This window comes from Eucalyptus grandis, chromosome 1 (genome assembly GCF_016545825.1).
Source record: "Eucalyptus grandis isolate ANBG69807.140 chromosome 1, ASM1654582v1, whole genome shotgun sequence".
Taxonomy (NCBI): domain Eukaryota; kingdom Viridiplantae; phylum Streptophyta; class Magnoliopsida; order Myrtales; family Myrtaceae; genus Eucalyptus; species Eucalyptus grandis.
This window is the reverse complement of record NC_052612.1, coordinates 19,396,287-19,540,465: the sequence shown is the minus strand read 5'-3', so window position 1 is coordinate 19,540,465 and position 144,179 is coordinate 19,396,287. Positions and strand designations below refer to the sequence as shown.

At 38.3% G+C, this 144,179-nt stretch overlaps 4 protein-coding genes, 1 long non-coding RNA gene and 3 pseudogenes across 6 annotated transcripts; 4 read left to right on the top strand and 4 right to left on the bottom strand.

Moving 5' to 3' along the window:
* Nucleotides 1-8,845: 8,845 nt before the first annotated feature.
* Nucleotides 8,846-11,376, top strand: LOC120290886. The gene is made up of 2 exons (XR_005548631.1): nucleotides 8,846-9,820; nucleotides 11,087-11,376. It is a non-coding gene; the product is annotated as an uncharacterized LOC120290886 (long non-coding RNA).
* Nucleotides 11,377-35,566: 24,190 nt separating this feature from the next.
* On the bottom strand, nucleotides 35,567-36,394 carry LOC108959120 (receptor-like protein 7). Its single transcript, XM_018872417.2, has one exon. It carries the CDS (start codon nucleotides 36,392-36,394, stop codon nucleotides 35,567-35,569), a length of 828 nt encoding a protein of 275 aa, XP_018727962.2.
* A 22,600-nt stretch (nucleotides 36,395-58,994) lies between these two features.
* Nucleotides 58,995-61,853, top strand: LOC104451156 (patatin-like protein 2). Its single transcript, XM_010065886.3, is given in 8 exon segments — nucleotides 58,995-59,231; nucleotides 59,896-60,077; nucleotides 60,174-60,325; nucleotides 60,328-60,359; nucleotides 60,470-60,631; nucleotides 60,824-61,123; nucleotides 61,228-61,403; nucleotides 61,520-61,853. Coding segments are annotated over 8 exon segments (1,218 nt in total). The 5' UTR covers nucleotides 58,995-59,096; the 3' UTR covers nucleotides 61,599-61,853.
* A 4,151-nt stretch (nucleotides 61,854-66,004) lies between these two features.
* LOC104452933 lies at nucleotides 66,005-78,473 on the top strand (annotated as a pseudogene).
* A 9,396-nt stretch (nucleotides 78,474-87,869) lies between these two features.
* On the bottom strand, nucleotides 87,870-89,840 carry LOC104452943 (annotated as a pseudogene).
* Nucleotides 89,841-103,977: 14,137 nt separating this feature from the next.
* On the bottom strand, nucleotides 103,978-106,302 carry LOC104452952 (annotated as a pseudogene).
* Nucleotides 106,303-109,327: 3,025 nt separating this feature from the next.
* Nucleotides 109,328-131,878, bottom strand: LOC104422429 (importin-11). 2 transcript variants are annotated; one of them, XM_039310608.1, is made up of 24 exons: nucleotides 131,451-131,878; nucleotides 131,167-131,276; nucleotides 130,519-130,591; nucleotides 130,230-130,291; nucleotides 128,924-129,065; nucleotides 128,553-128,756; nucleotides 128,390-128,456; nucleotides 126,933-127,332; nucleotides 124,680-124,827; nucleotides 124,430-124,590; nucleotides 121,694-121,793; nucleotides 120,392-120,466; nucleotides 120,128-120,262; nucleotides 119,506-119,595; nucleotides 118,381-118,563; nucleotides 118,167-118,271; nucleotides 116,908-117,066; nucleotides 114,080-114,124; nucleotides 113,676-113,897; nucleotides 110,741-110,847; nucleotides 110,603-110,659; nucleotides 110,394-110,505; nucleotides 110,033-110,327; nucleotides 109,328-109,611 (listed from the first exon to the last, which is right to left on the bottom strand). In XM_039310608.1, the coding sequence occupies exons 1-23, from the start codon at nucleotides 131,589-131,591 to the stop codon at nucleotides 110,166-110,168; spliced, it is 3,060 nt and encodes a 1,019-aa protein (XP_039166542.1). In that variant the 5' UTR covers nucleotides 131,592-131,878; the 3' UTR covers nucleotides 109,328-109,611; nucleotides 110,033-110,165. The 2 variants fall into 2 exon arrangements, with proteins under 2 accessions (XP_039166542.1, XP_010033090.2); XM_010034788.3 differs by having other exon boundaries at nucleotides 110,436-110,505; nucleotides 131,451-131,876.
* A 3,274-nt stretch (nucleotides 131,879-135,152) lies between these two features.
* LOC104422605 (dnaJ protein ERDJ3A) lies at nucleotides 135,153-140,510 on the top strand. The gene is made up of 7 exons (XM_010035011.3): nucleotides 135,153-135,369; nucleotides 136,356-136,411; nucleotides 137,720-137,793; nucleotides 137,988-138,523; nucleotides 138,615-138,956; nucleotides 139,184-139,537; nucleotides 139,879-140,510. Exons 1-7 carry the CDS (start codon nucleotides 135,286-135,288, stop codon nucleotides 140,164-140,166), a joined length of 1,734 nt encoding a protein of 577 aa, XP_010033313.2. The 5' UTR covers nucleotides 135,153-135,285; the 3' UTR covers nucleotides 140,167-140,510.
* Nucleotides 140,511-144,179: the final 3,669 nt, after the last annotated feature.

Sequence of the window (144,179 nt, the reverse complement as noted above, 5' to 3'; positions counted from 1 at the left end):
AAGAATATAGTACGGGGTTTCCATGGCATTTATGTGATAGTTACTTTGCAATCTTCTCTTGCTTAATATTTTCCGAGGTACGAAGAGGATCAAGTTTTGGACAATTTTGGCGGTGAAACATAACACGGAACACTGTTCCATGCTGTTGAATTTGTGTAAGATTTGGCCATTGTAAAACCCCGTTGGTAGCAAAAATTGACCGGTGACTTGCTTTGTCTGTACGTTAATAACGTAATATCACTTTTGTTTTTAAATACCAGCTTTATTTGATTTTTTTGAAGTTAATGATTATTCTATAATTTACCAACATTTATTTCCTTAAGCCACCAGCCTGTTAAAGTTACAAATTTTCAAAACAAAACTACCAACATTAATTGGAGTCGCTTAGCAACATTTATTTTATTTTTCCAATTTACCAGCCATTTCAATATTTTACGAAATTTTGTTAAGTCAAATACAAACATGATAAACTTACCACATAAGAGTGCATTATTCTTTTATAAGAGTTTAGTAACTTGTAGGTTGTAGATTACTGAAACAATTGTTGATTACTAAATAATCAAATAAAGGTTGATAATTAAGTTAAATAAGGTTAACAATTTCTTAAAAAAATTTGTTAAGTTCAAATTTCACTGATAAATTATGGTAATTACGGGAATAATTGGTAGATGATTTCTCTTATATTAAACTGAAAGGAAGAAAAAGGAAAGAAACAGAAAAAGGCAAAAGTAAGACGATGAAAAATGGCGTTATCTTTACTTCGAGTGGTATAAAGAGTAGTACAAAGGAAAATAAAAAGAGGAAAAAATCCACAAAGGTTTTAAATTAAAAGAAAGAAAAGAAAAGGCGAACTAGTGTAGATGCAGGGGATTGATCCATCGTGCACGTCGGACGATTACCATGGCCCACCTGTACCCGGCCAACGGATTATTACCAGACTTCACTCACTTCATGCAACTTTTACTATATTTAATAGAAATGCGTGTTGGTTGGCTAAAGGAGCATTCAACGCATGGCACATCCTGATAGTCGCTTCGGAGTTTTTCTTTTGGTATTGTATATTGATACATTTGAAGTTTTTCTTCCTTTTTTTGCTTCGTAGGGAGTTTTCCTATGCCAAGAGTGGCTTGATAGTGATTTTTTAGGCTTTTAATTTTTTCTTTTTGGATTGAGCAAAGTTAGCTTCCAATAAGACTCGAAATCAAGACCATAAAGAGAGGAGCAAACTCTCTTGCAATCTAAAACAACACCCGATTATTAGATTTTAAATGTAATTAAATTGTCAAAATCTTATCTTGATTGAAAGAGATCCCATTGAGTAATTCATAAATAAAAATCAACCCTCCAATGAGCACCGCATTGCTCTAGCTAATGAAAAGCTCTGTCTTCTCTTTTGGTCCAAGATTTTGACAAGATAACAAGAAAACTAGTTATCATAGCATTGACGAGCGCTAAAGAAACATTATAAAGTTGAAATCTCTTTTTTAGACAACCTTGATAAAACCGAATGGAAATCCAACTTAAATTGTGGCACGTTAAACTAAGTCACCCCATGGTACTCAACTTTGGCTACTTGATGAAAAAGTGTTCGACTCAAGTGCTCATAGTGTCTTAGACATTTGGTAGTGACTTTGCTTGTCAATGATGCTCACAATTGGAAAAAAAAAAAAAACTTAGCACGTCTATGGTACGTAAGTGTTGTAAATTGGAGCATTAATGGCACTGTAAAAAGCTCTGTTTTGTGTTTTCTTCAATTCCAATTGAAAAAGATTAAAAAAAAATGAAAAAGAAACTAAGACCAAAACCAACAGACCAAGTCATTTCATTTTGACCAACCCAAAAAAAAAAGTAATTTGAATTTGATGAAGTAGTAGAACCAATGACCACGATCAAGAAGGATGTACGAAGGAGTGAAGCTAGAGAAAAAAGAAGTTTGACTTTTAGTTGACTTCACCACCACAATGATATTTGTGACATGGCTGATGAGGCCTTAGAGAAACAGCAACTTCCTCTGGCGACGAGGGATAGATCATCGACTTGCAAGATAGAGCTACTTTTAGAGTTCATTCATTTTGTGGAAAATATCATGTTTCCAGAAAATATTTTCAAGAAGTCATTTTCTTGGAAAATGACTATATTTTTCAGTGTTTGACTAAAACCTAAACTTTGAGTGGAAAATATTTTCTATCGTTCGTTAGCTAATTTAATTGTTTGGGAAAAATTATCAAAAATTGAATTTTAATATTTTTAATTGACCAAAAAATAGTTTTATTTATTTTTTATATTTTTTAAAAATGAAATTTTAATTATTTGTATTTTTAAAAAAATCAAAATTTTTTATTTTATTATTTTTCTTTATTTTTTTTTTTTTCCTTTTTTTTTTTCCTTCCTCCTTCCTCCTCCTTCCTCCGTCGTCGCATGCTAGACAATGGCGAGCCGCTTGATGACCGACCAAGACCCGGTTGCCAAATCCGGTGAGCTCAAGGCTGGCGATGTCGCTCGAGCTCGCCAAAGGTTCATCGAGCTCTAGTGAGTCGCGAGCTCGCCGAATCTTGCGGCGGAGCTCGGGCTCGCTTGGATCGGGAGCTCGAGCTCCGCTGCAAGATCTGGCGAGCTTGCGGCTCGCTAGAGCCCAGCGAACCTCTGGCGAGGCCTGAGCTCCGCCCCAGGCTAGTGAGAGCTCCGCCTTGCCCAATCTGGCGAGGCTCGAGCTCAGCTTCGCCAGACCGGGCTAGGCGAAGCCTCGCCGGCCTGGGGCAAGGCTCGAGCTGGCTCACGTTCGGTCGTTGGTAGGTCGCGGCCGCTACCGTGGTCGGCGACTAGCCAAGGCCAAAGAAGAAGATGAAAAGGAAAGAAAGAAAAGAAAAAAAATTAAAGGAAAAAAAAATTAAAAACTCGATTTAAAAAAAAAGAAAAAAAGAAAAAGAAAACATAAAAATAAAATGAAAATGTATTGGTGAAAAGAAGTAAGATGGAAGAAGTTATGGAAAATGTTTTCCACTTTTGAGAAGTGGAAAACATTTTCCTCACTTTTAAAGGTCGTTTTTTTAATGATGGAAAACATTTTCCTTGACTAGTTCATTTTCCGTGAAACGAACGTTGGAAAATCCGGAAAACATTTTCTCAGAAGTCATTTTCGTGAAACGAACGGAGCCTTAAAGACAATGTGACCATATTTTTTACTATGACAAGCATATGCCTATGGGGCACTTTTAAAGATGACGACTTCTTGTGGTTGCTCTTGAAGATGAAAATACTCAAACGTCACATCTTTACTTAATATATTATCTTTAAAATGTGTTACAATAATGGGTATATATACCCGAACAATATATACAGGAAAGGAAGTAATCTAATGTAACAAACAAATTAGTTATCTTAATCTAACAAGGAAATTCTAGGAGATAATTAAATGTCTAAGCAATATCCCTAACATCTAATAATGTCTTTAATAAAATCTTTTGAAAAGAAATTATCTAATATTCATAAATAAATAGCCCGTAAAGATGACGACATGTGAGAGAGGCATCCAGAAAATTTCGTGCGAAATGGGCAATTTCAAGAACAGAGAAATGCAGGGGAGGAGGAATATAGGGGATGCATCGTCTTCGAAATAGGGAGCAGTCAAAGTAAACGTCTGCTGGTGGGGACGATTCTGTCTAGTATTAACGTAAGTTGTGGGACTGATGATGTTTCTTATTCTGTGGACTCATGAGTATTGGGATTAGGAGGAGAAACGCGTTTGTGTCTATCGGTTTTTCTTTATTCGTTTGCGGATTTCTTGGTGTCAATTTATGTTATGCTGGCCGGACCAAGAAAAATCAAACTTCAATGGAGAGGATATGACCAGCTTAGCGAATTGGTATATAAGCTATGTTTAGTGATGAAAATAGAAATAGTTAAATGGTGCCCACATCCAAAGGGTGGTTTAGTAGTAGGACGATCGAGATATTGTGCTTCTAGAAGCAATAGATTTTACGTGTGGTCCATTCTTGTCACAGCCACTAAAGGCAAGATTGAATTGGAGATGGAATTGGTTATAATGTGAATGGGCCTATTTTTTTTTTTTTTTTTTTTTTTATTGGAGATAGTTTATGGACAAAAGATTGCTGTAAATATCACAAGTTCTTTATTAAAAGAAGGGTTGACAACACAAAAACTCATAATTGGTACACCTGTGACAAATTTATTTTAAATTAATTTTTTGACCTCCAAAAATCTCAAGCCCAAATTAGTACACCAATGACAATTTTATCCTACATTAGTTTCCATTAAATTTTACCGTTAAATTTCTAGGCTTAACAAGTGTATTAGTTTAGAGTTTTACTTTCCATTTGTCACAGATGTACCGATTATGAGTTTTTCATAACATTAATTCAATTTTACAGAAAGTAACAAAGGATAAATTTGTTATAGGTATACCAATTTAGGGTTTTTTTGTAATAAAAAATTAAATTGGGATGAATTTATCACAATTGTACCAGTTAGATGTTTTTTATTGTCAAAAAATTAGTTTTGGGTAATTTTATCACAATTGTAATAGTTTGAGATTTTTTCGTGATATTAGCCCTTAGAAGAAAGTACCTTTTGGATCACTTGTTAAAGCTTGATGAGTAATTGAAAACAAACATTTTCTATCAATTGATAGTTGTTCTTTTATTAATGTGTGCTTGTGTCTACTTAAGTGTTCCTACTATTTTAGTGATCTTTACTGTGCAAATGATTGTGCAAATGATTCTTATTAATAGACTCAATTTAATTATATCGTAATTGTACTGGAGATCTGCACTAGGAACATATCTGTTGGGGCTTAATTCCGTGGTAGTTGCAAGGCAATATTTATTGTCCAAATTTTCTTTGCTTATCCACACTAAGTAATGTCATCTTGCACAAACTCACGACCATATGCAGGATTCCCTTTGAACGAATGTCCAATGATGACCGAGACTGATTTCTAAGAGGTTTTGGGAATATTTTTCAGCCGGTACATAAAAGAGGTTTAATCCATCAGGTTGATATTCATATTTGAACAATACTATTGTCATGGCTTGTGATTTTTCTGTACTCACATATCCTCATGAGTAGAGCTTTGGGTTATCAGGTGAATAGTGAGTGATGAAAAGGGATGAATATAATTAGTTTGTGGGAGTGGCGTCAAGATGTTTAATGCTAAAAAATCCAGGAAAATAGAACGAATATATTTCCATGAAGCTCTAAAAGTGAGGTTGGCTTCTTGTACATAAACTGGTCAGGAGCTTATGCTACCCTCCTAATGAGGCCATGGTAGGCCGAAACCAGTTGTTGTGCCTAAAGTAATTTGTTATCTCGCTCGTTGGATTAGACACTTGAGTTAAATTGGGCGTGGTACGATCCGATATGAGAAAGTTATTCGCTATATTGTTCTCTAAAATAACTATAAAAGGAAGGTTGGCATGTGTTATCTACTCATCGGGCGCCGCACAGGCTATTCTACGGTCAAGGAACTAGAGGCCCGTGACACGAACACTTTATTCAAACTCGATCACGTCGAAACTCAGCCTTTCCGGATTAAGTTTGACTCATGAATTTCTTTTATAAACTTGAAATGACTTAGTTTGATTCAACTCGATTATCATAAATGAGTTTTTGTTGGAGCTTGATTCAAACTTGAGCTCAAATTTGACTTTCGTAAAATCAAAACCAATGAGGCTTCGACTTGACTTAGTTTCGCACTTCAACTCATGATGTTAAAAAACATACATCTTCATTGCAGTTAGATCAATCATGTGCTACCACATGGAACTAATCCATGATAGACGAAGATCATCGTATTAACACTAGAATTTAACATTTCCAGAGAATTTACAAAATGTTATTACAGCCAATCGAAATTAGCATACCTTAGTTTTCATATATCATGATTGTTGACTTGAAAGCGGCCATAATCGCTAGTCAGACCAATGATGCAGTGAATCAGTTGACAAGGTCCAACTTCAAGCCCATGAATTGAGCTTCATTCGAACGTAAAGAATGTTCTTAGAGCTGGTAAGACTGCACCTTTAGTCCAGTTTGACGGGCTCACGCGTGAAGAATCTTTATTAAATCCGAACGTGAAGAATGTTTCTGATTGAAGGACTTTCTGACAATAGAAATTATGGAAAGGAAAGACAATTGAAATTACTTCAATAATGCATCACAACCAAAGTACATGCATTAGCTTTCAGTTGACTTTGACTAGAGAATGCAACAATGTCGTTTCAATGGAGCTCCCGGATTCGGTGTTCTATAAAATTCCGTTGATGGATAAAATGGAATTTTTCCTATGGAAGGTAATTAAGTAACGTCGACAATAAATTCGAAATACTGATGATGCTATGTAAAAGTGATCAATAACTAGTTATTTCAGTTAGCAATTTAAATTAGCGATGAAATAACAATTTTATCATTGTCAAACTCAATTATATATTATCACTTGTTTTTAGATTTTACAAATGGATGCATAAGTAAATGTTACCTATAAAGTAACAATTTTAATGTTCTTAGAGCTAGGAAAATTGTACCTTTAGTCCAGTTTGGCGAGCACATGCATGAACAAACTTTATTTTATCCGAACGTAAAGAATGTTTCTGATTGAAGGACTTTCCGACAATAGACAACTATAGAGAGGAAAGACAATTAAACTTACTCCAATAATGCATCACAACCAAAGTACACGCATTAGCTTTCAGTTGACTTTGACTTGAGAATGCAACCTTGTAGCTTCAGTGGAGCTCCCCAGTTTGGTGTTCTATAAAATTCCGTTGATGAATTAAACGGAATTTTTTCTGTGAAAGGTAATTACATAACGTCGATAATAAATTTAAGATACTGACGAAGATATATAAAAAGTGATCGATAGCTAGTTAATTCGGTTAGCAATTTGAAATTAGCGATGAAACAACAGTATTATCATGGACAAATTCAACCGTATATTACCACTTGTTTTTAGATTTTACAAATGGATGCGCAAGTAAATGTTACCAATGAAGTAACGTTTTATTATCCACAAATATGATAGTAGACTAACACTTATTTTTATATTTTACAAGTGGATGTATAACTATTTATTAGTTACCGATGAAATAACAATCTTACTATCTACAAACCCAATAATAGAAAACCATTTATCATGTTGTGATTAAGTTTTGAGTAGTCAATGTATAACTAGAACATTTACGATTATAAGTCACTAATATCGTGGCAAAATATCGTTGTATCATTAACTTCTTAGTCCTCATGCACCACTCTCTTAAGTTGACTTGACTTACGAATGCAAATTCATCATTCCCCGCTTTCTACAGCACAAGTTCCCTTCTAGAGAGCAGAGATTCATATCTCCTATTTTATATCTACAAGATGTATTGTAATCAGGACCCGATTTTTCTGTTTAATGTTCACTATTGGGAAAATAAGGAAATCAAAGATGGAGCTCTCGGACTCGGTTTTCCTGTTACATTTGGACTGATCTTCGCAAATTAAGGAAAATGAAGACACCAGTAAAACAAAGGTGATCCGCGTTTCTTGGTCATTACGTTTGCATTCCCACACGTATGTCAGTTTTTTCTCCTTTCGAACAAAGGTCGAGCCCTTATTGTGACTATCAAATTCACGATTGTTTGTCGAACAGTTTCTCTAATCATCCTGTCTCATGATTCAGAGCTAATCTCTTGTACGTTTCGGCCTTTGAAGTATATAAGCAATATCTTGGGAATTCGAGCAACGGTGCACTACCACTGTTACCATTCTAAGCTCGTCTCCACTGATGCAATTCTCATGAGGTTGCGAAATTCTTCAATGATCTCCCTAAGGATGACAGGTTCGATATTGGCTCCAGCTACATGACCAAGTAATTTAGGCGAGTGGCCATATACCACTGGAACAATTGGCACATGAAATTGACGGAATCGGGCGCGAGTACTTTGACAACCCTTGGTCCAGCTACAACTACTTACGTTCTCTTTGTTCTTACTGTCATTAAAGTCTTCTTTGCTGCTTACATATTTTATCATTCCAAGGATTAACCAACCTCAACAACTCAATTTCAAAAACATAATTAGAAAAATCTTCGTGGACCAATAAATTTGTAACATGCTTGGTTTCATTTTTTGATATCACTTCGGCCGCTACTCGTAATTAGCTAGATTGCTTAAAATGTGACATCCCGAATTTCAATCTCGTCCCGAATATACGAAATGGGCATTTTGCCGGCGCGCCTATGGTCCTTTTTCTCTGAACTAATTACTCACGAGTTAACCAATCTATTGGGTGAAGCCGTTAAGGGATATAACTGCGGTAAAATCCTTAAAAGCTACCCGATAGGTCGGATCGGATTAAAATCACGTTCGATCAATTTTAACCACGAAATTGAGTTCAGTTTCGGGAATCGGATGTTCGAGCATGTCACGATTTATTTATAAGATGTCGTCTTGTCTTTTGGAGAAATTCCATCGAGACCGGAATTTTACAGAAAACTGATTTGGACGTCGCGGAAAAATAACGGAAATGCGGATGGGCTCAATTGAAGAAAATTTGGACTTTCAAGCCGAGCTTTTGAGTGTCAGGGACTTGTAGAAAATGGAATGAGATTTTACTTCATTGAAATTGGACTTCGATTTGGAACATTTGTGAAGAAATTGAGGCCAAAAAAAGTGAAATTCGGAGCTAGGCATGGGGGTGCAACATTTGTCATCAAATTGGATTTTTGTGGATTAGTTTACAAGATTTAATTATAGGAGACAAGGAGATAATTATGTGGACTTGTGGGGCCAAGCTATGATGATTTTGGATAATTTATCTTGACTATTCAGCAACTTCTCCAGCACGCCAAGGCCACCGCTCCTCTCCTTTGGCTTTTTCTCTCTCGCACGCCAAGCTGCTTCTCTTCCTCTTTCGTGCGACGAGCTCCTTCTCTCTCGGCCAAGTCTTGCTTTTGCTTCTTTTTAATCTTCCTTCGAAGACTGCCAGCCGTCCTCCTTCAGTCTCTGCCGCCTGCTCCACTCCATCCGCACGAAGCCTTCCACCGAGGCTGACTTCATGTTCTGTTGACCGAAGCAGCTCGACGCCAGCAGCTACTTCTTCTGCCACGTGAAATTCAGCCGATCGAAGCCAGCTCAGCCATTTCGACTTCACGAGCAGTAGTTCGGCCAGCAAAGTCTTCCCACGTGAAGCCGCCCACCGATTTTCCTCTGCCACGTCCAAGCTGCCACGCTTTTGTTTTCATCTCCACCGGTCAACAATCCTCTCCACCCAGCTCTTTGGTTGACCCTGCAGTTGCCCGTTTGTTCATCGAGCAGCCAACAAAGCCCACATCTCCTCTGGCTGTCCACGAAGACCGAAGCTGCCCCGATTTCTTCAATTTTCCTCAACTGAAGCAGTCGAGCAGTCCAGCGCCTTCGTCCAACGATCCGCCGAGGCTGCTGCCGTTCGTCCATCCCCACACGGCCCGCAATCTAGCGAGTCTTCATCCTCCAGCTCACGTGAATTTTTAGCCCAGCAGTTGGGTCCATCTCCAGCAACTTCAGCAAGCCCATTTCAGTGAAGTTCAGTCCAGCAGCCCAGTTTTTGAGGCCCGCTTCAGCTTGGTCCATTTAAGTTGTAGCCCATTTTCAGTCTTGAAGTTCAGCCCATCTTGGGCCCGTGAAGCAAGTCAGCCCAAGTTCGGCCCAAGCCCAGCAATTTGCTGTAGGCTTGCAAGGCCTTTGGGCCCGGCCCAAGTGATCGTCGACATCGCCGAAAATTCGGATTTTGGCCGCCATCGCGCCGTCGCGTCGCCATCGCGGTGTTCCGGTCTTTGCTTTGCCAAGTGAGTAATCTCACTAATCCTTGATTAGTAGACTAATGATGCTTAAGGGTTGATTAGATTTAATTAAGTGCAATTAGGTTGTTAGATTAGAATGGATTAGTGATTATTAGTTAATTGCATTACATATTAGTTAGGTGGTTAGTGTACTTAGCTAGAGAACTGTCTATACTATTTATTGAATGCATCTCGGGATTTTTCCCGACCCTTATTGGGCTTCAATTAGGCATTACGAGCATAAATTGGATTTTTAGTATTTATTTATTAATTTTCGAAATTAATTATTTAATTATTTATTTTTCGGAAATTAGGCAAGGATAGCCGACGACCGAAATTTCGTGCTGATTCTCGTGGCCCGGTCGTTTATTTATTTGAGCTCTACGTGGTGTTGAATCGAATTGATTGTGCAATTTGAGGAATTATTCCTTAATGACTGAAATTGAGTGAAATTGAATGATTGATTGATGGATGACCGAGTGTGGTTATTTAGCATTAACAATGCTTTGATGAGTTGTAAAGTAGAGAAAATCGTGAGGTTGAATTGAAAATAATCTTGGCTGAGATCGATCAGGTACAAGGTATAGACATACGTGGTTCGGTGATAAGGAAATCACTGGTGAAAACGGCGCCTTAAAGAATGCACGAGTGTTGTCTATTACCTACATTAGTATAGACATACGTGGTTCAGTGATAAGGAAATCACTGGTGAAAACGGCGCCTTAAAGAATGCACGAGTGCTGTCTACTACATGCATCATTATGGACATACGTGGTTCGGTGATTAAGAATATCACTGGTAAAAACGGCGCCTTAAAGAACACACGAGTGCTATCCAGTACATATGTCACCTTGGCGAAAACAACGCCCAAGAGCACAACTGTAGCTCTGTGACTGAGAATGCAAATGGGAGGTTTTATATTGAGAAGTGATTTGACCTGGAAATGGTCCGACTGACATGTAATCGACTAGATCGATTGATCAATGATTTGATCCGTTGTCGTGAATTGACTGATTGAATGGAAGTGACTTTGAATGGTCCGATTGATATGTAATTGACTAGGTCGATTGATCAAGATATCGATCTGTGATACGATTGCTAGGGTGCCTATTGAAATGTGCTAATATGTAGGTGGAATCTGAGACCAAGGTAAGTCCTCTGACCCGTGCGTGTATAGGCAGCCCGGTTAGCATATTGGTTTCCTAATTGAGTTTTAGTAGGGTAGAACTTGCTGAGACGTAGTCTCATCCCGATTGTGGGACAACATTTCAGGCCTGTAGATGAGTCTGTGAAGAAGGAACCAGAAGAGGACAATGAGCTGGTAAAAGATGAAGAGCTTGAAGGATGTGAGCTTAGTGAAGAAGAGTCAGAAGAGGATTAGGATGATCCTGCGTACGACCCGGATGAGGATTGAGATCTCATCCTCTTTTGTGAACCTTGTGTTGTGTATATAGAGTGTGACTAGAATGTTATGAATAGTCTTGTGAATAGACTTTGAGTTATGTCATGTATAAAGGTTTGGTTGTGGATTTTAATATGAAAAATATGGCATTGCTTTTCTATCCCATTGTGTTATTGTCTGTGGATTTATAACTGCTTCCGCATGTGCTTAATAAACGAAAGGGTCGGCGATACTTAATCTTGGGATATCGCATTATAAAATCGACCAAGGAGAAGGATGTGTGCATGCCCGAGGATCGGGGCGTGACATAAAACTTGCATTTTCTTTGTTGTGCTGCCACATGGAACTAGTCCATGACAGACGGAGAGCATCATATTAACGCTGAGATTTGATATTTTTAGAAAACTTACAAAATGTTGTTGCAGCCGATCGAAATTAGCAAACCATATCTTTCACACAACATGATAGTTGACTTGAAAGCGGCAGTAATCACTAGTCAAATCAATGATGCAGTGAACCAGTCACCCAGATCCAACTTTAAGCCCATGAAATGGGTTGGAATTCGAAAACTTTTGGGATTGAAATTTTAAAACCCAAAATTTCTGGGCACCTTCTAAGAGTAAGAGCTGGGAAGATGACACCTTTGGTCCAATTTGGTAGGCAAGTGTGAAGAATCTTTATTTTGTTTGAAGTTGAAGGACTTTTCGACAATAGACAATAATGGAGAGGAAAAACAATTGCCCTTATTCCAATAAAGCATGACGACCAAACTACATGCAATAGCTTTCAGTTGACTTAACTAGAGAATACAAAATTGTCGTTTAAGTGAGGTCCCCGATTCAGTGATTTAGAAAATAACGTTCACGAATAGAACAAGCACATGTGTAAAGAATTTTTTTTTATCCAAACGTAAAGAATGTTTCTAATTGACGGACTTTCCGACAGTAAACAATTATGGAAAGGAAAGACAATTGACTTACTCCAATAAAACATGACCAAACTTCACGCAATAGCTACAGAATGCTAATTGTTGTTTAAGTGAGCTCCCTGATTCAGCAATTTATAAAATGCAGTAAACTAGGTCCAACTTCAAGCCCGTGAACTGAGCAGGAATTTGAAAACCTTTCGGAATTGGAATTTTCAAACCGAAAATTTCCATGCACCTTCTTATTCTTAGAAAAAGCTAGAAAACCGAAAATTTCCATGCACCATTGTTATTTGAAATTTGATTAATGATATTACAAATTTACTATTGAAAGGCACATTATTCTTTATGGGTCAAACGAAATGTTAAACACTTCTTCATGATTAATAAACGACTCATCATGATCAAAAAATGAAAACATTCTTTGTCTCAAAATGGCGAGTTTCCTCTTGGAGTGGTGCTTGCTATTTCAAGGAGCAAAGAAATTATTTTAAGGGTGCATTTGTTTCACTAGAAAACTCAAAATAAGAAATAATCTTTGCATCGCTTATAAAAATAAATGAATAAAAAAATATTTTCATCACTCACCAAAATAATTAGACATAAATTGTTGTTGATAACGAAAATATTTTCTTTTGATTAACTTCTTGCAGTGATATGACCAATCATTTTTTGAGAATTATTTTTAAAATCTTAATTTTTTTTTTTAGAATTTCAAACAAGAGTGCAAGTTCCAAAAGGTATTTTCCTTTTGTGCTACTTTTACAAGGCATCGTTTGTGATAAGCTACTTTGCAATTTCCTCTTGTTTTCTGGGCTACTAAAACGATTAAGTTACTTCGGCCTTGAACAAAGAAAAGGGGGGAGGGGCTTATGTTTCAGGAAACAAGATGCGGAACACCATCGGCCATGGCTCATGAATGCAATAAATAACTTCGCTGAAGCCGCTCTCAATTGTCATCAACAATCTTGCAGTGGCTGCAAAGCCCTCTAGGACAAAGCTCACATGTATTCAAGCTCCGCATGAAGAGCTCGTGGGCATCCGTGGCCGCAGCCATGGGACCCGATCTGGTCCAGAAGCTGGGGGCATCCAGTAACCATCACTAGGCTCAGACACGAGGTTTACGGCAATAACCAATTCTAACTCTTTCAAGGGACAATCCTAGGCAATGATATGACGAAGACGATTCTATAATTCAACGTGTTTCAGTATTTTTCAGTTTTTCATCCCTTAAAACTCCGGTTTACTATCACCCGTGGTGGCGGCGTAGTGGTTGAGCTTCAATTCCTTTCGGGAGAGGTCTGGAGTTCAAATCCTTGCGTCGTCTGCCTTGTTGGAAAGGAACCCACGACTTGCCCAGGGCAGAAAGAGTGGTGGTGACTCTCCTGCTCCTCTAAGGTTTACTTCGCCGCGGCGCGCATGGAGGTTCCCGGGTACCAAAAAAAAAAAAAAAAAAAAACTCCGGTTTACTTTCCAACATATTTTGGGGAGAATTGTCCAAAAAGTCCTAAACCTATTACAGTTTTGCCAATTCAGTCATAAACTTTTTAACTTTGCCAATTGAGTCATAAACCTTTTCACTTCTTGCTGATTCAGTCCATCCGGCCAATTTTGGCAGGAAAATGCTGATGTGGACGCTGGCGGTGCCACATAGGATTGCCGGTCTTGACATGGACAATTTTAATAATATTTTAAAATTTTAAAATTTTTTGAATTTTTTGAATTTTTTTATTTTCTTTTTTTTCCTTTTTTCCTTTATTTTTTTTAATTTTTTTTTATTTTTGCTTTTTTTCCGATGGCGGCCACCGCCACAGCGGCGGCGGCTGGCCTCGCTTGCCATAGGCGAGGCTCGGCCGAGCGACAGTGACCCTCGGCGAGGGCGCCCGGCCCCGAGGGGCCAACCTTGCCCGATCGGCGAGGGGGCCCTCGCCTAGGCGAATGTCGGCCTCGCCCCTGGCCAGCGGCGACGGCTAGCCACTGGCCACAGGCCTACAATCGGCCGGCCAGGGGCGAGGGTCGGCCTTGCCAGATCTGGTCTAGGCGAGGCCAACGCTCGGCTGGGCGAGGCCAACGCTCGGCTGGGCGAGGGCTCCCTTCGCCAGATTTGGCGAGGCCGGCCTCGCCCCGGCCGACCGGGCGTTGGTCTCGTGGCCCTGTGGCCAGCCGTCGCCTGCCTGGCCAGGGGCGAGGCCGACGCTCGCCTAAGCGAGGGCAACCCCCGGCGAGGGCTCCCCTCACCAGATCTGGCGAGGCCAGCCCTCGTCGAGGCTCGCCCTCACCCAACCGAGCGTTGCCCCTGGCTGGTCGGGCATCGGCTGGCCATCGCGAGGCCGACGCTCGATTGGGCGAGGGCGACCCCCAGCGAGGGCTCCCCTCACCAGATCTGGCAAGGTTGGCCCTCGCTAGGGCCAGGGCACCCTCGCCGGGGGTTGCCGTTGCCGCCAGCCTTGCCTGTGGCGGGTGAGGCCAGCCGGCCGGTTGTGGCTGGTGGCCGGCCACCGGAAAAAGCCAAAAATAAAAAAAAAAAAAAAGGAAAGAAAACAGAAAAAAAAAATTCAAAAATTTATAAAATATTAAAATATTATTAAAAATTGTCCTCGTTAGCGCCCGAGTCCTACGTGGGCACCACCAGCGTCCACGTTAGCATTTTCGGCCAAAATTGGCCGGATGGATTGAATCGGCAAGAAGTGAAAAGGTTTAAGACTCAATTGGCAAAGTTAAAAGGTTTAAAACTGAATTGGCAAAACTGCAATAGGTTTAGGACTTTTTGGATAATTTTCCCCATATTTTGGCCAACATCATTTAGTTCTTAATTTGTTAATTTTTAAAATTTTAAGAATTACTTATAGCGCCACGTTAGTATACCGCTTAAGTACCATTGACTATGTCATCCACCACAAAGAATAATTTTACATGGAAACGATGATGACAGTCGATTTCATCCCTCAAATAAAACTTATGTGATTTTTTCGGGACATCTAGTGAAGTCACTTTTATCCCCCAAGGAAAAAAAAAATCTTCCTTGGAGTTTGGCTTGACATTTCAAATCAAAATAAGAAATCTTACCTACTTAGGAGAGACGGATGAATATTATACACAATTATTAATTTTCTTTGAAGTATTACCAAAGGAGATGGTAGAAATCCGACTTCCTAGCCTTCAACAATCTCGGGAAGAAAAATATCGATCATCACTTTTCAACTGTTCAATGATAAAAATGGATTAGGTGAACATTGACAAATTAGTATGAAACCAAAGGATTCTCGATTGAATTATACTATATTGGATGATATATAATAGCTCATCCCAACCATCTTTTGCTAAGGATATACAAGCTCTATATTTTCATAGAGAAAACAATAGCAAACTCCATCAACTATTAACTACAAACAAATGACAGGAGGATGATGAGTGAATTTGTCACCTTTCCTCATCCTATAAAGCAAAAAACCACACCTCCTATACAAACCCTTAGAGCAAAATAACTCTTCTTCGGAGCAAGGACATTTCTTCCTTCTCCCGCCTCTGGGCTTGGATCGAAATTGCTCATCTAACTCCTCAAAATCACCCTAAACCCAAGGAGCCAAAATTTTTAGGTATGAGGATCATCCAACTCATGTAGTAAAAAGCTGGATTTCAAAAGAGCAGTAAAATTGAATTTCAATATTTGAGAGAATGAGAGAATAGGGCTCACTGGAGTGTAAGCATGGCAACCACTTTTCTCATGATGGTCTCTCACGTGCTTACATGTGAACTTCTTGCCACAATCCTTATAGCTGCATACAAATGGCCTCACCTCAAGATGAATAGCCTTCACATGCTGACGTAAATTAGATTTCTGTCAACATGAAAAAAACATTAGCAAAGGCACACTCAGCAGCCACATGATAAAAGAACTCAAGCTTCAAAGTTTCAAAACAATTATATTCCATGCCTAACCAGAATCTACTTTATAGGTGACTGCATCTTACTGTTGAAAAAATGCGGAGACAACCCTCAGCATTGCATCTGAATGCTTCTGAATCAACCGAATTTTTCTTTTCATGCATGCAGAGATGTCGTTGGATATTCTTGTTTGATTGCTTAGTCCCACATATGTTGCAATTGATTAATTGATGAGCCGACCCCTCGTGCTCCTTCTGATAGTCAACATTGCTGAAGTATTTCACCAACTCACAACAGAAAGCCTCCATGATCTCTAGTTTGACTGCATCAGTTGAAGAAGTAGAGAGAGGGAAGAAGAATAAGAAGAAAAAAGAGAAAAGAGAAAAAAAAATGGGTTGGCTTGATTCTAAAATTGTTTTCGGGAACAAAAAATCAACTTTTTTTAACTTTTTGATTCTATTCCAGATCTGCTCCCGGGAACAAAAAAATATAAAATTATTCCTGAAAATAAAAATTTTACTAAACGAATTTCTGTTACAAATATACTCTCATGAACAAAATTATTTGGTCGATTGCTAAACGCATCCTAAACGGCTGATGGCCATGTGCCAGCGAATGAGAGGGCAAGAACGGGCGAGGCCTTGGCTCTGATTCGCTGGCCCTGGCTCTGATTCGCTGGGGAGACTTTCCACGAAAGAATAACAAAAGGAAAATATATATATATATATATATTGTTGGAGCCCAGACGTTCTGGAAAATTGGGTGGTGTCATTGGGCCCGGGGCATGTCGCAGCTATTGGCGGGGTAGTGGACAACTTATTTGCAAATCACTTGCATTTATCCAAAACAACATTTTCAAAGAACTTACTAAATGTTAGCACGGCCATTCGAATTTAGCAGATTGTTTTTCATATACAACATGATTATTGGCTTGAAACCAGCATCAATCACTAATTAGACCATTAAGCAAGTCCACCGGCCGCAATTTCACGCCCCAAGCACACGAGCAGAGTAGGAACATGAAAACTAAAATTTTTACAAACAAAAATTCCGTCTACAACCTTTGGTCTAGTTGGCGGGTATGCGATTGTAGATTTTTTTTTTTTGATCAAACAAAATTTCCATTCATTACCAAAATAATGCATGAAAGGATTCATGGGAATCTTTGAGGTCACCATAACAAGGCAAGCCTGCAGATGTCCAAAACAAATCAAAAACCAGAATTCAAGGAACATCAATCCGCAAGATCCTTGCCAAATAATTCTGGCAAATTCTATTCCTGCATCGAAAAATCTCTCGCTATGTAGAGTTCTCTCTACTGTTTGGTAGTTTTCTAAACCCTAAATCCCTGTTTCATTCCCCATCTCTTCCACCGTTACTTCTTTGTCCGCTTGCATTTTGATGGCTTTCCTTTCATCGACTTCGGATATCAGGCGGAAACCTTTAACTCTTCACTGATATCCCTGTTTCATCCAACATTTCTTACACCTTCAGCTCGAACTTGGATGGCTTTCACTCTATCGGCCTCCAATGTCAGGCGGGAACACTCAATTCTTCACCGATTCTCCCTGGTTAGTTCTGCATGTCTCCGCTTGCCTTCTATATTCAACGAAGACGTGGAATTGTTGTTAGTCGAGAGTTCATGATTATAGTATTTCATCGTCTCCGCCTCTTGTTGCTTGTTAGTTTTCTGAAGTTGGGTAATTCGGCTTTTTGTCTTGACTTTATCTTGGATGGCTTTGGACGAACAAGCCGATTCCTCGCGTCTGGCCGCTCTTTGTACTAGATTGGGTTGCCTCACCACAGAATAGATAATCGAAGACTAGGATGATGATCCTTCGCCTGAAACATTAAAGGAATGCCGGTTAACCCTTATTGGCAAAATCCTTTCCAATCCATCCATTAACTTTCAAGCCTTCCAAAACACACTGAAAAAAGCCTGGCATACTGACTTAGTGGATATATCACAATGTGAGGCAGGTATATATGTCGCAAAATTCCAATCCCAAGCCGACAAACAACGAATTCTTGAAGGGGGCCCTTGGCTATTTTTGGGCCATTTAGTTATATTCAAACCCTGGACTCCGAACACACCATTATATTGTTACGACTTTTCTACTTGCGCCTTTTGGGTATAGGTGTTTGGGCTACCTTTAGAATGGTGTTCTGAGCGTATGATTATGAAGGCAGTATAGCATATAGGTAAGGTAATAGAAGTGAATGTTGACTCAAAGGAAGGAGCATTGTCAAGAGTAGGTCGAGTACGAGTTGACGTCAACTTGCATGAACCTCTTATAACAGGGAAGTTGATTCGAATAAATGGCAAACCTCTTTGGCTTGATTTCTGTTATGAACGACTTTCTCATTTTTGCTATTCCTGTGGCAAACTTGGGCACTATGCGATGTACTACAAAGACATTCCATATAATGAGGCCAAGCATAAGGGTAGAGAGAAGATGGCATATGGGTAGTGGCTCCGAGCGGAAGTCAAGGTAAATAGTCCATAATGGAACATCTTTTATAAACCATAAGACAAGTCAGAGCAAGTCGAAGAAGTCGTACCTGAAACTCCGCTTGCACATATACCGACTGTCCCCTTATTGCCCCCACCATCTACGCTTCCAGCAACAAATAAATCCAGTGCTGTTAACAGTTCTAAAGAACCAACAGAAGCACCTAATTAGCTACTCCAGCAACCCTCAGTTGCGCACCATACAACACTTATCTCTGCAGACACAAAGCTGAAAAGGAGTTCAGTCTGAACCTATGGAGATAAATGTACCAAATAAGATGACGAATACCAGGTCGAAACCTACTCTAGGTTCGGAAACAACGCAAATATAACCTGTATGACACAAGGAGTCTAATCATCGCGAAACATACTGATTCAAATCTTATGGAAACTCCTATTTTTCTAGCAGACGAAGCTGGTGTTTGGGCTTTGGTGGCTGGCCCAAAACCGCCACCCGCAGACAAATGAACATGCTATGCTGGAACTGTCAGGGTTTGAGCAATCCCCTGACAGTTCGAGCTCTCAAGGCCATGACGGCCAAAGAAAAGCCTGATGTTGTTTTCTTAATGGAAACAAAGCAACCTGAAATTAGGCTTCATCTAATTCAACGCAGTTTAAAGTTCCAAAATTCACATCTTATAAATCCAGTTGGTTTTCCTGGTGGTTTAGCTCTGTTCTAGAATGATATGGTTTATCTACAGGTCCTTAGATCAACACCACACCTTTTTCACATCAATGGTCGTGAGGGGCAGAGAGGTCGGCTTATATGTATTACTTTTGTTTATGCGCCAACTGATTATCAGCAGCGGCAACTTGTGTGGGATGAGCTCCGACAGATACATTCGCACAACAACTTCCCTTGGATATGTACTGGAGATTTTAATGAGATTCTTTATCCTTGGGAAAAGATGGGCAAACGCCCTGCTAATAAGTCTAGAATGATGTCCTTTAGAGCTGTTCTTAATGATTGTGAGTTTTCTGAGTTAGAAAGTAATGGATGTAAGTTTACATGGATGAACAATAGACAGGGGGAGGAGCTTGTTAAGGAAAAGTTGGATTGGGTGGTGTGCACTATGGAATGGCGTTTCTTATTTCCTGGGGCAGAAGTTTATGCACTTCCAGCTGTGGGATCTGACCACAGCCCTATACTAATCAACACTTCAGCAGCTTATCAAAAAACAAGGAAACCATTTCTTTTTTAGAGTTATTGGAATGAGGATGAGGAATGCCATGAAGTTATATCTCGGGCTTGGACTTCAACTGATGGTTTTCTTACTAAAGTGAGGCAAGTAACAATAGCTCTAACTGCATGGAGTAGGAAGAAGTTTTCCAATGGACATAAAAAGGTGCTAAGTTTACAAAATCAGTTACAGAATCTGATGAATAAGCCAAATCTCAATTATGACAGGGTGGAGGCATCCAAACTCAGAGAGGAACTCCGTCGAACTTGGACACAAGAAGAACAATATTGGGCTTTACGATCCAGAATTCAATGGCTGAAATGGGGCGACAAAAACACACGTTTTTTCCATGCATCTACAATTCAGCGAAGGCAGCGCAACTGAATTACAATGTTGCGAACTGATGATCAGCAGTGGATTCGTGATCAAACTACTCTTCAAGACATGACAACTACTTATTTTTCCCAGTTATATACAACTGATGGTTATCGGCACTATTCACCTATACTTGAACAATGTAACCAAATGGTCACCCGTAAAATGAATGACCAGTTGATTGCTTCTCTTACGATGGAAGAGGTTCGGCAAGCAACCTTTCATATGGGTACTACCAAAGCACCCGGGCCTGATGGTTTGAACAGCTTATTTTATCAAACACACTGAGAAATTGTTAAAGAAGATCTTTTCCTTCTCGTTCAGAATTTCTTGATGTTGGGGGTAATGCCTATTGGGATTAATTAGACTATTATTATGCTTATTCCTAAGACACCTCAACCTGAAAAGCTTGAGCAATATCGCCCCATCAGCCTATGCAATTTTGCATACAAAATCATCTCTAAGGTACTTGCTAACCGACTCAAACCTTGGTTGAATATTCTGATCTCTAAAGAGCAGTCAGCTTTTGTGAAGGGACGACAAATACAGGATAATATTCTTATCGTCCAAGAGGTTCTTCATCATTTTCGATCGAGAAAGAGGCAATGCAAATTCATTGCAATTCTAAAAACGGATATGATAAAGGCGTACGATAGAGTGGAATGGGATTTCCTCCATGATTACCTCCTGAAATTGGGTTTCCATCAACGATGGGTTCGCTGGATTATGCAGTGCATCACTACAGTAGCTTACAACGTGAAGTATAATGGTGAACAATTACCTTATTTTTATCCATCTCGTGGCCTCCGTCAAGGTGACCCTTTATCGAAACATATTTTTATCCTGCTGGCTAATATTTTATCGACTCTTATTACACAAGCTGTCAGTATAGGACATCTCAAAGGCATCCAGTTCAATAGATGGTGTCCTACCCTGTCCCATCTCTTTTTTGCTGATGATGCAATATTTTCCCTAAATGGTTGTGTTCAAGAATGCCATAACCTAGCCAACATTTTAAACTTGTATTGTTTGGCTATAGGACAGCTAGTCAATCGCAACAAATCAAGTATGATTTTCAGCAAAAACTGCCTTATTACTCTTCAGGAAAATATGTCTATGGAGCTTAGGACTCCTATTTTGAAAAGTTGTGGCGAATATTTAGGCATACCATCAGAATGTGGCCACTCGAAGAAGGAAATGTTTTCATGGATATTAGCAAGAGTCAATGCAAAATTGGAAGGGTGGAAAGAGAAATTTATTTCAAAGGGGGGTAAGGAAATTCTCATCAAGTCTGTTATTCAGGCTATCCCACATTACGCAATGTCTATATTTAAGTTACCTCTTTCTGTTTGTAAAGCTATTGAACAACGAATTGCTCGATTTTGGTGGAGAAATAATCAGAATAGAGTTGGTATCCATTGGCAAAAATGGGAAATGCTGAAAGACAAAAAGGATGAAGGAGGAATGGGATTCCAAGATCTTATTGTGTTTAATAGAGCGATGCTTGGAAAACAGGCTTGGTGCTTGCTATAGTAGCCCCAATCATTATGGAGTAAATTATTTAAAGGCTTATATTTCCACTCGGCAGATTTCCTATTTGCTGTCAAAGGCTCTCAGCCATCATGGGGATGGCAGAGCTTACTTATGGGTAGAGATGCAATCTTACCACATACGTGCTGGTCAATTGGTAATGGTAAAACTATCAAAATAAGATGAGATTGGTGGTTACCATATGGGTATTCTCCATGGACCTAAAACTAGAGAAGAACCTCTCATGGTGGCTGATCTTATTGATCCGATCCACCACAATTGAAACCAAACTCTGCTCCAACGATTCTTTGGAGAACAGATTACGGTAGAAGTTCTTACTATCCCAGTAAGACCTCTTCACTCAGATGACAAACTGATTTGGTCAGCCACAACCGATGGAAAACATACTGTCAAAAGCAACTATCATACTATCCTACAGTCACTCAGCAATTATCACAGAGACAGCGCATCAACATCTCATCAAAACTCGAAGGTATTATGGAAAAGTATCTGGGCCGTGAAGACAGAACCGAAACTACAAACATTTCTATGGTCTACTTGTCACAATGCCCTAGCGTCCAAAGAAAATTTATTTCAATGTCATATTATCACAGATCCTCTATGCCACCTATGTCAACAGCAAGCTCCTGAAACCATCGAGCATATATTTTTCCATTGCACATGGACTCGTGCTATTTGGTTTGATCCACAGATCAATATACGAACTCCGACTCTCACAATCAATCGTTTCGATTCATGGCTTACAGCAAGGGCGAAATTACCTCAGCACTCACCTGGTCTCCCACTTATTGCTAACATCCTTTGGCAGATATGGCGGATGTGGAACAACTTCACCTTTCGAAATCAGCTTCTGGATCCCTCCATTGCAGTACAGACAGCGGTGGCTCAAACGAATTCCTATCAGCTCTACTCTGCTGCGTTGCGACCAAGATTTGCTCTTCATTCTCTTGATCCGACGCACCTCTGGTGTCCTCTGGAATTGGGTACCCTGAAATGCAATATCGACGCAAGTCATAAGCCGAGTAGTACAGAAGGTTCAATTGCCTGTGTTTGTAGAGATTATAATGGGAGACTTACGGATTTGTACTCCAGTCGAGTCCCGGCGCGATCCGCTTTTGAAGGAGAGGTTTTAGCTCTTACCTATTCTCTTTAGCATCTGCTCAGGCAACGGCTCCATGAAGCTCATTTGGAGGTGGAATTCGACTGCCTTACTCTTGTCGAAGCACTGCAAGGCAAGCGACCGCCACCATGGAACCTCCGACCACTGTTCGATGAAGCTATCGTTCTGCTATCTAGGTTTTCTAACCTAACGATGCAATACTGCCGTCGTGAAGCTAACCTAGTAGCCGATTGGGCTACGAAGGCCCGTAACTCAATTTCGGCCCATAAGTGGATCCTATTTCCCCCCGTATGTTTTGATTGATCTAGTTTATGCTGATGCCTTATCTTTAGGTTGTAAACTTTCGTTATATTGAATGCAACATGTGTGTTCGACCAAGAAAAAAAAGGTACATCTTCTACCATAGGGGGCAAAGATAATCATACGCTTGAAGAATGTTTATTTTATCCAAAATCGAAGAATGTTCCAGATTGAGTCGCTTTCCCACAATAGACAGAACAAGTCTAGAAATTCTTAATTAAATCATTGAATTTACTCCAATCAAGCTTGACCACCAAGTTTGCGAATAGTTTCCGGTTGACTTGACTATAGAATGCCAAATTATCGAGATGTGGTGACTAACCATTCCCTCTATTTGTCATTAGCATATAAAAGAATTTCATAGACCGTGCTAGTGCATTAACTCACATCAATCAATATTATAGGAAATAGCGTAATCAATCCTGAATTTATTATACATATGACAATTAAGTCTTAATCATTCCAATTTTGTCAATTTAATTCTAAATCTTTGCATGAAATTCCAATGCAATCCTTTTGTTGAAAATTGCTAACTTGGCAATATGTCTTGTAGAATCATTGGTAATGACTGGAGCACCACGTCAATGATTGTAGGTGAAAATTGGCCTAAAAGAATAAATTTCGCAAAAAGTTTTAGGATTAAATTGACAAAATTGAAAAGTTTAGAAATTGATTGACATCCGTGCAATAGATTTAAGATAATTTGTTGATTTTCTGTACAACAATTTTCTTTCTTTGCACCCACTACGTAGTGTCATCTTGTACAAAGTCAGGTGTGCGCAAGATTCTCTTTGAAGAATGAACAACAATGACCAAGACTGATTTCTACTTGAGTGTTTGGAATATTTTTCAGAGGCTATTTACAAGGAGAGGTGTAATCGAGTCTAGTCGAGTTGATATGGTCTAATGTTTGAACCAAACTTGAATTCAAAATGCAAGACTGGATACAAGATTTAAATTCAGTCTCAACGAAGGTCAACTTTTCTGGATGGAGTGTGGCTCAATTAATTATTTTATAAGTTTTTTTTTGAACGGAAAAACCAATATAAATATTAATACGAGTAACCCATACAACCAGCCGCTATAGCATCCGCACATAACAAGTTCATGAGAGGAGAGGGCGGAAGAAGAGCCCAACTACAAGTCAAACGAGTTCTATTATGGGCCTTGCAGGCCCAGTCGGCTGCCGTGTTTGCCTCCCTTCGACAGAACCCTAGCGATAGATTGGAGAAAAGGGTTAACAGGAAGGCTGCCTCTGAGAAGAGAGCGCGATCCGTCCATGGCGGCTGTGTCCGACGATTCAACGTTTCCACCAAGCTGAGATTATCAGATTCCACCTGGAGCTTTGCATTTTGGAGCCCCTGTTGAAGAAGATGCCGAAGCGTGAAGGACAAGGCTTGGATCTCGACCTGCATAGCGGAGGATGCAGCGACGCTTGTGGAGAAACCATCGGTAAGTTGGCCCTGGTGATCCCTACAAATACAAGCTATGTTGCCTTGATTGCTACCTTGTTGATAAGATCCGTCGATATTAACCTTCAGAACCCCGGGATCTGGGGGATGCCAGAGATTTGCCTTATTTTTGACCGAGAGCTCCTGTTGTGTGTAGGAGGGCAAAGACAACCGATCTACCTGGGTATGAGTCATTGCTGCTTCTGCGACTTGGATCGGATCGGGAAAAGTTCCTCGGAAAAGGAAACCATTCCGAGCTCGCCAAATCTGCCACAGAACGTTAGAGATGAGCGCCAGTCGAGGTAATCGGTTGCCATTTCCTACCGTGGACACAATCCATGAGTCCAGACGCTGGATATTGTTGGGGTTGATTGAGATCCCGATCTGGGAGTGTGACCACACCCGATTAGTCCACAAACAGAGTAAGAACAGATGTTCTAAAGTTTCTGGAACCTGTTTTTTACATAGTGAGCAACAAGGGCTTTCTATAATATGCCTTCGATGCAAGTTGTCTCTCGTCGCTAAGGAGTTGCTGCATATGGACTAGAGAAAGATGCGGATCTTGGGAGCTACAAGGCATCTTCCATAGATTGCGCCAAAGCCAGGTAGGAATTTGGTACGATGTAGAAGCACCAATTGTTGGAATACCTGATTTTGTCTGTGTGATTGCATGATATGTTGATTTGACCGTAAATGTGCCTTGATTAGTAGCTGTCCATATGAGTGCATCTTTGGTGAAGGTAGGTATGATCTGAATGTTTGTGATTTGTTGAATGATGGGCAAGTCGAAAAATTTGTGCAGTAAATCTATCTTCCATGAGCTGGTAGACTGATCAATAAGATCGGCTACTAGAAGGGGTTCTTCTTGGGCCTTTGGTCCACCTAGAATGCCCATAGGAAGCCATATGTCTTGTCTAATGTTGATGCATTTTCCATCCCCTACTGACCAACGAACGTTGGTTAAAATGGCTTCCCTCCCGCTCAAGAGACTCTGCCAGCCCCATGATGGGCGAGAGCCCTTGACAACTTTAAAAAAAGTGGAGGAATGAAAATATAAACCTCTAAAAAACTTTCCCCATAAAGATAAAGGTTGTTGAATAAGGCGCCATGCTTGCTTGCCAAGCATGGCTTGATTAAAACTGATCAAATCTCTGAAGCCCAAACCCCCTACTTCCTTTCGGTTCTGTAGTCCTTTCCAACACTGCCAATGAATTCCAGACTTGCTTGTATCATTGCTCCACCAAAATTTAGCCATACGCTGTTCTATAACTTTGCATAAGGAAATAGGAATCTTAAAAACAGACATGGCATATTGCGGAATAGATTGAATCACAGTCTTAAGCAGAACTTCCTTCCCTCCCTTAGATATTAGTTTCTCCTTCCACCCCTCTAATTTCGATTGAACTCTACTCAAAAGCCAAGAAAACATATCCCTTTTAGAGCTTCCCCAATTAGTAGGTATCCCTAAATACTTACCACATCTCTGTAAAACAGGTACCCTTAATTCACAAGCCAAATTTTCCTGGAGAGAAATAGGACAAGATGGACTGAAGAAAATTCCAGATTTGTTTCGATTGATAGTTTGTCCAGTGGCCAGACAATACTGGTTTAATATATTAGATAGATTCTGGCACTCCAGCAAGGTACCATCAAGAAAGAACACAGCATCATCAGCAAAAAATAAATGCGATAAAGTAGGACACCAATGATTCAACTTAATGCCTTTGAGTAAGCCCATATCCATAGCATTTCGGATTAGGAAGGATAAGAGATTGGCAATGAGAATAAATAAGTAAGGGGATAAAGGATCACCCTGCCGAAGCCCTCTAGTGGGATGAAAACTCTGTAAATACTCACCATTCATTTTGACACACAAAGTTGTTGTTGAGATGCACTGCATAATTAGCTGGACCCAGTGAGAATGAAAGCCTAATCGAAGTAAATAATCCTGAAGAAAATCCCATTCAACACGGTCATACGCTTTCTGCATATCTAATTTAAGAACAGCTTGAAAATGACGCTTCCTTTTTCTGGTCTTAAGCTGATGAATGACTTCCTGTACTATGAGAACATTGTCTTGAATCTGTCTTCCGGCAACAAAAGCACTTTGTTCCTCATAAATTAATGTAGGCAGCAGGGGTTTTAACCTATTAGCAAGCACTTTAGAAAAAATCTTATAAGCATAGTTGCACAAGCTAATAGGACGATACTGATCCAAGCTTTCTAGGTTTGGGGTTTTGGGGATCAAAGTGATAGTAGTTCTATTTAAAGCTAAAGGTTATGATCCAGAATTAAAAAATTGATGAATGGCCCGATAAATATCCACTTTAAGAACATCCCAATGAGATTGATAAAATATTCCATTTAAACCATCCGGACTTGGGGCTTTTGAAGCACCTAATTGAAATGTAGCCTCTTTAACTTCTTCAATTATTGGCTGTGCTAGAAGCATTACATTCATTTCTGCATTAACCACTTGTGGACACTGTTGTAAAATCTGTGCATAACAGCGAGGGCCTGAAGTGGTATAGAGCTGCGAAAAATAATTGGTAGTCATTTCTTGGAGCTTTCCAGGACCCCGAACCCATTGCTGATGTTCATCTCGCAATACAGTAATATGATTACATTGTCTTCTTTAAAGTGTAGTGGCATGAAAAAATCTAGTATTGCGATCTCCCCACTTTAACCAATTTATCCGAGAACGCATCGCCCAAAATTGCTCTTCCCTTTGCCATACTTTCTGAAGTTCTGTTTTTAAAATTTGTTGCCGTGATTGATTCGATAAAGTAGGGTGCTGATTTGTCATAATTTCTAACTGGTGCTCTAATTCCATTGCCTGTTGCCGGTTATGGGAGAATTTCTTGCGACTCCAAGTGGATAAAGCTGCAGCAACCGCGTGAAGCTTGGCTGAGAGAGGAGAGTCCTGCCTCGAAACAAAGTGCCAAGAGGTTTGAATGACTGAGCAACAGCCAGGATCCTGATTCCAGAAAGCTTCAAAGGTAAAATGCCTCTTTCGTCGAACCGTACAGGGTTTTGTATCTAATACAAGTGGACTGTGATATGATCCTATTGCAGGGAGAGCAAGCACTTGAGCATACGGGAAAGTGTCGCGCCATTCAGCAGTACATACAGCCCAATCAAGACGCTCCTTCACTAAGGCATCCCCATCTCGGTTATTGGACCATGTGAAAGCGCAGCCATGAGAAGGGAGATCCAACAAGCAACAATCATTAAGAACATCTCGAAATGAAGATAGACGGTAAGAGTTAGCAGGCCGAGATCCCATTTTCTCCCAACGGTTTAGAATTTCATTAAAATCACCGAGGCAAACCCAAGGTAAGACATTATAACTGCCAAACTGTCGCAAGGTTTGCCAAAGATGCTGACGGTCATGAAAAACTGCAGGTGCATGAAGACAAGTAATCCACATAGATTTGCCCTCCGAGATATCCTGGCAGATAAAGTAAAAAAGATGAGGATTGGAGGTCAATTCAGTCAACCTTAATCCATCATTCCAAAAAAGGGCTAAACCACCTGCAGAGCCAACAGGGCTGAACACTTGAAGATGCAAAAAACGCAAGGTACGTTTCAGGCGAAAAAGAACTTCATCGCCATTCTTCGTTTCCATCAAAAATAACAAGTCGGGCTTTTCTTTAGCCATTAGGGCTTTTAATGCTTGACTGTCAGGGGATTGCCCAAACCCTGACAGTTCCAACTGAGAATTTTCATCTTTGAACAGGTGGCTGTTTAGGGCCAGCCACCGTCGCCCACAAACTATCTTCAGCCGCCTCGACAATTGGCGTATCCAACAAAAGCGAATCATCATAAGCTCCCAGTTGCCCTCCAGTATGTCATATGGAGTATAGCGTCGTGGTTTCTTAGCATGGCCTATTTTAATATTCTGACAAACACTTTTGCCTTTTTTTGCTTGAGGAACCGAGGTCTGCATTTGCACTCCTTTAAGCTTCTCCTCCGCTGGAATTAGAGCAGTATTGATATTGTGGCGCGTCGAAGGAGCTGAGCCCGATATATCATTACAACCCTTTGATTTGATGGAATTAGCCTGCTGTGGAGAAGTGGTTACTTTGGGGGTAGGTGGTGGTAGAAGAGGGATAGGGTGAGCATTGGTAGGAGGCGTTTCAGGTATGGTTTCCTCCCACTCCTCCTCCATAGCTGATTGTTCATAATAAAATTTCCAGTAAGGGCTATATTGCTGAACTTCAACTTTTAACCAGGGGCCATAAGGTGTTTTCCCAGCGTCTGTCATCATATTCTCCTCAAAAGGGACTGACGGACAGGAGTCAGTGTAATGGCCTAATCGGCCACAGGAGTAACAGTAGTGAGGTAACCGTTCATACCTAAATTCCAACCAGAGAGTTTGATTTTTGAATTTAATTAGTCTACCTACATTCAAAGGTTCAGATAAATCCAGCTCGACTCTTGCTCTGCCTGCTCTCAGAGTGGAACCAGTTACAAAATCAGACTTTACTTGCAGAACAGCACCTACCGTACTTATTGCCTTGCGAATCATGTCATCTGTACAACATTCTAAGGGCAGACCGATTACCTGGACCCAGAATGCATAGGTAGAGAAATCATAACAATGAAGAAGGGTGTTGGCTACCCAAGGTTTAAAATTGATAAGATGTCCCGAGAATTGCCAAGGTCCAGTTTCTAGGATTCTCTGTTTTTCAGCTTGAGACCGGAATTTCGCTAAATAAATTCCCGCTTCTCTCTGCAGGATATCAACTTGCTCTAACCTCCATGCCCTCTTCAAGACCGACTGGAAAGCTTGGAAATTAAAGGAAGGGTTGGAGGGAACTTTACCGATTAACATTAACTTGCACTCCTGAACTGCGTCAGGTGCGGGTTCAACATGCCATTCTTCAATTTCCTTTTATGTACATAATCGGCCCAATTTTTTACAGAGGGCAGCAACTTGAGATGCATCAGGATCATCTTCGCAAGCCATAACGAGAGGGGTATGACGCCTTAACAGATCAAGGTCGTAAACGAAGAAAATGTCGACATGCAGATGGAAAAATGAAAAAACCGAAAGGATGAAGGAAAGAAAATCAGGAAAAGATTCACTGAGGGGATACTAGGTTAAGGTGTGGAATGTGGGTAAGCTAAGTAGAAACTGGAAAAGAAGAAGAGAGAGGAAGATGATGAGGAATTGCAGCCCGCATGGCTACAGCAAGATGTTCGAAACTGAGGAAGAAACGGGTTTAACAGAGAAGAAGAACTCTACCCGGCTGATAGAGAGAAAACTCGACAAGACGAGCGAAAATTTGAGTTTCTTTGTAGTTAAGGAATTTTACGAGGTTGAATATAATGCATGTGATAGGTTGGAGACCCACGAGATAAAACGTATCCCATGAATCGAGGCGCCTGCATCAGGTAATTATTTTATAAGTTTGAAATGACTTGATTTGATTCAACTTGTTCATTATAAATGAGCTTCGTGGGAGCTCGATTCAGGTTTGAGCTCAAACTCGACTTTCTTGAAATCCGAACTGATGAGGACGATTTTGTCAAATGTATACGTTCGTCGGAGGACTGATGATGCTACTTTCTTTGTGGACTCGTGTAGGGAATAGGAGCAAAAGCGCGTCTTGTGTTTGTCGGCTTTTCTATATTCGTTTGCCGATCTCTTGGTGCCGGATTTGTCTTAATTTCAGACGCTGGCCAAATCAGTAAAAATCAAACTTCGACGGGGCGGGGATATGACCAGCTCCGGGAATTGGAATGTAAGCTAGTCAATGACGAAATTTGAGATAGTTAATAAGTGCCCAAATTCGAGGGGGGTGGTTAGGGGTTAGAAAGATTGAGATATTGCGCTTCTTAAAGTGATCAGGTTTTATGTTTGGTCTATACTCGACTCGTCATAACCCACCGGAGCCAAGATTGAATATGAGATGGATTTGATTTTCACGTGAATGGACTCGTTTTATATTGGATTGGAGATGAATTTTATGGATGAATGAAAAGGTCACTGAAAATATCACCTAATCTCTGCCAAAATAAAGTGCGTTTTGATCGCTTGTTAAGGCTTGATAATTGATTGAAATTGAAAATTTTTCTGTTGATGATGATTGTTCTCTTCTTATTGATACTTGGGTCTACTTAGGTGTTCTCGTCATTTTAGTAATCTTGACTAGTGTGACATGATTGTTGTTAAGAAATTCAAGAGAATGATTTTTTAATTGTATTGTGCGTCTGTAATGCGGATGTAACTGCTGGACTGACTTCCAAGGTAGATGTAATGTAATTAACCATCATCCGAATTTTCTTTCTTTTTCCCCGTTAAGAAGCGTCATCTTGCAGAAAGTCACGACCCTGCGCTAGATTGCCCTCTTTGAATGAATGTTTAGTGACGAAAAAGACTGATTTCCAAGTGGTGTTTGGAATATTTGTCGGCAAGTACTTAAAAGAGAGATGTAATTGCATCTAGTCAAATCGATAAAGTCTAGAATTTTAATGGGACTAGACTCGAAAATTCCAGACTGGATACTCAATTTACAATCAATCTCGACGATGCTAAATTTTTCCGAATTGAGTTCGACATGGGAAATGTTTTTACAAGCTGAAAATGTGGATTTATCTGACTTGATTATCATAAATGAGTTCTTGTCGAATCTCGATTCATTCCCGAGCTCAAAGTTTAACGTTGTAAAATCTGAATCAATGAGGCTCGAACTTGACTCAGTCTTGCGCTTCAACACGTAAATAATTTAGGCGTGCTTGAGTAGCTTAACTCGTTGGTACGTGAAGAAGCAACTAAAACCTGATTTTGAAGAAGCATGTGAGAAAATGCTGGTAACGCGCATAATTGTTTCAACCATCACCCATCATCGCTGGTGGTGGCTATCGCCACAGTGCTCTGCCCATTCTCGCCTCTCTTTCTCTCCTACCCTTCTCTTATGCATTTTACTTTCCTTGCTTTCTAAGAAAAAAATTAGTTTCTTTCAATTTCGACATTATTGGCTTTTACCTTTTCTTAATTATGCCAAAAAAAGAAGAAGAAAAATCATCTTAGCATGCCGCAACGATATACTAAGAGTTATTCAAGAAGGACCTGATCGAGGATGGGATAGATTCCAAAAGATCCAATTGCACAAGATCATAGATTGGGGGGACTGAAAGTGTAATTTTTTTAAATCATTTTTCTGCTAGCAAGGGAACACCTTTTTGCTGGGGCACGCAAAAATTCAACTATAGTAAAAGTGCTTAAATAAATGATAATGAGAATAGAAAATATATTGGTAGAGTTCCCACATTATAATATAATCTTTATGTATTGAAAACAAATAAGTTTTACATTATGGAAATCCCAAATTTCGGATAAGGATCAAGATGAAGCCTTCTATGAACTTGCTTAGATCCTTTTACTTAGAGTAGTATAAAGGAATACAAAAAAAGGGAAAAAACTGAAAACATTTAAAACTAAAAGAAAGAAAGGAAATAGTGAACTATAGGTGCATGGAACTCATCCATCGTACACACTGGAAAAGTACCGTGACCCCCCTCCATTGGGCTATTACCATACTTTCTATTCCTTTATGCATCTTTTACTATATAATTATAACATAAATGCGTGTTAGTTGACTGAAGGAGCGATCGATGTATGACGCATGGCAAATCCTAATAGTCATCCCGAATTTTCTTAGTATTGCACATTGATATTTTTAAGGCTTTCTTCCTTCTTCTTCTTTTTTTTTTTTTTTTGTTGTGAGATTTGGTATGCTAAAAGAGGTTTGAAAGAGATTTTTTAGAATTTCCTTTTCTCTTATTGAATGTGCAGTCAAGTGCCGAGTGTCAGAGTGAGAACTTTTCGTGCAATGAGAGGTCGAGCAGCGACTCTGGTCAAGAGAGTAGTTGGACACCATAATTTGTGAATTTCTTGATGAATGGCCAAGAAAAGAACGACTCTTCTACGGGTCATGATGATAGTTCTTCAGTAGTCTCCGACGCTGCTACATCGGTCGTGAAGAAGTCCGTCGAGACCAATCAGGCTGGAAGCTATAAGAGATTGAGCTTTAAGAAAAAGGAAAAAGGGACCGATTGATGATGCTCTAGAGGATACAGCTAGTTCTCCTGTCAATAGTCCTAAGGTAGATGATCCCTATGAACTAAATTTCATTTTTGTCGCTCGTCGAACTTCGGTCATATGGTCATCATGGAAGGGATACCTTTTCACTGGTGTATGGGTTTTATGAATCAATTGTCTAGGTTTGTGGCCTACAAAAGACAATGGATTCCTACGCAAGACAGGAAGAAGATGAGTTATCTAAAGTAAGTCACGCCACTTTTTCCATTGTTATGCTTTCATAGTTTCTTGATATCTCTTTGGCCTGAGGTAGTTGCGTCTGATCACTAGAGCTCTTGCTTACCAATTGGGAGAAAAAGTAGATTTGCATCTATCGTAGAAATCAAAATATGACAGAACTATATGGCCATTTTCTCGAGTTTTGGAATGAAAAATTTGCAATGAAGAAGATTCTTCAGTGAAGATTGTTTTAAACTAAGACAGAATGCTTGAATAGGTAAGGTCTAAACCTAAAGCCAAAATGAAATTTGAAACTAGTTGAAGACTCCTCAGTTCGGATTTGAAAATTATTAATTTGCAACATTATTTATCCACCATATTAGAAAACTAGGTAATATTAAGGACTAAGTGTATTACAAGTCCTAAATCTTATAGCAAAAATATAACCAAGTGTTTGAACTGTAAAATTGGTCAATCTCATCTTTATTAATGGAAGTATTTCGTAACACTTTTTTGCATAAATTTTAGGATCCAATTGTACTTTTTTACATTTTTATGATTTAATTATATTAATTTTACAAGTTTTAGAATTTCTAGTGCACTTATGCCAAAAAAGAAAATATTAAACTTATATAGTAGGCCCATGGTATGTGTGAGTTGTTCACCATGCAATTACTTTTTTTTTTTCACCAAGCAATTACAAAATGTTTAAAAGATTAAAATGACCAGCCAAAAATAGGAAAAAAACGAAATTTTTGCGTGCAGAAAATTGAGAAAGGAGCAAAGGACTGATGTATAGGAAGAAAAGACTACATAAACCCTTATTTTTCTAAAAAGTCGTGTTACAAAATATGATGGCCGAATATATAATGAAAATTGGCACTTAACAGTCTTCACTGAAGAATTTAAGTGGAAAGAACGAAAATACTCCTTTTCAAGTTTAATGACTGAACCCCAGCGGAAATCTTCATGAACGTGAGTGTCTGAACAACACTTCATCCCAAAACTAATAGTAAGCAAACCTCCATGATCGAATAAACACTAATGGACCAAAAATTACCCAGAAGCCAACAACGAATCCAAGCGGTATTCCTAGGTAAAACCACTTCTTCTCACTATCATCATTGTCGCCATCATCACCAGCTTCTTTTGTCATGTTCGTGGTAATTGAGCAATTTTTGTTGAGCTGAAGCCCGCACAGTCCAAGATTTCCATCGAAAGAACTTTTGGAAAATGTGAGAAACTGTCCGCTAGTTGGGATGCTTCCCACAAGTTGATTGTTTGAGAGGTTCAAGAACGAAAGGAAATGAAGATTTGTAAGTTGAGTTGGTATGGTTCTACTGAGGTAGTTCTGTGATAGGTCTAATGACTCGAGTTGATGCGGATTCCCCAAAACGGGAGGAATTGAACCCGAGATGGAATTATGTGATAGATTGAGGAAATAAAGTGCATGGAGATTCCCAAGTGTGTCTGGTATTGGACCGTCCAATCTATTGCCCGAGAAGTCAATTGACGTGAAGATAGTAAGAATCTTGACAAGTTCTAGCTGTTGACCTTTGAATGTTACAATCACTCTATCTTGATAAAGGGACCCCCACATGGGCTTAAAATATAGGTAATTAAAGTCTGCGTTGACCTTCATAGCTTCCCAAGATGCAAGGAGACTCGTAGGTATTGTGCCGCTGAAATTGTTTGAAGACAGGTCAATGATTTGAAGCTTCTGCCAAGTACAGGGACCATATGGACATTCAATTTGTTAGATCGTAAAATAAGGATGCAGAGACTCGACATAGCCTTGAAATGGCATGGAAATGTCCCGTCTATTTGATTGTCCCCGATGTTGACAACCTCCAACATTGTGCAATTTGCCAATGATAATGGAATTTGTCCTTGCAACAAATTCTCACTAATATCCAATGTTTTCAGATTGCATGTTGGTAAGATGTTTCGTGGAATATCACCACTCAACTGGTTATTTCTCAGATTCAATACCTTGTGGGATGTCATTATTACACAATCAAGAATAGTTCCACTCAGATGGTTATGTGACAAGTTAAGCACATCAAGTTGTTCCAGTGTCCCTATCCATCTTGGTATTTCCCCTCGAATATTATTGTTGGAGAGGTCGAGGATTTCCAAATTGGATTGGTTAGCCAAAAATTGAGGTACGGTTCGCAACTGGCAAGAAGACAACTTTAATAAATAGAATTTAGGGAAAGATGATGCAGCAGCAGAAGTAGGCGCCATAGCATTAATGGACAAGCTATTGTACGATAGATCAAGATAATTGATATTTCCTAATCCTTGAAGCGTGTCGATATTCATCGAGCCACTGAAATTATTGTAAGAAAGTGAGAGGTACTGAAGCTGTTGCAGTTTGAATATGGATGGTGGTATTGACCCTTGCAACTGGTTGCTTTCCAAATCAAGCCTGATCGATTGATCCAAAGAGGCATTCGGATGTATGATAAGCTGACCATTAAATCTATTGCGTGAAAGGGATATTCTCTCAAGTCGAGGAAGTGTAAACAGAGTTGGGGGAATGTCACCTTCCAATGAATTGTATCGCAAGTACAACAATTCAAGATTCAGAAGGTCTTCCCAGCCAACAGAGGTGATAAGACCCGTTAAAGCGTTATAAGATAAATCTATTTCGGTCAGATTTCTGGATGCACCAAATGGCGGAATTGAACCGGTAAGACTATTATCAGACAAGTCCAAATAAGTCAACACCGATAGGTTCTTCATCGAGCTCGGGATCGACCCACTCAAACTACAACTTTACAGGTCTAACAACAACAATTTTCTTAGATTACCGATTGAATCGGGTATCCTCCCTGAGATATTGGTACCATACATGACCAGAGTCTCAAGAGAACTATCCTCCAAAAAATCGAGCAAAAATACCTTAAGGAGTTCATTGCTTGATAGGTAAAGGTTCTGAAGTGTTTGTACTTGGAAGACTTTTTGAGGAAATTCTCCCTGCAGGCCACAATCACCTAGGTGCAGCATTTTCAAGCTGGAGAAATTTGCTAAGAAACTAGGAACTGTGGTGGACAAGTTGTTGCTTCTGAGTCGAATGACCGATAGATTAGCAAGACTCATAAGAGAAGCGTCAATAGGACCAGAAAAAGAACAATAAGACATGCTCAGCACCTCAAGTTTTGGAACTGAAGAAGACAACGCGTCGCACCACTCACTTCCCTCAGCAGACACATTGACCATATCAAGGTACAACTCCCTCAACTCCCCCAAATCCCCGATCAACGACCTCAAAGAGGACTTTTCAAGTTTCAAAGAGTAAAGGTAAGTCAGATCAAGAGTACGTAGCTTCCTTAGGCGAGATAGCTCTGCAGGAATCTGCCTAGTGAACCAAGCATTGGACAAGTTGAGATTTTCCAAGAGGCTAAGATTCGCAAGGCTCAATAGAATTGCCATGTAGTTGAAGTTGTTGAAAGCCAAGTTCAAGCTTCGAAGGAACTCAAGCTTGAAGAGACTTGACGAACCGTCGATTCCGCCAGAGATTGACTCGTCACTCAAATCGAGCCCCACAACAAGGCCGTCCTTGCACGTCACACCGCTCCATGAATCGGCACTTCGGTCCCACATACTAGCTTGGAAGACTCGGAGGCATTAAAGATGAGGCTATTTCTCAGCTCGAGCAAGAGCAATCTTTGGTCGATGCCAAGACACTGGGCTGAAGCTAAAGCCCTAGCTACGTCGGAGAAGATGGAGATCGTGGATATCGCAAGAAGAAGCCATGAAACGGTCGAGCCTTTCATCGGAAGAGGTGTAAGAAGGGTGCAGGAAGAGGGAGCAGGGAAGAGGGAATCAACCGAAAAGAAGAGGACACTTGGGAGTGGAGGAGTCGTCCTACTTTAAGTGCATTCTGTTGGAGAAAGCTTCCTTATATGTTTTGAAGTTGACAAAACGTTTCCTAGTCTGAAGATTTCCAAACTCAACTATCAAAGTCTGAAGACTTCCAAACTGAAGATTGCCAGACTCAAGATTTAAAGTTTGCCCTCGTTGACAGTTTCTAGATCGACGAAGAAGTCTTATCCAGATATGAGGATATCCTTAAGAATTTGATTCGATTAGTTGAAGATTATCTCACGGCTGGAGAAAGCATCTGAAGATCTATTATTCGTATGGCAAGTAATTCGAGTAATTCAGATCCGTTGATTGGCGAAGTATACTAGGAAGGTTCTACTTATGGAAACCTAGATCCTGATTGTATGGGCGAACAAAATTGGTGGGCTATCTTCATTATCCTTAAATAACGCGAGATCTCCCTAATTGATTCTGTCTAACGGGTAGATTGGAAGAACTCCTGTAGAAGGTGCCAACGATTATGTAGGCATGGAGGAGTATAAAAGGAAGATGCTCTAGTTATTCGAGTGTGTGTGAGATAGAGAAATTCCAAAGTCTGAAGCTCCTTACTCTTTGCTAATTCATTTGTTGAGCGTATAATTGTACTCAAAAGAGAGAATTTTGTGAGACCTCGAGGAAGTGTAGTAGAGTCTCTGTACTGTAGAATCGAGGACGTGAGATTGTATCATCTCTTTTGATTCATAGTGAAATCCAACCGGTGGGTTGTTAGCGTGGGAGAGTGGACGTAGGCTTGGTCTAAGCCGAACCACTATAAACTCTATGTTTCAATTCTCTTTCCTTATCTCTTTACTTAATTCGTAGTATTATTTATTCAACTATACTCTTTTATATCCTTGTTCTGAATTAAGTTGTTAAGAAAAGAAGAATTTGTTTTTACACCTATTCCCCCCTCTAGGTGTTCATACTAGTACTCTTAATTGATATCAGAGCCTGTGTACTCATTTAATTGAAGTGTTTTTACTTCAGAGTGAAAGATCCATGGCTAGTATGTTGGCTCCGGGTTTGGTTGAAGGACAAAGCAACACTAGACCATCTTATTTCGATGGAAATGAATACAACATATGGAAAAACAAGATGAAGGCATTCCTAAGATCGAAAGATCCTCTGAAATGGGATGTGGTAGACAAAGGAATCATTCCTAAAGCTACAACAGTCTCAGAAAGAGGGAAAGAAGTTGCAGAGGCTAGCGACATGACTCAAGAAGAGATAACTAAGAGACAAGCTCTTGATACAAAAGCAATTTACTCCTTATATTGTGCATTATCTCCTACCGAATATAACATAATATCTTCCTGAAAAATAGCTAAAGAAGTCTGAGATAGACTACATATTACTTATGAAGAAACAGATCGAGTAAAAGAAACCAGAATCAATATTCTGCTTGGTCAATATAAAGCCTTCAAAATGAAGCCAGCAGAATCTATTATTGACATGTTTAGCCGTTTTATAGAAATTGTGAATGGTCTTGAATATCGGGGACAACCAATCTCAGGACCTATGAAGGTTAACAAATTGCTACGTGGACTTTCCAAATAATGGAATCATGTAAAGACTTCAATAAGAGAAACGTAAAGGATCATGCCACTTTCCGTTGATGAATTGGTTGGAACACTTCAGTCCTATGAAGTGGAGCAAATCAATGAAGAAGAAGATCCTAAAGGTAAAAAATCCATTGCTTTAAAATCTAACAAAGATTCCGATGATACAGACTCTGAAGACGACATGGATGATGAAGAACTTGCTCTCATGATAAGAAGGTTCAGGAAACTGAACAAAAAGGGAAGAAGATTCAACTGGAAGAAACAAAGCTCTCAAAGGTTTCAAAACAAATCAGTTGAAGATGATGAATCCAATAAATATGTGATTTGTTTTGAATGCAAGAAAAATGGACACATCAGACCCAACTGTCCATTGCTGAAGAAAAATAGAGGAAAAGCTAAGAAATACAGAAAGGCACTTAAAGCAGAAACTTGGAGTGATACTGAATGCGAAGAAAGTGATGATGATTATGCCAATATTTGCTTAATGGCAAAATCAGAATCAAACTCAGAATTTGAGACTGATACAGACTCGGGCTCAGACAGTGAAATCGAGGTAAGTAATTTCATAGTTCCTACTAAAGTCTCAAAATACATTAATGAACTTTGTCTTAGTCTCAAAGCTTCTCTTAAGAGGATTTCCGAACTAAAAAAAGGAGAATTCTACACTGAAGCAATAGGAAAACTCTCGGAAAGAAAACTTTGAAAACCTAGGCAAAATTTTTGCTGCTTTAGAAGAAAATGCAAACTTTCTTCCAAAAGAAAATTCACTTTTAAAAATTGATATTTCAAATGTCTAAAAAAAATTTCTATAGGATCTGAGAAATTAGAAAAGATTCTTTCAATACAAAGACCTTACTTTAACAAATTAGGTTTGGGAATGACTTCTGAAATCGTACCTCTTATTGATTTTCCAAAAGTAAAGGAAAGAATTAAAAAAAGACCTACAAAAGCTTTTTATAAAAATCATTTTCAAAGAGTTTTTGTTAAATTTGTTGGCCGATGTGCTCTTAGATCTTCTAAGTGTAATAGCTCAGAACACTTTGAGAAAGATTGTCCTATGGTTTGGAGACTTGTTAAGAAGGAATGGGCAAAGACTGTGTATTGCACTAACTCCACTAGACCTAAGAAAGTATGGGTACCAAAGAAAGCTTGAGTTTCCTTTTTAACTGCAGGTCACTATCAAGAAAAAGGTTAAATGATATTTGGATAGTGGCTGTTCAAGACACATGACAAGAGATTCATGCTGTTTTATCAAATTTACACAAGTAACCGGAGGGAAAGTTTCTTTTGGCGAAAACAGTAAAGGAAGAATTGTTGGATGTGGAACTGTAAAGATTGGAAGTCTCACAATCAACAATGTTTCCTTAGTAGAAGGACTTGATTACAACTTGCTTAGCATCAGCCAATTGTGCGATACTTGATTCAAGATCAGTTTTCAAGAAGGAACATGTGCAGGAACTAGTAAGGATCTTTCACAATCCTTTACTGGGCGAAGACATGGGAATATCTATCTTTTGGATATCAATCTAGAAAGATCTCAATGTCTAATCTCAATTCAAGATGAAGCAAATATCTGGCATCAAAAGCTTGGGCATATCAACATGAAGCAAATTGCCAAGATTTCCTCAAAGAAGCCTATTCATGGTCTACCAAACCTGAAGTATCAAAAATCAGGATTATGCACACCTTGTGTATTGGGAAAACAGGTTAGAAAGAATATTCAAACCAATAAATCAAGTTTCCACTAATCGTGTTTTGCAGCTTTTGCATATGGACCTCTTTGGACCAACTAGAACTCAAAGCATTGGTGGAAAGAAATATTGCCTAGTAATAGTGGATGATTATTCACAATTTACTTGGGTCTACTTTCTTGCAAGTAAGTCTGAAATTTTCTCTTACTTTTCAAAGTTTGCCAAGAAAATACAGAATGAGAAAGGGTATACTATTTCAAGCATTCGGACAGACCATGGAGGTGAGTTTGAAAATCAAGACTTTACTAAATTTTGTAATGAATCTGGTTTTCAACACATGTTCTCCTCTCCATACACTCCCGAACAAAATGGAGTTGTGGAAAGAAAGAATAGATCTTTGTAAGAAATGGCTAGAACTCTTTTAATTGAAAGCAATATTGCTTCTCGTTTTTGGGCTGAAGCTGTTTCTACAGCTTGTTATATTATTAACAGAGTTGTCTTAAGGCCAATTATGGAGAAAACTCCCTATGAGTTATTCAAAGGAAAGAAGCCAATTGTTTCTTATTTTCATATGTTTGGTTGCAAATGTTTTATTTTGAAAAATGCAAATGATTGAATTGGTAAGTTTGAAGAAAAGTCAGACGAAGGAATTTTCCTTGGATATTCGACCTCTAACAAGGCTTACAGAGTATACAACAAGAAGACTCAGTCTGTGGAAGAATCTATGAATGTCAAATTCCAAGATTTTATACAAAATCAATCAATCCAGACTCCTCCTGAAGAATCTGAACTTGCTCTAGACTCTACAAAGTCTACTTCCCCTGAAGCAGCTCAAACTATAGAAGGACAATAACAAACGAATATTGAAGATTCAACTGCAGAAGAAGTTCAACAATCTGTCAGACCAACCAGCAATTGGAAGCACAAGTCTAGTCATCCTGAAGATCTCATCATTGGTAACATTAATGAAGGGATTCGAACAAGATCCAAAAGGCGTGAAGAGTCTAGTGCAGTGGCTCTTATTTCTGAAATAGAACCCAAAAGCACAGAAGAAGCTTTATCTAATGAAAGCTGGGTTGAAGCTATGCAAGAAGAGCTCGGGCAGTTTAGCGTTAACGATGTTTGGGAACTGACTCCTAAACCAAAGGATAAATATGTTATTAGAGCAAAATAGGTATTCAGGAACAAGATGGACGAAAAAGGAAAAGTTGTAAGGAATAAAGCAAGACTCATGGCTAAAGGATATACGCAAGAAGAAGGGATAGACTATGATGAGACTTACGCACCAATAGCAATGTTAGAAGCAATTAGATTATTACTTGCTTTTGCTTGTTATAAGAATTTCAGGTTATTCCAAATGGATGTCAAAAGCGCATTCCTGAATGGATTTATCCAAGAAGAAGTTTATGTGGAACAATCTCCCGGTTTCGAAGACCCAAAGAAGCCAGATTCAGTATTCAGACTGAAAAATGCTATATATGGTTTAAAGCAAGCATCTCGAGCTTGGAACGACAGGTTAAGTAAATTCTTAACTCAAAATGGTTTTGCCAAAGGTAAAGTAGATACAACTTTGTTTATTAAAAAGGAAGGTAAAAAAATTTTACCTGTTCAAATTTATGTTGATGATATAATTTTTGGTTCTCCTAACGAAAGTCTATGCAGGATGAATTTGAGATGAGCATGATGGGTGAATTATCCTTCTTCCTCGGATTACAAGTAAAGCAATACAAAGAATAAATTTTCATTCACCAAGAAAAATATGCAAAAGAACTTGTTAAAAAGTTCGATTTAGATAATTGCAAAAAGGTTGAAATTCCAATGTCTAGTTCCTTGAAGCTAGAAAAAGATGAAGAAGGAAAGAAAGTTGACCAGAAACTTTACAGGAGTATTATCGGTTGACTTCTTTATCTTACCGCTTCTAGACCTAATATTTTGTTTAGTGTTTATATTTGTGCCAGATTCCAATCAAACCCAAAAGAATCTCATCTAAGCATTGCGAAACACATCATCAAATATGTTCCAACAACTTCTAAGTTAGGTCTATGGTTTCCCAAGGAATGAGACTTTACTCTCCTTGGATATTCAGACTAGATCTAGCAGGCTGCAGAGTTGAAAGGAATAGCACTTTCGGTACTTGTCAATTACTCGGCAACAGGACAGTATCCTGGTTCTCAAGGAAGCAAAGTACGGTAACCCTTTCAACAGTCAGAAGCAGAGTATGTGGCTCTTGGAAGTTGTTGTTCTCAAATCTTATGGATAAAACAACAACTGAGAGACTTTGGAATTAAAGACTCTTGCACCGAGATCAAATGTGACAACACTAGCGCGATTAATCTTACCAAGAATCCTATTCTTCATTCAAGAGCAAAGCATATAGAGATTCAACATCATTTTGTTAGAGATCATGTTCAAAATGGAGAAGTAATGATCCAGTTCATTGACTCCAAGAATCAACTAGCGGACATATTTACAAAGCCACTGGAAAAAAATCTATTTGAGTCTATTCGTACCAAACTTAATATCATATCTCTTACTCAGCAAAGTTTGGATACTCTCAAGACTCAAAGATAGAAGTCTATAAGTGTTCAGACTTAGAAGACCTCGAGCTACGACTGTAAGTTGTTTCTAATTTTAATTTGAAAATGTACAATCATCTATTGGCCATTAGTTGATTGGAATTATATTTCTTAATTTACTCCTAATTTCAAAATGGCAGTTATCAATTTTAAAAAATTCAGTTAATTTCAAAAAGGGAAGTTATTGTTTTTGAAAATACATCTTTTTTTATTTTCCTTTTATGACGCTTTGATTACTTCGCCTCACTTGCTTTATATACCTCCGAGAGTCATCTTCCTCGTTTTTACACTGAAACCCTAGAATACAAAATTGCTATTTTCTTTCACTTTCACTCTCGATTCGTTCGAAAAGTTTTCACCTTTTTCGAATAAGTTGGTGATTCTCTCCATTAGAGTGACAATGTCTTCAAGAAAGTCATCGAGGATTGCAAGCAGAGGACCACGCCGCATGCCTGAGGGTCATACCCACTTTGACTTAACCGAAGAAGAAGATTCTCCTCCAATGTGTCCAAGTCAGCAACAACCTTCTCAGCAACGTCAACCTTCCCCGAATCGACCAGCCGACGAAGTCATAGAAGAGGTAGAACCTGTAAGAACTCTAACTCCAAAGAATGCTTACAAACTCTACTCGAATTTGAAAAATTAGGAACGCCAATGTCTTTAATTGATGAGTTCTTAAAAGATAGAGGATTCAAGAATGAAACCCTATTTTTGAGAGAGTTGGAGAGGCTAGGAGTTGTGGAGAAAGGATTGGTTGAGAAAGCGTTTGCGAATATTCCAAGTGACCCACAAGATGGCACTGCGAATCAACCACAAACTCTGGATGATGATGAAAGGTTGTATTCCCATTTTCAACCTAGATCCGCGATGGCTGTAGACAATACTGATGGTTCGAACCTTTTTAGATCCAAGAATCATAAAAAGGTTTATGCAAGTCTTTTGAAGAAAGGGGTGATGAACCCTAGGACTGTTGACTTCGATTTCCTGGATTCGATAAAAGTAATCTGAGGGAAAAAATTGCTTTATTGCAATTGGAAAGGTTCTGTTTTGAATCCACTGCTGCATTTCCAGAGCTTACTGCTTACTTTTATTCGAATCTATCTTTCTTGGATGCACAAAGTTTTATCTTCACTATGAAGGACAGGGAATTTTTGGTGAACACAAACATTTTGGCTGACATAATTGGGGTGGAAAGAACGAGTTTCCAACCAATTAGTGTGTCCATTGCTCATGCTATTTTGTCTTTGGTGAGAGATAGGGATGTCGAAGGTAAACTTTCTTATTCAAGGATGAGTGCCTCTAACATTCTGCTGCACAAAATTGTGATTAATTGCATTCATCCCAAATCGACATCCAAGACTAATGTTTCTCGATCTGAAGCCAAGTTGATGTGTGCAATCAATACTAATTTTAAGTTCTCTCTGCCTCACACCATACTGTTCCACATGTACCAAACCATGGTAAAGGATAAGGGACAGCTTTCTTATTCTGCTCTTATCACATGACTCTTTAGACACTTCAAAATTCACATCTCTGCACTATTAAGCTTGAAAGCCATTGATCCAATGGTGATTGGTTTCAAAATGGTGACAAAGATGCGCTTAAAGGAGCTGAACAAAGTGTTGGAGCGTATGAAGGAGAAATCTCCTCTCAAGGCAAAGCAAGACTCTGCTGCGGCTAAGAGAAAAGGCAAGGAGCCCATGGTTGCTCCAATGAAGAAAAGAAGAGCTCTCATCTTGCAAGATGAAGAAGATGAGGATGAGCTTACTCTCTCTACCTTGAGAAATTTAAAGAGTTTTGTTAGCTTTCGTGAGAGAAGAGAAGAGACAAAAGAAGGAAGAGGAAAAGAGAGAGAAGAATCGGAGAAGGAAGAAGAAAAGAGAAAGACAAAGGAAAGAAGAAGAGAAGAAGAAGAAGCAGAGGAAGAAGAGGAAGAAGAAGTGGGAGAAGCAGAGAAAGAAGCAGAGGAAGGAGAAAAGAGAGAAAAAGATTAGGGTCCAGAAGACTCCTTCAAGCCAACTTTGGCTATCTCTCTGTCTAGTCAATCTGAGATAAGAGGAGATGAATCTATTGGAGCGCATCACTCTGAGGCTGAGGAAGCTTTACCTACTCCACCTGAGGGCATCAAAACAGGGGGAGCTGATGGACAAAAAGGTACTTCTTCACCTTTATTTGCTAGTGATGTAAGTCGCTCCGCAAAGCATGTAAGTCGCTCTGCAGCAGACCCAAAAGATGTATATGCCTCGCACTATCCAGAAGACAGTCATGGTGGACCATCCACTGAGGTTCCATCATTTCTCAAATTCCCCGAGTTACACCTTTGTTGGTCCAAGTGATGCAACTGCTCAAACAGCAAACTTTTCAAGACTGCTAGAAATTCTATTGGATGTGCGGAATCAGCAATATGCTATGGGATTTGAGATGCAGGATCTCAAGAACGCTGTTAAGGCCACTTCAGTGTCTCTGCATGAATAGTTAAATACCCTGAAGAATCAAGTTCAGTCTAATGTGCAGGGTGAAGACATTCAGGCATTGAAGCAAAGTTTTGACAAGCTTGAAAAGATAGTACACTCAATGGGAGAATACGAGCTTGTTCGCTTGCCAAAACAACCTTGACTCTTGATCTTTTTCAATCCATCTCTTTTTGTTCAATCTCCACTTTTTGCTGTTGACAAAAAAGGGGGAGAAGTTTATGCAAATTTGATGACGCTTGACGTGATGTTATTTTTTATTTGGACTTTATATTTGTTTGGTGTGATTCTGTTTTGGATTGGTTTGGACTATTGAGGCTTGCTAAGTAACTTAAGTTATTATTATTGATTATGCTAAAGATAGTTGTGTTTTTAGGACTAACATGTTTTATGTGATTGCAAATTCGCAGATTCGCTACTATCTTTTTCTAAATCTTTAATAATATTTGTATAAAAAAAACTTGGTTTGCTTAAGTGTTATTTTGCAGGTCAAAGTGTCTAAATCTGCAGGAAAGTTTTGTCACCATCAAAAAGGGGGAGATTGTTGGAGAAATCTTCCTTATATGTTTTGAAGTTGACAAAACGTTTCCTAGTCTGAAGATTTCCAGACTCAACTATCAAAGTCTGAAGACTTCCAGACTGAAGATCGCCAGACTCGATATTTAAAGTCTGCCCTCGTTGACAGTTTCTAGATCGACAAAGAAGTCTTATTCAGATATAAGGATTTGATTCGATTGGTTGAAGATTATCTCACGGCTGGAGAAAGCATCTAAAGATCTATTATTTGTATGACAAGTAATTCGAGTAATTCAGATCCATTGATTGGCGAAGTATACTAGGAAGGTTCTACTTATGAAAACCTAGATCCTGATTGTATGGGCGAAAGGATTGGTGGGCTATTTTCATATTCCTTAAATAATGCGAGATCTCCCTAATTGATTATGTCCAACGGGTAGATTGGAAGAACTCCTTTGGAAGGTGCCAACGGTTATGTAGGCATGGAGGAGTATAAAAGGAAGACGCTCTAGTTATTCGAGTGTGTGCGAGATAGAGAAATTCCAAAGTCTAAAGCTCCTTACTCTTTGCTAATTCATTTGTTGAGCGTACAATTGTACTCAAAAGAGAGAATTTTGTGAGACCTCGAGGAAGTGTAGTAGAGTCTCTGCACTGTGGAATCAAGGACGTGAGATTGTAACATCTCTTTTGATTCATAGTGAAATCCAGCCGGTGGGCTGTCAGCGTGGGAGAATGGACGTAGGCTTGGTCTAAGCCGAACCACTATAAACTCTGTGTTCCAATTCTCTTTCCTTATCTCTTTACTTAATTCGTAGTCTTATTTATTCAACTATACTATTTTATATCCTTGTTCTGAATTAAGTTGTTAAGAAAAGAAGAATTTGTTTTTACACCTATTCACCCCCCTCCAGGTGTTCATACTAGTACTCTCACATTATAGGGTCAATTTTGGGATATCATTAGTCGCCAAATTTGACTTATAACACTTTCAAACATTCCTAGTAAAAATTGGCGACATTGCACAATAAAGTGACATTCTTTTTTATCCTAATTTTCCAATCAAAACAAAAGACCATATTAATGTTTTCTAGGAAAAATGGAAAAATAAAAGAAATTTGCCTAAGATATTGAAATTAGAACTTGACATCCCTTGAAAATACTTTTGGCCCACCTTATTTAAGATCATAAAACCAATGACATCATGTGATCATTGTTGTCTTTGTACGTGAACATTAACCGTGCAGAGATCCGTTGAAAGTAAACAACATAGATATTATATCCAACTATTGTATTAAATATGTAGATTCAAGGAGATAAATAAAATGATTTAATTATATTTGAGTTTCATTTGTAAACTGTTATAAGACCGTGAAAGAAGCCAAAAAAAAAAAAAAAAAAAGTCTAGAATCATTTCAACTTTAGGATTTCACCTTTCATATACAATTTCATAAAAATTTTGTTAAGTTTAAATGTCACTGATAAATTATGGTAATTACGGGAATAGTTGGTAGATGACTTCTCTTATATTAAACTGAAAGGAAGAGAAAGGAAGAAAACGGAAAAAAGGCAAAAGTAAGACGACGAAAAATGGGCGTTGTCTTTACTTCAAGAGGTATAAAGAGTAGTACAAAGGAAAATAAGAAGAGGAAAAAATCCACAAAGGTTTTTAATTAATAGAAAGAAAAGAAAAAGCGAACTAGTGTAGATGCAGGGGATCGATCCATCGTGCACGTCGGACGATTACCATGGCCCACCAGTACCCGGCCAACGGATTATTACCATACTTCACTTCCTTCATGCATCTTTTACTATATTTAACAGAAATGCGTGTTGGTTGGCTTCGACGCATGGCACATCCTGATAGTCGCTTCAGTTTTTCTTTTTATTGTATATTGATACATTTGAAGGTTTTCTTCCTTCTTTTTTTGCTTCGTAGTGAGTTTTCCTATGCTAAGAGTGGCTTGATAGAGTTTTAGTCTTTTAATTTTTTTTCTTTTTGGATTGAGCAGAGTTAGCTTCCAATAAGACTCAAAATCAAGACCATAAAGAGAGGAGCAAACTCTCTTACAATCTAAAACAACACCCGATTGTTAGATTTTAAATGTAATTAAATTGTCAAAATCTTATCTCAATTGAAAGAGATCCCATTAAGTAATTCATAAATAAAAATCAACCCTCCAATGAGCACCGCATTGCTCTAGCTAATGAAAAGCTCTGTCTTCTCTTTTGGTCCAAGATTTTGACAAGATAACAAGAAAACTAGTTATCATAGCATTGACGAGCGCTAAAGAAACATTATAAAGTTGAAATTTCTTTTTTAGACAACCTTGATGAAATTGAATGGAAATCCAACTTGAATTGTGGCACGTTAAATTAAGTCACCCCATGGTACTCAACTTTGGCTCCTTGATGAAAAAGTGTTCGATTCGAGTGCTCATAGATGCCTAGACACTTGGTAGTGACTTTGCTTGTCGATGATGCTCACAATTGGAAAAAAAAAAAAAAAAAAATAAAAACTTAACACATGTATGGTACTTAAGTGTTGTAGATTGGAGCATTAATGACATTGTAGAAAGCTCTGTTTTGTGTTTTTCTTTATTCGCAATTGAAAAAGAAAAAAAAATAAAAAAGAAACTAAGACCAAAACCAACAAACCAAGTAATTTGATTTTGATGAAGTAGCGGAACCAATGACCATGATCAAGAAGGATGCACGAAGGAGTGAAGCTAGAGAAAAAAGAAGCTTGACTTTCAGTTGACTTCACCATGACAACGATCTTTGTGACATGGCTGATGAGGCCTTAGAGAGACGGCAACTTCCTCTGGCGACGAGGGAGAGATCATCGACTCGCAAGATAGAGCTACTCTTAAAGATAACATGACCATATTTTTTACTATGACAAGCAAATGCCTATGGGGCACTTTTAAAGATGACGACTTCTTGTGGTTGCTCTTGAAGATGAAAATACTAAAACGTCACATCTTTACTTAATAAATCATCTTTATAATGTGTTACAATCAATGGGTATATATACCCAAACAATATATATAGGAAAGGAAGTAATCTAATGTAACAAGCAAATTAGTTATCTTAATCTAAAAAGGAAATTCTAGGAGATAATTAAATGTCAAAGCAATATCCCTAACATCTAATAATGTCTTTAATAAAATCTTTTGAAAAGAAATTCTCTAATATTCATAAATAAATAGCCCGTAAAGATGACGACATGTAAGAGAGGCATCCAGAAAATTTCGTGCGAAATGGGCAATTTCAAGAACAGAGAAATGCAGGGGAGGAGGAGGAAACTAGGGGATGCATCGTCTTGGAAATAGGGAGTAGTCAAAGTAAACGTCTCCTGGTGGGGACGATTCTGTCTAGTATTAACGTAAGTTGTGGGACTGATGATGTTTCTTACTCTGTGGATTCATGAGTATCGGGATTAGGAGCAGAAACCCGTTTGTCTGTTGGCTTTTCGTTATTCGTTTGCGAATTTCTTGGTGTCAATTTATGTTATGCTGGCCGGACCAAGAAAAATCAAACTTCAATGGAGAGGATATGACCAACTTAGCAAATTGGTATAAAAGCTATGTTTAGTGATGAAAACAGAGATAGTTAAATGGTACCCATATCCAAAGGGTGGTTTAGTAGTAGGACAATCGAGATATTGCGCTTATAGAAGCATTAGATTTTATGTGTGGTCCATTCTTGTCACAGCCACTAAAGGCAAGATTGAATCGGAGATGGAATTGGTTATAATGTGAATGGGCCCATTTTTTTTTATTGGAGATAGTTGACGGACAAAAGATTGCTGAAAATATCACAAGTTCTTTATTAAAAGAAGGGTTAATAACATGAAAAACTCATAACTGGTATATCTGTGACAAATTTATCTTAAACTAATTTTTTGACCTCCAAAAATCTCAAGCCCAAGTTGGTACACCAATGACAAATTTATCCTACATTAGTTTCCATTAAATTTTACCATCAAATTTCTAAGCTTAACAAGTATACTAGTTTAGGGTTTTACTCTTCATTTGTCATAGATGTACCGGTTAGGAGTTTTTCATAACATTAATTCAATTTTATAGAAACTAGCGGAGGATAAATTTGTCACAGGTGTACCAATTTGAGAATTTTTTGTAATCAAAAAATTAATTTATGATAAATTTGTTACAATTGTACCAATTAGATGTTTTTGATAGTCAAAAAATTAGTTTTGGGTAATTTTATCACAATTGTAATTGTTTGAGATTTTTTTGTTAATTAGCCCTTAGAAGAAAGTACCTTTTGGATCACTTGTTAAAGCTTGATAAGTAATTGATAACGAAAATTTTCTATCAATTGATAGTTGTTCTTTTATTAATGTGTGCTTGTGTCTACTTAATTGTTCCTACTAATTTAGTGATCTTAACTAGTGTGCAAATAATTCTTATTAACAGACTCAATTTAATTATATAGTAATTATACTGTGGATCTGCACTCAGAACATATTTGTTGGGGCTTACTTCTATGGTAGTTGCAAGGTAATTTTTATTGGTCCAAATTTTCTTTGCTTATCCACACTAAGTAATTTCATCTTGCACAAACTCACGACCATATGCAGGATTCCCATCATTTCCCTGTACCACGCCCCAAGTTTCCCTGGGGGAAGGCGTCGCGGGGATCAAACGTGGCTGCCCCCCTTTCCCGTAAAGGAGTGGCCGGGTCAGCCAATGGGGCCGGAATCTTTATCCAAGCCGGATCCCAGCCTGGGAAGGGCGTAAGGGGTCACTCTCCCCAGGGAGGTTCTCCCTCCGTTTCCCCCATGAGCAGTTTAAGGACCTGCTCAGGTCCGTCAGGATTCCCTTTAAATGAATGTCCAATGATGATCAAGACTGATTTCTAAGAGGTTTTGGGAATATTTTCTGCCGGTACATAAAAGAGTTTTAATCGATCAAGTTGATATTCATATTTGAACAATACTTTTGTCACGGCCTATGATTCTTCTATACTCACATATCCTTGTGAGTAGAGCTTGGGGTTATTAGGTGAATAGTGAGTGATGCAGAGGGATGAATATAACTAGTTTGTGGGAGTGGCATCAGGATGGTTAATGCTAAAAAAATCTAGGAAAATAGAACGAATATATTTCCACGAAGCTTTAAAAGCGAGGTTGGCTTCCCGTGCATAAACTGGTCGGGAGCTGATGCTACTGTCTTAATGAGGCCATGGCAAGTTGAAACTAATTGTTGTGCCTAAAGTGATATGTTATCTCACTCGTTGGATTAGACACTTGAGTTAAATTGGGCATGGTACGATGCGATATGAGGAAGTTATTCACTGTATTGTTCTCTAAAATAACTATAGAAGGAAAGTTGGCATGATGTTATCTGCTCACCGGGCACTGCACAAGCTATTCTACGGTCAAGGAACTAGAGGCCCGCAACACTGGACTTAAAACTTTTAAGATTGAACATGTCATTCAAACTCGATCACGTCGAAACTCAACCTTTCCGGATTAAGTTTGACTTGTGAATTTCTTTTATAAACTTGAAATAAATTAGTTTGATTCGACTCGATATTCATAAATGAGTTTTTGTCGGAGCTTGATTTAAGCTTGAGCTCAAATTTGACTTTCGTAAAATCAAAACTGATGAGGCTCTGACTTGACTTAGTCTAGCACTTCAACTCGTGATGTTAAAAAACATACATCTTCATTGCAGTTAGATCGATCATGTGCTAGTCCATGACAGACGGAGAGCATCGTATTAACACTAGAATTTAACATTTCCAGAAAATTTACAAAATGTTATTGCAGCCAATCCAAATTAGTATACCTTATTTTTCATATAACATGATTGTTGACTTGAAAGCGGCCATAATCGCTAGTCAGACCAATGATGCAGTGAACCAGTCGACAAAGTCCAACTTCAAGCCCATGAATTGAGTTCCATTCGAACGTAAAAAATGTTCTTAAAGCTGGGAAGACTGCACCTTTAGTCTAGTTTGACGGTGAAGAATCTTCATTAAATCCGAACGTGAAGAATGCTTCTGATTGAAGGACTTTCTGACAATAGAAATTATGGAAAGGAAAGACAATTGAACTTCAATAATGCATCACAACCAAAGTACACGCATTAGTTCTCAGTTGACTTTGACTAGAGAATGCAACAATGTCCTTTCAATGGAGCTCCCAAATTGCTAACCGAAATAACTAGCTATTGATCACTTTTACATAGCATCATCAGTATTTTGAATTTATTGTTGACGTTACTTAATTACCTTCCACAAGAAAAATTCCATTTTATTTGTCAACGGTATTTTATTGAACTTCTGGGGAATACAAGAAGGTGACATTGTGAGGTCTCTCACCCTAGGTAGATCTCCTATATGTTTCTTTTTTCCTTGAGTTTTTTAAGGATCTGCTCAACTCCATGGAGGCATATCAATAATGGTACAATAAATCCCACATTTTACATAAAGAGTAGGTGTTCCATTTGACTTTGATTAAATTTATTTGTGAAAATAATGTCTTTCTTGGATATAATGGCCAATGGCAAGATGAACTGTCCAGCATGATCTCTGCAAACGCACGCCATGGATCCTGTTTTTGCTGTGACGGGGAAAGCCCCATCGATGTTTACCTTTATACAACCTGGATCCGGAGGAGTCCATCGCCGAGAGGCACAAACGGGCATTTTCCCTGTTTCTGCTTCTGTTGCCATCTGCTGAAATTGACATTGAAGCTCTGCCTCTGCGAATGCCCGATCTACAAGCTGGGCAGGCTGTATGCGTTTGTCTCTGAAGATTACATGATTTCTAGCTTTCCATATCTGCCAAAAGAGTGATGCAATTGTCTCCAGATCAGGTACAGTAATTCCATTTGCCAAAATATCTTCTAGCCAAGCATCCATACGATTTGTATTGTGCATTGAGATGTCAAGGTTGACTTTGGGATGAGACCAGATACTCCGGGTCCATGGGCAGAGGAGAAAAAGGTGTTCTGTGGTTTCAGGGATTTGATTTGATTTGGGCATAAGGAAGAATTTGATCGTATAGGTTATCCCTTGTAGCAAGCGCATTGTGGCAAAGGGACCATAAGAAAATTCAAATTTTTGAGGAAGTTTTTTCATTCCATACCTGTCTCCATAACCGGGATGGTGTGTAATATGATGTAGATGCAGAGTTAGGATCAGTCGGGGGGGTTGTATGGCGAATGTACAAATAGCCACTTTTCACTATATACTCTCCTATTGACGTGCCTGTCCAAATAATTTGATCTGTAGTGGACATTGGGCCTAGGTGTATATCAGTAATATCTTCAACTATCTGATCATCAAAACTTCTCCTGAGAAGAGGAATATTCCAAGTAGACTGTTCTGAATGTACAAAATCAGCCACCATCTCTGGTTCCCCTCGATTGGCAGGTCCCCCGATGATTCCTCGAGATAACCATTTGTCCTTTCTAATAAAAATATTCTTCCCATGACCTACAGACCATTTAAGCTGAGGTAAAATGGAATCACGACCTAACAGAAGGCTTTGTCAGCCCCAGGATGGTCTATGTCCTTTAGTCGCATTCCATAAGTCAGTTGAATGAAAATATAGTCCTCTGAATAGTCTGCTCCACAGGGCTAATGGGTTTTGGAAAAGACGCCACGCTTATTTGCCCAAAAGTGCTTTATTAAAAGCAAGTAAATCGCGAAAACCAAGCCCCCCATTTTCCTTACGCTCTTTAAGTAGGTCCCATTTTTCCAATGGATTCCCGATCTAGTACTGTGATTTTGCCACCAAAACTTCGCTATCTTCTGTTCAATGGATTTGCAGATAGATATTGGAATCTTAAAGATACTGAACCACAGATTTTAACAGTATTTCCTTCCCACCTTTAGATATGAGGTTTTCTTTCCAGCCCGCCAACTTAGCACTAACTCGCCCTAAGATCCAAGCAAACATATCCTTTTTAGATACCCTCCAATCCGACGGTATTCCTAAGTATTTTCCGGTTTTTTCAAGCACGGGTACTTTCAATTCTCTAGCTAGGTTCTGCTGTAATGTTCTCGGACAAGCTTTACTAAGGAAAAGACCAAATTTATTTCGATTTACAGCTTGGCCCGTAGCTAGACAGTATTGTTGTAAGATGTTTACTAAATTTTGGCATTCAAGGAGACGGTCATCTAAGAAAAATATTGCATCGTCAGCAAAGAATAAATGAGAGAGGGTAGGACAGCACCTATTAAAAGTTATCCCCTTCAGGTTTCCCATATCGACTGCTTGCTTGATGAGGGTAGATAGTAGATTTGCTACAAGGATGAATATATATGGAGAAAGAGGGTCTCCTTGTCGCAGCCCCCTTGTAGGATGGAAGTAGGGTAATGGTTCACCGTTTATTTTGAAGCTTAAAGATACAGTGGTTATGCATTGCATTACCCATTTAACCCATGTATTATGAAAACCCAGTTGTCGCAAATAATCCTCCAGAAAATCCCACTCAACCCGATCATATGCTTTCTTCATATCCAGCTTTAGTATTGCCTGAAAATGTTTCTTTCTTGACCTGATTTTTATCTGATGTAGGACCTCTTGGACTACCAAAATGTTATCTTGGATTTGTCGACCCATGACAAAGGCACACTGTTCCTTGGAAATCATCTCAGGTAAGCAAGTTTTCAAGCGATTAGCTAGCACTTTTGAAATTATTTTATATATGAAATTGCACAGGCTGATGGGACGGTATTGATCTAACCTTTCAGCATGCGGTGTCTTAGGGATCAGAGTAATAAGTGTTCTATTAAAAACTGGGGGCATCACACCTAAAGTGAAAAATTCTTGCACAGAGGTAAATATATCTTCTTGTATATAGTCCCAGTAAGTATGATAGAACAAACCGTTAAAACCATCCGGTCCCGGGGCTTTAGTTGCCCCTAGTTGAAATGTAGCATGCTTAACTTCCTCTCGAGTTACCTCTGCTGTTAGGGCTGCATTCATCTGTGCTATGACCAGCTGGGGGCATTGCGTTAGAATAGGAAGATAATCTCGTTGTCCTGCTGATCGATAGAGATTGCAAAAGAAATCCATGGTTATGTCTTTCATTTTTTCATGTTCTCTGATCCAACCTTGTTCCTCATCATGAAGCATACTGATACGATTGTTTTGTCGTTTTTGTATAGTCGTCGCATGGAAAAACTTGGTATTCTTGTCCCCCCATATCAACCAGTTAATACGTGACCTCATTGCCCAATACTGCTCTTCCTGTTGCCAAAATTGTTGAACTTCGTCTTTGAGGCAATTTACCCTTGCTTTATCATAGTTATGTCCTGATTGATTGATATGATGTTGGATTTGCTGCTGTAGGATATGGATCTGACGACGACTGTTGGAAAATGTTGCTCTACTCCACCTATCAAGTGCCCGAGAAGTAACCTGAAGCTTGCGAACTAAAGAGGAGTCCAGTAGCTGTTCAGAGGCCCAAGTCTCAATCACAACCTTTCGGTAGTTCTGATTTTAAAGCCAAAAAGCTTCAAAAGTGAATACTCTGCACTTACTCAGTGGTTTGGGAGCAGTATTCAATAACAACGGGCTGTGGTCAGAACCTATAGCTGGTAATGCAAAGACTTCGGCGATCGGGTAAGCCAATCTCCAATCCATCGTACATAAAACCCTATCTAATCTTTCCTTAACCACATCCTTCCCATGTCTGTTGTTCACCCATGTAAAAGCACATCCCTTACTCTCAATATCCATTAACAAACACTCATTTATAAAATCCCGAAAAGATTGCAACCTGTAGGGCTCAGCCATTCTCTTGCTCACTTTCTCCCAATGGTATAATATCTCATTAAAATCTCCAATGCACATCCATGGCAGGTTATTGGTGTAGCTAAGGTGATGCAATTCAGCCCAAAGATTCTGTCGTAGCTGATAGACCACTGGCGCATGGAGACAAGTAATTCTCATTGCGTGTCCACTTGGTCCAATAGTACATATCATATCTATGAAATGCATACTATGTCTCTCTATGCTTAATGAGACCTGATCAGACCAGAAAATAACCATTCCCCCTGCCAAACCCATTGGACTCACCATAAAAGATTTTGGGAATTTCAACCTCCGCTGAATTTGTTGGATTACTATGTCTTGGTTTTTGGTTTCCATTAAAAAGACTACATCGGGCCTTTCATGGGCCACTAGGGCCCGTAGCGCTTGAACTGTCAGGGGATTGCCCAAACCCTGACAGTTCCAGCTAAGTAGCTTCATTTGTCACCTAGTGGCTTTTTGGGGCAAGCCACAACAGCCCAACTATCAACCCTATCGACCTCATAGATCGGATTATCTGTAAGATGGGCGTCATCAATTTCTTCAGTTAGCATAGTTCTCAATTCATAAGGAGCATACCTTTTTGCTTTCTTAAGAGGGTTTGCTTTGATATGCTGCCTGGAACTCTTAGGTTTCTTTGACTTGGAGGAACCTGCGTCAGGATCCTTACTGATTTCATGCGAGTTTGGAATAAGAGCCTTCAGCTTGAGTGCCATATCTTCTCGGGGAGCAGCATTAAAGGTAGATTGATCACCAGGTAGGTTTTTACTGACTTCCATATTTGCTTGTTGTTGTTTAGAGTTATGAGGAATGAGAGGTAATAAAAGAGTGGAATTCTAAGGAGTTTCAGGTATGACCTCTTCCGCTCCATCTTGAGTAGGATCTGACTCATAAAAGGCTCGCCAATATGGGCTGTGCTCTTGGTCTTCTGCTTTTAACCATTGACCATAGTTGAACTTATCTTTCCCTTCCAATTTAGTCTCCTCAAAGGGAATAGCTGTACAGTACGTTGCATAATGGCCAAGAACACCACAGGAATAGCAATAATGGGATAAACGTTCATATCGAAAGTCAAGCCATATGTTCTTTCCATCTAGTCGGATTAGTTTCCCAGGTTGCAGCGGTTCTTTTAAGCAAAGTTCCACACGAGCCTTGGCTATTCTTATTGATGTGCCTTCTCTACTACCACATTTTACTTCCATCACCTTACCTATGTTCCTCACCGCTTTACTTATCATTTCCTCTGTACATTGTTCTAAAGAGAGTCCAAAAACTTGCACCCAAAAGGCGCAAGTAGTGAAGTCATAACAGTGTAATGGAGTGTTGGGTATGCATGGTTTCACAATAATCAGATGGTTCGAGAAAAGCCAAGGGCTATTGTCTAACACCCTATGTTTGTCTCCTTCCGATGTGAATTTAAACACATATAACCCTTCTGCGCGTTGAGAAATTTCTACTTGGTCGTTTCTCCATACTCTTTTCATGGTATTCTGGAAAGCTGGGAAATTAATAGAGGAGTGAGAGAGTAGTTTACCCACCAAAGTTAAATTACATTCTGCTAACTTCTCTGCAGGAACAGATTCCTCCCACACTTCGACTTCTTGATATGCCCAGAGTTTACCCAATCGGGAACAGAGAGCGGCAAGGCGTGCATCCCCTTCTGGATTCATGGACGCCATCTGTACACATGCCTTGGGTAGGAAGACGGCGGGTATAGCAAATGGGTATGGTCCGCATGCACTAGACAGGCGACGCAGAACCAATTCAGGGGAAAGGAAATCAACCGCTGAAGGACGAGATTTGATCGAGATTATGGTTGAAATGGAATGATGGTAACCGGCCAAAACACAAATAGACCGCCATTGATGGTAATTTATATAACAGCATCTGCAATTGTGGATAATTAATTGCGATTGAAACAGGAGAACGAGACAGGAGGGTTGGAGCGGAGTCTGCGATGACAGAATTAGGCTTGATAGATGGAAGAAAACCAAGAATCCATACCAAGAGGATGGAAGCTTCGATCTTTCAGAAAGGAATCTACTGAGATTTGGGGATTCAACTATGGGACTAAGGGTTTTACGAAAGAAATCTATTAGGTACTTCACCAGTCCAAACATATATGATTGAACCAAAATTATAGGGAACTTTTTTTTGGGGGGGAAATCTATTAGGTACTTCACCAGTCCAAACATATATGGATCTTATTAATAAGTGATTCAATGTACTAATTAGACATTTTTAATCACAAAATACTCAATTTGCAAAGTATTGATTAATGATATTGCAAATTCAAACTAAAAGTTGCAATATTCTTTAATGAGTAACCGGAAGCCACTTTTTGACAAAACCATACATGACATACGTATCTTTGCACGCATATCTTGACAATTCCGCACGCTACGGAGTTGGAAAATAATAGGGATTTCACTTATGTTTAAGCGACACATCAGGACTCATCTCGAGTCGTGCTATGTCCATGAGCATAACGAGATCCTTCATCTACTCTATGGTCATTCTTCCATCTAATCTTAAGGTCCATATTATAAAAGGAAACCAGATATTAGCATCACATACTACAAATTAATTTCGTCTGTTTTGAAAAATCAATTATGTTTTCAGGATTATACGTATTGTCGATATTAATTACGGATAGTCAACCTTAACTACTAGAAAGAAACGTTTTGTGGATTTTTCTATAATCTGAATGCCGGTCTATTCTTTTGAACTTCGAAATAGTAAGCAGCGGCTCCTATAATTAGTAGTCATTATTACAATACGCCCAAGTAGCAGGTAGATATTTATTAGGAACTGGACCCAATCTAATTGAAAGTAAAAATCAACGTCAAGTTTGCTAGCATTCAAACGCATGAGAAGGACCCGTATGCCTTGACTCAATCCTATTTGCGTTCATTTCTTTTTTCCAAAAACCAGAAGTGTCCACATTAACGTTTTCTGCGAATCGAAAACTCGGTTTGCAATTTGATTGGGTCTGACCAGGTCTCACCTCTTGAAATTTCCAAGGGAAAGCATCTCCAAACCGTCTTCATCAATCGATCTCAGATGGCTTGGTAATTCAGATGGATGAATTGCATTCGTAAATTGTCCCGGCCTTCCGCAAGATGACGGAGTATTTGCCGCCTTCTGTGGACTTTAGTTAAATGAAAACTAGAGCTAGACTGGTTTTCCCATGTGGTCCCTCTTAGCGATGCGCCAAATATTGTTGATACAACATACATTTGATCTTGCGCTGAAGACAAGCTAAACCCGAGAGCAAATTGATTAGATAGTGTAAAAAAAAAACCTAAATGGAGCCTTTACCATGTGATACGTAACTGGTCGATCGCAAGTCACTATCACGGTCAAGTACAAATTCACTCTATTATGGCTATCAAACTGTGTTCAGACCAGAATTTCTCTGCATGCGTTGATGACTGCAGACTCATGGAAGAAAGACCTAGTTCCGACCCTCACCCAAAGCCATTAAATTACAATATTGACGGAGCCTTTTCCAATTTGAACTCTTCAATATGATCCGTACATGAAAATTCTAGGGTTTAACTTAAACGATTCCAAGCAACTTCGCATGATTCCAGTCAAAATTGAATCGTGCCGTTTCGTGAAACACAGTGAACATGCGAGGAAATGAGAGACTAAAAATACGCGTGGCTCATGCATTATAAAGCCATCGCACAAGCTAGCTCTTTCTCCAAACTTGATACACTAGTTGAAATAGTTTCCTCTTTTCCCTCTCCCCGACAACTCTCAAAGGCACCAAGAGTTCATAGTTGTTAGTGCTTTCGCTTCGTTTCGTTTAACTCAACTTGCAAATGGAAAGAACAACAAGTGTGCCCCTTCAGCCTCCGACTTTTGGAAATTTGATCACTATTTTAAGCATCGACGGTGGTGGGATAAGAGGGCTTATCCCCGGAACCATTCTTAATTTTCTGGAGTGTGAGCTTCAGGTGAGCATGCTCGTTATGATTTTTGTCATCTCCGTTGTCAATATATTTCACTGATCTTGTCAGCAAATTAGCATGCTTCACAATCTTTATTGATCTATGCATAGAGATTTTGTTAACAAGAAAATTCTTATCAATTATAGTGAACAAAACAATATTCACTGGATTCATATGCACATGGACCATTTGCATGTAGTTCTCATAATGCATTCATGCTTGTAAAAAGGTTTTATGCATGCATGTCATAAGCAAACTTAATAAGGAGAAGACTATTTTTGGTATATCTGATGTTTTAATATCTAAATATCAAACCACGTATTCATTTAATAGTTTAAAATTTTAAAACAATTGGTAATGATCTCTCAAAATCTCAAATGGTGCCAGAGCAAAATGTCCTGAATTCAAATATTCCCAAACTTCTATTTGCCTTACCAATTACATATTTCCATGCTTTAGGCCAAAACCATAGTCTAACCTCTCCGTGAGGGAGAGTGTTAGAATATTTAAATATTTAACTAAACCTTCATCTAACATCTTAAGCTTTTAGAATAATTGATAGTAATTCCACAAAATTTTACTACATGCAACCAATCTTTATATGATTTTTATGTCACTTGTTTATTTAATATACCAATCAAGAGCTATAAATTTTTTTTGAATTTTGCAGAAACTAGACGGCGAAGATGCAAGAATTGCGGACTACTTTGATGTTATTTCTGGAACAAGCACTGGCGGCCTCGTTACGGCCATGCTAGCCACTCCCAATGAAAAAAACCGCCCTGTATTCGCTGCAAAAGACATCAAAGACTTCTACCTCGAGCACTGCCCTAAAATCTTCCCCCAAGACAGGTAAAGAAAAAAAACATAAAGGAGTTGCTAATCTCTATTCATGGTTTAATTATCTCTTAACTGTCCGAATTAATAAATCTCCCTAAAACTATGCAGTTGCCCTTTCAAACCGGTTACGAAGATGATCAAAGCCGTGGCGGGACCCAAATATGATGGAAAATACCTTCACAATGTCGTGAGGGAGGAGCTTGGAGACAAAAGATTGCACCAAACATTGACAAACGTTGTGATACCGACGTTCGACATTAAAACCTTCAGCCAACTATTTTCTCTAGCTACCAGGTCATTCATCGCTTCACCATCTTCTTGAAAATTCTTTAGGATTTTGAGGATATGTAGACGATGAAATCTTACAAGGATTATGAATATTTTTCTCGTCAAATTGTCCCCAGGTGAAGAAAGATCGGAGCGTGGATGCCTTGCTCTCGGACATATGCATTTCCACCTCAGCCGCACCAACTTATCTCCCGGCTCATAAGTTTGAAACCAAGGACCCCACAGGCAAAGTGAGAGAATTCAACCTCATCGATGGTGGCGTAGCGGCAAATAATCCGGTAATATAATCATATTGATATCATTTTTAAGTGAATTAATTTCGCTAAGTTAAGTAAATAATTACTCAGCATATAACTTGATTGGATCAGTCTATCATCTCAGCAAATAGTACTTGAGTATCGAGACTTTTCTTTATAAAAAAAAAATGCGGGGCAATAACTAAGTATATACATGATATTCCAATTGTGTAGACATTGGTCGCGATGGGAGAGGTGACCAAGACAATCATGGGAGGAAGTTCAGACTTCTTCCCTATAAAGCCAATGGATTACCGGAGGTTCTTGGTGATCTCCCTCGGGACCGGTACTGGCAAGGTTGAGGGGAAATACACGGCACATGAAGCAGCTAAGTGGGGAGTGCTTGGTTGGTTGACCAGCGGTGGTACGCCACTGATCGACGTCTTCACTCAAGCCAGCGCGGACATGGTCGACTACCACCTCTGCGCCGTGTTTCAAGCCCTACAACTCCACGACAATTATCTTAGGATCCAGGTACAACTAATATTTTCAAATATTCAAGTGAAAGATTCCACGTAATGTCGCGCACATGGCTGTTTTTACGTTGATCGTTGCATTTTCGCGGCTTGATTTTTCAGGATGATACATTGAGTGGTGTTTTATCATCCGTGGATGTGGCCACAAAAAAGAACCTGACCGATTTGGTCAAAACTGGTGAGGCGTTGTTGAAGAAGCCGGTCTCTAGGGTTAATTTGGAGACCGGAGTGGGCGAGCCCACGACCAATCAAGAGACCAACGAAGAGGCTTTGATAAGGTATATGCATTAGCAAGCACAAATGTTTAATTTCCATGCCATGATTTTACGATTGATCACTTTTGGCAGTTTTAGGTTGGTTTTACCAATGTAGCTTCGTTTGATATATATTGCAGGTTTGCTAAACTACTCTCCCAAGAGAGACAGCTTCGCCATGCGAAGTTGCCTCAAGGACTTGCCAATACACCGAAGTGATTATAGTCGAGGGCTAGCGATTTTTTCGTATATGTTTGCTGGATCTGTGATATGAAGATCGGAAGCGTTTGGCCTTTGTCTTTTCGTTTTTTAATTTCCTTGTGATTATTTTATTCTCGAATAAACCCTTTGGGCCTAGTGCTAAGATAGACTTTTTGTTTTCTCAATAAAATCTTTGGGAGGCTAGGGCTAAGATTTGTATTTTGCAGTCCTTGTAAGATAATTTTCTATGGAATAAAATTATCATTACCGTCATCACTTCAGATTGTACTCTTTTTTTTTTTTGATGACCCAGGGAACCCCGCGCACCGTACCAACACGGACAGCCCGACAAGCTCAGGGTAACGGGGGGTAAACCCTGAGGCGACGCTAACGGAGGACCCACCACCCCAACGTCGCACTTAAGATCACGTGCGGCCAGCGAGATTCGAACTCCTCTCCTCTCGCAAAGGATCATGGGAGCACTTATCCAACTGGGCCACCGCAAGCGGTGGTAGGATTGTACTTATTTTATTGTGGTGAGAGTCACATCTTCCATCTTGACGTAAAGAAAAATGGCAATACACTTACATCTGGAAAAATATGCCCCTCGAGTAGTGATGAAACAAAAAAGAAAAACAATTCAATAGTTTGAAACGATCACTTAACTGATTTAGAAAAATGCATTGAAATAGTTTGTTATCATGAAAAGAAGTGATTGTTGGATATATAAAAAGATGTGAAAAGTGATTATTCATATCAAAAGAAGTAATAGTTTATTATGGAAAGTGGTGATAAGATACTTATTTCAAAAGTTGTGTTAATTGGTTGACTGTAAATAAAATAAAATCATACATTATTTATCACAACTGTTCAAAATAATTGTTCATAACAACAACTCTCCCTTTTACACAACAGTAACATTACTCTGAAGAAAAGAAAAGATTGTTATAAACAAATACAGAGCTTCAAATGTCAGAAGCATTGTTAGAAAACTCGACGTCGTTGAAGTACTAGGCATGAGGCTGAAGAGATTCATGGAGACATAAAGAAAACTTTATTTTTTAAAACATTGTCTTTAGCTGGGGAAGATCTTTTTGGAGAGTTGGCTTTCTCAAAGTGCGGAGGGGAAATCTTCCGAACCCTAGAACCAGTGAGTTTTCATTTAAGAGACCGACTTGCCTTTCTCGAGTTCTAGGTCGAGAAAACTCTCCTTTTATAAAAAGATGAACAAAGAAACTTAATTTAGACGAATGTTATACATGTCGAATTGAAGAAGTCATACCAAATTGATTACATGGGATACCAATCTAGCCAAAAAAAATCAATAAATCCCACGTTTTAAACAAAGAGAAGATGTGTCCCTTGAATTTAATTAAATTTGTTTGACAAAATAATGATTTTTTGTGGATATAGTGGCTGGTGGCAAGGTGTAAAAATTGATTCTTTTTTTTTTTTTGTCGGTAGGTGAAAAAATTGATTGAAGGAAAACTATTAGGTACTTCATGAGTCCATTCATGTATGGATCTTATTAACGAGTACTTTGTTCTATAAATTTTATATACTTAATAACAATATGTTACAGTTGCAAGCATTGATTATGCATATTATAAATGCAGTCGGTGACACTAGAAATTGCAATATTCTCTCATTTGGTTAATAAGTAATCAAAAGTCACTTTTTGACAAAAACCATGTCCTCGAGCACTATCTTTGATCCACCATCCAAACTACTACTCTAGATAAGACAAATTCCGCGTGCTATGGAGTCAGGAAATAATGGGGGTTTCATTGATGTTTAAGCGATGCACCAAGATTCGTCACACGTCGTGCTATGTTCATGAGCATAATGACATACTTCGTCTACTCAATGGTCATTCATCCACCTAATCTTGGGGACCATATCATAAGAGAAAACTAGCCATAAGCATTGCATATTGCAAATTAATTTCAACTGTTTTGAAAAATCTATTATGTTTTCAAGATCGGGCTAATTCCAAAAAAAAGCACCAACTTTTTAGGTTAATTAATTTCAACTGTGACAATTCTGGCCCCATTTTTGTTTTGTTTAAAAATAACAAACTTTCACTCCTATTCAAAATCTAACCCTTACCAAAATCTAGATCTCATCCATGGTTTTCAAGATACGACAAAACAATAAAGTCTAGCGAGAGAAATTCAATATTTTTTTTACTTGCTAGTGAAGTATAGGAAATGGCATAGTTTCACTGTTATTCTTCAAGCTATGGCTCAAACAAGAAGAAAATGGATGGTGTTAGTCAACAAGTGCACATGGATTAAGGACAATCAATGAATATAAGTTAATCCTCCTTGAGACCTAAAGTTTACTAGAAAAAAGTTTAGTCCAGATTTTCTCAAGATAAGTAGAATAACTTGAGTACTAGAAAGAAACGTTTAGCAGGAATACCGGCATATTCTTTGAATTATTCCACCTATACACTCTGACATAATTAGCTGCGACTCCTAAAGTCATTATTACAATACGCCAAAGTAGATATTTTCCAGGAAATGGAAACAAACTAATGGACAGTAAAACCCAACGTCTCGTTTCCAAGAATTCTAAGGCATGAGAAGGACCCGTATGTCTTGACCCAATCCCATTCGCGTTCATTTTCTCCCTCCCAGAAAGCAAAGCCCTCCTCTTATGTTTAAAGCTCTGAGAATCGAGAACTCGGTTTGCATCTTGATTGGGTCTGACCATGTGTCCTTTCTTGAAATTTCCATGACAGAGCATCTCAAAACTGTCTTCATCAATCGATCTCAGATACCTAATACCGATGGATAAATTGCATTCGTTGATTTTCCCAGGCCTTACACAGGACGACCGAGTATTCGCCGCCTTTGCGGACCTTCAGTTAAATGAAAACTAGAGTTAGAATGGTCATCGCACGTGGTCCATCTGAGCAATGCATGATCATTGTTATAACATCGTGCATTTAATCTTGTGAAGAATATTAGGTGTGGTTCATACTCCTCATCAATAAGAAAGCTAGAGAACTTTTATAATATTTTTCTCTTGTGATCGAAGGTTGTAACAAAAAAGTACAATGTAGAGGATCAAGTGAACACTAACTCGCAATAGCACTCTTTGTTATTACAAGCAATAGACATTCAACACGCTCATGCAAACACACTGCTTCACTTCTCTCTTTATTCAACGCAACACTTACTACACACACCACTTCTCATGGCATTCATCGCATAATTGTTGCACACACGTACTCACTAGACATCGCACACTCTTAACACACTCCACTCTTTCTTTTCTTCTCTATACATTCAAGTCAAGAAGGTGGGCTGCTTATTTATAGAGAGGTCCCCACCAATTACAAAAATAGTGCACTACAAGAGTCGGACGTGGCCTATTCTACAATTACCAGCTTCAATTGCTTTCATCTTATTTTCATCCATTCATCTTGTCTAACACTAAAGGAGACTTTGAACACCACAAGCAAAAACTACGTACTGTGGATATTAGTCCTAGAAAAATCTTTAAAAAATGGAGAGAGGTAATGTTCTTTAACATGCGATGTACTAATTATAGTGAAATTCTCTGCTTAATATAGCATTAATTTAACTGCAAACCAGGAGAAACCTTGTATCTTGATTTCTCTTTCTCATTTTTACTTTGTATTTCATTATGTTTGAGCGTCTAATTCTAACAAAGAAGACAAGCTAACCCAAGAGCAGATTGTTTAGCAAGTGTGAACAAATTAACCTAAATTGAGCCCTTAGTACGGGAAACGTTATTGGTCCGTCGCAAGTCACTATCATGGCCAAGTACAAGTTGCACTCTATTATGGCTCTCAAGCTGTGTGCAAACCTACAATTCTCTTAAAAGTCTCACCAAAATTTCACCGCGTGCATTGGTGACTGAAGACTGATCAGAAGATAGACCTAATTCCGATCCTCATTACCATATTGACGAAGTCTTTTTAAATCTAGAATTTTGAACATGATCTTGCAAACTTGAAGAGTCTAGGGTCCAACGTAAACAATTCCAAGCAACTTCGCCCAATTCCGGTCAAAGTTGAGTCGTAGTGTTTCATGAAACACGGTGGAAAATGGGAGGGAATGAGAGACAATAAATACGCATGACACCACCGACTGTGGTGGCTCCGCTGGGTAGGCTTCAGTGACCCTTTGCGTAGGAGGGGAGAGGTTCGAAGCCCTTGCAACGCAAGGGGGCTGGCAGGAGACGCTAAGTGTATTAAGAGTGACGTTGTGATGGTGGGTCCTGCGCTAGCGTCACCAGGGGGTTTACGGGCGCGGCTGTCGACTGCAAGCTGGTTCCTCCTATCTCCAAAAAAACATAATAATAATAAATAAATAAATACGCATGACTCATGCATTGTAAAGCCATCCCGCAAACTAGCTATTTCTCCAAACTTGATACACTTGCTCAAAAGATTTCCTCTTTTCCCTCTCTCTAACAACACCCAAAGGAACCAAGAGTGCATACTGTTAGTACTTCCTTTTGTTTCATTTTTTTCACCTCGATTTGCAAATGGAACGAACAATGAGCATACCCCTTCAGCCTCCGACTTACGGAAATCTGATCACTGTTCTCAGCATTGATGGTGGTGGGATAAGAGGGCTTATCCCCGGAACTGTTCTTAATTTTCTAGAGTCCGAGCTTCAGGTGAGTACCCTCGTGATGACTTTTATCATATCCGTTATTAGTACATTTCACCAATTTTGTTAGCGAATTCACATGCTTCAGAATCTTTAGAGATTTTTGCCTAGCAAGAAAGTTTTTATCAATTATAGTGAACAAAACAAAATTCAATGGGTTTATTATGCATTTAATGATTTGCATGTAGTTCTCGTGATGCACGCATGCTAGTAAAAGGTTTTATACATGCATGTTCTAAGCATACTTTAAAAGGACTGGACTGTTTTCTGCATATATAAGATACATGCAACCAATTTTTAGTAACCCAGATATGATACATCAATCTCCACCTAAAAAATTTTTATGAATTTTGCAGAAACTAGATGGCAAAGACACAAGAATTGTAGACTACTTTGATGTTATTTCTGGAACAAGCACTAGCGGCCTCTTTACTGTCATGCTAACTGAAAGGGCTAGTAAGAACACCTGGAGGGGGGCGAATAGGTGTTAAAAGAAATTTTTGCAAGACTTAATGAAAATAAATCGCCTTTAGAAGATAATAGACTGAAGATGTAATCAGTTATAAGCAGATGTATAAAGTTACAAATTAAAGTAAGAAGTTCAGGGAAAGAGAATAGAAACACAAAGTTTTATAGTAGTTCGGCTTAGATCAAGCCTCGTGTCCGCTCTCCCGCACTAATAGCCCACTGGCTAGAATTCACTATGAACCAAAAGAGATTTTACAGTCTCACGTTCTTAACTTCACAGTGTAGAAACTCTACTACACTCCTCCAAAGTCCAACAAGTGTTTGATCTCTCTTTTGAGTACAAGTTAAGTTCAACGATTGAAATAGCAAAGAACTAAGAGCTTCAGGTTTTGGAATTTTTCTTTCACGCACATACTCGAACAACTTAAGAGTCTTCCTTATATACTCCTCCATGCCTCTACAACCATTGGCACTTTCCAAATGAGTTCTTCCAATCTACCCGTTGGACAGAATCATCAAGTAGATCTCGAGTCGTTTAAGGAATGTGATGATAGCCCATCAATCATGTTTGCCCATACAATCAGGATCTTGGTTTCCATAAGTAGAACATTCCAAGTATACTTCGCCTTTCAAGAGATCTGATTATCCAAATTGATTCCAATAAGAATAATTAATCACAATGTGTTATCTCCAGCCGTAAGATCTTCCACAAACCATACGAACCGAATCCTTAAAGATAAACTCGCATCTGGATAAGTCTTCTCTCGTCGGTCTGGAATCTGTCAGTGTGGTCACACTTTGAGATTAAAGTCTAACAATCTTCAGATTTTGACGGGAGAGTCTGGAGTCCTTCAAACTATAACACTTGAGTCTACATGTCTTCAGACTAGACTTTTTGGAAAGGTTTTGTCAGCTTCAAAACAATTAAGGAGTTTTCTCTAACACTAACCACTCCCAATGGAAACAACCGCCCTGTATTCGCCGCAAAAGACATCAAAGACTTCCACCTCAATCACTGCCCTAAAATCTTCCCCTAAGACAGGTAAAGAAAAAGCATGAAGGAGTTGCTAATCTTTCTTCATCGTTTATGTCACACCCTGATCCTCAAGCGTGCGCCCATCCCTCACTGGTCGATTAACTAGCGACGTCCTAGGACGCATCGCTGACCCTATTCATTTTAATACGTATGCGGAAGCAGATATAAAATCCCCAGACAATAAAATAATGGAATAAGAAGGTATGGCCAATTTTCACGAAATACATTTTTTATAAACACACAGGTCTATACATAAAAGTTTACAAAAGGGATCAGCTCCCTACAAAAGAGAATTGTCATATGACTAACTAGCCAGACAAGATCGCCGATTCTCCGGGCTTCACCTCTTAAACTTCGAGGCTTCCGGTCCTTCACCAACACCATCTAAGGACCTAAAAATGGTTATACAATAACCAGTGAGACAATATCTAAGCAAGTTCTACCTCACTAAGACCCGATTAGGAAGCCAATATGCCCTAAGGGCTGCCTAAGTACAACATGGGTCAGAGGACTCACCTTGACCTCAGTTCCATCCTACAAATCAATATCATTTATAGATGCCTCAAATCACATCAACTAATCAATTCATAACATTAGATCAAATCATTGATCAATCGGCCTAGTCGATTACATGTCACCATGACCTTCTCTTGGTCGGTCCATTCAATACTATCTATAAGTCCACCCATAATAGGACTACTCGCTCTAAGCTGATAAATAGATAATATAGCTCTTGCTAAACTGATAAACAGTGTATTGCTCTCGCTAAGCTGACATATCGCCCTCAGGCTAATATAGCACACTAATAATGCTCTCTCTCTCTCTCTCTCTCTCTCTCTCTCTCTCTCTCTCTCTCTCTCTCTCTCTCTCTAAGCTGATAATATTGCTCTTACTAAACTTATTATATTGCTATCGTCCATTACAAGATACCATCTCGACCATTCAATCAATTTATCATTTTTATCATACCCGATAAAAATAACTGTATGTGGGTACACGGTCGGCCTTAGCCAAAATATCATAATTTTACTTTTGAACATCCCACCATTTCCAGCAGTCCCAAAACATATTTTTGGCACTGTAGACCGATGCCCGGTAATTTTCCCATTAATTACCAAAATTAATTAATTTAGGAATAAAATCCTAAAATCACAATTAAATCAATTTAGCACAAACTAGAGCTCAAATAAATAAACAGATCACACCATGATAACGAGCATAAAATTCCGATCACTGGCTATTAAATCCAACTTAGGTCCGTAATGCCTAATTGGATGCCGAAACGAACCAGAAAAATTTCAAGATTCGTTCAATAAATACTAGAACATTTTTACTTGTTAATTGCACTAACTAACCACCTAACATGCATCAACAAATAATTAAATTCACTAATCAAATATAATCTAACCACCTAATCCATCTTAGTCTAAACTAAACAACCCCTAAGCATGATTAACTTACTAAGCGAGAATTAGTGAGTTAAACTCACTTGTTTGGCGATCAAATCGGTTCAAATCGCCGAGGATGCAATGAGGCTCACTTCTCTCCAAGGCGGGCCTAACTTCCGGGGTCAGAAACAACCTCAAAACGGGCCAACAAGTTGCTGGAAACCCACTAAACTTGGCCTCTGTTCGGTTCTGGATGGGGCGGCTTCAGTGGCTGTTTGAGCGAGACAAGGCCGACGGAGGAGACAGACAAGTTGCAGCAGCTCCACGACGGCTTAGTGGGTGGCAAAGCAGCTCCGGTGACAGCTAGTTGCGACCGGCTCGAGAAATGTCCAGGGCACCACGCCTGGGCGAAACAACAGCCAGGAACGACGATGGCGTGTGCAATAGGGCGAGGCGCGATGGCGTGCGGTGGTGGCATGCGGCTAAACCGGCAAGCTTCGGCAGTGGCTTGACAGCAAGGCAGCTTCTAGTTCGGCTTTTTGAGCTTCAAGGCAGCAAGAAGAATGAAGAAGGAGAGGCTACCGACCGGTAGGGATAAGGAGGGGGCATGGGGGCCACCAAGCCTTAGTTTCTCCTCATTTGTCCCCCAAGACCATTCCCATCCACAGCTACATCCCTTGGCCTCAAAAATCAGCCACCCATGCTCCATCTACAACCTTTAAAATGGTCCAAAAGCTATAGGAAAGAGGGAGCTGCAAATTTCAAGCATTTTCCCTCCGATTGACACTTATTCTTGCTTAATTCAACACAAGCCAGCCTCAATGAATCCTGTTGTCGAGTCCTCGACCAAATCGATATTTTTCCTCACCGATATAGCCCACTTGCTTCCCAATTTTGTGATAAAAAACGATCCCTGCCTTTTTTTGAACAAAAACGGCCCTAGAACGACTCTTTCCCAAAAAGTCTCGGGTTGTAGAAAAATATTTTAAGACTGAGTCGATGCTCTTAGAATTAATTATGACATGACAGAACTTTCAATTTCTGAAATTGGACTCAAATTCACAATCAATTTCAATATTGCGTGTTTTTAGCATGACCTAGGCTACCGGGTACGTTTCAGAAATTTTAAGTGCAAATGACTCGTGGTCGATTTTTTTCGAGCCACAATGAACCCACTCAACACATTGGCGACTCTCGGTTGTCGTGAAAATCTCGAGGATTCAAATATGGACATAAGGTACCAAAACGATAGAAAAATCAGTCTAATGCCAGCCAACGAGAATTTTTCAATTTAGTGGTGTCACCCATGATTAGCCACACATCTCAGTCAAACTGACCTATCTCTGATCTCAATTCAATTTTAAAACTGTGCCGTAATGGCCTCTAAAGATGAGCACGGTTGAATAGTCGATTCTTGGTCAAATTCTCAGGTCTATCGCATTAAAATTCCCTAATTATCTCGAGAGTGATCAGCTTTGAGAACAGCCATATAGGCGCGTCGATGAAATGCCCGATTTATTTAATTGAAAACATGACTGAAAATCTATGATGTCACAATTTAATTATCTCTTAACTCATCGAAATTTATAAATGTCCTTAAAACTATGCAGTTGCCCTTTCAAACCGGTCACGAAGATGATTAAAGACATGGCGGGACCCAAATACGATGGAAAATACCTTCACGAGGTCGTGAGGGAGGAGCTTGGAGACCAAAGATTGCACCAAACATTGACAAATGTCGTGATACCGACGTTCGATTTCAACAGCCTTCAGCCAACTATTTTCTCTAGCTACCAAGTCATTCATCTCTTCATCATCTTCTTGAAATTTATTTATGGTTTTAAGGATATACAGACCATGAACTCTTACAAGGATAACCAACATTATTCTCTTCAAAATTATCACCAGGTGAAGAAAGATCCGAGTGTGGATGCGTTGCTCTTAGACATATGTATTTCGCCCTTGGCTGCTCCAACTTATCTCCCAACCCATAAGTTTGAAACCAAGGACTCCACAGGCAAAGTGAGAGAATTCAACCTCATTGATGGGAGCGGAGCCGCAAATAATCCGGTAATATAATCGTATTGGCCTCCTTATAGATGAAATCTCAATAATTGCTCGCCACATAGCTTGATTGGTTCAGTCTAAAACTCTGCAACAAAATGACTTGAATACCGAGAGTTTGTTCTCTAATAAGATGAGACAAAAACTAATTATATGTGATATTCCCATAGACATTGGTTGCGATGGGAGAGGTGTGACCAAGACAATCATGGGAGGGAGTTCAGACTTCTTCGCTATAAAGCCAATAATTTACCAAAGGTTCTTGGTTATCTCGCTCGGAACAGGTACTAGCAAGGTTGAGGATGAAATGACTAGTAAGAGCACCTAGAGGGGGTGAATATGTGTAAAAATAGATTCTGTAAAATGTAGTGAAAACCTTTATTTTCAACCTGAGTCTGAATAACAACACACTTTTGAAACTAAGTCTGAAGAACAACAAACTTTGAGCGAGTTTAGACTTTAATAGTTAAATAGAACTACGAACAAAATAAAGGAGTTCAGGGAAAGAGAATAAGAACACAAGGTTTATAGTGATTCCGCTTAGATTAAGCCTACGTCCACTCTCCCACGCTAACAGCCTTCTAGCTGGATTCCACCATGCAATCAACAAGAGACTACAACTTTGAGTGCAAACACTTAGTACTAGATCACATTATCTCACTAAGTCACTATTTTGGTATTTCTCTCATGATCACAAACGTTTAAGCTCACTAAAGACAAGTGTATGCTCGAAGTTCGCTCAGACTTTGAAATTATAAATTCTACGCTCCGTCTCTTACTTGTTCATCAGTCCTTGATCTCCTTAAATACTCATCCACTTCCAAACTAGCCGTTGGACAATATCTTGAGGATCGTCTTCCAATCTACCCATTAAACAGATTTGTATCTAAAAGATTTGGTAGTCATTGAGTGACAAAAGTAGAATCCCAAATTGATTCCGATTGCCCATACAAACATAATCTTGGTTTCCATAAGTAAAGCTTCTTCGTATAGAAAGTTCTTGTCTTCAAGATCCAAATGTCAATCAATTAAATTGAGTCAATCAAATCAATCTTGATGTAGAATCCAAACAAGATCACTAGCCGTTATATGATTGGGGCTTGTGTAACGATCTGTCAAGTTGTTTCGTTCTAAATCTGCTTCATTCTATCTGAAGTAGAGTTTGAGTACAATAGACTTTACAATCTAAGTCTGAATGCAATAGACTTTACAATCTGAACGTTAGTCTAAACATAATCTACTTCTGAACAGATTTAGCTTTAGATTTGAACATAATCTAAATAAGTTCAGCTTCAGCATAGAGTTTGTTTTCTAGTTCTTCATTCACGTTCAATCTGGAATTTGTCAGAGTGGGCAGACTTCTGATGTAGAACAGACCTTGACACTAAAGTCTGGCAATCTTCAAAATAGATTTTGGACATATGTTACGTTCAGTCTTCTAGTAGTCTTCCAAGTATAGACTTTGACAATATCCTTTACATGTTCTATCATCTGCATAGTCTATTACTCAACCATTAAACACATTAGTAGCCTTTGATTGATTTTGTCATCTTCAAAATATCATAAGGGATTTCCCTAATAATCTCCCCCTTTTTGATGATGACAAAACAATCTCTGAATATGCATATGTGTAATCACACTTTCTAAAATATTGATAAATCAATCATCAAAATTTTAGATTTTCAAAAAATGTGATTTGAATCAAAAGACAGCAAATAGATTGAGCATAACAATATATAGAAAAATAATTGCAACTCAATAATATAATATCAACCAATCAACACATATGCATATTTATATTCTCTCCCCCTTTTTGTCATAATCAAAAAGCTATAAAAGTATCACGTAGAGAATATAAAAAGATAACATATATGTCTTGCATGAAACATAATTTCCAAAAATCAGCTTTTATAAAGTAAATCTAATATTAAAGATATGCAATAGCTCACTTTGATCATATCTAATAGTAAATATCCAATAAAAATCACGGATTCATTATAAAATTCACTTGACCCATTTTGTCATAATAAAATGATAATATCAATAAGAAATTTGTTAATGACAAAAGGTAATAAAAGATGCACTAACCGGATTTTGTAGAACTTAACAAGTTCTAACACATTTACCTTTTCCTTCCTTCAATAATAATCAAAATCATGATCGATTCAAAAATATTTTTCCATAATTGATCAAGGCTCCCTCTCAATTTGTTGCCTTTTTTAGGTGATCACGATTCTTTCCTTTCTCTTGGATTCGCTTTCTCCCCCTGTCATCATGACAATATTTGCGAATAGCACTAATTGTGGCTTGTGCACATTGAGCAAAATATTTTTTCCATTATTTTCTTTGTAGCAACAATATTTGCAATGATCACTTACATTTTGAAATTCAAGGCAAAAATTTATTTTCTTCAATCAAGTTATTCTTGAATTCAACCTGCATAAACTTAACGAACTTTTTGCACAAATAAGCTGTAATAATATCCGCATAATATATAATGTCATTTCTTCAAATAAATAAATTGGATAGCATATATAAAATTAAATTTAGAACTACTCAACCTTTCATACGACACATTAAGGATTTCCTTAACAATTTGCAAAAACTTTGCACAAGGAAGGGAATCTTTAAGCCTCCAGAAGATAGTATAGAATCTCCATAATTTTCAGATCAAGCTTTCCAAAATCTATATGGAAGATTCTTTTGTCACCTGCAAATTCTTATATAATGGATAACAATCCTTGCAAAAATATCACGTAATACCTTCTTCTGATTTGTGAATCAAAACTTGCTAGATATAAGATATCTTCTAAGAATATAGCAAGAATATCCAAGAATATGCAATAATATCTTCCAAGATCAAAGGGATTTCCTTAAGCATAAATCTCAAAAATGTATTATTGATGCATTTCGCAAAAAGAAAGTAGATATTTTTATCACGTGCCAAATCAAGCAATTTAAAAAGAAATGCAATGCCTTATGTTTATGACAAAACATATTTGCAATATAATAAACAATCATCCAAAATTATGATAAATGCACGTAGAGATTTGCAAGGCAAGAAAAAAAATATTCTCTTACCCAAGGTATATGTTTGCAATATACCATTGATTAAAAAAAAATAATTACCAATCTTCGCATGAGATACCTTTTTGCTTGCACCTACATAAACTCGCAATCATTCTTTCCTTATAGAATTTCCTGCAATGCATTCATTTCCTTTTTGGTATCCATCAATTTGGATCCTTCCATTTCGTTAGAGCAAAATAGAAAATCTTCAAGAATAATCAAATATTCTTTCTAAACTCATCATAACAAAGTATTTAAGAAAAGAATATTATGCACAATAAAATCAGGGAGAATGAAATCCTTGAGTATTTAGTAATATCTTGCATAAAAAATTAATATCACGTAAAACAGAATTCTATTTGGCAAAATATGATAAAATCTGATAGTATAAAATCAAAATGAACTTAATTGTCTCTGAGCAAGATATCAAAAATAATCACACGATTTTTTCTTCAAATCATAGAATACGGTCATAATAAAATCTAAATCAATCAAGGATATGTCGAATATGAGAATTATGTGTCCAAATCAAATTAAAAAATTTACCTTCCTTACCAAATTCTCTTTCTTCTTTCTTCTTTATATCCTACAAAAACAACTCACATTTTCTTTGGTACCCATTTTTTCTTGGATCCATGAGAGTTAGTAGAATATGATATTTTTACCAAATCTTTTTTAACAGATCTCCAGACTTTAGGACATTCTTTCTCAAAGTGTTCCGAATCTCCACAATTTGAACACTTGAGGACATTTCGACCAACAGGTTTTGTAAAGATTTTTTGAAAATGCTTCTTATACGCAAGTCTATGAGGTTTTTGTCTAAGTCTCTCCTTGACTATAGGAAAATCTATTAGAGAATCACTTTCCTTTTTAAAACCAAGTCCCAACTTATTATAGTAAGGTACTTGTATGGAAAGAATATGCTCTAATGTTTTTGAACCATTTGAAAATCTTGTCGAAATATTTGAAAATTCTTTCTTCAAAGAATCATCTTCTTTAACAAGTAAATCTCGACTTTCTTTTGTTTGTAGAAAATCTTTTTGCAAAATTTCAAAATTTTCTTTTTGAGAAAGATCCTATTGCCTAAGCCGAGAATTCTCTTTTTTAAGTTCGGAGATCATTTTAAGAGAAGATTTGATATTTAAGCAAAGCTCATTTATATACTTTGAAACTTTGATAGGAATTTTTGAATGACTTATCTCGATTTCCTCATCGGATTCTGAGTCTGTGTCTGAGTCAAACTCTTATTCTGAGTCAGTGTCTGAGTCAAACTCTGATTCTGAATGTGCCATCAAACATATATTTTCTTGCTTGTCATCTTCTTTCATGGTTCTTTTCTGCCCATTCTACTTGTATTGTCTTCTTTCACCGAATTTTTTTCCTTGTCTACTCAGCTTTTTCAATTTCTTGATCATAAAAGCAAGTTCTTCGTCGTCCATGTTATTTTCTGAGTCTATATCATCATAATTAGCATTAAATATTAAAGCGATGGACTTCTTACCTTTGGGATCTTCATCAACGATTTGTTTCACTTCGTAGGATTGAAGAGTGCCAATCAATTCATCAACGGAGAGTGGCATAATCCTCTGAGTCTCCCAGATTGAGGTCTTAACATGGTTCCAATCTTTTGAGAGACCTCCCAAGAGTTTGTTGACCTTCATTGGGGAATAAATTGGTTGACCTTGATATGCTAAACCATTTACAATTTCTATAAAACGGCTGAACATATCTCCAATCGACTCTCTTTGCTTCATCTTGAAGGATTCATATTTGCCAAGCAGAAAATTTATTTTTGTCTCCTTTACACGATCAGTTCCCTCATAAGTGACATGAAGTCTATCCCAGACTTCCTTAGCTGTTTCACATGAAGAAATTCGGTTATATTCAGCAGGAGACAAAGCACAATATAAAGAATAAATGGTTTTTGCATCAAGAGCTTATCTTTTGGACATCTCCGTCCGAGACATAGGAGCAGGAGGTTTGGTTTCTTTGTCTTTGCCATTCTTATTTGATGTAGACGCAGCAGTGGGATTGATTCCTTTTTCCACAACATCCCATTGCAAGGGATCTCTAGATCTTAGAAATGCTTTCATTTTGTTCTTCCACACGTTGTATTTTTTTCCATCAAAATATGGTGGTTTGGTGTTGCTTTGGCCTTCAACCAAACCCGGAGCCAACATACTAACCATAGATCTTTAACTCAGAAGTAAAAACACTTCAATTAAATGAGTACACAAGCTCCGATATTAATTGAAAAGGCTAGTAAGAGCACCTAGAGGGGGGATGAATAGGTGTAAAAACAGATTTTGTAAAATGCAGTGAAAACCTTTATTTTTAACTTGAGTCTAAATAACAACACACTTTTGAAACTGAGTCTGAAGAACAACAGACTTTGAGCGAGTTCAGACTTTAACAGTTAAATAGAACTACGAACAAAATAAAGAAGTTCAGGGAAAGAGAATAAGAACACAAGGTTTATAGTGGTTCGGCTTAGATCAAGCCTACGTCCACTCTCCCACGCTAACAGCCTTTTAGCTGGATTCCATTATGCAATCAACAAGAGATTACAATTTTGAGTGCAAACACTTAGTACTAGATCATACTATCTCACGATCACAAACGTTTAAGCTCACCAATGACAAGTGTATGCTCGAAGTTCGCTCAGACTTTGGAATTATAAATTCTACGCTCCGTCTCTTACTTGCTCATCGGTCCTTGATTTCCTTAAATACTCATCCACTTCCAAACTAGCCGTTGGACAGTATCTTGAGGATCGTCTTCAAATCTACCCATTAGACAGATCTGTATCTAGAAGATTTGGTAGCCGTTGAGTGACAAAAGTAGAATCCCAAATTGATTCCGATCGCCCATACAAACAGAATCTTAGTTTCCATAAGTAGAGCTTCTCCGTATAGAAAGTTCTTGTCTTCAAGATCCAAATGTCAATCAATTAGATTGAGTCAATCAAATCAATCTTGATGTAGAATCCAAATAAGATCACTAGCCATTATATGATTGGGGCTTGTGTTACGATTTGTCGAGTTGTTTCGTTTTAAATCTGCTTCGTTCTGAATCTGTCAGGTTCTGTCTGAAGTAGAGTCTGAGTACAATAGACTTTACAATCTGAGTCTGAGTGTAATAAACTTTACAATCTGAACGTCAGTCTAAACATAGTTTGTTTCTGAACAGATTTAGCTTTAACGTCTAAACATAGTCTAAATAAGTTCAGCTTCAGCATAGAGTCTGTCTTCTAGTTCTTCATTCACGTTCAATCTAGAATTTGTCAGAGTGGGCAGACTTCTGATGTAAAACAGACATTAACACTAAAGTCTGGCAATCTTCAAAATAGACTTTGGACATATGTTATGTTCAGTTTTCTGGTAGTCTTCCAAGTATAGACTTTGACAATATCCTTTACATGTTCTATCATCTGCATAGTCTATTACTCAACCATTAAACACGTTAGTAGCCTTTGATTTATTTTGTCATCTTCAAAACATCATAAGGGATTTCCCTAACAAATGGGAAATACACAGCACATGAAGCGGCCAAGTGGGGAGTGCTGGGTAGGTTGACCATCGGTGGTTCCCCGTTGATTGACGTCTTCAGTCAAGCTAGCGCGGACATGGTCGACTTCCACCTCTCCGCCGTGTTTCAAGCCCTAAACCTCCAAGACAATTATTTTAGGATCCAGGTATCTACAGTTATTCGTATGAAAGATTCCCCAGACGAAAATTACTGATCATCACATCTTCATGGCTTGATTTTTCAGGATGATACATTGAGTGGTGTTTTGTCATTCGTGGATGTGGCCATGAAAAAGAACCTAAACGACCTGGTCAAAACTGGTGAAGCATTGTTGAAGAAGCCCGTTTCTATGGTTAACTTGGAGAGCGGGGTGTGCGACCCCACGTCCAACGAGGAGACCAACGAAGAGGCTTTGAGAAGGTAAATGCACTCGAAATCATGAATAATCAATTTCAGGATAAGAAAGACTTAACGATTTTGCTACTTTTTGTATTTTTAGGTTGGTTTGACTAATATAGCTTGCTCATGTGTGTGTGTGTGTGTGTGTGTGTGTGTGTGTGTGTGTGTGTGTGTGTACTGCAAGTTTGCTAAATTACTATCCCAAGAGAGATGGCTTCGCCTTGCAAGGTCGCCTCATGGACATGCCAATGTAAGACGCGGAAGCACAACCCAAGATCTCCAAAACTAGAAATAAGAATACATATGTAATTATGTAAAAAGATTTACATACCTGATTTGGACCCCCGTTCTTGATGCGGAATAGCGATAATCAAAACTCAAGAACTTCTTCTCTATTGCCCTCTGTATCACTACCTCAATAAGATAATAAGATGGCCCCCTTACCTTTTAGCGCTAAGTAAACACTCCTTTGTGAGGATAATTGTAATAATTATAATATAATGAGAAATTTGGGCATTATTTATAGAGTTTCTAACCAGACTCTCTCATTACGGGCCAAATTCAACTCCGCCCATACTAGTCAGTCTTATATAAGACTAATTAAGAAACATTTTATCTCATTTTAGACCCACCCCATAAAACAGTAAAATACAATATCAATTAATGTAGCCCACACTAGAAAAACTCTTACATTCTCCCACTTTGACTATATTAATTGAAATTGTATTGTATTGTATTGTATGTGTGCACCTTGGTCTAGAAATAATTCTTAATAGTCAATCATATCCCATAAAGTCTCAAATACCAAACCATGACGGTAACTGCACGTATACACACAAAATCTTCCATAATCACAAGTGTTTTTTGAAAGGGCTAGTATAAACACCTAGAGGGGGTGAATAGGTGTGAAAACAGCTTTTTAAAAAAAATTGCAGTGAAAATGTTTTACTTTTAAACTAAGTCTGATGAACTACAGACTTTGCAGAAGGATTCAGACTTTAACAACTATTTTAAAGCACAGAGATATATCGCAGTAAATAAAATAAAGAAGTTCAAGGAAGAGAAAATGAACACAAGATTTATAATGGTTCGGCTTAGATCAAGCCTATGTCCACGCTCCATGCTGACAACCTTCTGGTTGGTTTCCACTATGAATCGAAGGAGAATGTTACAGCCTTGTGATCTCGACTTTTCAGTGAAGAGATTATATTGCTCTCACAAAGTCACTCTCTAAAATTTCTCTCTTTCGAATACAAGTTTAAGCACTAAATGATGAAGGACGAGTGATTCTTGGAAGCTTCAAACTTTGGAATTCTGCTTTCACGCTCTCTATCAAATGACTTAAAAACCTCCTTAAATGCTCCTCCATGCATTGTCAACCGTTGGCACTTTCTAGAGGAATTCTTCTAATCAACCCATTGGACAAAATCAATCAAGGAGATCTCGAGCCGTTTGAAAATTGAGATGAAAGTCCGTCAATCCTGGTCACCCATACAATCAGGTTTTGGTTTCCATAAGTAAATTTTTTCCAAATAAGCTTGCCTTCCAAAATGATTTGCTACTTCGAAATTGATTTCAATAAAGATAACCAATATGATAGGTGATATTTCCAACCATAAAGCCTAATATATCCTGTACATACTAAAGCCTTGAAGGAAGAAAAATAATCCCGAATCTGATTAAGTCTCCATTCTTCACTTGCATTCAATCTGGAACTTGTCAGAGTGTTCTGATGTAAGATAGACTTTGAAAGACTTACATAGAAGTCTGGTATCCTTCAGAATCAAAGTTTTGTCAGTTTCAAAATCTGATAGGAGTTTCCTCCAACAATTTTAATTTTATTGATATGGATTCATTATGGTAGTGTGTTAAATGAATAAAAACCCTTATAGAGATATCAAATTTATTAGTCACCATTCTCTTACCTTAAGTGTCACAAAAACATGTACCACTAGATAATGTCTTTATGATTTCAATAAACTCACATATGTCTTGTCTTTATAGTTAACATTTATTTATGTGTAACAAGAAATATATTAAGGCTAATAACCGGATGCCCTCAGCCTTCACTCAAGGTTTATACAATATCTTGAGATTATCAATATGCATTCAACATAATGACAATACATCCAAAAATATTTTATTAAATGCAAAAGTTAATACATATCAAATCGTTACTAAATGTAACAAACACAAAATGTAATCTTTATTAGAGTAAAACTGAAAACAGCTCCCACTAAATGCGGCATCTCATGATACTCCTAAGCCCATATAAATGACATGCCGTTCAAGAACAAAAGAGCAAAGTCCTTTAGTTAGTGAACTGTAATTATGCTCTATTATAATGTCACAATTTTGTACCGTTCCTCTATGATCAAAAATTTGACCGCCATGTGTTTAGATCCCTTGGGACTTCTGTTGTTAATAAACAACACTATGGAGTTATTGTCTCAATACAGCCGTATGAGTCTATCTATCCATAAAGTTAAATACGATCAACTCCCTAATGAGATTCTAAAGCCTAATAGGCTGAGTAACAGCCTAAAAAACATGTTACAAACTTTGCTTACATGGTAGAAGATGACATAGATGTCTATTTACTACACTTCCTACTAACATAAATATATATTCCATTATCGATTTCATGTCATCCTAATAGCAAGCAAAGTTTACATCCAATATCCTACTAGCTGTAAGATTTGTACATGTCTGTAAATTAGTATATAGTCTTTTGTCATTTTTTTTTATACCTCAAAAAACTTACCGGCAGTAACTCAATGATCATGTCCTAAATTTAACTAATACTACTTACAAGTCTTATTGCAATAGCGATGTTTAGTCTAGTGCAAATTTGAGCATACATGATATTTTCAAGTGCAATGACACAAGGTACACCCTTTAACTGGGTTTTCTCAATATTTAAATAAGGACAATATAACAGATTTGATCCATCACTCTTAATGATAGGAGCAATTCTTGGCTTGCATCGATGTACACTAAATATTTCCAAAATACGATCAGCAAATATCCTCTGAGGTAAAATCAATATATGGTGAGAACGATCCTTATGGACCTCAATGCAAATGACAAAAGATGCCTCAAGGTCCTCCATGTCATAATTTTTTCGATAATATTTATATTATCTCATATGGTAAGTCAAGATTACTGCTTATAAGCAAAATATCATGTATAGAGTATGAGAAAAATAAATTTCCTCCCACTGACTTGTAATACATATATATTGAATTACTTTGTTCTCAACTAAACGAAATAACAACACTATGAAACTTTAATAATATTGTTTGGAAACTTACTTAAGACCATGAATAAGACTTTTCAGTCCACACACAAGCTTACCTAAATCATCCGCTACAAAACATTCCAATTGCATTATGTACATTTCGTTATAAATGTGTCCATTTGGAAAGATAGTTTCTATTTGGCATAACTCCATATCAAAATAAGCTATTAATGTCATGTTCACTCTGAAAGAATCTTTGAAAGATACTAGAAAAAATATTTCTTCATTGTCCACCCGTCTTTCAGAGTGAAAACTTTGGCTACCAATTTGGCTTTAAACTCCATAATCTTTTTTGGAAATCCTTTTTAGTTTTGCACACCTATTTGCAACTAATTAGCTTGTGACCTTTAGGCAAGTCAAAAAGTTCCCAATCACTATAGTATTTCACATATTGCATCTCGTCTTTTATGGTATCTAATCACATACTTAATTGAGGACAAGAAACAACATTTGTATAAGTCACTAGATCAACCATGCAGTAGATATCATGGTCATGCTCTAACAATAGACTATATAATCCGATGGTATAACTGATCGTTTTTCCCCAACAAATTTATGAATAGAGCTACAACCACTTCATTATGTACCTAAGAGGCTTGAGAAACTTCATCAAAAATTGTTTGGAGAATAGTACCTTGAACCTCAACAAGCTTAGTTTATGGTATAGGAGATTCAACAATTGTCTTTATAGGTAAAGACAAAGACACAGTGACCTACACTGTACTATTATCCTTAATAGTCTGAAAATAGCTATCCTCTGTAGCTGCATCAAACTTTAGAAACTTTACTGTCAGTGATTCCATAATTCTTGTACCTTCATTAGGATCATAAAATCGATACTCCTTTAAACAATCTGGGTAAAATACTATAATTTTGAGTGGATCTGAATTCCAATGCACTTAATATTGGATTATGTAACCTTACTTCTGCAGGAAATCCCTAAATTTTAATATGATTCAAGTTAGATTTACGTCCAATCTATAACTCAAAATGAGTTAATAAAACAACTTTTGTAAGTAACGTTTTTGTATGTGAAAATGTTACTTTCAAAACATTAGTCCACAGAAGACCGAATAAATTAGTCTTACTAATCGTACTCATCATCATGTTCATTATGGTGCAATTACGCATTTCAGCCAAATCATTTTGTTCAGGATTTTTAGACATAGTAAATTAAGGGCAAAAGAACACCTCAAGTGCCAAAATTTGGCACGATAGGACACTTAAGTGCCACATTTTTTTAAAAGTGGGACGGTTGAGTGTCACCTCCGGCAAACCTGGCTAGAAATCCTACGTGGCAATTAAATATAACATTGCTCGACTACGTGATTTGTCGGAGAGCTAACTCAATTTTGATTCACCTGAAATGACGTCGTTTCTATAGTTGGCCAAAATAAAGCCCAAATTGAACACTATGAATAATGATATCTTCATGCTTGTTTCACTTAGAGACTAAAGACGGGAAGTTCTCAAAATTAGGGGGTAGAGAAGAGATGAGTCGAGCCTCTGGGCTAAATATATGGACCTGAATTATATTGATTCCAATCTTTCATAGGAGCATAACAGAGTTTCAATTACAAGTACGGAGGTGAAGAGCGGATGTTAAAATTGTTCATAGCCGTTCCCATTGCTTGGGGCATGCAACAATGTAATGGCGGGCTCTTGCATGCTTCACCTTCTCTCTCTCCCCAAGTGTTCTCAAGCCCAACACCAAACTTAAAGTCGGCACTGCATGTATTCGATGCACATGAACTCTGGATAAACATGACAAATTATTTGATTTATGACACCAAAAATCCCAAACTTGATTAAAAAATAAGAGATAAAAGAATTTGTTTGAGATGGCCCCAAGCAAGGGCCAATGACTCTCACTTAAATCTGAGGCGAGGGTCGCGCCCTCCCCTAGATTTGGGCTAAAAAGCCCTTGTTAGGGCTGATAAGGCCTCGCCCAGGGGCCGTGGCAACAACTATCAATGAGGGCTTATTCCTTTTCTTTTACTTGGTTTAGAAAATATATATATCCTTTTTTAAATTTATTTAACATAATTTAAGCAAATTTTGAAAAAGAAAATAATAGAAATTACAATATAGGAGAAAGAAAAAAAAAACACCACATCAGTATGTTTCTTTTATCAAGTTGGATGGAGTTAATGGAGAGACTTCATTACACTTTTTGAAAGTTTTATGACTCAATTACATTTTCTTAATTAGTTTTAAGACTTTCAGTGCACCAATCCCAAAATTAGGAAGTAAAAAAAAAAAGGTGATGGAAGATCTCTCTCTCTCTCAAGAATAAGTTGAAACTTTCTTTCAAAACTTGAGTACCTATAGTGGCTTGTCTGGTCAAGAAGGGAATGTATTTAGTAAAATATCCATAAGTCATAAAGGGATAAGATTTATTAACCAAAGTTAAAGTAACGATGACTTGGGGTTAAAGAAACTAGGTGGAGAATGCAAGGTTTGTGTTCAAGTTTAAAAAGCTACAAGTGGCATAAACCTATGGTTCCAAATTGGACATTTTGATAAGTTACTAAAATGTCTAGTTTATAGTATATAAACAAGGAAATCGGTGTTCATTCTAAAAACTGATATATTAGAAAAAAAAAATTGAACCCACTATTACATTTAGCGAAAAATATCAAACACTATGAAAACCACATCTCAATAAATTCCTAATCTGAAATTATCCGATGCACACTTTCGAAGCATTACGGTCTCTGTTAACAATCGCTATGGTGATACGTCAATCACCATCACTATATAAAATTAAATTTCTGCACCAATACTAGTTAATTCAATCCTGATGAAACCGGTTTTTAGAAAACAACAAACACAAAAATACATTTTGGATATTGCACCCACTACAAAGTTAATAATCCAACTAATACTCCACACACGACATTTGTTATATTTATATCCTACATATAAATAACTAGGGTTAATACCTTGAAAAACCCCAAACTGATACACCTGTGACAAATTTACCCCAAACTATTTTTTTTTTACCACCAAAAACCCCAAACTGGTGTACCTTTGACAAATTTACCCTAAACGGGTACACTTCTGACAAATTTACCCTTTGTTAGTTTTAGTTAAATTTTCTTGTTAAATTATAAAGTTAAATGACACGTGACAATTGATCGGTATACCAATTTGGGATTTTATACTCTATTTGTCACAATTTACAATTTTTGTGAATTTTTTTGTGGTATTAATCTAATTTAGCGGATGGTATATTAGTCACAAATTTACCAGTTTGGGGTTTTTTGTGGTCGAATAAATTAGTTTGGAGTAAATTTGTCATAAATGTACCAGTTTAGGGTTTTTTATAGTTAGTCGGGGTAAATTTGTCACAGGTGTACTAGTTTGGGATTTTTCATGGTCAAAAAAATAGTTTTGGGTAAATTTGTCACAAGTGTACCAGTTTGGGGTTTTTCAAGGTATTAACCCAAATAACTAATGTAAGAAATTCTGGATATCACAATTATGATTGACACTGATTAACTAAGCATCAAGATGATTGGAGAAAGCCATTCATCGATTACTTTATTAAAAAAAAAAACACAATACAATAGATAAAAAAATATAATAAAAAAACAAGCATTGAAATACTTTTTTGCTTGGGGATAAGTTACACAAATGGACTGTTGAGGAAGTATTATCAAAATGTTTAAACAAACATGAATTGATGTTGGCAATGGCAAAAGTACATAAAGATATTTGTGGTGCAAATCAAGCAGGTATAAGAATTGGTTATTTCATTGATATGGCTTTTTTGGCCTATGATAAACCAAGATTGTGTAGATTGTGCCAAAAGATGCAAATTGTGTCAAGTGCATGGACCAATTTAGCATGTTCCAGCATCAATGTTAAATCCCTTAGTTAAGTTATGGCCATTTCAAGGTTGGTTATGAATATAATCAGTAAGATATATCTTCCATCAACTAAGATACGTAGTTTTATCTTGGCTCCTACCAATACTATTGCAAAATGGGTTGAGGCAGCTTCTTATAAGAATATCAAAACAGTGAAGGAGTTCATAGAAGAGAACATAATCCGCCGGTTTGGTATTTCCTAAACAATTACCACCGATCAAAGAATTGTTTTTTTTTTTTTAATGTCAGAACTGATCAAAAAATTGTGTTCACTAGGAAATGTGTAGATTTTCCAAGGTCTAGAGGAATAAAAATTATCAATTCTACACCTTATTGTGCTCAGGCTAATGGACAAAGCCGAAGCTTCTAATAATGTTATAATTAATCCTACTAAGAAACACCTCAATGTAATTCGACCTTATCCACCGTTTTGTGTGCATGTAGGACGTCGAAGAGGCCTAGTACTTATATGAGCCATTGTATGTTGGCGTGCGGTCGAGAAGCTGTCTTTCCCTTCGAAGTTAGGGTTCAATTCTTAGGAGTTAAATTGCAAAGTGATGTTTTAAAGAAGGATTTTATGAACGGTCAATGTATATGAATCTCGACAAGTTCAATGAAGTTTGAGTGCCAGCACTAGAGTATATCATTGCTCAAATGAGACGAGTTGACAAAGCATACAATAAACATCATAAGGTTAAACAATTTTCAATTGGAGACTTAGTGCGGAAGACTATACTACCGATTAACACAAAAAATGAAGAATTCGGTATATAGTCCCAACATGGGAAGGACCATATCAAGTGACTGATATATTAAGTGGCAATGCCTATCGATTAATGGACCTCGAAAGTAAAGAATTGCCATGATCAATAAATGGAAACTACCTTAATACTTTTCATCCAACAATGTGAGAGATTTGAAGTATAGATTTTCACAAAAGTAATCACCACAGATCAAAGAGGTCTAGATTTGTAGTATTTATTAAAAGGAAAATTACCAAATAATCATAAACTTATTGCAATTGTACCAATTCAATCTTAAGCCTTTCAAATGTGCCAATTTAGTTATAAATTTTATCATATTTTTACCAATTAAGTTCAACAAGCCAATTTTGGCAAAAAATCTCTAACATGCACACCGGTTGGCCTACATGACACAACTAGCGCTAATGTAGACAGTTTTTCAAAATTTTTAAATTTTTTTTCAAATTTTTTTTCTTTATATTTTCTTCTCTTTTCCTTCCCTTCTTTTTCTTTTCCACTATAGCCAGGCCGACAAGCTAAATTAACCGGAGCTCGCCGGCTGCCGAGGAGGGTCGAGGAATCGATCTGACTCCAAAGCCATTGTAGTAGTAGGAAGCACTTATCTCATTCCTGAACTTCTAATCATTCAGCTACTCGCAATCTTGACCCTCAAATTTCAGACTTTTAGCTACATTCACAATAACAACCAGAGTCGTCGCGCAGGTGTGAAGCCTTTTTGGCTCGTTAACATTGAGAATCAATTGAAGGGAGGAGGAACCCAAAAGCAAAAACCAATCTGTGTGCATTTATATTGCGATTTGTTGCAGGTTAGAGACATCCCATGAACGCCTTGTTGTGGCCGTCATCAGAGTGCCTCCGCCCAGACAAGAACCGAGTACTCAGCCGAGGCGACGTTGCGTTTCACCCTTGGCCGCAACAGAGACAAGCGACGCCCTTCGCCATGGCAAGCCAAGGAATAGCGGGGAAGACTGCGAACCGGGTCGAGCAGGCCGAGGTTTGGTCGAGCCAGTTGTCGGGTCTGGTCAGCCCGGCTTTTTTTTCTTTCAGGGCCAATTTGTTTTGGTTTTGGGCTAGGGTTTTATTTTAGTTGACCGGGCTTAGTTTGTTTTACTTTTTTTGTGTTGGACTCACATTTTGAGCTGGATTGGGCCCGCATGACAGGCCTAGTTTGGCTGAGGGCCTAGCGACCTAGGTCTATGGACCTGAGCCGGTCCCAGCCTAGGCCCTATTTTTAGATTATTTTTTTTTTTTGAAAATATTTTAAAATTTTAAAAAATCAATTTTTTTATTTTTCCTAAAAAATTTTAAAAAAAAACTTGAAGTTAGATTTTGAGTAGTTTTCTCTTAAAATATGCAATAAAATATTATAAAAAAATTGTTGTGCTTAAAATTGAACAAGCCCTTAAAGCTTTATAATAAGATTTTGATTGTTCTTGGAGACAAATACTAAGTCAATGTTTGCATTTTCATTTCAATTATTATTTGATTACACACTTTCAATACGTTGATTCTTATTTCCCTTTAGCTTGATTAGGGAAAAACTTTAGGACTAATTGCTTAAACAAGATTAGGCATTGAAATTGAACTAATTAGATAATCAGTATATTTAACTCTCATATCATAATTTCTAGTTGCATAGGAAGTGAGGTATACTTTCACACCTCACTTGATTTTTAGTCGACCCCTCGACCCCTATATGCTAGTGACAACTTCTTATTTGAAAATTCTCATATTGTCAATTTAACTTAACATTGAATATTATAATATTGTGTAAGGTATGAATTTGAGAGAGCTCGTGTATATTTGAAGGCTGTAGACCCATCTTTTAGACCTACCCTAAACCAATGACTTTTTCCCTCCGAGCGAAAAAGGTAAGTCACTACATAGAGTCGAGTTACTTGATCATAATTAGCCCACATAATGGCCTTGCCAGGCGGGATTCTCATGAGCCGAGGCAGGAGTCCCTTCCACAAGGCGAAAAGTCCTTCCTCTCTAGAAATTGTTCCAATGGCATGAACCATGCCTTTTACTTCAACTCTCCACCATGTCGGCTGTGAGCCATCAGCCTCATCTTGACGACATCGAAGGGGCCGGTGCACTCAGGACCTGTGGTTTCTGAAAGGAATCCCGACATCATGGACTGCCAAAAATTGGAGGACCTTACGATCACCTTCGTGTTTCTTCCATAATAATTTATCGAAGGCATTCTTGGCTGTAAACATAGCAGCATTGTTGGGTCCATTGCGCATAACTGTTGGCGCAGCCCCTGCCCGCAGCCCACGAAGGCCTTCTTCGCGAATAATTGTCCAGGCACAATGAATAGCACCCTTGTACTTTAAAAGCTCTGGACTCGAACCTCTTTGTTGCTGCAGTCTGATCTCAACAATCTGCCAATGACTCACCACTTAGCTCCCATGCAATACATGTAATTTGCAGCACAACTCGCCAAAATGATCATTGCGTAGCATAAACTTTTGCAGCAAACTCAAGTAGAACAACACCAAAAGCATCTGCATTTACTAATTGTTAAAACTTATAACGTCACTGACTACATATTTATTTAATCCAAATGAACTTCTCTATCTCTAACAGAAGCAAATAATAAGTCTGGCCTTACAAAAGAACCTGCAAAATTTCCATGTTCTCTGCTTTCGCATGAAAATGACTAACCTTTCTCCACTCATTCTCCTTAAATTTTGATGCTAATCTCAAAGAAAAGGAACTATTCCTATTTTTGTACATCTCGGTGATTAAAAAAAGTAGCAGGAAGAATTATAATGCCAGACTTTGTTATAATCCTTCCAAAATTTAAAGGTGTATTTGTTTCATGGAAAATGAATAATTTAGAATATTTCTTACCAAAACGAATAAATGAGAATTTTCATCATTCACAATTATGTTTAGATGTAAATTGTTATTGATAATAAAAATACTTTTCATTAACTATTTATTTCAAATAATGTAATCGATTATTTTTGAAAATGTAATTTTCAAATCATTCATTTTTCGTCAAACAAATAAAAGTTAATGTAGCCATCCTAGCACGCATTTTTACAATAGTGGTTTTACACCATTGACAAACATCCTCTTTTGAGACCCTCCATTTCCCTCCCATCATGGCATCAGCAACCTTTCAAGAACAAAGTATCTTCTTGCCTCCGCCTCATCAAACTACAAACGACAAAATGGAGCTCTCCTAATTATCTCAGCCGTACAATTCCTAACGATAAGCCCATATTCCAGATTACACGGCAACGAACCAACTTCAGCCTACTCAACTCAAAACCCAACCAATCGCATTCTCAATCAACCGCTAACCTCAAATGGAGTGACAATAATGAGAGCCTCAACGACCCCAGGCGCCGAAGCCAGACAAGAACCTGGCCGTGTTGGTGAGATTCCAGGTCTCCGGCTCCCTGAACACCGACTGGAACATGGCTTTTGAGCCCATCCAGATCGTGTATTTGAGTGTCAGGTGTGTCCTGAACAGCATCAGGCCCTTCCAGAGAGCTCGGACGCCCTTGGCATTGGCGATGGTGGTGCGCAGTGGGCAATCCACTTGTAGGCGCCGGGCTTGTCAAGCTGGAGCTGCGTTTTGGTGACGTTAATCAGCTGGAGGCAGCCGTGACCCCGAGCGAACCCGAGATTGCCTTAATGTAGGGCAAGATGGTGCGCTTGCAGTTGAAGAGGGAGGAGGTTCGCGGCTTACTAGCCATGGCGGTTGTTCGGTGTTTGATATGATTGGCATTATGCAGTGCTCGCAGGTTGTCGGCTTATATAGAGAGAGAGAGATATGAGTCGAAGTTCTCTTTCTGTCGGGGTTAAGAACTTGGAAGCTTCGGGGAGCGCCGGAGATGGAAAGGGGTAGTGAAGCAGATACGGAAGACCACGTTTGCTCTTACCATCTCGGTTAGTTCTAAAAAGGTGAAGATCCTGACCAGTATCATGACAATGCTGTATGCATTAACACATTCAATGACCCTCTAGAGAGAATCTGGTATGGAAATGATATATATAAATTTTATAAAGCACGTGTATACCTTCCTATATATTTTCGCGTTTGGAAATTATTTTTAGCTTACATGTGCGTGATAACTCATCAAATGCACAATTCCAATGAAGGAGCGAGGAAAATGCAAACACGATACGATTAACTTGATTTGAAGTTAATATAGAAGTAGAATTTTGCATGGTGTGGCATTCGCATCTTTGCCGACCTCGAAAAAATAACGATACGTCACGGATTGACAAAATTATTATCGGAATTCGTCATCGTCGGCACCACATTCGACCCCGTTTCATCGCCACCCAACGTCCCGAAACATCTAACATATTTTTATGAGACCACCGGATGCCCATCCACGGCCATGCGGCCATGTTCTTTTATTTTCTTATAGAAGCCGGTCAATAAAAGGAAAAAGCTTGACCTATGCAGCCCTTCTTTCCGCACGTGAAGAGTCGTGCAACCGGTCAACTATGGAAGAAATTGTTGACCAAAAAGGCCACGTGATTGCCTCACTTGCTGCCAGCGAAGAAGAAGCCCACGGAGAAGTCACGCTGGCTCGGCAAGAGGGAAGATCAGCATGCAGGAGGCCACGTCTTCGACAGCTGCCCCTTGCGCGTGCGGCCACCGAGCTCCACGTTTATTGACTCTTAAAGTCAGCTAATATAGTGAACAAAATGCTCGTAGATGAGGGCAGGAGAGAGAAAGAGTCGTACGAAACCAGCAAGTGAGAGAAAGTGAGCAGTGGGCGAGCGAGTACGCGCGAGAGAGAGAGATCTGCGAGAGAGTAGTGAGCGCGCGAGTGTGAGCAGCGAGGGAAAGGACCGCCCCTCCGCCGTGTGCTTGGATGCCATCGCTGTTCCCATCACGCCGAAGCCACCGTTCCACTTGAGCCGCAGCTGCCGCACCACCGCACCGAACCCCTCACTATTAACACCGTAAGACTTGAGGCAAGTGAAAGTCTAATAGCTTATGTAATGCAATGTTGTTATTGTCTGATGTAGTGCAGTTAGATTTGGGAAAGGTTTGAATTTGGATGCCGAATGCTGAGTTATTGGGTGATTGAAGTAGATGGGAACCATGAAATTGAGGAAATGCTTTGATTTTTTTCCTATGTATTTCGATTCTGTTGAACTATAGTCGAAAGATCAATTTTTGGTGAACTTTTGAAGTGAGATAGCCGCTGCGTGGGCATGGAATCCTATTGAATCCGCATTGCCCAAAGTAGGTCAGGTATAGCCTAGTAACTTTGTCGATTTTCTAGGAAGAATTTTAGTACGAATTGGGTCCCGACTTCTTCATGAAAGTTGTGAGGAATTGTTTAAACTAGGACATGTTTTGGTCAAATTTTTTAAGTCAATATAACGGCATAAATTTCTTTTAACGAACGGTACTTTTCTGCTAGAATGTAAATTCTGTGACGTAGGAAATCTGGGGCTGAGTTGTGTGAATTACTGCTCTTTATACACGACTAATTTGGCTTAGTATTCTTCATGAAATTCTTTCCTTTAGATCTCATCTATAACATACCAAAAGTTTAGAATTTTCTGAGTTCGCTTATGGGCTATTCCAAAATTTTTAATAAAGTTGTGCATTCTGGTTTTTGAGTTGTCTTTATTCCGAATTTGCTCAATTTATCCCAAAGGTGAATGCATCTTGAATTATTATTTGACATGATGGTTCTTAGCATTCAGCATATTATTCAACATTGAGATTTCGATGAAAACTTATGGAACTTCCAATGTCATTGCATTGAAAATGTTTTTGATATTAAGATAATGTGAGATGATATTGTTGCCATTGGACGCTCGGGTCAACGATGCCCCAGGAGTCGGGAGGCCCATAAGGATCGTACGGGTCGATGCCTTGTGGATGCCTGGGGTCCACAGTGCCCCAGAGGTTTCCCTGGGAGTGTCGGGATGCCCGGTTGTATGTTGATGCTTAATTTTGGAGGGTAGAGGTAACCATTTTCATGGCGAGCCCCGGAGATTCCTCGTGATACTAGGTGAGGTGCGAGATGCCTAAGAGGTGTAACGTAACACGCTCTGAATGCCCGGTGATTGAAAACCGGAGGCTTTCGCGATGCCAGGTTGGGTGTGAATGCCTGGAGGGACGCAAACACTGGTCCTCCGGGAGGAAAAATCTTTTGAATATTAAAACTGATGACTCTACCAATAACTGCGCCTGATTATGGGACGAAATTGTGTGGCATGAAATGGGACGTGTCATAACAGTTTGGTCCAATAATCGGGACTCGTGTGACTGAAATTGGTGCATTCTAGTTTTGAAATTGCACTTGTTATTACTTTGAAAAGTCCCATGGATTTGATGCATACTCATTCCTTTGATTATATGTTTTCTCTATCTTGCATGAAATTAGATTATGATGGTTATGCACGATATAGTTTAGTGGATCTTTCGCTGCTGGGTGGTTGTACTCACCCCTTTTTTGGGACTAACATTTCAGACTAGACAAAATGCCTATGCTACCCGTACCTCCCGACATATTTTATGGAGTCCCGGTCGACCTGCAATTGGAAAGGTTAGAGCATCACCATCCTGAGGTGCGAGGGCTGTCTTTTATACGAGTTCGGGTGTCGATAGTGTTTGACATTGGTCCTCCCGCCGGCCCCGTACTACAGGAGTATATTGTTGTTTTTGTCCGTCGAGATGGATGCACGCTAAGGCCGCTACCACCGCCGCCAACAGATGGACCGAACGAATGGGTGTGACCACGAGCTAAGGTCAGCAAAGGCAAGATTTTTGGACGCCGACACTAATTGATGGACTTATGTATATATAACTGTTGGAAAAGTCGAGTATCTTTTGAAAAGTAGCCAGGTATAGAAACTACGGCATTTTGGTGTACCGACGAATGATGTCCATCTAGTTTAAGTAAATAAAAGTGTTCAGCTTTTACTTATCAAATGTTTAGTTGGTGTGCATTGTTTCTGAATATAGGGAATGGAGTTGTTGGATACGCTTCCGCCATATAAATTGCACAGGGACCGATCTAAAAGATATAAACCCGTAAGACTCAGGGACTTATCAAAATTCTATGGTATCAGAGTTTATTACTCTGAAAGTCTATTACTCGATACCATAGAATTTTGATAAGTCCCCGAGTCTTACGGGTTTACATCTTTTAGATCGGTCCCTGTGCAATTTATATGGCGGAAGCGTATCCAAAAACTCCATTCCCTATATTCAGAAATGATGCGCACCAACTAAACATTTGATAAGTAAAAGCCGAACACTTTTATTTACTTAAACCAAATGGACATCATTCGTCGGTACACCAAAATACCGTAGTTTCTATACTTGGCTACTTTCCAAAAGATACCCGACTTTTCCAACAGTTATATATACATAAGTCAATCAGTCAGTGTCGGCGTCCAAAAATCTTGCATCTGCTGACTCTATATCGCAGTCACACCCATCCGTCCAGTCCATCTGCTAGCGGCAGTGGTAACGGCCCTAGCGTCCGTCCATCTCGACAGACAAAAACAACAATATACTCCTGTAGTACGAGGCCGGCGGGAGGACCAATGTCAAACACTATCAACACCCGCACTCGTATAAAAGACAACCCTTGCACCTCGAGACGGTGATGCTCTGACCTTTCCAATTACAGGTTGACCGGGACTCCATAAAATGTGCCGAGAGGTACGGGTAGCATAAGCATCTTGTCGAGTCTGAAATGTTAGTCCCCAAAAAGGGGTGAGTACAACCACCCAGCAGCGAAAGATCCATTAAACTATATCGTGCATAACCATCATAATCTAATTTCATGCAAGATAGAGAAAACATATAATCAAAGGAATGAGTATGCATCAAATCCATGGGACTTTTCAAAGTAATAACAAGTGCAATTTCAAAACCAGAATGCACCAATTTCAATCGCACGGATCCCGATTATAGGGCCAAACCGTTATGACACATCCCATTCCATGCCATACAATTTCGTCCCATAATCAGGCGCAGTTATTAGTAGAGTCATCAGTTTTAATATTCAAAAAAAATTTCCTCCCGAAGGACCAGTGTTTGCGTCCCTCCAGGCATTCGCACCCAACCTAGCGTCGCGAAAGCCTCCGGTTTTCAATCACCGGGCATCCAGAGCTGTTATGTTACACCTCTTAGGCATTTCGCACCTTGTTGCGAAAAAGCAAGCGATCGAACAATAATATAGACAAAAGAAGAAAATAAATCAGACACCAGATTTACGTGGTTCAGTCATAAAGACCTACGTCCACGGGGAGAGCAGCAGCGAATTTCACTATAGATCAAGCGATACAAGGAGATTACACACTCAAGTCACTCAAACACTCTCTTGGTTTTTCCCAAACCCCAATTTAACCCCAAACACAACTCACGGCACAAAATTACCGCCTGTCCAAGCTCCAAAATACAACGCTCTACGTACACCTGGTTCGCGTACATATGAAATCACGTATCTCTTCAAGCTTCTCGCAGAGAACTTGCAGCTTCATTGATCGTCGAACGTGCAGCTTCGTAGGGTTTCACCGACTTCATGCAAGCCATCGAAAAAGGGAAATTAGATTCTGCTTTTATACGTGTGTGTGTGTGTGCCCAAGGTCAAACCTTTGACCTTGGGCCCCACTACTTTCCATTCACGTGAGGCTTCACGCGGCTTCTTTCTTTCCGTTAAACTTGCAGCGGCGTCTTTCACAAAGAAAAGAAGACTTCGGCAACTTCACTCCAAAAGGGAAAATTCCTCTTTTAATTATTTCCTCCTTTGTGCAGTTTTAAGGAGTCCAGGGAATTGCGTTTTTGCAAACGCTCAAACTCGAGTCATAAATTTAACAATCTCCACCTTGGCTCGATGTTTGAGCCAAGTCGCAATCGCTTCGCAAAAATTCAAATTCTGCTGCTACTCTTCCATAGCCCCCGATGGGCTCAACTGCCACAGATATTATCCAAGTCCAAGCCTTGCTTGAACTTCGCCATAACCGAGGATCTCATTAGAATACCAATTCCACATGCACCTTTAACTACTTCGCAATGATTTTCTGATGCAACCTCCTTAACCGCAGATAAAGCAAAACCATTGTTACATCCATATCTATCAGGAGATCGAATACATACCTTGTTAATTTCAGCAGTTACAGCAACCATTGACTCTATAAGCTCCACCTCGCTACAAACACTATCTGTGTCGATTACTTTGCTAGTACTCATACTCGCTACCTTAGGAGTTTCTAGTCGCAACTCCACCTCAAGCTGAACACCGTTCAGATCTGTATTAACACTACCACAAACACTCCTAGCTAGAATTATCGGAGACTTGTCAAGGTAACTTCTCTGTTGTCAACAGGTGAATTTATATTTGGGCACCACAACCGATCGCCCCACTCACCTTGTGCATAGCCATGGAATATGCACCTTGCCCTCCAATCGAGCTTACCATCACTCACTCGAAAATAACACGGGCAACCAAACATTCTAATAATAGAATAACCAGCAACGTTACCTGACCAGACTTCTTCAGGAATCCGCCATTCAATAGCAATTGATGGGGATCTATTCACCAAGCAGTTTATCGTACTTAGCACATCAACCAGGAATCTCCTAGCCATACCAGCATTAGAGATAATTTTTCGAGCCATCTCTAGTAATGTTCTGCTCATCAATTCTGAAAATTGTTGTGATTTACTGGCACTAGTGCGATGTTTCACTATGCCCTCTTTCATGCAGAATTTATTTGCCAGCTCCGAGCAAAACTCCATGCTATTGTTAGTCCATACATGCTTGATCGACTTACCAGTCTCCCTCTCGATCAAAGCTCTTAACTGTGTAATCCTGACACCAGCATCAAACTTGTGCATTAGCACAAACACCCAGATCTTCCTCGAGCAATCAATAGACTCTCGAATAGATGCATCCAACGTCTCCGGAGCGAAACCTGTCATTGTCTCACCCTGAAGTTTATACAGGCCTCCGTGCTTGATTCCTTTCATTATCACCAAGGCATCTCGAACAACCTTCAAAACTCCACCCTTTGAAGAATACCTGCAACCAGCTGAATCTATGGCACCAAAGGAAATTAAGTTCTTCTTCAATTCTGGAACATGCCTCACTCCGATCAATGTCCTCACGATACCATCATGCATTCTCATTTTAACATCACCAACACCCACAACATCGCACTCAGCGTTGTTCCCTAACTGGACTTTACCACTACTCGTGCACTGATAAGTGATAAATCAGTTTCTATTTGGTGTGACATGAAAAGAACAACCAGAATCCATAATCCATCCATCAAGCGATGAATCATTAATGACAAACAAGACATAATCGGCATTATCTGCTATAGCTGCAACATTATTTGTAGAATCAACTATAATTCCCTTACCGTTCTCATTCTTCAACTTAAGGCAATCCCTTCTAAGATGCCCCCTCTTGCCACAGCTCCAACAGACAACATTAGCAATCCTAGATTGACTACGTCTGTTCATATTAGATCTTCCTCTATTTTCACCTACTAAAGCAGTAGATACAGATTCACCAGATTCTCTTCTACGAATGTCCCCTCTCAGAATAAAATCTCGAACCCCATCAAATGTCAAACTTGTTGATCCAGAGGAATTACTAACAGTAGTAACAGTAGTATTCCAACTATTAGGCAATGAAGATAGCAGAATCAAAGCACGTACCTCATCTTCAAAGTCAATCTCAACTGAACTCAATTGACTAACAATCACATTGAATTCATTGATATGATCTGCAACTGACACACCTTCGCTCATCTTCAAATTAAACAAACGTCGCATCAAACAGACCTTGTTGATCACAGAGGGCTTCTCATACATATCTGATAGGGCTTACATCAAATCAGCAGTGGTCTTCTCCTTCAGGATGTTAAACGCGACATTACGAGCCAACGTCAGCCGAATAACACCTATAGCTCGTCTATCCAGCAAATCCCAATCAACTTGCTTCATCGTCTCTGGTTTCTCCCCAGATAAGGGCAAGTGCAGTTTCATCTGATAAATATAATCTCCAATCTGCATTTTCCAGAAACTAAAATCTTTCCAATCAAATCTGTCGATTCTCACTTTTACTTCTTATGTCACCATCGATTCGCTTCAACTTAGCCAAACCTGGCTCTGTTACCACTTGTTGCGAAAAAATGAGCGATCGAACAATAATATAGACAAAAGAAGAAAATAAATCAGATACCAGATTTACGTGATTCAGTCGTAAAAACCTACGTCCACGGGGAGAGCAGCAGCGAATTTCACTATAGATCAAGCGATACAAGGAGATTACACACTCAAGTCACTCAAACATCTCTCGATTTTTCCCAAACCCCAATTTAACCCCAAATTTAACTCACGGCACAAAATTACCGCATGTTCAAGCTCCAAAATACAACGCTCTACGTACACCCAGTTCGCGTACATATTAAATCGCGTATCTCTTCAAGCTTCTCGCGGAGGACTTGCGGCTTCGTTGATCGTCAAACGTGCAGCTTCGTAGGGTTTCACCGACTTCATGCAAGCCACCGAAAAGGGGAAATTAGATTATGTTTTTATACGTGTGTGTGTGCCCAAGGTCAAACCTTTGACCTTGGGCCCCACTACTTTCCATTCATGTGAGGCTTCACGCGGCTTCTTTCTTTCCGTTAAACTTGCAGCGGCGTCTTTCACAAAGAAAAGAATACTTTGGCAACTTCACTCCAAAAGGGAAAATTCCTCTTTTAATTATTTCCTCATTTGTGCAGTTTTAAGGAGTCCAGGGAATTGCGTTTTTGCAAACGCTCAAACTCGAGTCATAAATTTAACACACCTCACCTAGCATCACGAGAAATCTCCGGGGCTCCCATGAAAATGGTTACCCCTACCCTTCGGAATTACGTACCGACATACAACCGGGCATCCCGACACTCCCCGGGAAACCTCTGGGGCACTGCAGACCCCAGGCATCCACAAGGCATCGACCCCTACGATCCTTATGGGCCTCCCGACTCCCGGGGCATTGCTAACCCGAGGGTCCAACGGCAACAATATCATCTCACATTATCTCAATATCAAAAACATTTTCAATGCAATGACATTGGAAGTTCCATGAGTTTTCATCGAAATCTCAATGTTGAATAATATGCTGAATGCCAAAAACCATCAGGTCAAATAATAATTCAAGATGCATTCACCTTTGGGATAAATTGAGCAAATTCGGAATAAAGACAACCCAAAAACCAGAATGCACAATTTTATTAAAATTTTTGGAATAGCTCATAAGCGAACTCAGAAAATTCTAAATTTTTGGTATGTTATAGATGAGATCTAAAGGAAAGAATTTCATGAAGAATACTAAGCCAAATTAGTCGTGTATAAAGAGCACTAATTCACATAACTCAGCCCCAGATTTCCTACGTCACAGAATTCACATTCTAGCATAAAAGTACCATTCGTTAAAAGAAATTTATGCCGTTATATTGACTTCAAAAAACTGACCAAAACATATGTCCTAGTTTAAACAATTCCTCACAACTTTCATGAAAAAGTCGGGACCCAATTCGTACTAAAATTCTTCCTAGAAAATCGACAAAGTTACCGGGCTATACCTGACCTACTTTGGGCAATGCGGATTCAATAGGATTCCATGCCCACACAGCGGCTATCTCACTTCAAAAAGTCCACCAAAAATTGATCTTTTGACTATAGTTCAACAGAATCGAAATACATAGGAAAAAATCAAAGCATTTCCTCAATTTCATGGTTCCCATCTACTTCAATCACCCAATAACTCAGCATTCGGCATCCAAATTCAAACCTTTCCCAAATCTAACTGCACTACATCAGACAATAACAACATTGCATTACATAAGCTATTAGACTGTCACTTGCCTCAAGTCTTACGGTGTTAATAGTGAGGGGTTCGGTGCGGTGGTGCGGCAGCTGCGGCTCAAGTGGAACGGTGGCTTCGGCGTGATGGGAACAGCGATGGCATCCAAGCACACGGCGGAGGGGCGGTCCTTTCCCTCGCTGCTCACACTCGCGCGCTCACTACTCGCAGATCTCTCTCTCTCGCGCGTACTCGCTCGCCCACTGCTCACTTTCTCTCACTTGCTGGTTTCGTACGACTCTTTCTCTCTCCTGCCCTCATCTACGAGCATTTTGTTCACTATATTAGCTGACTTTAAGAGTCAATAAACGTGGAGCTCGGTGGCCGCACGCGCAAGGGGCAGCTGTCGAAGACGTGGCCTCCTGCATGCTGATCTTCCCTCTTGCCGAGCCAGCGTGACTTCTCCGTGGGTTTCTTCTTCGCTGGCAGAAAGTGAGGCAATCACGTGGCCGTTTTGGTCAACAATTTCTTCCATAGTTGACCGGTTGCACGACTCTTCACGTGCGGAAAGAAGGGCTGCATAGGTCAAGCTTTTTCCTTTTATTGACCGGCTTCTATAGGAAAAGAAACGAACATGGCCGCATGGCCGTGCATAGGAACCCGGCGGTCTCATAAAAATATGTTGGATGTTTCGGGACGTTGGGTGGCGATGAAACGGGGTCGAATGTGGTGCCGACGATGACGAATTCCGATAACAATTTCGTCAATCCGCGACGTATCGTTATTTTTCCGAGGTCTGCAAAAATGCGAATGCCACAATGGCCATCTCCATCTCTTTCTTTTTTGGTCAGAATGCCCATATCTTGAATCCGACTTACTAGAATAATTAGGTCTCTGCCATCCGGAATGCCAGAGCATTTTAAAGAAGCAAATTGTTTTTTTACCAAATGGATAATGATTGACCCCATATTTGCCAAAACTATCATATGCTCAAAATTCGTGTCTAATAAATTTCTTGTTAGAAAATCTACTAAGTCACGGATTCTAAAATTTTAAAAACTTAAGACCAAACTATCAAGGAAATAACCATGAAAACCCCCCAAACGATATCACTATAACACATTAATCTTAAATTTTTTTGTAACATAAATAACCCTAAACTTGTACTTATGTGACACATTTACCCTCTATTAAGGTTTCGTTAAATGATTTTTCAGCTAAAAGAATGTCATTTTTATTTTACTTAATCCATGTGTGCGTCATGTTAACTTTGTTTGCTCTCTAGCATTTATATAGGTAGATTTTTAACGACTCTCATTGATAGAATTTTGACGGAAGGTAAATGAATCACAAAAGTACAAGTTTGAGATGTTTGGTGTTACGAAAAAAAAAAATTAGAGCGAGTTTAGGGTTTTTGGTGACTTTGCGGAAAAATGAATACTCAAACCAACATGGGGTGTTCGATGATCCAAAAAAGAAGAAAAAAAAGTACTAAATAAGTAATGGTCGAACCCATAATTGCAGATGCAGCTACTCAAAACTCATGTCTAATAGACTAAGTCACATAATTAAAAATTCAAGACCAACTGAACCTAAAGATTTAAACATAAATGGGAAGTTAGGCTAGAGTGGAGAAAATGATAGCGGCAAAGTCAAACAAGAAGTCAAACGACCAGGGGATGTTAGATCAATCAAAAATAAAAAAGACAATTTTTCAGTCACAACTACTCAAAATTTGTTTCCAATAGACTAAGTTACAGAATATAAAAATTAAAATTTTGTTTTTTTAGTGACCAAGGATCCGTCGGAGCATGCCCTTGTCGACTTACGCCGATTTGGAGTCTCACGGGCCTCCGCGGTGAAGGCCGAATAGTGACTATACCTCGGGAGAAGCTGGCCCAGCAACCCACCACCAGGGCCCCCACTTAAATCGCTAGTGTCGCGGGGATTCGAATTCTCGACCGCATCGAAGCAGGGGAAAATGAATACCAACGCGGCTGCCCACGGATGGGTTAAAATTTTAAAATTTTATGACCATGCTATCACAAGAAACAGAAATTTTAGAAAAAGATTATTTTTCAATGGGACGGTAGTGGAGGGTTTGGATTGTGGCGAGAAGTGCTCGAATGGTTAGAATGTTCAGAAATGATTCTGCACTCGTGTCGCTGCTATCCATATGTAGATCACGAACATCCTCGAAAGAAAATCTCGTGAAGCACTGCATTTTCTTCAATGTGTTTTCTGGAAATCGCTATCTAGATTACCTAGCAGCTAATTGAGTCTGCCTTTTTCGTGCTATACACTCTAGAAATCGACTACAAGATGATGGTCAAAATTGTGTCTCTCAAAGAGTCAAGAGAGCCAACTTTTGCCATTCGCATGCAGCCTCCTCTAGGACTTACTGCATCAATCAATTTACTTTGAATCCTCATTAAGATTTTCATCTACTAAGAACAACGAATCAAATCAATTTCTTGTCTTCTTAAACACGGCCAAGAAGGATGATGAAATTTTTTTGAGCAAAGAGATGTCTTGACTCAGTCAATCAAAACACAGGAAGATTTAATATAGTCTTCTCAAAGGATTTCACCGAGAATCGAATGACTCAGTCTAACAACTCGGTAAATGATCGGCATTGAAGAGTCGGTATATAGCGGAAGTCGAAATTGCAAGCACAGGAGAATGATCCTCTGTATGCATGACATTTTCTTGACTAAAAGATCGTGTGTGTTTAGAGTAGAGATCAACTGAGAAAAGGCAAACAACATCTTCCTAAAATTCCTGTTTGCCACTTCTGCCTCAGCTCATTTTCATCGAAAAATTCATAACACCTAAGGTGAGTTTGATTACATTTCTACTCCTAGAAACAATTTTTGTTCAGATATTTTTTTTTTCTATTTCTATTCCCTATATGAGTTTTTTTCACAGAAGCATATGTTTGATAACTGCACAAAATTTCTATTCCTAAAATAGAAAAAGAACAAAAATATGCTTCGTACAACCCTGAAAATTTCTATTCCCTAATTTTTCATTTAATTATAAAAAAATGTCAGTGGAGACTTAACAATTCATATTTGAATTAAAAACGGACTTTTGTAAGGATCTAATTGATCAAGATATATTAAAACGAACCACCGACCGTTGCAGCATAAAGGGTAGATCCTTTGCTCTCCCCGGTGGAGGCCAAGGTTCGAAGCCCCTGCGAAGCAAGGAGGCTGAAGCGCTATGTGTGATGATTTACACATGTCGCCGGGGTGGTGGTTTCCCTGCTATCAACACCTGGGGGTTTACATGGCGGCTGCTGGCCAAAGTGGTTCCTCCAGCATCAAAAAAAAAAATATATATATATATATTAAAATGACCTTAGAAAATCCAAAGTAATGTTAGTTAAAGATAGATAGCTGGAAATGGTAATAGAGAATCCCACTAATTTATGACTCACAATATGAGGAGGCTGACAATAAAACTTTGGGCATTATGAGAAACATGTGCATAGACGTTCTAAGCTTTTTCAACTGCAAGAAGAAGAGCAAACGTTGCTTGGTAGAATGGGCAATGATGAAACAATTGAGGATGGAAATGATCCTAAAGTTGATGCATTTATTTGCACAACTCATCAAACCTTCAAGCAAATGACTTCGAGAATCCATGGAGCATAGGCCTATTTGACTACTATGAACACAAGACAAATGATAATGCAAAAGACTTGTTCAGAGCCATCTAATTTTCTATTGAAACATAATTGCATAAGATTTTAAATAATGTCTCGAATATTATCTTAAAGGAAGAAGATTAGAGTCACTAAGCTTTTGTGACCTAACGTTGTCTTTAAAAGAAAACAGCATTCAAAAATCCATAGAGTAAAGCCCTAAAAGCTTATTCAATTTTGAATCTAGTTTTTATCAAAAAAAAAAAAAAAGATTTTTTATGCTAAACTAATTCTAAACTAGAATTTACACTAAAATGTAGTAAAACTATTCAAAATGTAATTTCTAGATTTTTTTCCTAAATTGTTGAATTTTTTATTTTTTTTAATTTGAATAATGGGGACTTGGATCAAGTTAGGAGACCTGACCTTGTATTAACTGTGTAAAGACAAGTATTAGGTCACGTTGAGCTTAATTTTCGAAAATGACATTAATTCTCTTTTTGTTCCTAGAACCAAAAAAAGAAAAGGGAAAAAGAAAGAAAATAAAGGAAAGAATTTATTAAAAAAAAAAGTAAATGACAGAAATGTCCATAACTAGTTGATAAGGTTAAGCCTTTATTTGAAACTAACATGATCACTTTAGGCTCTTACTTAAAATAAGATACACTTCGGACCTTTTAAAAAAAGTATGACACTTCAGGTCTTTATTTAAAATAAGGTTCACATCATGCCCTTATTTGGAATTTTCCTTAAATCTAACGATAGCTTTTTTCACAAAAGTAATGACAAACCGAAGAAGTCTAGATTTTTAAGTATTATTTACATTTAGATCATGGATTGCCGTTGGAACTCAAATTGAATCAAGGAGCAAAGTACATGCTTTTAGAAAGCTTGCCAATTGGAGACATCATAGAATTACAATTCAAAATCACTTATGACCGCGTCTAGATAAGTGGTGGTCAACTAGACAACTAAGAAGAAGATAATCTAATCAAACAATTGATGACTACCCTCCAAAATGGCCACAAAATAGAACAAGAGAAAAGACCAATATCAATCAATAACTAGAGACCTGAGCAGGTCTTTAAACTGCTCCACCCTGAATCGGCCATCCTAGGGTGTCTTCCCTCCACAAGCCATTTACAAGGCAAGTGAAGGGAAGAAACGCGGGATAAAAGCCCCACTGGGCTCTCCGGCCACAGCGCTTCTAGCACTGGGATCCCACCTAGAGGGAGGTCACTGTCATCTCCTAGCATACTAGGCTGATAAACCCCCAATGATAGGACCGGGAGGAGTGGCAACTCCTCCCGGGTGGCCGGCTTTGCTCCTTGATGACTACCCTCCAAAATGGCCACAAAATAGAACAAGAGAAAAGACCAATATCAATCAATAACTAGACCGGCGCAGTTTCGAGAAATCTCCTATTATAGAGTCCAGTTACTTGATCAGCAACGGCCCACATGATGGCCTGGCCAGGCGGGATTCTCATGAGCCGAGGCAGGAGTCCTTTCCACAAAGCGAGAAGTCCTTCCTCTCTAGAAATTGTCTGAAGGACATGAATCATGCCCTTGCACTTCAACACTCCACCATGTCGGCTTTGAGCCATCAGCCTCGTCTAGACGACATCGAAGAGCCCGGTGCACACCGGGCCTATAGTTCCTGCGAAGAATCCTGAAATCATGGACTGCCATGGTCAGAGGACGTTGTGATCGCTTTCGTGCTTCTTCCATAGTAACTCATCAAAAGCATTCTTGGCTGTAAACATAGCAGCCTGGTTGGGTCCGTTGCGCATGACTGTCGGCGCAGACCCTGACCACAGCCCACGAAGGCCTTCTTCGCAAATAATCGTCCGGGCACGATGAATAGGATCCTTGTACTTCAAAAGCTCCGGACTCAAACCTTTCTGTTGCTGCAGTCTGATCTTGACAACCTGCCAATGACCTCATCAGTTAGTTCCCACGCGATACATGTAATTTACACAACTCGCCAGATTAACCATTACGCAGCACGAACCTTTTCAGCAAACTCAAGTAGAACAACATCAAAAGCATCTGCGTTTACTCATTGTTAAAATCTACAATGTTACTAACTACATATGTATTTAACCAGACCTAGGCGAGCTTCTCCAACAGACAAGCAAATAATGAGTCTAGCCCTACGAAAGAACCTGCAAAATTTCCATGTACTCTTCTTTCACATGAAAAAGGCTAATTCTTTCTCCACTAGTTCTCCATGTATTTTGATGCTAGTCTCAAGGAAAAGGAACTATCTATATTGTTGTACATCTCGGTGATTACATAAAAGTAGTAGGAAGGATTATAATGCTAGACTTTGGTTATAATCCTTTTGAAATTTAAAAGTGTGTTTTTCTTCCCAAAAAAAAAAATGAATGATTTAAAAAACATCTTTTAAAAAATAATCATCGGTGTTGCTTACAAAAATGAATTAACTATATATTTAGATATAGGGTTAATACCCTAAAAAATCCAAACTAGTACACCTATGACAAATTTACCTCAAATTAATTTTTTTGACCACTAAAAACCCTAAACTAGTATACATTTGACAAATTTACCCAAAATTGGTACACTTGTGACAAATTTACCGTCTGTTAGTTTCCATTAAATTTTACTATAAAATTATTAACTTGAATGACACGTAACAGTTAGCTAATGTACCAATTTGGGATTTTATTCTCTGTTTGTCATAGTTATACAATTTTTGTGATTTTTTGTGGTATTAATTTAATTTAACGGAGGATATAGTTGTCATAAATGTACTAGTTTGGAATTTTTTGCGGTCGAATAAATTAGTTTGGGATAAATTTGTCACAAATATACCAGTTTAGGATTTTTCATGATTAAAAAAAATAAATTGAGGTAAATTTGTCACACATATATTAATTTGGAGTTTTTTTAGGGTATTAACCTTAGAAATAAATTGATATTGACAATGAAAATATTTTCATTAGTTAATAATTTCAAGTAGTATGAGTAATTATTTTTTCAAATCATTAATTTTTTTTTTATAAAACAAATGGAGCCATCCTTGCATGCATCCTGACAATAGTGGTTTACAGCATTGACGTACTTTTGAGCCCCTCCATTTCCCTTCCATCAAGGCATAAGCAACCTTTCAAGAATATCATATCTTCTTGCGTCCTCCTCATTGAACTACAAACAACAAAACTTAACTTCATCTAATCCTTTCAGCCGTACGATTCCTAAAAAATAAACCTACATTTTAGATCACATAGCAACAAACCAACTTCACCCCCAATCAACTCAAAACCCAACCAACCGCATTCCCGATCAACCGCTAACCTCAAATGGAGTGACAATCACGAGAGCCTTGAACGCCCCGGCGCCGAAGCCGAACAAGAACCTGGCCTTGTTGGTGACATTCCCGGTCTCTGGGTCCTTGAATTTCGACTCGAACATGGCGTTCGACCACATCCGGAGCGGGTACTTGAGTGTCAGGTGTGTCGTGAACGGCGTCAGGCTCAGACGCCCTCGGTTTTGGCGACGGTGGCGCTGCAGTGGGCGATCCCCTTGTGCGGACCAGACTTGTCGAGCTGGAGCCGCGTCTTGATGACGTCGGTCAGCTGGAGGCAGCACGCCTCCACTGTGCCCCCGAGCAAGCCCGAGATCGCCTTAATGTAGGGCGCAACGGTGCGCTTGCCGTCGGAATGGGAGGAGGCTCGCGGCTCGCTTGCCATGGCAGTTGTTCGGTGTTTGATAGGATTGGCATTGAGCGGCGCTCGCAGGCTGTCGGCTTATATAGAAGAGAGAGACAGAGAGATAGAGTCGAAGTTCTCTCTCCGGCGGGCTTGAGATCTTTGGAAGCTTCGGTGAGCGGCGGATCGGAGATGACGTGGTGAAGTGAAGCAGACACGGAAGACCGCGTTTGCTCCGACCATCTTTGGTTAGTTACAAAAAGCTTAAGATCCTGACCAATATTATAATGATAATGCTGTCTGATGATGCATTAATATATATATATTATAATGCACGTGTATGCCTCCCCACACATTTTTGCTTTTGAAAAATTATTATTAGCTTACACATGCGTGATAACTCATCATTTGCACAATTCCAATCACAAGGAAAAAGCAAATTCGATACGATTAACTTAATTTGAAATTAATTCCAATTCGAAAAGATAGAAATAGGATGGATTTTGGATGGCCATCCATATATTTGTGTTCTTTTTTTTTTTTTTTTTTTTTGTCAGAATCCTTATATCTCAAATCCGACATCCTAGATTAATTAGGTCTTTGCCATCCGGAATGCTAAGTATTTTAAGGAAGCAAATTGCTTTCTACCAAATGTATCACGATTGACCTTATATATGTTGACACCATCATATGCTCAAAATTCATATCTAACAAATTTCTTGTTAGGAAATCTATTAAAAGCCTGTCTAGTAACACTCCAATTTCTTCCTATTTCTATTTTTTTATTCCTTGGTATAGAAAAAGATCAAAAATCCGTTTAGTAATTCCAGCTAATTTTTCTATTTTCCAAAACAGATCAGTGGTCAAGAAATAAATGTGGAACAGAAATAAGAAGTAGAAAGAATTATACATTTTTTGTCCTCAGAACAATTTCTAAAACAAGATTATTTTCCTTTTTTCTCTTTTATTTTGTTTCATTTCTTCTTCTTCTTCTTCTTCTTATCGGTGGCCAAGAAATAAATTTGGAACAAAAATAAGAAGTCGAAAAAACTATACTTTTTTTGTCTTGGGAACAATTTCTGAAACAAGATTATTTTCCTTTTCTTCTTCTTCTCCTCCTCCTTCTTCTTCTTCTTCTTCTTACCTCACGCGGCCTCGGGGAAGCCCTGCTATGGCTAGGCGAGGCTCAACCTCACCTAGCCATCAGCTTAGCCCAGCAATGGCAAGACCGACCTTACCCAACCACAACGAAGCTAGCTAGAGGAGGAATAATAAAAGAAAAAATAGAAACAACTTAGATAATGATTGAAAAATAAAAAGAATTTCTATGTCAAAAAAATTGAAGATTTTACCCAACGTGTTCTTGTTCTTTTTTCTTTTCTTTTTTAATTTCAAGAATAAAAATTTTGTGTAGTTACCAAATGTTTTCGAATGCTCAACAGCTTGTCCGATGAATAGAATCAGAAAAAGCCATTTCTAAGTAGAAATTGTTCTTAGGAACAAAATGATTACTAACTACATTGTAAGTTATGAATTATAAAATTTTAAAAACTTAGGACCAATCTATTAATGGAAAAAAAACTATATAAAAAAATCAAATTATGCCCATTATGATACATTTACCTTAAACTTTTTTGTGACATCAAAAACCCCAAACTATACTTGTTGTGACACATTTATACTATTTTAAAATAAAATAAAAAACATAAACTTGTTCTTACATGACACATTTACCTTTAGATAGTTTTATTAGCCAAAAGAACGTCATTTTTATTTCACACGTGGGTATCATGTCAACATTGTTTGCTTTTTAGCATCTATGTAGACAAATTTTTTAATAGTTATAATAGATAGAATTTGATAGAGGATAAATGTGTCACACAAGAACGAGTTTGAGAATTTTTGTGTCACGAAAAAAGTTTATAGTAAATACATCACAGTAGGTATAATTAAGAGTTTTTGGATGCTTTTACCCAACTATCTACTAAAGATCGACAATAAATGAAAAGCTAGGAAATGAATAGTCAAACCAACACGGTATGTTAGATCGATTCAAAACAAGACAAAAACTACTAAAAATATGTAATGGTTGAACTTGAACCCACGTTTGCTGAAACAATTACTCAAAACTCACGCCTAATAGACTAAGTCACTTTATTAAAAATTTAAGGCTAACTCGAAACTAAAGAAAAAAAGACAAAAACTACCTAGTGTGAAATGGTTGACCATATAATCGCAGATGCAACTACTCAAAACTTGTTTCTAATAGACTAAGTTACATATTATAAAATTTTACAACTTTTAAGACCAAGCTATCGCAAGAAACTAAGTTGGGGGTCCAAACCCATTTGTCTGGTCTTAAGTATGAACTTAATTGCTTTGTCTGAAGCTTTGTGCAGACCTTAGCATTCCTTGGACGTGAAAAAACCAGAGGGTATTCTTCCATGTCATTTTCAATCATTACGTAGTCAATCCATCAAAGTAAAACAGACGTTCATTACAAACGCCCTCGGAAGAAAATCCCGTGAAGAACAGCATTTTCTCCAACGTATTTACTGGAAATCAACTGATTTGCTACCAATCCATCTAGATTACCTAGCAGCTAATTGAATCTGCATTCGTTGTGCCATACCCTGTAGAAATTGACAAAGAGACGGTGGTCAAAATTGTGTCTCAAGAGTCGAGAGCGCCAACTTTTGCCATTCGCGTGCAACCTACTCTGGGACTTTTAACTGCATCGGTCAATTTACTTCACATCCTCATTAGGGTTTTCATCAACTAAGAGCGATAAATCGAATCATTTTGTGCCTTCTTAAAAAAGACCAGGGAGGATAATGAAATTCTTCTGAGCAAAGAGATGTCACAACTCCATCAACGAAAACACAGGAGGATCTGATAAGTAGTCTCAAAGGATTTCACACGAATGAATCCGTCACGTTACAACAACCCCGTAAATGATCGGCATAAGGGAGTTGGTACGCAGCGGGCGCAGAAATTGTGCTCAGAAGAGAAGCACGATATTGTCACTTCACACATTCTTGGCCTATCAGGTAAAAGATCATGTGCGTGCAGACTGCAAATCAACCGAGTAAAGGCAACCAGCACATTCCTAAAATTCCCGTTTTGCATTTCCGGCGCAACTCTTTTTCATCGAAATTTCACGACACTCAACAGCGGTGACCCCTCTTGACTTTACATGTTTAGGACTGGCAAAGTCCGAGATATTTACAGAGTTTCCCGCTACCACAACGGCAAGAATGAATTTTGCTGTTATCAAAATCAAACCACAAATGGGGAAAATTTTTTGAAGAATATGAAAGCTCACAACCCAGCAAGAACGCTCCAATTTACCTGGATAAGAAAGAAAGAAAAAATTAAGCTGAAGGCATCTTATGATGAGCATGGAAAATATCAACCTTTTGTCAACATGATTAACTATAGACTTCGAATATGCACGCACATAAAGAAGGTAAGGAGAGCACGATAGGAGGCGATAAATCAAATTAGAGGTGGTCAACCATGCATAAAGCACCTCTAAGGCAACCCCGTGCATGAAGCTCCCATGATGCAGGAGGTCCAGAGAAGGGTCGGACCACTTCCGGTCTCAGGTATGCAGCCTTAGCTTGCAATTTTCATGATAGGCTGTTCCCACAACTCAAACCTGTGACCTCCACATCACACGGCGACAACTTTACCGTTGTGCCATGGGTCCCCTTCATGCACAGAGCACCTCCAGTGATGATAACACTGTTCATCAGAAAGAGAGACTTACAGATATATCTTTCTCCTTAATAGTGGACGATCACAACAATCTGAAGGGCACAACGTGAAACACCACTCGTTGGAATGTGTATGAAGGGCCACGACTCAACACAACATTCGCTTGTTTGTAGATGAAAACAAAACTATTGCATCTTCAGCGCTTGCTTCAATTGTGCAAATGCAGCTGGATGCATTCTGCTGATGGCAGAATTAAACGATTCTCCATGGATGTTAGCACATGCTTGAAGATTTTCCCGGACTGAGCTCTCTAGTGATAACTGGTTGACAGGGTCTGAGAACTTTATCTGTTGAAAAGGCCTTAAAACTATTAAAAACGAGAAAAAGCAGAAGGCTGAAGTATTTTCACACACATTTGTATGTACTAGGTTTGAGGGAAGCCAATCAATGTCCACCTGTCTTCTTCTTAACTCTTTACTTGGAATGGCTTCAAATTGACCTCCACTTGAGCCCGTAGTATCACTACTGAATTTTGTTTATTCACAAAGATCAGTGTTTTACTCATAAAAGAAGTTTGATACAATTCAATGAACCGGATAAAGCAGCATGTTTAGGAACTAACCCGGACTCTTCCTCATTCGCCTCATCATTTCCACCCATGATTACACTCGTGCAGATGCTACATGAATCAGAATAAAGGTGCATGCATAAGCAATATCTATAAGAATTTCACCAAATAAATGGCGATAAAATTGACTACCTCAGGATCTGATCAAGCTTGTCAAGAACTTGAGGCATTCTCAGGGTCAGAATAATAGAAAGGGCTAATCCAAGTGTCTTCTTTTGGATGGAACCCACATTGTCAACCTGTAAAGGAGCATACAAGTAAATCAAAGTTTCAAAGAGTCAAATAACCTAAAGAATGATTGCAATATTAAGGACAAAGACGTGGTCAAAGATCTCACTATTTGAAATGACAAATTAACAAAAGTCACTACTCTGCAAAAGTTTCCAGTCACATATTTTATAAAATTTATTTCTCTGCTACTTATTTGATAAAGACACGAGAAATTACAACTTCACTATGAATAAAATGTAATTCAAAAGTTCTATGACCCATTTGTGCAAGGAACTTTGAAGGATGGACTAAATAAATGCAGCTAATTCTCCTCAAAGCAACACAAACCAAATTTTTACAGTGTGAGGACACTTGTGTACATGAGAGCTGAAGGTCCAGCAAATTGGCTTCCTTAAGATATTAAACATTGAAATCTCATTTTAAGCTGCTCGCAAAAGCTAACACAGCATGATAAGCAACTGCAGCATCAAAACACAGAATAGAACCTAGTTCATTTGAGTACATGGCACAAAGTGGGCTTGATTCCTAATTTTACAATAAGGAATTCAACATAGAAAACTGATAGGTCAGAGGATATATGGATGATGCAATGCCTATAGGTTCAAATATCTACTTTCTAAATTCTTTTTCAACTGCATCAAAGATCAAAACTTCGTGTCTAGTTCCCAATTTAACCAGTAAAACTAGCTCAATCAACATCTGAACTTTATTTTCCTCCAACGACAACTGAATTTATAAAAAAGGCTAAGTTATTTGATTTGACATCCGAGTCCCATTTTACTTCAACTATAATAGAAAGAGCAGAAAATTTTCAAAAGAAAAAGAAAATAGTTTACAGATTTGAAAAACTTGGTAAAATTATCTTCCCCTAATTACTTGTATATTGTCTTGAAGCTATTTTAAAAAAAAAAATTTTAATTTAAGAAATTGCTTTTTTCCAGTTTAGCCAGGTTGAAATGATCTTCAATTTGCCCTTTCCTTTTTCTGATTTTCTGGCTTTGACCTGTCTATGATCCAATAAGATGGGGGTCAAACCACACATGCAACCTACTCAGTTAGAAATGTCCACTTCAGTTTCAAACATTGCTTTCAATTTAACACAAGTTTCCTTTCAACTTCAAGTTGTTGACTAGTGCCTTAAAAAAAAGACTCTTTTTCTTTCTGGTTGCCAAAATAGTGGGAAAAGGGGCAAATGGTATTGCAACTCTCTTGGATGTTTCAGTAAGAGTTCCACACCTGCCATAGAATATTCAGTTTAAGTCATGCAGATTGTGTGCAACGATTATTTAGATGGTAAGCTAGTCACTGCAGCTCCACCATGAAGCCAGTACATCCAAAGCTGGAAGCTCCCTGGTCAATGTGTTCCACATAAGTTCTAAAATCCCAGAAGCTACTAGGAATCAAAGCCAGGACCAAGGCTTCTCCAAACCACTTTGAAGCAAGCCTTGAACAACTAGGCCAACTGCCGAGCTGGTAAAAACCTCAAGTTGGTAATGAACAAGTTAATGGGACTCGTATCCATCACTCCACTTTCTTCTCACTCATTCCCCTTCCTACAATGTCAAAAATATTTATTCCTCTTGACCAAACAAAGCCTTACTCTCCTTCACGCTAGGGGTGTCCCCAAAACCTGCGCCAACCCAACCCGATCCAGCCCGGACCGACCCAACCCGACCCGGCTCAACCTTATAATTAGGGTATTTTGGGGTCAGGCCTTTTTAGGTGTTGGTATTGTTTAGGTTCAGGTCAGGTCAGCCCAGGTTTTCTCTCTCCGCGCATGCACAACAAGGATGAAACACCTAGCTAATCGGCCCCGATGCCGGCCCGACCCAACCTGATCTCTTAGGTTATATAATATTCGGGTATCAGGTCAGGTTGGGTCACATACGCCCTTTAGAATTTTGGGTCAGGTCGGGTATCATAAAAACCCAACCCGACCCATTGACACCCCTACCCGAGATTACAGCAATTCCACTTCTATATCATTTCATGCATTCCAAAAGCAGACAACTTGGAGGGTCCCCATACTAATACTATTCAAAGATAGATTTGAGGCAATGCATGCATTCATGGAGGTCTTCCACTCTAAGCCCACCAAACATAGCCTGCACATTAGCAGTTGTTCCTTTCACATTTTTAAAATGTCATCCTGAAGCTGATGGTCAACAGATATTACCAAAATGATCAATTAGGAGACATGATTATTAGAAGTATAAAGGGTAAAATGGTCTCTAGGACCTTAAGGCTTATTTTGATGCTGATTACTAATGTATATATACTGATCTTTAATGACTAATATGATCGACAATTTTCCTTTCACATGGTATCTGCGCACTTCATGCAATATCTTGTTCATAACATCAAATTGCTTTTGAATTCTATTCAAAGACTTGAATTACCAAATTAGACTATTAGAACAAGCCGAAAATACTTTTCTCCACCTTAGATAATACATACTCTAAAGATATCCGGTTGGTTGTCCAAACATTTGGAAGAACACATACATGCAAACTCAGCCAAACACGAAACATCAACCAACATTTTATCAGCTAGAACTGGATGAAGGATTAGCTTAACGGTCTTCCCGTCAAATAACAAATCTGAATGCAAAGGGAGGAACTAGAAAATTTTGAAAAGATTCACTGTCAACTTCACTTAGAATTCCAAAACATAGGACCTTAGTTTAGTTGGAGAAAAGTAAATCATGACAATTACTATGACAGGAAATTTCACAACAAGTTCAAAAGTAATCATTTCATACCCATGTAAGGATCATCTGTAGCAACAGCTTGAAAGCAGGGAACCAATCAAATTGAAGAACAAGAGAGCTTATTACCTTGTCAAGCCATGTGTCTACAAGGCAAAGTAGTACACTGTCTTTCACTTTCACTCCTGTGTTTTGAAGTGACAAGAAAAGGGAGGGCTCTGAAGTTAACTGTGCAAAGTAACTTGTGTTCATCACCAAAATCCTTGCTATTATTACAGCAGCAGATGACTTTACAGCTGTCTTTGATGGATCTCGATCATCTCCTCCACTCAAGCACATAATAATCAATTTCTTTGGACAGTAGGAAAAAAGGGGAGAAAATGAGATTTAAACAGAACCTCGAGCCAAATATCATTGAAAAGAGATTTTATAACCACAAAGAACAAGAAAAAAGAAACAGAAGAAAGAAAAGGAAACTGGCAGGTGACTCCAGAAAAAGCATCGTGAGATATTTACAAAGAGAGCCAAATTACCTGAAGAGTACTGTTAATCAATGGCGGTACCTCCACAGGAAAGCACTGACATTTAAACATATAACGTATTGTTAGATGGCATCAACTTAAACCAACTGCAGTAACAGTAAATCAATGCTTTCCAGCAAAGAACCTAACAGTGTTTATTCTGCCATCTCATCGTCTCAACCAGAGGAGATGCATAGCAGAAGCTAATTAAATGAAGACCATTTACCTTAGCCAGAGAGATTGGCACATACAGCTCCCTAAAAAGCTGTCTGTGAACATTTGTGCATTTAGCAGCCAAAAGTAAGGGACGGATTGATCATTCATAAGTAATTCCAACAATGTTAAGCAACTGTCAGATCTTTTATCGGTGATATGAATTTAGTTTCTCTTAGGATCCAATTTTTGCAAGAATGCAGGATTAGGAATGCTTCAAGATACTGTACAGGTGGTTGCTAATCATAGGAGGATCTTGCTTTACTTGAATATATTTATGGAAGAACAGAGATCCTTCTACTCTTGCTTTCTTTGCATGGGAAGTTCTTCTAGAAATTTAGGAATCGATAAACCCAAAAGAAGGAAAGATTATGCTAAAATATTTCTTATGCAATTGGCAGACGGTTCTTTGAACTGGCTATTGCTGCACCGAGATCAATTAACATGAACAGATTTATTTGACAAGAGTATCTCAATGGACAGCAGACAGACTGTCCATGGAACTGCGGGGTGTGGAAGAGTTTACAATGCATCTGAGAAAGAGGAGATGGCCTGGCCCTCTCACCTTTCACCTTGAAAGGAGAGAGAACAATTGAACTTTTGAGGGTAAATTGCAATTAGAGCAAAGGATGATGCCTTCGTGTTGTGGACTCTAATCATGCACTAACAATGCTAATACTTTAGCCACACCATGTGTATGTTGTGTTCTACTTCTCTTTAGGACTTCATGAGAGTCAGATGTTCACAGAGGGCCAAAATGGGGTTAAGAAGAGATGCCCTACTGAATCACGATCATCTAATTCCTTTCTGTTCAATTAATTTTTCTTGGAGAAGATGCTGTAAAGACTTGTGAATAGGAAGACAACCACTTTTTGGCAGAAAGAAAGTGGGTACTTGAACATGACTCATAAAGAATATGGAGAAAGTATGGTCTACTCACTCAGGACTAGACTTCAATACAGAAAGACACATGAGACAATTAAGTCTTTCATATCGCAGTTAAAGACAACAAGGCACTTCGATGTATACCGCATGACTACTGGAGTTGAATGAACTTCTTTGGAGAAGACCTTTTTATTTGAGCAAGCAACTGACATGCTGGAGAAATTACCAGGAAAGAAACAGCACAAGTAGGATATTCACTAAACTCCTTTGAGGAGAGCACAATGGCTTACAGCTATTATGGCAACAACAAATGCCAGCACTTCTTGAGTAGCTTCTCTGCTGGTGGAGCTACTCCAATCCTTGCCATGGATAATTTGAAAAAATTGGAAATCTATTGTCGAGTGGTGCTGCCTCAGCAAGGCAAAGAAAAGGTCAAATCCAACACTTTATTCAGCCCACCAATGATTTGGGAAAGTTCATTTTAAGAGTGGGAAGTGATCACTAATATTTCCGGAGGGATTGTGGCCAAGGAATGCATTCTCAAACATCTAGCCAAACATAGAAGATCAAGAATCTGATTTCTCTGGTCTGTATTTGCTCAAATTGGAAAAAGGACTAGAGAAAAGATTCTTTGAAGGATATAGAATAGATGTAGCTACTCTTATATAAGCACATGGATTAATTTCTTAGCAGCCAAAAGCAAAAAGTTGGCCGGCACGGATAAGGACAGATGCTACAAACAACTGTAGCAAAAAGGCTAAAGAAAGCATAGCTGGGCTGCAAGAGATATCAAGAAAGCATCGTAGAAGGTATCTGAGAGGAGAAATGCTTTATAGTACCCCTATCGCTACCCCTGTCAACACGATCTTCCAACTTAAATGCACCAAAGGACCCATACATACACAGATATCTCAAGGATTTTCAACTGCTGAAGAGTGATCGCAAATGAGGCACAACCTTGCATTCAGTAACTTTTTATATCTAAGCAAAGTTGCTACTTAAGGTGAAAAAAGATCACCACAAAACAAGATCTCATACTTTTAAGAGAATCAAAGGCATGAATGTTCTAAATATTATCAATTTATGCTTGCGAAAATGACTGCATTGATGGTCCACAGGTTCAGACAAGATCACATCATAGTCATTCTTTTACAGGTACATAGTCAGAACTTTGCATAAATTTCACCTAAATGTTGAATATATCAAAACGATGCACATATGCACAGTTGAGCATCTGGCAGAAAGTGAACAGCCAACTAGAAATGATCCAAAGATCAACAGATATGGGATATTCAGGGATGACTTGCACCAGTGAATGAGCTTCACAACTTGGGCTCATATGATCTACACTTCTCAAGAATCTAAAGTTAAGTGTACCAAGATTCAAGCATCATGTGGACATAGCTGGACCAAGAAAATATATTAATCTTATTAATGATTTTATTGTTTCCTCATTTACAGTCATGCTGCCCTCAAACTTTTGAGCATAAATCACCAGACAGCTGTGGACTTCTGATAAGTAGTACAAAAGAACAGAGTAATTTGAACTGGACATACACCAACGTTTTCTATTAAGGCAACAATTCTTTGCAAGTAAAATTAGTTTTTGTAATTCTTCTAGGATGAACTAAAGGATCACACAACTTCACCCATTGAATAGGAACTAGGGGTGTTTATCCACTCTAGGTTATTCAGAGATGCCAATATATCATAGCACATACAGAGATTGAAACATATTGCACCTGAATCAGAACATCAATGACTGGCAGAGTGGATAGGAGGCCTCTATCGTTCACATTTCCAACAATTAAGTCAAGCAGCTTTGCAATGCTGGAAGCATGTGTTCTCAAAAATTCTAAACCGCCCAAAATGATGTAACCCTCGATAATGTTGACAGCAACCTGACATAACAGCACAATGCCACAATCATAATATGGGCGATTATACAATGATGAAACAAATAACCAATAACTATTCAAGAGGACACAAGCAATGAAAGACACAGGCAAAATCATGCAAAAGCAATTCTGATCTTAAGAGAAACAACCTCTGGGCTACAGGACATTTTATCCAAAGCACTTAAGCCATAGTAACCCAACACTTTGGCCCCATAATGTCACAGGAACTAATTTATAAAAGCGGCTAAGATGAAAGTATGAGTTCTTCATGCAAGTAGACCACTCTAGGCAAATTTACTTTCAAGTGCAGCACTTATCATAGCATGTATAATCAATATAATCTTCTAGAGTGTCTAGATTTAGAGCTTTTTATGATGACTACAAGCAAATGATGCATATCTAAGTGGTTCAGCTCCCAGCAGGAAATATTCATTGAAAACTACTCTCCATAAGCCAATTTATCATCTCCCGCCATATAAGACAAAAATGGACCATAAGCATGAGGTTGGAGGTCTGTCAATTACAGACCCTGACATAAAAGAAAAATATGGACAATTGCGAAACAACAGCTATGTTTGGTTTAGGTTTTTCTTTTTAAGTATTTTTCTTTTCCATGCAAAGTCTGAAAGCAAAACAGAAGTAATTCAAAAAATTCTAAAAACTATGAAATGTTCCAAATGTCACAGTGAACTACATGCTAATATATTTATGAGTTCCACGATTTCAGATGTTCAACATCAAACGAAAATCAAACTTCAAACACGGTAAGATTTATAAAAGAAAATGAGATCACGTGTGCCATTAGATGAATCACAATTAGTAGGGGCATATTTCACGAGAAATTACACTGGATTAGTAAATCCTACAAGATTTACAATTTTCAAAATCATCAAGTGTATGGAAAAGTTTTATGTGCTTCATCCTACACAAACTAGAAAAAGAAAAGTTTGCAGCCACATTCATTCCTTGTCATGTTACATTCATAAAGAGAAAGAACTGATGCAGTGCAGGAGACTAACAAAATTCTGTTGAAGGTCCTGTTGAATAGAATCACTATAGGGATGGTGCAAATAACATGAAAAGTTTTTAGAAGAAAAATTAACCTGCAAGTGATCAAAACTTCTTTCCATGATTTCGACCAAACATGGGAAGTATGACAACAGCTGGGGTACCATTGAAGGAGCATGAGAAATGGCAGCTTCCCATAACTGCACATTGCATCGCGTGTATTACTAAAATAAAACCAAATTGATAGAGACAAGCAATCATGTAGTGAAATTTGACCAAAAAATAAAGAGAGCAATTTGAGAAACCAACCAGCATACTATCCTCGAGAAGATTAAGTTCATCCGGGCTATTTATATCAATTCCCTTTTCCAGAATGGGCAGTAGCATGTTATAGCAAATGGGTGACTGATAGCCAAGAGCAATGACAAAGTTCCGGAGGCCAATGAGAATTTGAATCTGTAATAGACTTTCACCAGAAGATTCCTCCCATACCTTGTTCATGAAAGACAAGTACGAAAATTAAAATTTGGGAGAAGGGAAGGGGGGGGGTGGGGAGGGAGAAGAGTATGTGAAGATATTCAAGTCTCAGTAAAGAAAAATTACTTCTTAAATGTTGCTAAAGTCACTGCACGATGCAGATAAATGCAAATAGCATTTCAAGTGCATGAATAAATTATGCTGAAACCAATGTGGTTCAAGTAAGCTCCATTTTTTTCAAGCTAAGAAATGGACAATGAGCAAGCAGAGAGAGAGAGTTATAGAGCTCAACACACCACAACTCCTCAGGTAATCTCCATTAATAAAGCCCAACATGGAAACCAAAAACTCAGGATACCAATTGCCTATCAATTTTACCTCTATAAGTACTGTATTATGACAGTATCCAGATGTGTAAAGACTCATTCCACGATGAACAAATCCTATCTTTTTTTCTTGGTAAATTTAATTTATGAACAAATAAGAATTGTGGGATGTTCAGAAAAGAGAGTCTAATCAAGGCAAGCGATAATGAATACATCTCTAAACAGAATATGTTGAAGTCTTTTCTTTAGAATTATTAAACACAGAGCAATAACATATGCTTGCATGATCTATTACTAGCTCATGACTTTAAAGGATAGGGCAAGAAGCTCTACTCTGACTTCAACTTCTCCACCTAATATCCTGAAGATCTTAATCATTGTCACCCACCCATTCACAAATTATCTACCATCTTGACAAGGGATTGGTGGAAGTAAGAGAAGCCAATCACGGATTTAATAAAGGTTTCCAACTACTAAATCATCTCAAATGATGCCCAATCAAATATTCGCCACCTGCAGAGGTGTAGGGCAGAGCTATTTTCAGAATCCCAATTGTTTGCCATTTTATACTTTGGTGATATTGTGCTCCAATAATAGACAAAGCAAAACTAGTACAGAATTAAAGTAATACCTTCTGAAAGAATTCAATCAGTTTGCTTGAAAATGGAACCATATCATTCACGTATGCAAGTAGTACTGAAATCAAATTTAAAACCTGAACCTGCAAACAGAAAAACATTCATAAAAGAGTTTTTGTCCATGTTGACATAAGAAAGGTCACGTCACAAAGTACGCAGTAACTTTCGTTGAGATACAACCATCTGTCCAAATAAATAATCATCATGAAGCTAAATAAGGAATAAAATTCCTGAAACATATCTAACAGAACAATAGAAGGATAAGCCATCCATTATCGTTTTGCATCACAGTATTATGCTTTTGTAATCTAGGTTTTACTGTTTTACCTAATGAACCAACCAGGTTTCATTCCGGTCACATACAACATTCATTCAGCAGTTAAAAAGTAGTCACCGAACTTCAGCATGCTCCTTGAATCAAAACTTTTGAGCTGTACCAGATATCTTCCAATTCAGTCAACAGGATAGATGGGGCTATAAACATTACAAGGGTTAACAATACATAAAGAGTACAGCGTAGCTACTACATATTTCAGTACAGATGTGGTGGTCGGCCAATGTGGATTAGTTTCCAGCCAAATCCAGCATAAAAAGCCATCGAGCTAAAAGTACTACCTTTGAATCAAATTCCTGGACATCCTCCACTAAATTAAAGCAGAGATTAAAGCAGATTGCAACAAGATCAGTGAATTCACTTTGCAAGAAGTTTGCATCTTCAATGTGTGAACACAAGGACCTACAGGCTGCCAACTGCCATATTAGACAAACAACTTCAGATATTAGAAAGTACTCTGATACAGTTGATTAAAGATTTTGTCAAATAATTAAAAAAAAGTAGGAGACATTTCATATCTGTGAATTTTCAGTTATGCATCATACCCTGACTGCTAGGTCCTTGTGCTGCAGAAGCTTTATCAAAGCACAGTACACTGGTCTTTTTGTATCATCTTTGATCTGCATGCATCCATCAGAAAATCATCACAAAACAGAGTATGGATTGCAGAAAACACATAAAGGACAGACTCCACAAAGAGTAGCTGAAATATCAAGATCGAATATGTGAGAAAAACATCCTCGAAAAGACCTCTTATTCTAAGAAAGTATTCACTTCTTCAAAAATCTGATGCAAACCATCAAACACTCTATTATAATAGTCAAAAAAGACCATAGTGCAAGATTTCTTTTTAATTTCTCCTCCATTCTGTTCTGGGAACCAATGAATCAGGATTCTCTAGCCACTTTAAGCCAATGATGACATAAATTATCCAGCACTTGCCTAAAGATAAGCAATCGTCCAGGAAATGGCACAAGGAGTTGACATGATAGATTGAGAGAAAAGAAAATCATAAAAGCATTTCTGGTTTTATCTTAACTTCGTCACCAGTGGAACCAGTAAAACTGATTAGGAAGAAGCTTTATAAACTTCAAACTACTCCAGGCCGGAATTTGCTTATCACTACACACCCCATGTAGGGAGAGACCCCCATAAAAAAGCACTTCTATCAGATCATGTTTCTGCCTTCAGCACTTCTAAGAATTCACTGAAAAGCTCACATGCATCCCAGACTCCCAGTTCCAAAAGAATATGGATGTAGTGACCAGCAGAAAAATGCATACACACATATCACATAAGCATCACATTGACTTTGACCAGCATTTTCATGAACAATCAGAACACATGCAGTAAACCCATGAGCAGGAACTTGCCTTAGAAAATGCAGTAAAAGATTTGTGAAAGTTTGAATTGCCACATTATTTGAGTGCACGAGTTGTGCTAGAACAACAAAGGCAGAGTAATCTCAATCCAAAATTTATCTTAGTGTTCTGAGATATATCTCCAAGCATCAAGAATGAACACCAAGTAATGAGACATGACTTTGCATCTCCCCCGCTCTAGAGTTGTACATAGGAATATTCATCCACTTAAAAAATTTACCAGAATTCTCTCTCATGAAGATATTCTCATCAGAAACCCCAAGTTTTCTTGGAAGCAAGTGCCAATAAGTAGAAGTGAGTTAAGATTCAAAAACAAATCTCAGTAGAAGCATAAGGCAATATTGTCTTTTTAAGTATTAGCATGTAACATTGGTATCAGAACAAGTGCAACTGCCAGATTACACAAATTTAAGCACCAGTTGCAGAAAATAAGTGCCTTTACTCAGGAGAATGGAAAAAGGTTACCTCAGAGACCCAGTGTCCCAATATCAGTGCAACCTTCCTATGAATGATCCGCATGTTAGGATGATCATTTGAGAGTTCAAGAGATAGTGCACCATTGAACCTGCAATTAGGAGTTTCAGGAAGAGAAGTCTCAAGTCAGGAGGTTACCCTGTTTGAGTAGTCATCTAGTGACATACTTATCCAGACAAAGTCTGAAAATACAAGTCAGACTGACAACCAGCATAAGATTTTTGTTTTAAGTAACAACCAGAGGTGATGATTAACCATTGCTTCTATCACAGGTACGCCTTATTAGCAGGAAAAATGACAAAAGTTTAAAAGACTGCACAGATATTCCTCCACGAGAACACAACCTACAAACAAGATACTTTGCCGATGCATTCATAACCCATAGAGTGGAACTGGAAAGGAAACAAATTAGATGGCCAACCGATGGGTTGCAAGATTGAGAGCAATCTTTTCTGTCAAAGTAGATAGAAAGCCTTCAATTGTTTTTATTCATTTTGTGGAATGATATAGATAAAGAGCCTCCTGACATGAAACCACAAAAGATTGAGGATGAAACAGACTTGGAAAGGGATATTTATAGAATAAATGGTACCAAGTTAGGGACAAGAAGCTAGAAATATCCTTCAAGAATTCAAAGGAAATTCCCATCAGCCAAGAGTGCTCTGTGTGAGTGGCAAGATCCAAAAGTCATAGTTTTGTAGAGCGCTTATATAATTAGGGTTTGCCTTACGTATTGCTTTTATAGAAAGTGTGTCCATCTTTAGACTGTTTTGCTTGTCATGGATTTGGGGATCCTTGCCATTAATTCCTTTCCTTCCGCCAGCAAGGGCCCTGGCTCCGCCAGATTGTAGAGAGTCCAGCTATACTTCAAGAATCTATAAGGCCTTGCGGCTGAGTTATGAGAAACGTTGCTACACGACACCTTCCGGTGGCTAGTTAACAGAAAACCTATAATGATCTATTTAGTGCACATACACAGAAAGAATATCAGAGTGGAATGCCTGATTTTATATCCCACCTAAAGGCTTTAAAGAGTTGTCGAACTGATTGACAAAAATAATTTATTGCGTAATCTTAGTGACAGAAAATGCATCACAAGGCTCTGGCAATTGTGCACAATAATGGGCATGTTCCATGGATTATAATACTAAACACAGTCAGAGGAAGAAAATTTTCTACAAGAGGCTTGGAGCACTGTGCATAGTTACCTAGGCTAGAAAGGGACACTTATACACAGTTCAAGGCTGATTTTGGTATAAAAAAAAAAATCTTCACTGACAGTGTTTAGCATAAAGGTCCTAATTCCGTTACAAAAAGTTGCATTACTAAATTGATGGTGGTATTGGAACAGCATTACACAGACAATACTTTGTTTATATGTGATGTCTGACAAAAACAAAAATTACTGTGAGGTTTAGTCATTGACCATGCTTCACTTGTCCCTCCCTGGACAACCCAAAAAGTAGAAGAGAGAAAAGACCCCTGCCACACCGTTACCCCCATTCCCCACAAAACAAAAACAACAAAAAGGAAACCCAGTCTGGTTTCTTGAATTCCACTACTCAAAACAGTAAAAGAACAAGAGATTAAGAATATAGTGCTAGTGTCCCATAAACTTGCGGTACACTAGCAACAGAATTTTAAGAAAAAAGTGCTGCATTGAATTTCTGGATGGAAAGCTCCAAAAAGGACAGAGATTAAATACCTTATATGCATATCAGTAAATCAACTATAGTTCGCAAACAAAGATTGACTACAGAAACTATAAGGGCTTGTTTGGTTGTGCCTTGTAAAAAGTTAAGTGATTATTTTGCTCTCCCACCAAAATTTACAAGGCCTTTCCTGCGCAGCTTAGGTGGAAGGTGAAGAAGAAATTATTAGAACTTCTAAAAGATTTTGAGAAAATTATATGTGAAGGCTTTGGGTGTTTTGAGCTAAAAAAATTCAAAGTACATCTGTCGCAAGATTTACATTATGCAGGAAGTAAAATCTACCCAGACAAATCCTAGATCTGTCCAGAGAAATAAAGCAAATACAAAGAAGATCGCCTTGAGACATTAAGAAGATTAGTGGATATACTGGTTTCACGAGTACAAATACACAATTATGTATGGTACAGAAGTTGCTCACTTGAAACTTCTAGCAAAAGGGAGTGATAAATGTCATTTATGCTAATGCTAAAGGACATATAAATCATTCTTTGTTAGTATTAGCAAGAGAAGAGGGGAGTTGAATCTGACCAAAATAAATGCCCTAAATGTTTATAATGTCATAGCTTGAGGCAAATGATATCTTAGGTAAATTAGTGAATTATAAATATATATATATATATATAAAAAATATATATATATATATATATATATATATATATATATATCAACCACATGCTGATAGTTAAAAAGCCATAAGGATTTAGAAGTAACATGCACAACATACGTAGCCTAACTCTTTTCGTGTAAGATCCTGCTGCTCCCCTCTTGATAATGTGAACAAGATTCCAGGTGTCGACTGAAAGAGATTGTGGGGAGAGAGTATTCTCTTGATAGCACCACAGCTTAGAGCAGTAATGTGAGTGCACAAACACATGCATGTGAAAGCAGGAAGGTAAATGATTATTCTAGATTATCCTTGTGGTTTGTCCCTGGATGGCATTTATTATTTTTATGACCTTCATGCACAATCTGCATTTTGACCAAATATAAGGAATAGAATGAATAGTTATCTAACCAATCTTTGAAGCTCAGGTAGTTTGACAGCTCATAATAAACATATGCAGCCGCCCCATAAGCAGCATCTTTCAGAAGCAATCCCGGAGTGACTTCCATTGTGGAAGTAGGACAACCATTCATTGCTTCTTGAAGGATGGAAACCACAACAGGACCTAGTAGCTGAAATAAAGAAGCACGAACAGAATAATCAAATAGGGAAAAACGTGATAACAGTAATTTCAAAAGATATTCAGTTCGATGCCACCTACTTGACTGTTATTTTCAAACAAAACGATGTATAGAGCTTCAGCACATGGTCTTAATTTCTCTGTCCATTGAACCATATCTTGTTCATGATGAAAAGACTCTGGGTTTTGGTACCATTCCTCCAAATCACCCGCTGTCAGAACGAAGTACCTGTCATGATGTTACTATAATGGTCTTAGGTTCAATATGATGATGTTTGGAAGAGAAACCATTCAAAATGACCAACCAATAAGTACAACATTGGATCCTAAAAGAGGTTCCACCTGCCAAATCATTACATAATAGACTGCTAATACAGCAATGGTAATCCCCGGTACCCCTTATCCAATTTATTCGCCTCATTCTACATTTTTTACCATCAACAAGTTCTTCTTTGGAGAAGCAAACTGCGAAATCATTTGCCAGAAAAATATCTCTAGGAAAGCAGCATATTTGTGGAGTGCTGCAGTGCTGTTTCAGCCAAAGTTCACAATTATCCATGTTCAATACAGGAAATGACTATCCTATCCCTCAAAATCTCTCCATCCTTTTCCACACCAATACCAGAAATTGGTGAAAGAAGCCAAACATGATGTTTGAACTGCTAGAGTCCTTTCCAACCCCAAAGTTACTTCAGAATAGACCCCTTGACACCCAAAGACTCCTATAGAAGCAAGAAAATTTCCCCCAAAGAATTATTAAATCCTATCTCAATCTGGTTGCTTCAAAACCTCCAAATGCCATCACGAGCAATAACCGATGTACTAGAAATACGTATCAAAGCACCACTAATTTATGTATATAACTAACTGCCAGAAGGAGCTAGATAGTGAAATAAAAGCATATGTCCCTAAAAGGGCCAATGCTTTTAACAATTGATCTTCCAATTTTTCAGAAGAGTGGCTAATTATAGAGGAAAAGAAACCAGTGCATATCATTCTAGATCAGTTTATCATAGATGCATTGCCAGCTCTGCTCCTTTTGCCTTCTTCTATTCCTACAGCAGTCACCGATGGAATATTCAAGTTCTAGATCACTATTTCAAGGCCAATTAACAGAGGCAGTGTAGGGAAGGCCTAAATAAATGGACCGATTAAATATGAGTTGAAGCATAAAATGAGAACAATCATAAGATTCAAGTATCCCTTGATTACAGAATCAGTACCAAGCAATATCAATTTATTGATATAGCTCTTCGCAACAAGATAATTAATCAACACGTTCACAGGAGAAGGAAAAAATCCCAGGTGATCAACGAAAAATATGTAAGTTGTCAGTTAAACCCAGCAAGTGGAAGACATAAAACAAATAAATTAATTTTTTACTTTTTAACTCTTCCCCTATGTGTATCATCTGGAATCTGGCCTTGCCAACAAATATAGAGAACTATTCATCTCTTATATCAATAATATAAATGTAAACATAAGTTATCAAAGAATAAAGCCTGCCAGACATTTAAGTGTCCGGGACATCCATGGATCAGTTGTGTCTTCATTGTAATTTTGTTCAATGCTTATGGCATTTCATTTTCAATTCCTCTGGATTAAGAAGACATGGGTTTAGCATTTGTTTCAGTGCTGGAGATTTTCTTCTGGCTCCCGCCCTTAAAAATTGGCTCAAATAAAGTCTGCCAGACATTATAAGTGTCCAGGACATCCACAGATCACATGCATTTTCATTGTAATTTTGTTCAATGTTTATGGCATTTCATTTTCAATTCCTCTGGATTAAGCTGAAGTTGGTTTTGCAATTATTTCAGTGCTGGAGATTTTCTTCAGGCTTCTTCCCATACAAATTGGCTTGGAGTGCCACTCCTTTTTTTCCTCATGTGGTGCATTTGCATGAACAAATTAAAGGACTATACCAACATATCTGAATCTTCCCTTGATCCATTTTGCTGATTTCAAGCAAACTTTATCTTCCAGTCATTTCATGAATTACTGTTATCTCATTAGTTTACATTTCATGTTCTTACATATTCCTGATGTACTTGAACAGTTATATAAATTTCCATCTTAATAACATTTAGTAAATCAAAAGTCACCAGAAGCAGTTGATATACCACTATCCTAACTTTACCTGATGGAAGCATATTAAATGAAAAGAGGCTTCACTTGTCAGTGTACCTACTTAAACTAGGGAAAGAGGACTGAAGCCAAAATTTAAACCCCTCCCAATTTACAAATAGGAAAAAAAATAGGAATTAACACACAGCATAAGTTCCATTCTTCAGTCATCACTGGAGATAATTGAACTGAAAGGCAGTATCTCATTACCTTCTGATCAGGACATTGCACAGGAGTACTATGCGATCGCTAGGTAAAAGAGACAGAAGGAGACTTCCAATGACAGCAGAAATGTTTTTCTTCATCTGCTCCGGGGACACCCCATTTTCATCTACCACTCGGCCAGTGAGACTTTGCTTGTACTCTTTACATTCGAGTAAAGATTTTACCATTATCATACACTGAATAATGAACTCCTCAAATGACATCACATTGGCCTTGGGATCTATTATAATATTCAAACAGAACTCCATTACAGGTGGAAGAACGCATTTATCACCAAATGAATAAGGATGCCTTCCTTGAATCGAGATTAAAACCTTCATTAACTTTGTGCACACTCTCCTTATGAAGTCCCAGAATTTAGGATATCCCTTCTGAAAAGATGAATCTGCAAAAAATGAAGAAATTAGACAGAGGATAATTTAATATTTCAAGTTCAAAAGAATTGCTAACGCCATTTAGTCATTACTTCACATCAGAAGAAATCTCAAACAGTACCTCGTTACAGATATATATCAACTGCAATTGTCTAAAAGAAGTTCAATTACAGTCTTTGCTAAAACATAAATTCTATTTTTAAGTAAAGAATCCTTTCAGTCAAAATAATCCCCTACAATGGATTGAGAGTTACATATGGCTCCATAAGACTAATTTCTGGGGCTAAAAGATTTCTAAATTTACTCCCAACAGCATAAAATATAGTGGTGCTTTCAACATAAAAAGCTGCACCTATTCTGGAAAACTGCCAAAATTAAGGTTATGTACATCTCGAAGTCTACCGTTAGATCTATAATTTTATGAAATTAACGCTTTTCAAAAGCATGCTAGAATCAGGATGAATAACATATCCATTAACATTTTAACTGATCAAAAAGGAAGATGAACATGTTATGTAGCCCAAAGTGAAAAAGAACACATAATCTTTTAGTGAGACAGTAAGATTTAAGCTACAGAATACACAAATCTTAATTGCAAAACCATCGCATTCTATGCTTGCTACATAAGCATGTGCATATGGACACTGACATGTCCTTGTGTGATTATAAGAACACTTGTGTCGCAAGCATGGATACGCACAAGCCTGTCTCATGTGCATGTAAACACTGACAGAGATGTGCATATAAAAACTGACATGTCCCTGCGTGATTATAAGAACACTCGTCTCTGCAAGCGTGGGTATGCACATGCCTGTCTTGTGTGCACATAAACGTTTATACATGGATGAGTACGTGTGCGCATGTGCAACAGAGAGCACAGGGGGAGGTTGGGGAAGAGGAAGATGTACTTAATGTACCTTCATACATTACACTCTGTAAAAGAATATCAAGAAGACATGTCAACATGAGCATCAAAAGGTTAACGGGCAATGCCAGAAGATCATCAATTTCAGCATATATGTTGCCTTTCATCCATAAATCAGGCTAAGAAAGCAAGGGTTAACTTACAGTAAGGGAGAAGAGACTGAATGACAGTCAAGAACACAGGAGAGACCTCCTTAACAGGTCGGACCTCCTAAAAGACGGCAAGAAATAGCTTAGAAAAAATTGTCCTCTTGGTATTTTCCTAGTCTATCTGAATTAACCTAAAACATTTTCGGACATATGGTACCTGCATGCTTTTTGAATCACTTGGAAATCCTGAAATTATTAGCTGTCTTATGATTTTGAGACACAACAACCATCGCTCACACGTCAAATATAGTTCATCATTTTGCTGCTCAGAAGTTTGAGAAAGTGCCGAGAAACCAGACAATATAGTCTTTACATCACTCTGCCATAGGTGCCAGCAATAATCAAAGAAACGGGAGGATATCTGCAAATTCAATCATTTTAGAAGATGCGCATTAGTAATGATTCCGAAAAATAAAAGAAAACAAGATAGCAAATGAATGCTTAACAAACCAAATGACAAATTTGCGATGCTGCATTGAACTTCTGGCATTCCATATACAAAAGATATATTTAGTGAAGCCAGTATACCTCAGCAAAGTTTTTTTGGTCCGATGTAAGCCGTTTAGTTGACAACTCCTTTAGAGTTCGGAAGATTATCATAAAAATTCTGTGTGAAGTAAGAGTATCCGCTGACTGAAGCTGTTGGCCCAAAATAGAAAAGAGGTCCGGCCTTAAAACATGAAAAATCAAAAAGTTAAAGCATGTACCACAAAGCTTAAACTTTTACAGAAATATGGCAGCAACTACACTGATAGCAGCATGTGAAGTGACTAGTGTGCATCATCAATATTCCTGCCCTACTATTGTTGATCTCAATAAGAAAAAATTAACTAGTCTTCTTGACCTCAAAAAATGCACTCAACTGAGTATGTGTTACACTTATCAGGGCTCAACTGTTCACTTACTTGAGCCCTCAAAAACCCGCATATTTGTCGTGATCTATCAGCACTAAGTGTGAGATGATTTAAGTACCAAGCCTTAATATGTGAGATGTATTTGAATAATTTTTAGACCAAATAGACTAGCATGACGAATTTTAAGTAAGTTGACCGTCATAACAATACTCCAGTGACTGAATTATCCCAATTGGATGACTTAGTATAGCTTTCATGCCTAGATATATGAAATTTAAATATTTGAAGAGTTTGACATTAAATAAGTGAAATTTCTAAAATTAAAAAATATATATACATCACATTTTTTAATACAAATGGTGATTGAGGCAACAAGACATGTTCTAGCTATGGAAGTGCTGTTCTCTTTTAAGCACACAAGTTTGTACAGCCCCATCAATATGATGCACAAATTCTTGCCATATTGAGATAGCAAAAGAAAATATTTCAGCACTCCATCATACTTGTAGAGTAAAATAAAATAAAATAAAAAATGCTTCACCATTTAATCATCTAACCGTTATTAGTCCATTTAACTATTGCCAAGCAACTGTACACAGCTACGGATTATACTCGTAAAGCAACTCAAACTGTAATTTTTTGTGATGCGCAATTCTTTCCTCAACTAACAGTACATACTCAGCATAATACTTCTCTTTCTTCACAGAAAAATGGTACTTCTGATAACAAAAACAACCGACCTTAACAAGGTCAACAGATGCCTCAGTTCAATCAGGATAAAGGGGATGGGCAAGAAGATCTCTAATGCAATGAAATCTCGTATATGTCAAAAAATAATAATGGATCTCATTGAAACAAGAAAGTTACTCTGCTAATCATTTAAGACAATGTATCAATCCTTTATACACTCATCAAATCATGATGTTGTTATTTTGTCAAAAAATAAATGATTACAAAGAGATTGTGGATGAACAAGGTACCACTCTTTTGGATAATCAAAACGAGCTATTTTTGAGATGAGTACAGCCAACATCACAGCTATCTGCATTCATGTAAAGACAAGATTCCATTAATTAAACTAATAACCTTCAGCAAACATTTTGGACAAAAAATTCGTGAAGAGAGAGATGCTGCAAGATGACTTATTGCAATAAACAAGAGGACAAGAGAGGAGAAATGCGAAGATAACTCCAACAAAGCTTAGAAAATGCAACTCCTAACATCAAATAGAAAAGGAAATAAGGAAAGGAAGAGAAAATCCACTATTACCTGATAGTTCTCTTCTCTCAAATGGGACAACAGCTTTTGCCTCAGATGGGCCTTCTCATCAGCGCTGATTCCCCTGTAAAGAAATTATCCACTCACAAACTAAATGCATATGCGTCTTATCTTAAAAAATCCAAATAGAAGAAAACCAACATGCGAAATAAAAAACCAGATAAATAGGAAAAAAAGGGGAAAATCACCCCAACAACCAATGCTTCTCACAAAGGTTCAGAACACATTAGGATGCATGTCACGGGTACCTACTCAGTGAAATTACCATAGCTTTCAACGATTAGTTCTCACTCCTCAGGAACCTAGAGTAAGTTCGACATTATGTTACTTATTTGTAGAATTTGTGATTTGCCTAGTTGATAGAATATTTATTCCCCATTATTGTCAGACCATCTCTGCCTTCGGCTTGGAAAAAGTAATATCTCAGATGGTGTGCAAGCCAACCACGCGAGTACCATGTGATTTGTCAATCGTAGTTAAATGAGCCATCCACGCCTTATGTATGACAGTTGCCACAGGCTTTCTATGCTCTCCTTGCCATATTGCAGGTTTAGAAGATCGTGCATAACAATGTTTCAAACGCCAGAATCAACAGACAAATCCTTCGCAGTTACAATGCCTTCCTCTCGAGCAACTTACGGGGTATCGCGCCTGGTCCTCCAGTACCGGTTGACGCTGTTCTTGAAATACACCGACGCCATCAAGCGGACGTCCACTTGAGATGCCAAATCCTTCGCGGTTATCACTTCCTGAACAACACAGAACAACCTCCTCAGCTTAAAGAGAACCGCCGACTCATCCACGCATTCAGCGCGAAAACAAACACGCGCAACAGGCGAAACGCCGGAAACCACTCCCGACGGGAGATGCCAATCCCACGGCACAGACCGAAAAAGCTCGGGAGCGAAGAGGAGGGAAGATACCATGAGACAGGAGCAGAAGCCGGGCCTGCTCTCGAACTCGCCGAGCGCGGCCTCGGCCGGCTTGCGCACCCTCTCGTCGCCGCTCATCGAATTGGCGAGCAGGGCGTAGACGGCGGGGAGGTCGGAAGCCGATAGCGCCATGGCCGCGGCACCTTCGGAGCTCCGGAAACCGAGAGGCGGCGGAGGCGGTGGCGGGGGCGGAGGAATCGGGCGGGGGTCGGCCGGAGATCCGATTGCCGCCGGGGGACGAATGCCGCGTCGCGGCGGAGATGAAGTCGAGAGGAGGTCGGCGCCGATTGATCGATTCGTTCGGGTTTTTCTCTCTGCGTGCTCGCAAGCGGAGGAGGAAAAATGGAAGGGAGGAGGAGCGAGGAGCAAGCTGGTCTCGTCTTCTTCGCTTTTTAGAGAGAGAGAGTTTACACGACGGGACGCTTAGCACCGTGATGTGGTGAAGCTTTTGCATTAGAATATTATTTTGGAACTTTTCCTTGCTTTTGCCCGGAAAATTAAAAAACTCCCTTTTGTTTTTCTTTTTAAAAATACCATTAACTCCGCTAATTATTTGGGTTAATATTATTAAAATAAAAAATCTTAAACTATTAAACTTATGACAAATATACTATTTATTAAATTTGATTAATACCACAAAACCGATATAATTGAGATAAATGAAGTCAATTGTCAAACGTCATCAAATTTAGCAATTTCACAGTAGAATTTAATGAAAATTAATAAAGGATAAATTTATCGATAGTGTATCAATTTGGAGTAAATTTGTTAAAAGTGTACAAATTTACTATTTTTATTAGTCAAAATATTATTTTTTGGTAAATTTATCATCATTATATCAATTTAAAGTTTTTCATGATATTAACTCTAAAATTCTCGATGGTTAAAATATTAATTTTGGTAAATTTATCATTTGAGGGAGTTTACAAGACACGACACTTAGCACCGTGATGTGGTCAAGCTTCTGTAGTAGAATATCATTTTGGGACTTTTCCTTGCTTTTGCCCAAAAATTTAAAAAAACTCCCTTTTGTTTTTTTTTTTCATTTTTTTAAATATACTATTAACCATGTTAACTATTTGAGTTTTTTTTCTTTAAATATTTAAGTTAATATCATGAAAAATTCCGAATTGATATACAAAATTTTAAACCGATACAATTATGACAAATACATCATTCGTTAAATTGAATTAATACCATAAAATCGATACAGCTGTAACAACACAAAGAGTAAAATCCAAAATTACTATATAAGTCATTTGTCATGTGTCATCCAACTTTAATAAAAATTAATAGAGGATAAATTTATCACAAGTATATTAATTTAGGGTAAATTTATCGAAAATGTACCAATTCAGAGTTTTTAATAGTCAAAATTTTAGTTTTAAATAAATTCATTACCAATGTATCATTAGTTTAGGGTTTTTCGTGGTATTTACTTTAAAATTTCGGTAGTCAAAAAATTAATTTGGGTAAATTTATCATAAATGTACAGTTTTGAGTTTTTTGTGGTGCTAAACATATTTTTTTCGAACCCTACCAAAATTAACATTGCTAAAAAAATGTAAAAATCACTATTCCTATCCACTCACCACTACCAATCGAGCATCAATGACTATCGACATGAGAGCTCAAATGTCCATGATCACTATGATCATGTAGGTTGTGCAATCAAGGCCGTTGCAAGTCTCGAGCCAAGAGTTGCCATGGCCACAAGCTCCATTAGCCATTGCCGATGGTTCAAGATTGGGTGGGCGTCGGATTTGGCCATGGCAATTGGCATGAGCTTAAACATCCATTACAAACATGATTGGACACATGTCTCTCCAATTTTCCTTACTTTTAATTATTATATGACATGATGTGGTGCTTATTTAACGACACGTATGCTTTTTAAGTGAACCATTCATATTGGTAATTCAATAACCACATCAATAAAACTCAACTAACATGAGAAAAAACATAGCGGAAAGAGATCCTTTTAAAAGGCAATTGGATGTTTTTGAGACCTTGAATGGGAGCACACCCATGGTGACATAGGAAATATTTTTCCATCTTTAGGATAGGATGAGTTTCATTTTACCAGTCAACAACACCTTTACGAGCCAAAGTGCACAAAATTAGGATGAGATGGACTTGGACATGAGTCCTATGGGGGTACAAATGTAATTTTACCCCTTTTTAAGGAAATATCTCTTAACAACTGTAAAATGCGGGGTAATATCTGTGTATATATATATATATATTAGATAATGCACAAAAACTCAAGTGCTAAAAGAAATCAATCATAATATTAAATAATGCAAATTTGTTAAAATTTCACGAATATAGCCACTTTAATGGATAAGATTAAGATATTTTAAGAAAAAAAAGAATGAACGCAAATTAGGTAAAATGGGAAAATGACTCAAAGATAGAATGACTAAAATTGGTTACTTTGTTATGTATTTTCAAAAAGAGATAGAAGAAGAAATTGACACGTCAACATCATTATTTTAAATTGCCCACTCAACATAAAATAATTCATATTATCAAATAAGGTTTCATTTGTCATTTGAGTAAATAGAGTGATTGCACAACTAAAAATTTTATAAACAATATTGAACATTGAACCAAAGTTTTTAAATTGCTTGAGTCATTTTCCTAGATTCTAATCGAGACCATCAGAAAATGGTAATAGAGCAGGACAGGAGTTTAACAAAATCAAGCATATCATAATATTGATATCGTAAGGGATGTTGAAGGTCAAATATGAAGTCATTTTCAACATCTATACGCATTTTGTCCATTACTTAATGTACCAAAAATAGACATGACATGTCGAGCACGACTTGATTTGAGCACATACGATAAAGGCATGCAATGTAGTTTAGAAGATATGTAATTTGTTCTTTACATGAGATATCATGACCAACATTTAATTTAGAAAGTTACTTAATTTTTAAGAATGCTATCCCCCAATATAAAAGATTACCAAAGACTTTTGATCCTATGGCTCTATCTGGGAAATGAAATAAAGAAGGACAACAATAATTTGACCAAAAACTCTAGAAACAATTTAAATTTTTGACAGCAAAAATTTAGAAATTTCATATTGTTGGGATTTTATGAACCTGATTGGTTTTGAACGTAGAACAAAGAGTTAATAAAATCTCAAATTAATATATTCGTAATAAATTTATTCTAAACTAATTTACACCAAACTAATACAAATGTAACATATTTATCATTTATTAGTTTTTGTTAAATTTTACTATCAAATTATTAAGTTTGATAACATATTACAGTTAACGGATATATTAGTTTTGAGTTTTACCATTTGTATATTATTCATGTGTACCGGTTTATGATTTTGTGGTATTAATTTAATTTAACAAAAAATAATAAAGGATATATTTATCACAAATATACTAGTTGTGGTTTTTAGTAGTTAAAAAGTTAGTTTGAAAATAAATTTATCGTAAATATATCATTTTAATCATTTTTTTTAGATTTTTCATGATATAAATTCTCGAATGAAAATGAAAGAACCCGGAGTGATCCCGCAAGGATCGCATTCTGAAATTTGATTGGTCGCCGCGCGTGGAACCGCACTCGAATGCCACGTGGACATGAAGCGTACGCCGCGAAGCATCTGGACTCTCCCGCCGCCCCCACCTCCCGGTAAATTTATATGAAGCCCGCCCAGTTCGACGTCATCATCTTCGTCTCTCTCTGCTGGCTTCGTTCACTCGCTCGCTCTTCGCAGCATCAATCCGGACGTTTCGATCTCGTCTCCAATCCTTCAGAGATTCCGACTCCAAGGCGGCGTCGATTCTCGCCGGCGATGAAGATCCGTCGACCGTCGTTGGTGATCCTGTGGCTCCTGTGCCTTTCCGCCCTGGAAGCCAGGAGCATCGACCCTTACAAGGTGAGATCCTCGTAGGACGCAGTTGATGGCCTTGAATTGTGGGGAGGGTTTTGCGTGAGTGGTTCTTGTTTCGGTTTTTTATGGGAAGGGGAAGGGGAAAATGCGGGAGGTGCAGGGCCATTGAAGGTGTGGTTCGATTTCGGAGGCGCTGGGAGATTGGAGGACCGCTTGGAGTGGCCGTGTTGGGAGGTTGGTGGCGCGGGGCGTGGTGTTGGTTGTGTTCGTTTGCGCGATTAGGTGGTTGATTATGTGCATGAAAGTGTCTCTTTTGGTGTTTGAGGGTTAAGAGCGCTCTTTAGTGACGCGAGTATGTGTAAAATCACGGATGCGGTGTAGCAGCGATTGTAATATTTCCTTTTGTGGTAGGCTTAGGGGAAAATTTCTCAGGCAGTTTGAAATTTTTGTTCGTTGGTAATTCGAATTTGGTTTTGACAATGGTTGATCGGTTCGTTAGGTGCAGGCAATATGGAAAGGTGCCTAGTTTTGCTTCATAAATTCATCCAATTATAATGTCTTTGATTGTCATAATTGTTCGCAAAGACTATTAGCAGAGGAGCATCAGACATTGGCTACAGAGTTCATTTAAAAGGGAAATGGTATAATGGGATTTTGGCAGCGGATTCTGTGGAATGGCTTCTGCTTTCCAGTCGTTGACATTGTCAAGCTTTAGACTTCTCTTCTATAGCCCTATAATGTTCTGCTGATACATAGAAGAAGGATCCCTTAGATGGGTCAAGTGCCGCTTAATGGTAGTGACATGCTTTTGAGCTATAGTTCTACAAGTTAATTTGAGATAAATCACTTAATCAGAAGAAAAAAAGGCGCGGGATATGATAAATACCATCTGTATGTTTTAAATTATTTATTTCGAATGTTCTTCTTGATCCTAAGTCCTAAAAGATTTATGTGTTTCTATGTGAATGCCATAATGGTAGAGTGCTCTTTAAATATGTCATGTTGTAACATTTTATATAATGTATTTTCAGGTTCTTGGGGTTGAGAAAAACGCTAGTCAGCGGGAAATTCAGAAGGCCTTCCATAAGTACGTTTTTCTTTAATTCATGTATCCTAATTCCTGATATTGTACTGTGCAGTTTCCATGGGAAAACTTTTATTCTACATTAGTCCAGTTCTGCAGTTAATACTGTGGCAGTATGAGTATGTATGATAATTGGTAGTTGGCTATGGCAGGGTTAAATTCTGAAATTAGATTTAGTATAAACTCTGTAATAAATTTCTGTTTATCATGATTCTCTTCTTATTTGCATTTCTCATTAAAGAAGTACTTTTAGTTTTATCATCAGTAGCACCGACTCTCACCTCTCTGATAGCTGGATTTGTGCTTCATACATGCAACTTTTGAGCCTTTCTTTAATGGTAAAAATGGAAGACCTTCACTTTTCTCAAAGATTAGTCCTTCTTAAGTCAATGGCTTAACTGCAATTTCACATGGTGCTTCAATAAGAAACAAATGTTTGTGAGCTTCAGAGGTTAACAATTGTCTGATCCTAAAAAATCGGCTCTCCTCATAGTATGTTCGAGAAATCTGATTTTGTCTTTTATATTTGCTGACATCCTATTAAATAGGTTCTGAGATAGCATAATTCAAATATTGACTCTTATTGATAATGTTCTCTCTCTTATATCTGGTGACATCCTGTGAAATGAGTTCTGTGAGAGCATAATCTAAATCTCGAGACTTCTTTTTGGCAATAATATTCTAACATTGGTATGATACTTGAATGGACAATCATTATTTGGTCATCGATACTTTTAAAGTGCTTGATGAACAATGGAATTTTTTTTTCATATACTCTAATCTTAAATTAATATGGGGTGCATGATGCTCTTTTTCCTTTCTGAGGTCAACCCCGCCAATGCTAGTATTGCAAACTCCTTATGCAGGTCAATAATTATGTGGATGTGTCTTATATACTCAACTCACACACAAGCACGCACACACGCACGCACGCACGCACGCATGCACAGATAATGGATATATAAAAGCTTTTAGACAAACTGGTATTGAGGAGGTGATAACAGAATGAAGCACATTGCACATATAAAATGTTTCTTGAGGTGGTTAAACCTTATTTATTGTTGAATGTGGTTTTAACATGCCATGGATCTTAGCTGGTTTAGTTTGCAATTTTAACTGCTGTGTGTAGCACGTAATTAGCCCTTGGCTTTATATGTTTCCTGTCACTTTCTAACGACTGACTTAGCATATCCCTCCAACCACCCCCCTCCCCCTCCTCCCAAGACAAAAGAAATAAAACTGTGCTCATACATGCATACTTGATGATGTTTATCGTTATTATTTTTCAGCTGGTATATGGATTCTTTGCAGGCTCTCTCTTCAGTATCACCCAGATAAGAACAAAAATAAAGGTGCCCAAGAAAAGTTCTCAGAGATCAATAATGGTATGTTAAAAACTTTCTGGCATTGTGCTTTCTCTGCTCTTACCTGAAGTGCATCATTTTCAAGTTCATAAGCTTATTATGTTGAGCAAATCAAAGTATATCCTTAGGCATTTATTTGTTGTGCAAAGACATTAGAGATATGTTCTTTTATGTTGCTACTGATCATGATTTTGTTCCATTTTTTTCTTGATTAGCCTATGAGATTTTGTCTGATGAAGAGAAGAAAAAGAATTATGATTTGTATGGAGATGAAAAGGGTAATCCTGGTTTTGATGCTGGCAATTCTGGTGGTCATGGTGGATACTCTTACGCTGGCAATCCTGGTGGCCATGGTGGATACTCTTACTTTACCAATGGTGGGCCTGGAGAAACTCATTTTTCTTTCAGACCAGGTGGATGGCAGAGTGCAGGTGGCCAGGGAGCTTCCCAGGGCTTTTCATATCACTTTGGTGGTTCTGGTGGTCAGAGCCCGTTCAACTTTGGTTTTGATGATATATTTGCCAGCATGTTTGGCAGGGGCCGGTTTGGTGGTTTTGAATCAGCAAGGTCTCAGTCCGGTTCTAAAGGTCCATCAAAGAGTATTAGGAGCATAAATTCACAGGTGTTCAGGAAAGAAGTAGTGAATAAAGGAATGACTTGGCTTTTGTTATTTGAGACACCCACGTTAATGAATAATCACCTGGAATCTGTGGTAGAGGAGGTCGGCCATTCTTTGGAAGGAGTTGTGAAGGTAATCGAGGTTTTCTGTTTTCGACATCTCTTTTCATCAATTTACTCTGAGTAATGAATACTCAGTGTTAAAATGCTGCTTGTCCTTTTAGGTCGGACGGGTGAATTGTGAGAGCGAGCCTTCTTTTTGTAAGGACCTTGGCACTTATCCTCGCAAAGTGCCAAGGTTATTTGTTTATGCCTACAAGCATGGTGATAGCGGTTCTTTGGTGGAGTACAAAGGTGATCTCATTGCAAAAGATTTGAGAACTTTCTGCCGTGAAAACCTGCCTCGATTCTCAAAACGAGTTGACCTGAACCATCTCAAGTTTTCCTTCGGTGATGGAGATAGCTTACCTGGGGTGATGCTTCTTTCATCCAAGAAGGATACTCCTACCATTTGGCGTGCTCTTAGCGGCCTGTACCACAAGCGCTTCAATTTTTATGACTTGCAGGTAATATAGGAGATCTACTATAATTTCTCTGTATTGTTCTATTAATGGTAAATGGCATACTTGTATTTGCTTTTTGCTGGTTAGGGAAGAAATCAGATGTTAATCTTACTCCTTTCATTGGCCAAATTGTTCTTGGCATTGCAGAAGTGTTTCTCTAGACAATATGATTTTGGACCTTCTTAATTTCCAAACTGGCTAAATAGTGAATCCTGTGATGCTTCATGCAGGTTCATGATGTTTCTGATCCAGCTATTAGAAAATTAGGGATCAATGCTCTTCCAGCTATAGTTGGTTCGCTGAGTAATGGGGAGAAGCATATTTTGAAAGCAGGCATTTCTGTGAAAGACATGAACACTGCTATCAATGAACTGAGCGCCTTACTTGACGGTTTTGAGAGGCAGAACAAGAAATCAGATTCAAGTCGAGCTAGAAAGGCACAGACTGAGTCAGTTAATGAGCAGATACCTCTTCTGAAAGGTGCAAATTTTGATGACTTATGTGGACAAAGTTCTCCACTTTGCATCATTGGTGCATTCAGATCCTCGAGGGCAAGGAAAGAGTTGGAATCAATTCTATCTGTGGTATGAGAATTTTCTTTTCTCCTAAGGCAATAAGCTTTGGTTTTGATATTACATAATAGGAGCATAGGATAGATATAAAACACACCTAGCAATGGGAAAGTATGATATGCAATTGCGACTATTAAAATAAGCTAGTTATGGACATGTATATATCTTTAGATGGCTCTGCTAAACAATGCTGAATCTGAGCATCTGGGATTAAATAGCAGCAGAGGTCTTTAAAGAATGATAAATTAGGTCTCATTGACAATTAATAGACTTTTTTTTGTATGTGTTATCTATCACCTATGTGATGATGAGGAAACGACTTAATTCTTGTTTTTCCATAATTTGTGTTTCAGTTCTCTAAGAAGTCATTTTCAAGGAAACGGAGTTCATCCAGTGGAAACCGAGATTCCATCTCCTATGCCCTTTTGGATGCTAGCAAGCAGCCAGCTTTTTTAAACGCATTTGACAAGTCAGGATATAAATCAAATGATAAGGTACTTGTTGCCTACAAGCATCGAAAGGGGAAGTTCGCAATTTATGCAAAAGAATTAAACACGGAACAAGTAGAACAGTTTATTAGCTCAGTTCTCAATGGAGATGTAACATTCACGAAGACGAGGCAGCCTCCAAAGCTCACCTAAAAACCTCGATGGCTGTAAAAGTGAATTTCAATTTGGAAATTCAGCTGAAAAAGTTGGACTTTTAAATGCTAAAGGCATTGTACGACACTAACGATACCGTTAATCTCGACACTAAGGTGCGGCTTCTAGACTTCTGTACATTATTAGAGGAGAAGGGTGAGATCTTATCCTGTTTGCGGCGGTTGCTTACATCTCCCATTTCCGTGGAAAATGATCAACGTCTACATGTAAATTGCTAATTTAAATCATAGCGACCCTGGTTTATATGCTGTATATACTAACTTCCGTGACTGCAATTTGAAGTATTAGAAGATGAGAGCTCGGTTTCAAAACATTCTTCTTCATTTTGTTGTTAACATTTTGTTTCAATTCATTATTGTTTACTGTGTTGCTACTGTCATCACCATTTCTGGCTGGGATGGAAAACTGGATGAGTCGATCATGAGAATGAATTGTGTTAGGGCTAGATAGATCACCTAGATGGGGTGAATAAGTGAATAAGCAGAATAAAATAAATTTAAGCAATTTTGCAACAAGAACAACTTTTGACCACAGCCCGAAAAAAGTGTTGGATCTTACCAGTATGCAAATAATTCTAATATAGATAAAATTTAGAAAGTAAGGGATAGAAAATTGCACACAAATAATTATAATAGTTTCGGCTTTAGTAAGTCTATGTCCACTCTCATGTTGATAGCCTATTGGTTAGATTTCACTAGATCAATTTGTCAAAGGTTACAAGATTTGAGTAATGAATATTCAAGTTTGTGTGACAAATTCCTCACACTCTTAATAAAAGATTACAGAGTATAGCTCTTAGAGGTGAATGTATATGATTGAAGGTTACTCAAAGTTTAGGAATTATGAACTTAAGAATTTTAGCTATACATGCCTCTCATTATCTCGACCTTATATAATCCTCTGTATCCGAGCTAACCGTTAGATATTTCCTTAGATGATTGCTTAGCCAATCTATCCATTGGACTTGAACGTTATCAGAAGATTTGATAGTTTCAAGGTTACCGAGATTGAAGTCTTTCATTGATTCTGCCATCCATACAGCAGATAAAGTTTCCTTAAGCCATCTCTGCGAGATCCGGAGCTATAAAGCCTCTGTCCATTGAATGGCAACGCATGGTTTTGCCTACGCTAAGAGCACATGGTTTTGCATGACAGGCCCCCTCGCGGATGTACGCGAGCCTGACAATTGAAATTGTAGCGGGCATCTGGCCGGTGCCGAGTGATTCGTTGTGCTGATGTTGCCGGAATACCTGATTTTTTACTTTTAGGTATCAGTAATTGGTCTTGTCAAGTTGATTTTGTACAACTTCCATTCTCAAACTCGGAGCAGGCATGGTACATCCGTCGGTTTGGTCTTCATTGATCTATGCGTGTCCATGCACATTTGCTGTGAGTCATGTATTGCTTACAATCATTTCATTGTCTATGTCGATGTCCGAAGTGGTAGTTAGGAAGTGCAGAACAACTCTGATTTAACCCATTTGCAGATGGATTACCTTCTCTTAGGCCTGTCAAATGGGTTGGTTGGGTTAAAAATGATCTGACCCAACTTAACTCATTTAACCCGTTTAAACACATTTTCATTTAATATAAATTTAGCGGTCCATGCTCCACCCAACCCCTACTTGATCAATATTGCTAAAATACTTCCATATTTAACATAATCTTGAAAAATTATTTCTTATCATTTTTTCTAAAAAGTTATAATATTTAATCACTTCTTTGCAATACAAAATTAGTGGACAAATTTTATAATTTTTTTAAATTTAATTTTCTGAAAAAAATTGAATTTTTTTGTATTAAATATTTTTTCCTTTTTTTTTTATTCTAAGACCAGCAAGGTCTGCTAGGTTTCCTAGAAAAAAAAAATTATAAAAATTCAGAATATTAAAAATTTAAGTATAATAAAAAATGGCTTGATTCACTTAAGCTTGTTAGGTAACCCAACAAATTTATGACCTATTTGAAATTTGTTAGGCTATCCATTTATAACCCACTCATTGTTTTTTAAATTTAAAGTAATTCTTTTATAACTTACATCTTGCTTAAACCTTAACCTTGGGCGCCATTACGACCATATGTGAGAAAAGCTACAGGTAGAGCTAGGTAGGGAGCTCGAGAAAGATTCCCTCCCCATGGGGGCCGCCAAGAGGCCCATATGGGGTAAAACCCCACTGGAATCCTACCCAAATGAAGGTTCGGGACCTCAGAAGGGACCCGGGTGGCGATGAGTTATTATATGGGTTTTAGACCCATGTTACCACCTCCACCTTCTCCATTGGTGATTATACAGTGTACAGAATTGGACACTTCTTGTACTTTAACACTTCATGATATTCTTTCTCTTCAATGTTCAATTTTGTACTTCTCTTTCTGTTCATCTCTTTTCTAGTATATTGCTTCGACAACAATAGCAAGTATGATATATCCGATTCTCCCTCAAGTGGCAGGGGCCAGCAAATCAAGCCTTTTCTATGTTCTGGATCGATCAAGAGAGATCTCACGTATTCAGGTGGCTCCCTAGTCGACGAGTTTCGTGAAACCAAAACTCATTATGGAGCAAGGACGTTGTCGATCTTGATCAAGCGCAAAGTAAAGGGTCTGCTTCTCTTTTTAGAGCGCATGTTTCGTTATGTTGCTCCATATCTAGGACAAGACTCCTTTTTCCGCGAACCAGCTCTCCATCAGATACCTTGTGGGTACAGGAAATCCTTCCTGCTTATTCTAGTGTGTCGAGATCGAACCTTCCAAATCCACTTGAAACATTCAAGAACACGCCTTGCTTTCCTATACCATATCTCTCTCATTACCTTCTTTGAACATCAAAATGACAAGATATCTCGCTAGCTTGTGGTGAGGCTCGAGTTGGCCTATGGTCAAGGAAGAAGAAAAAGATAAGGGAAAAAAAATTAAAAAGAATTAAAAAACTAAAATAAAAAATTAAAATAAAAAGAAAAAGAAAATGTGTTTGTGAAAGAAAGTAAGGTGGAAGAAGTTATCGAAAAAATAAAATATTTTCTAAAAAATAAAAAATATTTTCCTCACTTTTAAAGGTGTTTTTTCTAATAGTGGAAAATGATTTCTTTGACTTATTCATTTTTTGAAACGAATTAAAAAAGTTTTTCATCAAAAAAAATAAAATCCGAAAAATGTTTTCACGGAACTTAAGTGTAAGTTTATTTTCTTACTAGGGATAGATATATCCGGGGCTATCTACCTATTTTGTGTAGGCATGTTGAATTTCTTGAGGTTTACAACACCCAAGGAAAGCAGCTGCTTGGAAAATTTATCGATGAACTCGATTTGACATGACGTCGAGACGCTTCAAGCTTCTTACGCCATCTTCGCAACATACGGAGCTCCGTTGAAAGCAACACATGGTTTTGCCTAATCTGACAGCACATGTTTTGCACGAGGGGGCCCCCGCGGCCATCTGTCCGGTGCCGGATGATTCACTGTGCTGACGTTGCTGGAGTACCAGATTTTTGACTTCTAGGTATCTGTAATTGGTCCTGTCAAGTTGATTTTGTGCTACTTCAATTCTTGGGAAGAGGTATGGTACATCCGTCGGCTTGGTCCTTATTTATATATCCATGTATATATGCACATTTGCTGTAAGTCATCGGTTGCTTACAATCATTTTATTGTCTATGTTGACATCCCACGTGGTACTTAGGAAGTGAAGAGCAACTCTGATTTAACCAATTTGCAGATGGGTTATCATCTCTTGAACTTGTCAAATGGACAGATCGGATTGAAAATGATCCTACGCAACTTGACCATTCAACCCATTTGGACTCATTTTCATTTAATATAAATCTAACAACTTGTACCCACCCAATCCATACCTAACTCGACTCATATTACTATAACATTTCCATATTTAACTCAATCATGACAAAATTATTTTTTATGTAATGATATTAAAACAATTTCATGCAATATAAATTTAGCGGACAATTTTTAAAAAAATTTTAATTTTTATATTGTCT

Excerpts from the sequence above, each read along its gene's own strand:
- LOC108959120 (XM_018872417.2), bottom strand. The coding sequence starts at position 36,394 with ATGTGGGACCGAAGTGCCGATTCATGGAGCGGTGTGACGTGCAAGGAC.
- LOC104422429 (XM_039310608.1), bottom strand. The coding sequence starts at position 131,591 with ATGGCGCTATCGGCTTCCGACCTCCCCGCCGTCTACGCCCTGCTCGCC. Across the intron at positions 120,467-121,693 it reads TGGGACACTGGGTCTCTGAG|ATCAAAGATGATACAAAAAG; the intron begins GTAACCTTTTTC and ends GGATGCATGCAG. Across the intron at positions 110,506-110,602 it reads GCGAATGAGGAAGAGTCCGG|TAGTGATACTACGGGCTCAA; the intron begins GTTAGTTCCTAA and ends AACAAAATTCAG.
- LOC104422605 (XM_010035011.3), top strand. The coding sequence starts at position 135,286 with ATGAAGATCCGTCGACCGTCGTTGGTGATCCTGTGGCTCCTGTGCCTT. Across the intron at positions 138,524-138,614 it reads CTTTGGAAGGAGTTGTGAAG|GTCGGACGGGTGAATTGTGA; the intron begins GTAATCGAGGTT and ends TTGTCCTTTTAG. Across the intron at positions 139,538-139,878 it reads TGGAATCAATTCTATCTGTG|TTCTCTAAGAAGTCATTTTC; the intron begins GTATGAGAATTT and ends TTTGTGTTTCAG.